This window comes from Bidens hawaiensis, unplaced genomic scaffold (assembly GCF_021521415.1).
Source record: "Bidens hawaiensis isolate Kalapana, Puna unplaced genomic scaffold, B.hawaiensis_p1.1 tig00017670_1, whole genome shotgun sequence".
In the NCBI taxonomy this organism is placed as follows: Eukaryota; Viridiplantae; Streptophyta; class Magnoliopsida; order Asterales; family Asteraceae; genus Bidens; species Bidens hawaiensis.
Window position 1 is genome coordinate 139,859 of NW_027492668.1, and position 135,727 is coordinate 275,585.

Consider the following 135,727-nt stretch of genomic DNA (forward strand, 5'->3'; position numbering starts at 1 on the left):
ATTATAATTATTATATATATTTTTTCTATTATATTTTATGTATAAAAGAATATATATATTATTTAGTTATTTTTATTTATTTTTTTCATAACATTATACTTATTATTTAATAATTATTAAATATATATTTTTAAAAAAATATATAAATGGCAGGCTCGTTTAGGCTCGCGAGCCGGCTCGAGCTCGACAAGTAAAGCTCGGGCTCGGGCTCGTTTAATAAGCGAGCTTATTTTTAGGCTTGAGCTCGGGCCTGGGCTCGATAAAGCTCGGCTCGAACGAGCTTTTCAACGAGCCGATCTCGAGTAGCTCGCGAGCAGCTCGGCTCATTTGCACCCCTAATGCCCACCCCTAGATGGCTAGTGTGAGGTCATGTTTAATCGATTTGATAATACATTGACAATTTGACATTGTGATTTTATATGTGATGGATGAGTATTTTCCTGTAATATGATAAGGATCAACGTTTTTACCCTTAGATATATTGTATAATCATTATTTTTTCATAAAAATTAAAAAGTATATGCGCTCTAAACAACAATAAAAACTTTAATTAGCTACACTGGGTTGAGAGAACTTTTCGTGTTTTCTTAACATGTTTAGGAAATTATAATATAATATTTTAAGTGATTGAAATGCATAAAATACAAGGATTATATGTAAATTTCATTTTGATAAGATGGGACGCGGCGAGAACTCGGTTCGTATCGATTCTATTTGTTTTGATAAAAGTTTTGTGACCAAAGTTGAATGTGTGAAAGTTTTATTTTAAAGGTGTAAAATTTCGAAGGCCAAAGTTGAAATGCTAAAAGTTTTGTGGCAAAGTTTTATGACCAAAGTTGTAAGACTAAAAGTATTGTAGGAAAAATTTGATGACAAAAGTCTTAAGGTTAAAAGTATTGTGTCAAAAGTTAAAATAACTAAAGTTTTACCATAAAAGTTGATGAACCAGAAAGTCACTTCTTCAAATCGTCACTCCATGTTACATGAAAAGCACATCTAATTGCTAGACGTCTAAGCTAACTTGGTCTGTTGGAAACAGAAAGTCATGATTTTTAATTTTGTGTAAGAAGTTAGTAACAACCATCAACAAACTAATTTATTAACAATCTAATGAAGTTAACCATTTTAGTAAATAAAAACAATACAAATTGTATAAAATGTACAAAATACATAATTACAAATTTACGCTATCTAGTAGCAACACACCAAAAAAAACAACATGGCTAAATCAAGCAATTGGCCTTGGCTTCTATCCACGGCTTGCTCTCATATCTCCCGAAATACCCCTGCTCTAATTTGACATGGAAATCTGTTAATGTAAACGACCCTCAACAAGGAAGGGCCCTTGCATATTTCACGCCAACCAGTGCACACTTTCTGTGCATTTTGGAGTATGTCAATCACACCAACTCTTTGAAGTATATTCAACATTAAATCTGATGGGAACTCCAACCAGTTCCTTGTTGGTTTTCGTGATCGCCATAGTTGTTTCAGTTTCTGATTAAACTTGAACTTCTCTTTCGATTTTGATATCATTGTCGCTTAACATTCACAAAGTTCTCAAAGCAAACAAGACATGTTAAACCAACTCATTTCATATTGTAATATATAACAACTTTCCTAATTGATAGGAATTTAAACGAACTAAACAGACACAAATGTGGGCATTTTCGTGTTCGTTTATTAATTTAACCAAACACAAACACGGACATATAATGAGGAAATTTTTTTTGTTCATGTTCGTTCATTAAGAAAACGGACATGGTCGTGTTCGTTCAGTTAAAACCTAACCAAACAGTTCACGAACATAAAAAAACACAAGAGAACAAAAACAAACAAACATAATTAACCAAACATAACCGGTTCAAAACCATTGAAACCAACGAATTAAAACTTATGGTTCATTTATAGTAAACTCAATGGAGTATACACATAGAAGAGCATTGGTCTATGTTGTAAACCGTGTTTTGACTAAACGTGGTTTGAGTAGCTCGTTTAGTTATTAAACCCGAGCTCAAGTTTTGTATGAAAGCCCCTAAAATGCGGTAAAATTTTAGGTCGGGCCCCAAAATGCATTTTAGGGCTTTCATACAAAGCTTGAGCTTGGGTTTAAAAAGAGTCAGTGGAGTTTTGAAATAACTCCACCAAGTCCATTAACTATCAGCGGGCTAGAGTATAAGATCCCACTTTGTGGATGCTGGTTGAAACCTAAGTGGGAACCAACATCCCAAAATGCATTCTAGGGGCCGACCTAAAATTTTACCGCATTTTAGTTATTATCCGTTGAGTTTACTATAAATGACCAGTGGTCTATGCGTATACTCCATCGAGTTTACCATAGACATGGTTTACACGATAGACCACAGCAAGGGTCCATAAACAAATGTATATAACCGGTTTAATAACTAAACGAGCTACTCGAGATCGGCTCGTGAAAAAGCTCTATCGGTTACCTCTTTTTTCTTAAAAAAAAAAGGAGCCCGCGGATAAAATTTTTGAAATAACTGTATATAACCTCAGGTGGGATCTATGGCTGGGGTCGAAGTTCCCACTTTTTGGTTCACATTGCAAACCTCAGTTGAGATCTATGGCTGGGGTCGAAGTTCCCACTTTTTGGTTCCCACTTAGGTTTCAACCAGGATCCACAAAGTGGGATCTTATACTCTAGCCCGCGGATAGTTAACGAACTGTTAACGGACTTGGTGGAGTTATTTCAAAACTCCACTAACTCTTTTTTTAAGGAAATGGAGGTAACTGACACTCGGCTAAATGAGCTTTTTGAGTATCTCGTTTAGTTATTAAACCCGAGCTCAAGCTTTGTATGAAAGCCCTAAAATGCATTTTGGGGCCCGACCTAAAATTTTACGGCATCTTAGGGGCTTTCATACAAAACTTGAGCTCGGGTTTAATAACTAAACGAGCTACTCAAACCACGTTTAGTCAAAACAAGGTTTATAACATAGACCACTGCTCTTCTATGCGTATACTCCATAGAGTTTACCATAGACATGGTTTACGCGATAGACCACAGTAGGGGTCCATAAACAATTGTATATAACCGGTTTAATAACTAAACGAGCTACTCGAGATTTGCTCGTGAAAAAGCTCTATCGGTTACCTCTGTTTCCTTCAAAAAAAAATTGGTGCCCTCGGATAAAAGTTTTTGAAATAACTGTATATAACCTCAGATGGGATCTGTGGCTGGGGTCGAAGTTCCCACTTTTTGTTCACATTGCAAACCTTAGGTGGGATCTATGGCTGGGGTCGAAGTTCCCACTTTTTGGTTCCCACTTAGGTTTCAACCAGGATCCACAAAGTGGGATCTTATACTCTAGCCCGCGGATAGTTAACGAACTGTTAAAGGACTTGGTGGAGTTATTTCAAAACTCCACTGATTCTTTTTTTAAGGAAATGGAGGTAACCGACACTCGGCTATACGAGCTTTTTCACGAGCCGATCTCTACGTGTATTTAGCGTGTATAACTAGGGGCCTGAACCAACAATGTAATCATTCAATTAAATCAATAAATATATATAATCTAATTTGCTTATCGTCGTGTCAATTTGAATTCACAAATCACAACATATTACTTTTTACGAATTATCAAAATGCAAAGTTTAATTTATTGCAGATAGGAAATACAATACTGAATATAGTATTAGTTCATGCATACCACATTTGGTATGAAATTACGTTTGTAATTTGTAATTAAATTAGTAACAATATTAGACCACGGGAACCTTAGTTTTGGCCCAAATTCCACCCCCCCCCCCCACCCACACACCACTACAACAATCAAGGGCTTTAGCGAAGACAAAAGTCGTCGAGATAGGCCCAGTTTGTCCTCGATATAGCCTTTCTCGACGACACTCAATATAGAGTCACCTATATCGACGACATGTCCTCGAGATAGGGTGCTTAACAAAATGATTAATTATTTTTTAATCACCTTATTTCGAGGAAAAGTCGTCGAGATAAAGTTTAACTATTTTTCTAATTAATCCTATATCAAGGACTTGTTGTCGAGATAGCCTTACAATAAAAATATTAAATTAACCCTATATCGACGACATGTCCTCGATATAGGTTGACCAAAATTAATATATATATATATATGTATATATATTTTAATTACCAGGTTTTTTCAACCAAATTATCAAAACTGCCAAAACTAATAAAAGCACAATAAATATCAAAATAATAAAAAGACAACAAGAACATACATCTTATACAAGCGTTCTCAAAATAGCAAAAAGTATAGAGTTTTATACATACATGAAGTTGATGCAATCCTCTATTGATCACGAGTATCGACCATCCATCTAATACGATAAAATGAATAAAGTTATATATGTTAAGAAGAAGCATACATATCTAATCATATATATGAAATGGTTTAGAGTTAAAACCATAGTCACATAAATCGCGGTGCGCTCCGGTACGGGTACGCGGTTCACTAGGCTAGACGAATTCGGTACGGAGGGGGTAGGTTCATTTCGGTACGAACCGGTATGATGTACCAAGAAGTGCGGTTCGAGGGAATTAAAAAAAATAATACAACTTATATATCTTTCAAAAAATTAAAGTTAGTTATTTAAAAATATAATTTTCAATTTATTATTTATATATATACACATATTTTCATATGTAATTTTATGAAATATCTCTACTATGGGTGTGTTTGGGATTCCTTATTTAAGGTGAAAAGAACTTTTTGTGATAAATAGAAAATGTCTTGTGAGTATTTGATTAGGAGTTTTAAAAAAAGTGTTTGGATTAATATAAGACAATAAGTTATTTTTTAAAAAGTGTTTGGTTTAACTTATTGATGTAAAATGACCAAAAAGGACATTTTTATACAAGTGTAGGATATAGTGGAATAAGGGAATAAGGGTGGAAAGGGTATTTCAAAACATATAAGGAGATAAGTTAGGATATCCCAACTTATTCAAAACCCATCTTTTAACCTTATCAATAAGGAGAAACCCATAAGTTCTTATAGGTTCCCAAACACTAAAATGAATAAAAAAGGACTTATTCAATTTTATAAGTTATAAGGAGAGAAAAATAAGGAATCCCAAACACCCCCTATATTGTAAAATATAAATTTGAGTAGTAAAGTATAGGGTTATATTTAATAAAAATACAAACATGAGGGTGAAAAATTAAGTTTTATGAAGAAAAAAACTGGCAGCGGCACTTCACCATCACTATCGTTCTAGGGTTTTGGTCATGGGAGCCAAATCTGGAATCCAATTCACTACCAAATAAATCCAATGTCCCTATAGCGATTTCAATTGAGTATAATCGCAAATTCATAATCAATTACAGCGACGGACCAGCGTTAATTGGTTCGCGAATTAGGGTTTTATGGATCGAACCGTACCGGATAATTGGGTCGTGAATTCTCTGGCGACCGGAACGCCGGCGAATTGCGATTGGGTACACATCGTACTAATTCGAAATTCGCGGGTATGTTAGCGATTTATGTAACTATGGTTAAAACGCTTACTTGATTTTTGATGGCGAGAAATTTAATGGATTGGCCCTATTTAGACATAGAGATGATTAAAACATAAGTTGTAAGTCCTCTTTGGATGGATCTAACAATACCAAAATTATGTGCGTCAATGTCTTGAACACATACAAAGATATACATATAAATCAATATCAAAATCCAAAAAATCAAGTAGCAAAATTTTGATTTCAGTTTAAGCATGGAATGATATAGGCATTAATGTAAACTATTAATGAGGATGGGTTGATTATCTATCATGATCCACATAATGCATCAAAAAGTTAGATGTACATTTTATCAACAATTAAAACAAAAAAATGTGTGAAACCTAATTGGTCTCTAGCCTAGAATAAAGCTCAATGAAAAGGTTACATTTCAGAATGATAAAATGTGACAATTACCAGCTGATGATTTCTTATGTACTTGGCCATGCTTCCACTATCATTAGCCATAGAAGACCGAGTATCTGTATAATAAGATGATAAGTTACAATAAAACTAAATGAGATGAAGTCAAACTAAAATGTTCCATTAAAAAGTAAAATGTTCAACAACTAATGGACCATAATAGGCCTGAAACCAACAAGGAACACAACTTGTTTAATCTTGACCCGCTTTATCTGAAATCGAACAATCCATTCATAAACGATTCTGTCTTTAGGTCAGCTTCCGTGAAGCGCTAAATTAATAACCCGACCCAAACATTATACCCGGACAACATCACAAACACATATACCAAAATAAGTAATTGAAAAATATAAAAAAATAATAAACGAGTTAATACCAATTTTTTATAGTTCCATACCCTTGTGGTTATCCTCGATGCACAACCGCATAGCGCCAGCCCTATTTCCTCTTTTTCAGCTGCTCGAAATATCCATAAGCAAATTGTCACCTCTAGAAAATGAGTATTGAGTTGTAATTAATGGCAGTGTTAAGTTGATTAATCTCTCATGTTGTCCTCACTTATAGCCTACGCCAAGTAAAGTGACACTAAAACTTGTTAAAAACCGATTGCAATGTAACAAACAATCAATTTGACCTCAAAATCAAAATTGCATCTTCTATATCTCTATTAAAATTGTACTAATTTTCTTTTTTCTATTTTTGGTTATCCAACCTAACTCAAAGATACATACATACTAATTAACAAACACATTTCTAATTTTCGAACAAAGTTTGGGCCAATCACCTCCTAAATCTCGAGTTTTTCAAAGGTACTAAACAAACCTATTTTCCGAACAAATTTAGGGCAAAATTACATCCTAAATCTCTATTTTCAAACATACTAGTCAAACATATAATTAAAACTAAATTGGGTCTATTGTTCAAACAAAGATACACAAATAAAACAACTGTGTGGTACCAAGTTTGTGAATCGGGACTGGCAGCGGTAATAGAGATGTGAAACGTCAAAGAGTAGCTGCGCCGGCGGAGGTGAAACGGGTTGTCGTGAAGGTTATCAACTATGGCGGAGGTGGGACGAGCGATGGTGAAAGGTAACGTCGGTTGCAGACGTGAGCTTGGCAGTGGCACAAACTAAGTTTAGAAGAAAGAATGTGAGACTTTGAAACAAACTGGGAAAGAAAGTAGAATCTATAGCTGGACCCTATAGCGAAGACTTTTCGTCGATATAGGCCAATATAAAAATATTGAAATTTTCATTAACGCGGCTAAATTTCCCTCCACACAACCAATATATAGCTGGACCCTGTAGGGAGGACATTTCGTCACTATAGGCTATTTTTCAATAATTTGATTTTATTATATACATTAATTATATAAATGATAATGACAATTATATTAATAATAGTTGTTCTTATATTAAAAATAAAATAAAAATTATATGTATAAATACACACACACACATATATACATAGAGACATAGGCACATACATACATAGACGCATAGACCCATACATACACACGTACATAGACGCATAGACCCATACATACATACATAGACACATACGTACATAGACGCATAGACCCGTATATACATACATACATACATGCATGCATGCATACATACATACATACATACATGGACGCATAGACCCGTACATACATACATACATACATAGACGCATAGACCCGTACATACATACATACATACATGCATACACACACACACACATACGTACATAGACGCATACACCCGTGTATACATACATACATGCATACATACATACATACAAACATACATACATACATACATACGTACGTACATAGACGCATAGACCCGTATATACATACATAGACGCATAGACCCGTACATACATACATACATACATACATACACACATACGTACATATACGCATAGACCCGTATATACATACATACATACATACATACATACATACAAACATACATACATACATACCTACATACATGCATGCATGCATACATACATACATACATACATAGACACTTAGACGCATACATGATACATACATACATACATAGCTACGTGGACATATACATACGTACGAGACACATACATACGTAGATACGTGGACATATACATACATACGCACGAGACACATACAATACCAAAAGAAAATAATTAGTAATAAAAATTAATACATACACATATAATAAAAGTAGAAAGTAAAAATGATTAAGTTTTTTTTTAAGAGTAAAGTGTCATTTTTATCCTTTTGGTTTGACAAATAATGCGAATTTAGTCCAAAAAAATTATTTTTGCATATGGACCCTCCACGTGTCCCAGTTTCTACCAATTACATCCAAATCACTAACCCTGTTAAATTTTATCGTTAAGTAAGGGGTAGACATGTCTTTTCACTCATTCCTTATTATAATACATATTTCAGTGAACTGCGGTTTTCGTCCCTCTGGTTTGTTCAAAAATGCAGTTTTAGTCAAGTAGTTTCAAATTTGCAATTTTCTTCCCTATGGTTTTATTTCACTTGCAGTTAAACCCGAATCCCCTAATCTTGTTAAGTCTGTTCGTTAAACTCATCATCGTGCCATTTACGTGAGGGACAATTTTGTTCCTTCTTTTTTTTCCTTTTTCCCCAAATGCATCCCAACCTCTCACGTGAGGGGAGCTTCGAATTAGGACTGAGGTTTATTTGGGGAGAAAAACGACAAAACTAATCGTCACATGAGGGGCACGCAAATGCGTTTAACGGCCATACTTAACGTGATTAGAGAATTCAGGTTGAACTGCAAGTGAAATAAAACTATAGGAAAGAAATTGCAAATTTGAACTACTGGACTAAAACTACAGATTTGGACAAACCAGAAGAACGAAAACCGCAGTTCACTGAAATAAGTATTATAATAAACAAAGAATGAAAAAACATGTCTACCTCGAACTTAACGATAAAATTTAACGGGATTAGTGATTTGGATGTAAGTGGCAGGAACTGGGAAACGTGGAGGGTCCATATGCAAAAAATAAACTTTTTGGATTAAATTCACATTATTTGTCAAACCACAAGGACGAAAATGGCACTTTACTCTTTTTTTAATTACTCTATCTCGAGGACATGTCGTCGATATTGATTAACAAAAAAAATTGCATTAACCTTATATCGACGACTTGCCCTCGATATAGGGTTGGTAATTTTCTTTTTTAAAAGTTTTTTTGTTTTATACGTTTTGTTATTTTTCCATCATTAATAAAAAAATAAATACACAAGTTAATTTAACCTATTGCGAGGAGATATTGTCGCATTAGTGTGTTTATTTTATTTTATTAATTTCTTTTAATTTATATATCTAACCGGGATAAAAATAAATAAAAATAAAAGTCAATTTAGGCTATAACGACGACATGTCGTTGAAATAGGGTTTCAACTTGGCGCACATATTTTTGGAATCCCTCCAAAAGTTTGCTATAACATATATCGACGATATGTCGTCGAGATAGGGTCCAAAAGTGAAAAAAGTTTGACCAACCCTGTATCGACGAAATGTCCTCGAGATAAAGCTGGCAATAGCGCCAGATTTTGTCCTTGATATGGCCTTGGTCGCTATAGGGTTATTTTCTTGTAGTGTGCACACGGATCGAGTTTATTTTGTAGGTGTTTTGGTTTTAAAAATTCTTCCAAAGTTGTGGAGAAAACTTTAGATAACCCATCTAATAGGATGAGAGTTGGTGGCATTTTGGATGTTTTCCATCACGCACGTCCTTTTGAAAATGTATTTTTTCTTTGGCATATTAATAATTTTATCATTTGACATTTTGAACTGTTATTCCGGTAAAACCCTAATATTGATAATTTTATTAATTGACATTAAATACTATTGACGTACCAACTATACTTCCACGCATGTAGATTGATAGTCTCTCCATACAAAATTTCCTCAACAAATTATCTAAAATAACGCTTGATTTAATTAATGTATTTATTTTAACAATGTTTGAAACTATCACAATAATAAAGTGGCTTATCTTTCTAAAACGGGATGTTAACCTTTCATATTGATTCTTTCACTCCTAGACTTGACTCATCTAAAAACGTCTTCAAAGAAAAAACCTACCACGGTGGGAAAACCTCCTTGAATCAGGTGTTAAACCAGGCCATAAGCTTCTAAGTCTTAAACTTCATTCCTATGTTATTGGACTAGAAAGTCAAGCAATTGAACCAGGCGGTCAATGTCAACACGGTTGATTTAATAATAAAAATTATCGAACATTATTATTAATCTAGACCCGAGGTCTGCTGGTGTTACATATTTTTCCCTACAATAAAACCAATCTAAACTAATTTTCAATATTTATTACCATTATTGATTACCAAGATATTTTATTAAAACATAGGAGAAGCTGGTGGTGAAAGGATCATGGCAAAGTCATTGGCTACACTATTCCAACCACCATCTAGAACAAACAATTCTTCCCACAATTCGGGGGATCTCAAAGGATTGCCATTGATGATGTTTTCATCATTTGCGTATTTGGAGTAGTCAATTAACGGCCCCATTTGTGTTTTGATTTGATCATTGTGTTTTGCAGTAGGACCTTGATTGCACGAACCATTGCTTTCGACGTTTTTATTCAATATGGGCATGGCTGGTACCGAAGCAACGAAAACATTTGAGGTGGATTGGAGTGATTGGAGACTCTCGTTGTTGATGGAGTAATTTGACCATAATTTTCCTTGCCATACATTAAGGATATCAAGGCATGGTAGATACGGAGTTGGCACGTTTGTGGATGTTTCTTTATAGAGCTCATGGATAGAAGATGTTGAACCAACATAGGTTGAATTCGTTTTTGGTTTCTGAACAAGCCTAGCTTCTGCCTCTAGCCGAGCAGCCTCCCATTGAGCCATGTGGTTGAGGTTGGAGCCTAAGAGTTGGGTGCCACCTTTTGGCTTGTGGGTCATTGGATCAATGCCCATTGTAGTCATCCTCTTCTTGATATGTGAGTTCCAATGATTCTTGATCTCGTTATCGGTTCTTTTTGGCAAGTGAGCAGCAATCGTTGACCATCTAAACGTGAAATAGCTAACATTAGATTCGTCAAGTATGTAACACTAGTCTTGAACCATCCAAGAAGTAGTAGGAAGAGATTGTTAATCACAACTTCTTGTTGATGTAGTTTGTTTTGAATACTTTGGATTTGTAGGTGATCTAGGGTTTAACTAAATACTTAGCTCTATTCGCTACGTTGCTTGGGTGGCAACCGAGTTCCATAGAGTTTGGTGAATAACATTAAGTGACGAGTCATGGTCCCTTACCACGCCGCAAACTCATAAAAAACAGTCAGAACTTGCATTAGTTCGCTTGCAAGAGTAGCAAACTCTCTAAATTCAAAAGCTTTCCGTAAATGTATAAATTGAAGTACTTAGCTTACTTCTATTGTGACAAAATTTTGACAACTTTTAAGGAAAGGGAAACCTGTCCTAGATCATTAACATTAGTTGTAACCCATGGAGGTCTGAATCATGAAATAGTACCTGTTACCAAGAAGAGCATGAAGTTGAATAATGGTCCTTTCTTCTTCCAAACTGAATTTGCCTCTCTTGATATCTGGTCTAAGATAATTCGTCCATCTTAACCGACAACTCTTCCCACATCTCTTAAGCCTTACATATCAAAACAATGCATATTTAGCAAAAACATGTGACCCAAATTGGCCTTTCAGTGTAAAGATACAAAAAAAATAACTATGGAATTCATGCATGGGAGCTAATGAACATGATTACCGGCTTTAGCGGGAAAAGATTGCCAACTTCCATGACCAAATTTTTGAACGTAAGACATTAGCTTTCGGTCTTCTTCAGAAGTCCATGGCCCTTTCTTCATCGTGACTCCTAATGCATCCGTGTTGCTATTGTTTTGTTTCGTCTTCTTCTCGAAGCTTACCATCTTAATCTGTCTTCTCCTAAACTTGAAAAGGGCCCTAGGCATAATGTTCACGACACAACATGAGAAAGAGATGAAAGGGAAAGGCGAGTATATATGGAAATGTATAGTTTGATTATTCATTGGAAAGAGGGCTATATAAGGAAAGAAAGGATGTAATGTCAATATCAATAATGTTTAAATATAATCTGACAACCAACAGTACATACATAATTAAGCCTCAACCATATAGCGCATTCTAAATTTTAAATAATTAATACACACACACACACACACATATATATATATATATATATATAGGGGATATATATATATATAGGAAGACTAAGAATAAATCATAGTCATTGGATCATGTTAATCAATAGTTGAGATTAAAAATTACCAATAACCGACATAGTTTCCTAGAATTACTCTCATTATAATCGACATAGTTTCCTAGAATTGTTCTTTCATCATAATTTTTAATGCCAAATGTCACAAATTTGTTGGTTCTTACCATTATTAGGAAACTCATTATTCTTATTTGAACCATTTTATATATATATATATATATATATATATATATATATATATATATATATATATATACCGAACACACACACGATAATTTTTTTTTCTTCTACAATAATTGTGGTTCATAGCTACCAAGTTTTATAACTCAACGAGTAATGAGGAGAATAGATGTTACGAACCTTGTTCGTTAATCAAATGATCCAAAGAAAATAGATAGAAACCATAATAGAATTATAGAAAGATGATCAGATAATTTTCATATTTTCATTCATAATCTTCACAAAATACACACATGGCTATTAAATAGAAACAAGACTAAACTACCCACTACTTCTTAACCCATGTTTTACTGAAATAATGGAGTAACTACCCATTACTTAACACACTAATTCTAAACAAATGATAAAATAACTAATAATATAATTTATTATGAATAATTAAATAGATCACGTAACAATAGAATACTCCACAGCTACTACAAGTGTACACATACAAGCTTTCATTTAACAAAAAGGTATCGGCATAAATGTATCATGATACTATTACAAGTATGAGGTAAGCAAACACAACAAATTTAATGTATCAAGTGTGCCAACAATTATGACACATGATTTTTTTTTTTCATTTTCTCTGTCAGTCTAATCTAGTCTAATCTGATCCTAGTATTTCACAAATACTACGACTTGAACCTCCAACCTCTTAAGAGCAAGAACCATTTTAAAAAACTACCCGATACCACTAGGTTAAAAGTCCTAAGGTAATTAACACCAATCATGACGCTTTCTATTTGATCTTGAATTAATCTTGCACACAAGTTACCTAAACCCTAACCATATATTTATACTAAGCTCTAACATAAAAAACAAGAATGAATGGAATAAACTTATTAAATAATTTCACAAAATCCTCTAACCAAACATCCCTTCAACTTTCATTTTCTTTCAAAATGATATGTTTAACTTTCTTGATGACCCGTTTTAGGGTTAACTTCCAATAAATTTATCTTCCAGCAATAACGAGAAAAATATAGGGGTTGTTTAAGTTAAGGGCAATTTATACGCGTTCCATTCTCTAAAGCATCACAAATATAAACGTCATCGTGAGTTTGCAAGAGCACTTCCGAAAAATATAACCTGTTGAAAAAGAAAATGGGTTGTAGTATTACCAATCATGAAATCTTGTTTCTATTATTCTTTTATGTATATTGATATTTAGTGTTTGTGTGTGCCATGCATTAAGTCCGGGCAACAATTGGTATCGGAGCGTCTGTTGAGTGTGAAGCCACTTTGAGGTTTGTCAAAGATTGTGGCAGAAAGTAGGCAGCAGAGAACAAACACATTTGTAACTCCTCTAAATTCAAGCCTCGTTCCATGGTTTACGGCATGTTCCATGGTTCTTGTTTTTTCTCAATCTCTATATAAGATATCTTTGTATTTGTAAATCTTGTATCACCATCACAAGCAATAAAAACTCCTAGTTACCTGGTGGACGTAGGTTGCAGTGTAGCGACCGAACCACGTTAAATCTTTGTGTTCATCTTGTGTTCTTGAGTGGCAGAGAGTGAGAGAGTGTGGTCCGAGTGTTCAGTGTTCGTGTGTGCCTTCGATCCTAATAATTGGTATCAGAGCTCAGGCTCTTGTTGTTGAACCGAACAGAAACCGAACAGCCAGGTTGTTACGCACAGAGAACCAGGGTTCTGACCAGAACCATCGTCGCTCAGGTGAATCACCGTCGTGATTCCGAAGCCGCGGCCGACCAGAACCGCCGTCATCCTATTTTCGTCTCAGCCGCAAAGATTGAAGGGGTGTATCTGTTCCGAATGTCGAGCATCGTATCAGTAACGTTTGACCGCCACTAGTGCCGCCACTGGCAACAACACCGATCAGAAAATTGACTCGGCAGTTCCGCCGATTTATCTTACCAGAGATTTCAACAGCCACCGCTTGCAATTGTGATCTCACAGTTTTAAAAAAATCAAGCCGCCCGGTTTATTTTTGCGTAGCAGATCTAAGGATTGACAAAGAGGTGGGCAGGTTCAATAATTTTTTGTTGGTGGGAGTAGTTGTTGTTCACGTGACTTTAGGGAAAGCAAACAAAGAAAGATTTTCTTGTTTTTTTTTTCAAACAAGTCCACCAATTCAGTCATTTGACGCAAGAGACCCCTCAAGTTTGATAAATGGCAAACAGCAATAAACTTCAGATTGAGAAGTTTGATGGTAAAGATTTTGGTTGGTGGAAAATGCAAATGGAGGATTTGCTCGTTCAAAAGGATTTGGACGTGGTCTTGGGTGAAAAACCAGAGAAGGTGGTAGAAGACGAATGGGAAACTTTGGATAAAAAGGCCAAGGCAGTTATTAGATTATCGCTGACGAAGGATGTTGCGTTCAACATTCTGAAGGAGACCACAGCGCGTGGGATTATGGATGCGCTTTCTAATATGTACGAGAAGCCTTCGGCAGCAAATAAAGTATACTTGATTCGTGAGTTAGTTAACACAAGGTTAAAAGAAGGAAGTTCAGTAATTGTACACATCAACAATATGAACTCGATTTTGTCCAGACTTGGGTCAGTTGGTATAAAATTCGAGGATGATGTTCAGGCTCTACTACTGTTATCATCCTTGCCTGATAGCTGGTCGGGAACCGTTACAGCGATTACTAATTCTACCAGCAAGTTCACTTTTGATGGGATTCGGGATCTCATTCTGGGTGAAGACATCAGATGAAGAAATTCAGGTGAGTCTTCTAGTGGACTATTGCATGTTGGCAGAGGAAGAAGAAATAACAGAGGTAGTGGGAGCGGGAACAGGAAAAGGAGTCAGTCGAGGACTCGAAATGATGTGACCTGTTGGAACTGTAAAGAAGCTGGGCATTTTAGTAATCAATGTCCAAATGAGAAGAAAGACGTTAACGCTGCAGTAGACCACTTAGATGACGATGTTTTGATCTGTAGTATGGAGACCAGTGTGGATTCCTGGGTTATGGATTCGGGTGCTTCATTTCACGCTACCCACAACAGTGAAGCACTGCGAAATCTGAAAGAAGGTGATTTTGGTAAGGTAAGACTAGCGAATGATGAGGTTCTTGAGGTGACGAGCATGGGTGACTTAGATCTGAAGACTCCAGTCGATTCATTGACTTTGAAGGATGTCCGGGTAATTCCAAGTCTGAAGAAACAGTTGATTTCTGTTGGGCAGTTGGATGAACAGGGGCACGAGGTTAAGTTCAGTAACGGCCAGTGGAAGGTTCTAAAGGGAAATCTAGTCGTAGCTCGAGGAAAGAAACGAGGTTCGCTGTATATGGTCAGTTTACCGTCTGAGGGAGTAACCATCCCGGTTCAGAAGAAGACCAAGATCCGGTTCACGGAATCTGTGGGCAGAAGAAGGTTTGCTTTGCAGATGGCAAACCCAGAGTCACAGGTCAGATTCAGGTTGAACGTGCTAGGAAAGGTTCAGGGAAACCAGTCAGAGGCACTCGTGGCAGTGGGAGCACAGGACGTGCTTCAGTCAGAGTTACCAGACGACAGTGGGTTAAGAGAACCAGTATTCCAGCTGTCAAAGTCTCTCCAGTTGATTATCTGCTTTATTCGGAGAGTGTTTATTCTCAGGATGTTCCAGGATCGGGCAGTTCGTGCCAGTGGGAGCCGATAGGGACAGAAAATGGGTCAGTGACAGTTTCAGTCATGACTGATGAGTTGAAGCTCAGTGAGAGCTTCAACGGGCTTTCAGGTTAATTGAAGAGAAGGTCGGGGTAACTAGGAAGGTACTAAGATCAGAAGTTTCTTACCGAATTACAGATACACAGTTGAAGCGCATGTGAAGATTGCTTCGTGGCTTCAAGTGGGAGATTGTTGAGTGTGAAGCCACTTTGAGGTTTGTCAAAGATTGTGGCAGAAAGTAGGCAGCAGAGAACAAACACATTTGTGACTCCTCTAAATTCAAGCCTCGTTCCATGGTTTACGGCATGTTCCATGGTTCTTGTTTTTTCTCAATCTCTGTATAAGATATCTTTGTATTTGTAAATCTTGTATCACCATCACAAGCAATAAAAACTCCTAGTTACCTGGTGGACGTAGGTTGCAGTGTAGCGACCGAATCACGTTAAATCTTTGTGTTCATCTTGTGTTCTTGAGTGGCAGAGAGTGAGAGAGTGTGGTCCGAGTGTTCAGTGTTCGTGTGTGCCTTCGATCCTAACAGCGTCTCAAGAAATAAAAATAAAGAAGTATCAGTCAAGCAAAAAGAAATCATTGATTACCACTAGAAAGTTTTGTTTCTTTACGTTTTTCTTTTCTCGGTCATAGCAAAGCAAGGAAAATACATATGAAAGAAAGTCGGGTTGACATCCTTGAATCAATGTGAAAAATAGATGTACGTAAGTAAGTGAAGAGGTAGGTCCCAGCAGAGCCTAGTTGGACCCGCAAGACTCACCTTGAAGAGGGACGTTTGCGCAAGGACCAACTAATTCCGCAGGACCCACCATGCTCAGAGATGAAGACCTTACGCGCAGTACGCCAGCTGTTCCCGCAGGGAAAGCCTCCCAATGGTGAAGTATCCCGCCTCTCCCCGCAGCTGCGGATACAATCCATCAGGGAAGGCTACCCGCACCAATAGCAAGGCTACACGCACAAGGCACTCAATAATTCAGTGTCACCTGAAGGAATGAGCAAGGCGGGAATACTCCCGCCCAAATGAGCCAGTCTGTATGCTTCTGGAAGATCTTTTGTACTATACCTGCCAAGGTATGGACAAAATAGACAAGATCTGACCAAAGCAGCCCATGAACCAATCACAGGGTGACAGCTCACCGACAAACAGTACGAGGAGCATGCTCTAGTACTGTTTGTCACTATTAGCCGCTGCCTACTCACCAACCCTTGTCGCGGCACGCACATAGCCGGCAGTTGGTGGAAAGGGAACAGTACACAGCCGGCCTTGTCACTATCAGCCGCTGCCTACCCACCAACCAGCATGGCACGTGCGTAGCCCATAGTTGGTAGAACAGGAATATTATACAGCTGGCTGTACCTGCTTGGAAACCTACCTTCGGCTATAAATACTCCAACACCTTGGAACGGTATCATCATCTGGTATTTACTTTCACTAGCTATTTCTCTCAATATACACTTATATTCAGAGCAATCTAGTCTGATTCTCACGCCGGAGGGTGGTCACAAGGAGGAACCCCCCCCCTTCTCAGTGACGAGCTCACGGTGTCAGTTTTGCAGGTCATCTGAAGAACATCCTTCTTTGCCGGACCTAACCCTCGTGGGAAACATTACTTAACCCCCAGATTATCCGTAATCTGCCCGGAATACATTAGTGTTTCTTCATTGGCGCCATCCGTTCATAAAAGTTAGAACTAATTCTCAGTTTTTTCAAAATTTCAGAAGAAATGGTTAACGTTACTCCGGTCCCAATGCCAGTAAGTGACCAAGAAACCCCGGTAACCACAAACCCAGCTACTGGGGGGAACACCGGCGGTTATACAAATTTTACGAACACTACCCCGGTTACCCAAGCCGGGGCAAGTGCAGTAAACAATATTTCACTGGGGTTCACTGATGCCCAGTTGGAGAAACAGGCGAGGCTCCCTCGCCAAACACTCGATCAAGTTAAGGCGTGGGCCAAAGCACGTCAGAAAGAGTTCCAAGCTGAGTTGGATGAACGCTTGCGTTCACTCCAACAGGCTGACGAATTCGGAAATACTCGACAACAGCTCAACATGAACAGTGAGTGCGAGTACTCGGACAATGATCGGGAGGAATCCGACACCGACGCAAACCCTCGCCATAGGGCGAAAGGGAAGCGTAAGGAAACGGACTTCCAACCAAGAAGGAATTTTGGAGAAACCTTCAAACCAAGGAACGCGGGAGGAAACCCACGTGACTTCTCCAAAACCTTTAGACCAACTGCCGCAAATGCGGGAAAGTCCAAGTTTGCAAGGGACATCGCGGAAGCGATCGCCCCGAGAAGTGCCAAACAGATGTCCAACATCGGTACTTATGATGGTCTATTCGACCCAGACGATCACTTGAACAGATTCATAGCGGGGGCAACCGTCAGTAACTGGACGGAACCCACGTGGTGTTATATGTTCCAAATGACGCTGGTTGGAGCGGCCAGGGCGTGGTTTGATCGTTTACCGGTCCACCACATCTATGATTGGGCGGACTTTCAACACAAGTTCAGCCAACACTTCAGTTAACAGAGGAAATATACTGAAGAGCAGTGGACGATCCTCAACTGCGTGAGAGAGGAAGATGAATCTTTACTAGACTTCATCACTCGCTTCAACTCCAAAAAGCTGAGTCTGGGCAACATAAGTGAAGATCTTGTTCGCGCCGCTTTCATCCAGGGCGCCGAATACCCGGAGCTTATCCGCACGTTGACGGGTAAGGACGGCATGCCATCCACATGGGATGCCATCATGACGGCGGCCAAGCGCTTTGCCGAGACGGAGAAGCAACTGGGTAGGGATCTTCCCCAAAGTACACATCTCTACACGCAGAGGACCAGAGAAAACAATGTTCGGATCGCCCGGCAGAACAAGAAGAGGAAGCTAGGTATTTGGCAGTCAAGGGTAAACTTTGACACCTCATCCAGCTCTCGCCCTCTTGTTGCCGGAAGGGATAACACGCACCCTTCAAGCCGAAAACACCGGTGGACGCCACTCACCAAAAGCGTCACGGAGATATTTGCCACCGAAAAACTGCCATGGCCAAAAGCTCCAATGATCCGACAACGAACTAATGCGGATCAGAGCAAATTCTGTGACTTCCACGGGACAAAGGTTCACAGTACAGAGGAGTGTACATCCTTGAAGGATGTTGTTGAAACATTCGTCAAGGATGGAAGACTTGCACACCTTGTGGCATCAATCAAGAATGGAGGAAGGAATGATAACCGGTATAAAGGCAATGGACGAAAGCCCGTTGACATCAGCATCCACATGGTTCATGGCAACATCAGAGGAAGAAAAAGACGAACGACAGAACCATGCGAATGGAAGGAAGCTGAGGTACGCTTCCCGCGAGTGCCAGGAGGACCCAGCAAGGAAGGCCCCATCGTCATCAAAAGCCAGCTGGGGCATTACATAACTTCCCGCACTCTTGCGGACAACGGCGCCTCGTCAACGGTTATGTACAGGCAGTTCTTCGACAAGCTATACGACGAAGACAAAGAACGCCTGGAAACGGTTTACGCCTCAATGGAAGGGTTCGACGGCAGCACAAACACCCCCCTGGGTATCCTATCTTTCCCCGTCATTCTCACGGACGGGAAATACTCCCGCACAGAAGACGTGGACTTCGTCGTAATGAGGAAGCCACATCACACATACGACATTCTCTTCGGGAGAGACGGGATGGCAAGATTCAACGCCGTGGTATCTTTAGTCCACGGCATGATGGGATGGCCAACTGCTCAGGGTGTAGCGATGATCACCGGTATCCCCCAGGTATGCATCGCATCCGTCTCATCTAAACCCAAACCAAAGATGGCTAAACCAACCATTACCGAACCAGAAAAATGGGCCCTCAAAGGCAGATACCCTGACCAGGCTGTTACAATTTGCCCAACAATCGCTGATCCTACGCGCACCTTACTCAAACGCTTATTACAAAGAAACGCTGACATCTTCGCAGGGACACCAGCTGATATGACTGGTGTACCGCGAAGTAAAGCAGAGCATAAGCTCAAGTGTGACTCGGATTTTACGCCAGTCATACAAAAGCGCAGAGTAATGGGGGCGGAACAGGCTAACGAGTGTAGAACCCAAGTCAAGGAACTCCTTGACGCGGGCATCGTACGCGTTAGTAGATATCAAACATGGGTTGCAAATCCCGTTATGGTACCGAAGGCTAACAAACAATGGCGCATGTGTATAGATTTCAAAGATTTAAACAAAGCATGCCCCAAAGATTGTTACCCGTTACCCGAAATTGACCTCAAAGTGGATTCATTAGCACCGTTTCGCCTTAAATGCTTCCTTGACGCATATAAGGGGTACCATCAAATCCACATGGCTGTAGATGATCAGGACAAAACCGCATTTCGGACGCCCGATGGCACATTTTGTTATCAAATGATGCCATTCGGACTTAAGAATGCAGGGTCCACATACCAACGCGTGATGGACAAAGAATTTCATGCCCAAATTGGGAGAAACTTGGAAGTCTACATGGATGATTTGGTCATCAAAAGCCCTGAGCCAGAAGCGATGTTGAAAGACATCGAAGAAACTTTCAACACGCTCAGAAAGATAAACATGAAGCTCAACCCGAGCAAGTATTCCTTCGGGATGGAAGAAGGGAAGTTCTTGGGAGTCATTGTTACTAAAGATGGCTTCAGAGCGAACCCTGAAAAGGTTGAAGCCATTATCAAAATGGAATCACCTACTACCATCAAGCAAGCTCAGACACTGAATGGACGCCTAGTCGCACTTAACCGCTTTTTGTCAAACTATGCGGATAGGTCGTTCCCATTCGTGTCAACATTGAGAAACTGTTTAAAGAAAACGCACTTCCGCTGGACACCAGAAGCGGAAGCAGCTTTTCAAGAAATTCGGTCATGCTTGATCGAACTCCCAACGCTCACAGCACCAGAAGCTTAGAGGAATTAATCATATACCTTTCTGCCACAGATAGAGCAACCGGGGCAGTCCTGCTAGTAGAGCGGAAAGGTATCCAGATGCCTATTTACTATGTTAGCCGTGTCCTAACAGACGTAGAAACCCGGTACTCCACCTTGGAAAAATTAGTCTTAGCACTTGTACAAGCTTCACGCAGACTGAGACGATATTTCCAGGGTCACCCAATCACCATTCTCACCAACTTCAAACTCGCAAACGTTCTAGGCAAACCCGAATTATCGGGACGTCTAGCCAAATGGGCAATTGAGTTGGGGGAATATGCGATAAAGTACAGGCCAAGACCAGCTATGAAAGGCCAGGTCCTGGCCGACTTTATTGCAGAAGTCCCCCCTTCGCGGGAGAAAGAGTGCCAGGAGGAGGCTCAACCCTCCCCAGCACAAGACATCAATGATGTCTGGCGACTCTATACCGATGGAGCAGCCAGCAACGAGGGTTCAGGCGCAGGGTTGAAATTAACCAACCCAGCAGGCCAAGAATACACTTACGCTATTCGACTGGACTTTCCAAGTACGAATAATGAAGCCGAGTACGAAGCATTCTTGGCAGGGCTGAGAATTGCGCGTAAAATGGGAGTGAAAAACTTGGAAACCCACGTAGATTCCATGTTAGTAGCCAATCAGATAAACGGAACGTACACGGCCGTGAACGACACAATAGCCCTGTACCTTGCACAAGCAAAAACCCTTATGCGCGATTTTAATGATTGTAAAGTCATACACGTCAAGCGTAGCGAAAACAAATCTGCGGATGCGTTAAGCAAGCTTGCATCATTAGCCTTCACCCATTTGGGAAAGGACATCCGCATTGAACTCCTTGAAGCACCATCAGTCCCGCACAAGGAAATTTGTGTCATCCAAACCGGTACAGAAACGTGGATGACACCAATAATAAATTACCTTGCAGCGGGTATACTACCAGAGTCAAAAACACAGGCAAGAAAAATACGTTGTAAAGCATTAAACTATCAACTCAACGATGACATCCTTTACAGACGTAACTTTCTTGGCCCACTCTTAAGATGCGTGGACAACCAGGATGCTGACTACCTCCTAAGGGAAGTACACGAAGGCATCTGTGGAGTACACGCAGGTCCACGCGCTGTTGTAGCTAAGCTAAACAACGCGGGATACTTTTGGCCGGGGATGCATACGGATGCGCTAGCATACATCAGAAAGTGTAGGTCTTGCCAGCTCTACGCACCCAACACGCATCGCCCGAAGAATGAACTTGTTCCAGTCACCTCTTCATGGCCATTTCAGAAGTGGGCCATCGATGTGACAGGCCCATTTCCTACAACAGCAGGAAACGTTCAGTTCCTAGTGGTAGCCATCGACTACTTCACCAAGTGGATAGAAGCAAAACCCTTAGCCCAAACAACCGCAAAACATATTAAAAAATTTATTTGGGAATTTATTATTTGTCGTTTTGGACTTCCACAGACTTTGGTGAGCGATAACGGCACCAACTTTGCTGACAAGAAGCTACAAAAGTGGCTAGAAGAACTTCAAATCACCCACACCTTTACCTCAGTGGCACACCCGCAAGGTAACGGTGAGGTGGAAAGAGCAAATAAAAGCATCGTCGAAGGCATAAAGAAAAGACTCCTGGAACACAGATCCGGCTGGGTAGACGAAGTTCCACACGTCCTTTGGGCAAACAGAACGCTGAAAAAGGCCAGTAAGGGAGAAACCCCGTTCAGCCTCACTTATGGCACTGAAGCCATGGTCCCAGTCGAAATTAGTTTGCCCTCACCAAGGGTCTTTATTCAGCCAGAAGACAATGATGCGGAAAGACGGTTAGACCTTATGCTAACCGAGGAACGCAGAGACTTAGCCGCAGCGCGTGAAGAAAACTACAAGCGACAAATGCAAAAGTACTACAACACGCGGGTAAAACTCTGCAACTTCAATGTAGGAGACTACATATTGCGTAACAACGAAGCTTCAAACCAAGAGCGCCCAGGAAAACTGGCACCGGTCTGGGAAGGACCATACATTATCAAGGAAGTTTTGGGAAAAGGCGCATACCGGCTCGAAAGGCTCGATGGCACTCCTATCCCAAGAACATGGAACGGAGCTCAATTACGCAAATGTTACATGTAGATCAATTCCAAATTTGTAAAGAAAAGGACTAGAGCCACTTCTAATGGAAATGATTCTCCTTTCACATTGTGTTGATAGCCTTACCTTTATACTTATGAACTTCCCACGCTGCTATGCCGGTATTCACCGCATAAATATGGGAAGAAGTCGTTGCGTGTGGAAGGCGGCAAAACCCGCATAAACACATAAAACGGTAAAAATTTCTAAGGAAAACCTTCACGCAGGTCAGCTATAGGTGAAGTTTGGTCATCCCAATAAATGAAAGTGACGGTTTTACCCGCACAATCATGATAAAGGAAACTGAACATTGACCTATTGGCAACCGCGCGTCGAAAGGTTAACTTATTCAAAACACTTAGAAAATTTCAAAGGAAAGCATGAGGAAAACTTCCACGCATGTCAGATATAGGTAAAGTTTAGCCATCCTACTAAGTGCAAGTGACGGTCTTACCCGCACAATCACGAAAGAGGAAGCAAAACTTTAACTTATTATCTGCTACGTTGAAAAGTTAACTTATCTAAGTACTAAAGAAATTGCTAAGTTAAATCAGAATATGCGTGAAATAAATAAGGCAAGGCATTAGCAAATAATCTTTATTCCATCAAAATTCAAATATTACAAAGATTGCTGGGTACATACCCGCATACAAAAGAAGCTATACAAAAATAAAAATCTACTCTAATGGTGGAAAGGGATCTAAAGGATCAAGCTTCAGGACCACTTCCACTTGGACCCGCACCTTCAGTAGAGTGTGGCGGTTCAAGGAAAGCTTTAAGGATAGCTAGCCCATCATCAGCAGCAGCAATCTCGTTCACCTTCTCCACCACCGGATGCGGGAAGGCAGCATACTGATTCACTGCTTGGTCATACGCAGCTTCAGTATCCACATTGTAAAGAGGGAAGTTGGAAGGCGGGATGCCTTGTTCAACAAACCTTAGACCAAGCAGGAAGCCAGCCTTTTCCCCATCCTCATGAGAAGCGTTGAGGGCTGCGCTCATCGCATCGTCATATGATGTGTTCGTGAACACCCGATGCACAACCTACAAAACAGAAGTTTATCAAAAACTCAAGAGTAAGGAAAAGCGTAAAGAAGTTAGAAGTTAGGAAGCTGTGCATACCTGCGACAACGCTTCTCAAAGAAGCCACTCCTTGGCAACCAGAGCCTCCTGGAGGGAAGCTTGAGCTTCATTACGGGCGCGTTCGACTTCGTTCTTTGTGAGGTTGGCAAGCAACACATCTTTGGCTGCAGCCTCTTCGACGCCCTTTAGCTTACGCTCAGTGTGGTCAAGCACCCTCCTCTGGTCCAAGATCTCTTGGAGCTTCTTGGCATCTTCCATGGCCAAGGCATCATGAGCCTGCTGGAGCACCTCTAATTTGGCTTTAAGTTCCTCATTTTCGATGCGTAGAGGCTCAGCAGCAGCTTCAGCCTTGGTGGCCCTCTCGGTTGCATTCCTTGCAGTTTCCTTGGCCAGCCGAAGCTATTCGTTAACAGCTTGGGCAGCCTTGGAACGGGCCTCCAGACGAGCCTGAACGTCAACCTCAAGGGCCTTGAAGGCCTTCTCCTTTTCCGCAGTAACGGCGGCAAGCTTCGCGTTCTCCTCCCGGATGGCCCGCGCTTGAGCCACTTCAAGGCTACGCGCCGTCTTCAACTTGTCGTTTTCACGACAAAGTAGCTCGACGCGCGGCTGCATCCGGGCGAGAAGGATTCGAAGCTCGTTGGACAGCCTACCCTCCTGGTAGCTGGCCATGGCCTCCCCCAGCGCACCGCTTGGGGCGGCGTGACGCGCCCATTCGACGCAGTCCTCAGCAGTCCGGAGGGTCGTTCCCCGGCGGATATTCCACCGAGGAGCATACACCTCGTTGGAATCACGAACTGCAATAAAACAAAAAACAGTTAAGAGAAAGAAATGATGAAAGGGATATAGGCCTAAATAACCCTACGCACCTGTAGGGTCGACAACAGGCCGATAGCCACCAAACCCATCACCTGAACCTAAGGGATATCCATCCAAAAGGTCAAGGAGACGGGAAGGAGGCAAGGATTGGCTAGACGCCACAACCCCAAACGTACCTGAAGGACTGGCCGTAGTCGCAGGCGCCGGAGGAGACACGGTGGAGGCTGCCGCGGCGGAAACCAACGGAGGTGAACTCACCGGAGGTGAACTCACAACCGTGGCCGCGGCTGCGGAAGAACCCGCAAGAGAAATCACCGCCGGCTCAGTGACGGATTCAGTGAAAATGGCACTGACAGCCGGCGGGGATAAGGTTACAGGTGGAACAGTTGGCTCAACAGGATGAGCAACTGAACCAACTGAAGCAGGCGCAGTCGCCTGGGTCATCGCCTCAGGTAGGTTGACCAAACCTACCTTCATGGGTCCAGAACTGCTACCTCCCGCTCCACCCTGGAATGCGGTAGCATCCACACCTGCACAAAAAAGATATAAGTATAATGGTGGAAAGCTATGCAGTAAAAGTAAAGGAAGATTATACTTACGGGTTTTCTTGAGCCTAAAGGTGCGAACAGGCGGGGACGAACCCGATGGAGCCGGCCTCTTCATACCGGTCACCGTCGTCGTCCTGGGCTGCTTGGAGGTGACAGTCGTCTCAGCCTCCGGAGCAGTGGTCTCAACACCACCTGGGTTCCCCGCCGCCTCCTCGCTCTCGGTCTCTGAGTTTGACCGGTTCCCCTGATCGGCGGAGGTAACCTTCGCCTTGCCCTTTCCGCCAGCAGCCTTCTTCTTCCGCGTGAAGAAAGGACCGTCTGCGGATTCCTCATCAGAAGATGACAGAATTAGAGGAATTCCAGCAGAGGTTTCAGCATTGAGAGGTCGAGGGTTGAATAACTCCTTACCTGGCCGCGTGGCGCTCAGAATCGGGTGGCCTGGCGGGTACACCTCCACAAACCAATCCCTCGTTTGCTCCAGGATGGGCAACTCGTTCTCATCAAGAGCACGAGTACCCATCCGAGCGGGACCATCAGCCTCCCGCGGATGCAGGAGCGACTGCAAGTCATTCCCCTCTGAAATAAAAAAAGAAACAGTTAGAAGAAAAACCTATATCAACAAAGAAGACAGAGCATACCGTAAGGGACAGAGTTCAAACCGTATTCGAGGACGATGGGAATCTGTGACGCCTCTTTCCACACCCGGCTCATCCCGAGCATCACCATCCCAGACTCCGCAAAGCGGTACACCGGAGTCTGGATCCGGGAGATCTTGGCGAACCATTTCGCCTCCTGGTGGTTGAGGGGGTGAAAGGCGGGGAGTGCTCTCCCATTCTTAAACGTCATCGCAAGGGGGATGACGCGAGCGGAGATATAAAAAAACTCCCGTTTCCACGACCGAAGACTGCGCTCGGTAGCGCAGATCTTCAAACCCTTGATCCGATTGACCAAGGTGTACCACCCCTGGATGCACCTCCAGGAGTAGAAGGTCATCAACCGATCAACGTGGGGCTCCACGCCCACAATGAGGCACACCCACTCAAAGTGGCGGATCTTGGCGATCGCCATCGGGTGTACCTCGGTCAGATGCACACCGTGCCTCTCCAAGACACGGTATACAAACTTCGTCAATGGGAACCTCAGATTCCCATAGACGAAGAAAGCAGCGTACACCCCTATCTTGCCCTTGGGGGCATCGTACACCGTCTGATGAGGCTCCGGAAACTCAGGCTCGAAAGGCTCGAGCATGAACTTCCGGACGATGTACTGGTAGAGGTCAATAGGAAGAGCGCACTGGCACTCGCCAGCAGTGCTCTTGTCGTCCTTTTCGGACGTCGACGTCGGGTTCTCGACGAACAACTCAGACTCCTCGGCAGTGGCCTCAAAATCACGGGTAGAAGACATGTTTTGAATGTACAGAACAACGATTTCAGAAGAATGCTCGACGGAATAGTGAGTATTCGCCGGAAATCGTTTAGAAGATGAAGAGAAAGTGTGGACTAAGGTGCACCCTATCGCCTTTTATATACTCATCGCAATTAATGCGATGAATTTAATGCGGAAGAGAGAGAAATCGCAGGTGCAATGAAACTATGACACGTGGCAAAGATCAAGCTGGCAACAGCTGTTGAAAGGACGCGTGCCATTAATTTCGCGGCCACGCGCCCGAAAAATCGCGCCCACGCGCCTGAAAAAGCGCCTGGAATGACCATATACTGTCACATCGCCATAACTTCCTGCACATCCTGACACTGTCAGAAGAAACCGTCGGACGACGTTTCAACAGTTTGGACTGTTCTTATCCTTTCACCAACTCTTCGAATTTCAAAGATTCAAAAAGATTCAAAAGTAAGCGGGAAAATACCCCTTACCTAGGCAACCAAGTAACTATAAGACAGGTGCGAGTACAGTGTCAAGGCAAAACCCTTCACATACTTAGCACCCGCAGGGAATTGAAGCCAGGAATACCTTGGAAGTAAAGTAACTATAAGACGAGTGCGGGTACAGTGTCAAGGCGAAACCCTTCACATACCTAGCACTCCGCAGGGAATTGAAACCAAGAAGGATCTTCTACCCTGGAATGCGGTAGCATCCACGCCTGCACAAAAAAGATATAAGTATAATGGTGGAAAGCTATGCAGTAAAAGTAAAGGAAGATTATACTTACGGGTTTTCTTGAGCCTAAAGGTGCGAACAGGCGGGGACGAACCCGATGGAGCCGGCCTCTTCATACCGGTCACCTGTAGGGACCAACTAATTCCGCAGGACCCACCATGCTCAGAGATGAAGACCTTACGCGCAGTACGCCAGCTGTTCCCGCAGGGAAAGCCTCCCAATGGTGAAGTATCCCGCCTGTCACCGCAGCTGCGGATACAAGCCATCAGGGAAGGCTACCCGCACTAATAGCAAGGCTACACGCACAAGGCACTCAATAATTCAGTGTCACCTGAAGGAATGAGCAAGGCGGGAATACTCCCGCCCAAATGAGCCAGTCTGTATGCTTCTGGAAGATCTTTTGTACTATACCTGCCAAGGTATGGACAAAATAGACAAGATCTGACCAAAGCAGCCCATGAACCAATCACAGGGTGACAGCTCACCGACAAATAGTACGAGGAGCATGCTCTAGTACTGTTTGTCACTATTAGCCGCTGCCTACCCACCAACCAGCATGGCACGCTCCTGACTTGCGAGGAGGTTACATACCTACCCGCATCATACCCAAAGATCAAGCAGAATAGTCGGGAATTTCTGCGTGACATTAGGGAAACCGCGGGAAGAATCCCCACGGACAACCTTAAAACCAAATACTTTTCAAAACCCCTTGATTAAGTCCAAAGCTCACCTCACTTATTAACAATTCATGAGAAGAACATTGGACTGGGGGGACTTGAAGAGGTAGGTCCCAGCAGAGCCTAGTTGGACCCGCAAGACTCACCTTGAAGAGGGACGTTTGCGCAAGGACCAACTAATTCCTCAGGACCCACCATGCTCAGAGATGAAGACCTTACGCGCAGTACGCCAGCTGTTCCCGCAGGGAAAGCCTCCCAATGGTGAAGTATCCCGCCTCTCCCCGCAGCTGCGGATACAAGCCATCAGGGAAGGCTACCCGCACTAATAGCAAGGCTACACGCACAAGGCACTCAATAATTCAGTGTCACCTGAAGGAATGAGCAAGGCGGGAATACTCCCGCCCAAATGAGTCAGTCTGTATGCTTCTGGAAGATCTTTTGTACTATACCTGCCAAGGTATGGACAAAATAGACAAGATCTGACCAAAGCAGCCCATGAACCAATCACAGGGTGACAGCTCACCGACAAACAGTACGAGGAGCATGCTCTAGTACTGTTTGTCACTATTAGCCGCTGTCTACTCACCAACACTTGTCGCGGCACGCACATAGCCGGCAGTTGGTGGAAAAGGAACAGTACACAGCCGGCCTTGTCACTATCAGCCGCTGCCTACCCACCAACCAGCATGGCACGTGCGTAGCCCATAGTTGGTAGAACAAGAATATTATACAGCTGGCTGTACCTGCTTGGAAACCTACCTTCGGCTATAAATACTCCAACACCTTGGAACGGTATCATCATCTGGTATTTTACCTTCACTAGCTATTTCTCTCAATATACACTTATATTCAGAGCAATCTAGTCTGATTCTCACGCCGGAGGGTGGTCACAAGGAGGAACCCCCCCCCCCCCCTTCTCAGTGACGAGCTCACGGTGTCAGTTTTGCAGGTCATCTGAAGAACATCCTTCTTTGCCGGACCTAACTCTCGTGGGAAACATTACTTAACCTCCAGATTATCCGTAATCTGCCCAGGGTACATTAGTGTTTCTTCAGTAAGTAAGAAAGAAAGTAAAGAAGCAATCAATAAAGAAAAAGAAAGAAAGAAATGTAGAAAAAGAAAGACGGAAAGCAAGTCAACCAAGAAAGACATAGATCTAAGCAAGAAAGGACTTAAAAACAAGAAAATATAGCAATAAAGTAATATAAACATGGCAAGAATGAAGTACTTGTAATTAGCAAGAACAAGTAGCAAGGTCAAAGCAAGACAGTAAGAAAAGAAGTAAGTAGCAAGAACCTCTAAGAAGCAAGACAACTAAATTATTTGGTGGAAAAATAGAAAGTAACAAAGCATGGAAGTTAAGAATCAAAATTTAACGATCATGAGAATGGCATTATAGTAAAAGGAGAAAGTATGATGATGATCCAATATTGATGTGAAGTATCAATATTGGGCCGGTTTCAAGATTAAACGGGGAATACTGGAAGTTAATTCTGAAACGTGTCATCAAGAACGTTAAGCGGATTGTTTTGAAAGATATGAAAGTTGAAGGGTTGGGTAAAAGGATTCAGAAATTATTTAAAAAGTTTATTCTGTTTATTTTGGTTTGATGTTTATATTCTGAATGATAGGAAAGCAAGTCAAATAAGGAAAGCATGGTTTCCAACCTAGAATGGGGTTTCTTGTTTTTTAAGTTAGAGTTAGTTTGTGTGCATGATATATAGGTGTTTGATCATAAAATCATGCTTTTGACATTTTATTTTTGTTTATCGGTCTTAAGTGTTTGCATGTATCACTGAATCGGGCCTAACAAATGGAGTGAGTAATACAATCCTTTCCAATCAAAAATTTATAATTTTTATCATTTTGATCAAACTCCTTCAACTCCCTTCTTTTAGGTTCTTTTAGAAGGGTTATTACCAGATAGTGAGGGAAAGATAATGATTAATTTATTGCTTGTTTGGCAGTTTTTCATCTAAGTATCTTGAAAGCTTTGATCACACGGGAATATTTTAATTCAAACGGGAAACAAAAGAGAAAAAAAAAATAACAAATTCAAATTGTTTATAGAAGGATAAAAAAAATCTTCATTCCTTTCAGTCCCTTGTCTATCCCTTGCTATCGACTTCCACACCTGCACGGCCCATAATATCTTGTAACACTTCACCGTATTGAAACTTTGAGCCCAACCCGTTGATGTCTAACACGAGTGCCGTAGATGTTGATGCACCATAATGTGCAAAAGAGAGAGTTGCGAGATGTGGAATGTTAATAATGATTATGATGAACTCCTCACCTGCAAACAAAGTATTTTAAAAAGTAGGTATTGGCCACTACAATCAGATTCATTTTGTTCATTTAATTCATGCACGCAATAGTTATGAAGTTATTCACATCTTAATTTCTCGATGGATCATACTAGTGGTCAAATGACGTCCAAGAAATCGTGTTAACAGGTCAATATCATAAATTGACAGCCCTAGTTGAAACTATCCTTCAAAAATACCTTTTCTTATAGAACTCCGTTTTTCATGAAACAAACATCGAAATGTTCATTAAAAAAATAAAATTTATGTTTTTAGATTTTCTAAAAAAGTTTGATGCTATGATTTATTAGACAAAGATCATTTTTTATGTAAAATTAATTGTTGTAATAAAAAAATTAAGAAATACGCATGGAGATGTGTCAATAATCTATTGGTGCAATCAATTAACCAAATGCTCAAATTGGGTTGGGGACTCGGTTGTTCGGCCGCGCAGGTTGAGGGTGGGCTGCTTCTCAGTTTTAACCAACCGAACGTTTTTGTTGATGATGGGAGTCGTCTAAGTTGAATTACGAACTCCATCACAATGATTCGGTTGACTGTTATAATTTTTAACAGTTGAACAATTATGTAATTGAAAAAACACTCAAAACACAAGATTCCATTAATGACAACTTATTTACCACTGACAACAACTTATTATCGACACTAGGTTACCATGAAGGCCTAGCTACCACTCTGATGAGTAGTTTCCATTGACTGATCAAATTGTCATTAATATTTATTATGACTAATTATTAGTTTAAATGTAAATTCCATCAATTATTTAAAGCCAAAGCTACTTCTTCAAATCGCATTTCAATAAGGCAACACAAAAATATTTTCCACCTAAATGGGCCATAAGAGCATTCTCAACCCATCCCTATAATTATGGGAAGGGAATTGGTAAATTATAGGGTGGAGTTTTGAATGGTTTTGAGTGTAAATTATAGGGTGGAGAGAGAAATGTAGTGATTTTTTGTAAATTTGGGTAAATAAAGTTTGTCACTATTTATTTTTTAATATTTATTGAATTGGTTGTGAGTAGAGGAGAGAGAAAACTGTAATTATAAAAATATAAAAAGTATTATTTAAGTAAACATGAAAAAGAAATGTAGTGTTTTGTAGTGTAATTATAGGGATAAGGATAGGGATGGCAATGGGTCGGGTTTGGGACGGGTTTAGGTATTCCCAAACCCATACCCGGTTATGAAAGTCCATTCCAAACCCGTCCCAAACCCATCGGGTTTTAATCGGGTAATTACCCGTCAGGTTTCGGGTTTTCCCATTGGGTTTCGGGTTTTCAGTCGAATTTTGTCAAAAGACCTGTTGGGTATACTCGGCCTAAAATCCATCGGATTTCCATCGGGTTTTGACAAAATATAATTAATCGATCACAAATAATGATTACCATACAAATAAAATGCCTCAAATAATTGTTATAAACAAGTTTCAACAGATGATATATTTAAAATGTTTAGAGTATACTATATATAAACATTAAAAAAGTTATGTCAGGGTATATCGGGTATACACTCGGGTAAATGGGTTAAGTTTATCGGGTAATCGGGTCGGGTAATTGGGTATATTACAAATCCCAAACCCAAGAAAATTTTCAAAATTAATCCCAAACCCTAATGGGTCGGGTATTACCCGTCCCAATTATGTTGGGTTTCGGGTTTCCCCATCGGGTTTGGGTTTCATTGCCATCCCTAGGGGACGGGCTGTGAATGCTCTAAGACCAGCACCACGAGTGCTGCCCTTTTAACCCATGGTTTGTTGGTGCGTAAAATATTAATAGGTATGATCGAGCATCAGGCCCGTCTCCAGGAACGGTTAAAAATGTTTGGACCAAAGGCAAAAAAAATTTTTTTGCCTTAATATAAAAGAGCCTTAATTTTTTGGGCCTTATGATTTGATTGTATAAAAAAACATTTTTTTTTAATAAAAATAAGGTTAAAATGTCAAGTGAGGTTAGAACCCACAACCTTTTGGTAATTAAAAGTGAAATCCCTCTGCTACTAATCCAAACTAGTGGTTGTGTAAGTAAGTTTAAACATTATATATACATATTGTTTTTTATAAAACTATATATATAACTTTTTTTAAAAAAAATTTGGGCCTATCGGGGTGACGGGCCGGGGTCCATCGACCACCCAACCCTCCCTTATAGTCGGCTCTGTCGAGCATGCGCTCCATACCTCCTAACTCAATTTGCGTTGATTCGCCGTCACAACGCTCAAGTTTTACAGACCAAATAAATATTGTTTTAAATATGTTATTGTTTTTCCTGTATTAAGCTATACGAGTATTATAGGCGTTTACTAATGTAATTTTTAGGTTTACTACTAGTACTGTGACGAAGCTCACTTATACCAACTGAATTCGTGTTACTTTAATCATAAGTTGTATTTGCTCTTTTAATATGTATAATATTTTTAATTATAAGCTATGCGGGTGTCACTATTGTCTTTTGCATTGGCGGATTAATTTTTTTCGCTTCAGTGTCAGTATCGTAACTAACTTACTCATACCAACCGAATGCACGTTAATGCATAGCGTGTGCAAACCCAGCAAAGTATTAATTAACAAAAGAAAAAGGCAAAACGTTTCAATCCCAAGTTAATAATTTTGGGTTATTTTTTCGGCCCAAAAGTTCAACCAGAAATGATAAAGCCGAACTCGTTGTGAAAACTGAAATCAAACCCTTTGGGAATCCAAACCGAACAGCTTAAAATACCCAAAAGCCAATATTTGTTTTTTATTTGGTTTGAGCCCAACACTAAAACCAAAAGATCCATCAATATTAGAAAAATGATTTATTGCGACCAAAATATGTGACTAAAAAAAACAGTGGCAATTTTGCAACTGCAACAGTGGTCGCATAATTTACTACTGCAGCAACAGTCGCAGAATTTCCGATTTCAAAAATGGTCGCAAGGTTTCCAACTTCATTAGTGGTCGCAAGGTTTCCAACTACATTGGCAGTCGCAAGATTTTCGACCGTAATAGTGGTCGCAAAATTTTTGACCGCAATAGTGGTCGCAAAATGGTAGCAACAGAGCAATTGCGACCTATATTTTTTCTGACCGCATTTTTTGTTGCAAAACGGTCACAACCAGACAATTGCGACCGTATTATAACCGAAAAATGATCGTAAATGTCTAGTTTTCTAGTAGTGCATGCACATCCCAAGATGGCTAGATGTGTGAGGTCATGTTTAATCAATTTAGAAAATACATTTGACAATTTGACATTGTGATTTTATATGTGATGGATGAGTATTTTCCTATAGTATGATATGAAGTTCTTTTGTTTATTTAAATTCTAGATCTGGATCAACGTTTTTACCCATCGATATGAGATTTTATAATCATTATTTTTATAAAAATTAAAAAGTAATATGTACTCTAAACAAGTGTAAAAACTTTAATATAGCTACACTGGGTTGAGAGACCTTTTCGTGTTTTCTTAACATGTTTAGGAAATTATCTACCTATATATTCTCTACATATTCTAATAAAGAAAAATAATCGTAGACATGTGTCGGTTTGTGGTTAATCCTCACAATTTTTTCCCCTTCAAAACTAATATATCATAGATCAATAGTTATTCACTTTACTTTTACACTTCATTTATATTATATTATTCACTTTTCTTTAAACTCTATTTATATTATATTTATACACTTTTATAAAAATAAGTATTTACATATTATAATGCTATACATTGTTAGAATATATTTTACAACATACTTTGTGAAATCCAAATATCAGCAGCAAACCATGTTTGTTAAATATTGAAAACAATATAATTTTAAATGTTATTATTAACTTATTATACTATTTATATTGTTGAAGATTGTAAATAAAAAAACAAAAAAAATCTAGTATGCTTTCGATTTACAAATTAATTTTTTTAATCATTAAATTATAAATATATACTTAAAAGTTAATCCATTTTTTAAAAATAAATCCATTTATCTATTGGTGTTTTAGTACAATGTCATATAAATTTATAAATTGTAAATATATGATTTAAATCTATCTATTTATTTTTCAGTTAATTTAGTAAACTATACATATATGTGTTAAATTGTAAGGATAATATATACCAATAACTTTCAAATATAATAAAGTTATCATATTTAGTTTCTTGGTTTTTTTATTAAGGATCGCTTCGGGTTTTTTGTGAAACTTAAATTTGATTGTTACGGGTTAAAAGTTGGTAAATAAATCATTTGGTACAAATTAACTACATTTGGCTCAAATTTGTTACGGGTAAAAAAGGAGTAATCTGGATATTTCTAAAAATTGAGAATGCAAATAGATTTATCGTCAAAGTTGTTCCGGGTTCAAAGTTTTGACTTTAAAATGTAAAACAAATGAAAGTTAGAATTTTAAATGTGATTGGGTTTCGAATTTATTTTTAAGGACATTTTTTGAAATAGTTAAAAGATTCGGGATTTTACACATTGAGTATTTTTTCCATGACTATTAAAATTTAAGAAAAAATGACAAACACTTCCGACATGCCACCTCCAGGCCTATCAATGCTTTTAACATTTATCAGTTTAGAAACACTTGTGTCAGCGTTAACTTTTCCTTAAATAGTGATCAGATTGTTGTATGTGAAGCACGCCGTACAAAATTATGCTCAATTGAAGCAATACATTCACAAAATTGAACGGGTTAACCTGTTATTTTTTTTGTCAATTGGCAAAGTCGAGAGAAGTCCCTCAAACTTTTCAAAATATTTTTCATGGTGTAGGTCAAATTTATTATTATATGAGAAGTATTATTCGAAATTGGTTCATAACCAAATTTATTTCAATTACACATATATGATACTGAGAATAAATTTTCAATAGATAGAGTGTTCTTGGTTATGTTTTTGCACGTGCATTATTTTTTTTATTAAGTTCTTTTTTTTGGAAAAAATGATTTTGTGATACAAATAAAATCAATTTATGTTCAATGATACAAGTATAGATGTAATACATTTTTTTATATACATTATATATTACTTTATTTGTAACTTAAATATTTAGATCATCATGTGCTTTATACGGACGCTAAAACTAGTAATTTAATATTATAAGTAATTGAAATGCATAAAATACAAGGACTGTGGATATTGAGGATAGTGTGTAAGGCCCTGGTCTCGTTGCCCTACTTTGGTGTTGGATTTACTTATAAACACGGTTGTAAATATCAGAGTTAATTAAAACTTTCGCGGAAATAAAATAAGTTAACCATTCATTACAAAACATTCGTGTCTTGTCTTTAAAACATAACATAAAACATCATAACTAAACATCATGACAATTCCTCTTCAAATGCTAGCCACTTCAGTTTATGTCATGTGTCTCCCCCAAACCAACTGTTTTAATCTATTCATCTGCGTGCATACTAAAAGTCAGCTACGCTGAGTGAGTTCTAGTTAATTAGATAGCATACCGTACATACACATATATGTGCCTGAAGGTACGTATTACATACTTAGCTTGTTCATCATTATTCCACATATATACATACTTTCATTCTTTCGTTCTTTCTTTCTTTAACATACACAGTACATTCATAACTATCCTTACATTGTAAAGAGCATTCGCCCTACATACCTCGGATATTGTTAGGGTTTGGTACCCTCCATCCTCAGATATTATTAGGGTCCGATACCCTTCCTTCCATGCACTCATACCATCATACATTCATTTCATTACTTTCATAATTATGTATTTCCTAAAGTATTCAAAGATCATTAATAACACATTCACATATCATACATACATCATTCATAACGCATTCACATATCATACATACGTCATTCATAACACATTCACATATCATACACTTACCACTTAAGGTAAGTGTATTAACTAATCACATCAAGAAACTCACCTGTAAGCGATTCCTTTCAGAGTTAATGGTAACTCCTTTCCTTAATTGGGCGCGGCTAAATGTATAACAATAACATGTATCAATTAACTAGTTATATATATATCATATTTCTAGGTTGTAGTAACCCCTAGCTACGGAGGTCCGGGGGCAGCGCCCCTGGTAGCGGGGATCTATGGGCGGCCGGGCGGCAGCCCCTAGCAGGGTCTAAGGGGCAGAGCTCTTGGCTAGGGGTTAAGCTGCTAGGTCAGCTTGGGAAAAATTTATTTTCATTAATAAGTCTTTACTAAAAACCTCACCAGAAAACTGAAATTCACTTATTTAATCAAATCAAACCTTCATTTTAAACGTTACCTTTTATTATTAATTATTACTTATTCTTTAGTTCATATATCATATAAGTCCTTGTCTATTGTTGACGTACGTATACGCCATTTATCTTTTGTTTATTTTGTAAATTCAATCTAGCGCATAAGTCCTGTTGGACGTATAAGTTATTCTCGTGTATAAGTTAACCCAGCGTATAAGTTACGCATACGCGTCCATACATATACCGCACATATGAATACATACATACCATATACATATCCGGGCATACATACATGTCACTACATACACATATACAGGCATACGTACACGTTGTTACATATACATATACGCCATATACGTATACGGGCATACATGCACATTGTTACATTTACATATACGCCATATACATACACGCTGCTATACATATGCACGGATATACGTACACGCTACTAAACATATACGTTGCATATACTTATATACGCCGTTTAAGTCCTGTTCAGCTCTTATTTATTCGTTTTTGTGGTTTTTCTTCGATTCCAACGCCGTTAGCCGTTGTTAACCACCATGGTTGATTGGGGTTTGATCGTTTATGGTTTAGGTAGCTTCGGGATGTCCAGATCTGAGCTAAGGTGGTCCTTAAGCTCGTTTTTGGTTGATTAAACACCCGAATAAAGCTAGATCAAGATCCAAACGGCTCATACGGCATCACGGGGCTGCGGTGTCGGGTTCTACGATGGTGGGTTAGCTGAGATAAATGATTTCTTACCTTCGGTTGGTCTTGGATCGTTGAATATATTAGAGTAGAAAGTGTTTGGCTTAAGTGTGTTTTTTGAAGGTGTAGGCTATGGTGTAGAGATGGATGAAAATAGAAAGAATTAGGGTTTAAGTGGTATTTATACTCCCTTAAACTCATGGAACTTAGGCCCATCTTTCGTTTTTTGTCCATATTTAATTCCATCTAATTAATTAGCCTACTTAACCTTGTATCATTATTATTTCTCTACTAACTTAAGTAAACTTTTTTATAATAAATAAACAAATATTTAAATATTATTTTTAGAAATTTCGAGATGTTACGTAGTTTAACATTTACTTTAAAAAAAACTTCAATGATGTAAAGTTTTGTTACGGTGAAAACTTAAAAGTATAAAAGTATAATTTATTAATTTATGAAATTCGGTTGAAGTCCATTATTTTGTCTACCAGTACCAACCACTAACCATGTAATGGACCAGTCGTCATTTTAATTCAATAAATGGGCCATATTTGTTATAAGCCTGTATCAACGTACACCAGCGATTTTTCAACTTTTAACATATTGCACTCAATATTATCATCTTTAGACTTTAATTATATATTATCTAATAAGTATAAATACGAGAATGGTGCCACATCTTTAGATTATCTATTATCTAATAAGTATAAATACGAGATATAGTGCCGCAGACAATTTAGGTACCTTAAGCCCACCATCTTATATTATGGAAAAACCCCGTTGCCAAAGTTTTACTACATCAGATTCGAACTTGGAACATTGCAGCCTCCGGTCCAAATCTTTACTTCCCCGCCAATGCAGTTGTGCTAAAGTTCATTGACAAATGTATTGTGGCCAAATTTGCAACAGGGACGCAACGAGAACTCAGTTCGTATCGATTCGATTTGCTATGATAAAACTTTTGTGACCAAAGTTGAATGTGTGAAAGTTTATTTTAAAGATGTAAAATTTTGATGGCCAAAGTTGTAAGGCTAAAAGTATTGTGAGAAAACTTTGATGGCCAATGTTTTAAGGTTAAAAGCATTGTGTCAAAGTTAAAATAACAAAAGTTTTACTACAAAAGTTGATGGACCAAAAATGAGTTTGTAACTTAGGTGACAAAATTATAAGGGCCAAAAAGTAAACTTTTGAAACTTAGGTGTCATAACTATAAATAACTAAATTACATTACTTTTTAATTTCATGTAAAAATGTTTTAGTTTAGGTGCACCTGTGAAATGTATTAATGGTGATTGTGAAACTTAGCAATATCAGACACTTTCTATTATACTTTTGAATGTGATGCTACATATGGATGGAGAGAGAGATATTAATATAGTTAATCACTACCTAGTGGTTGGTAAGAATTTTGTCGTACAGTTACTTTTGTAGCCAAGAATGGCTTAGGGAAATGTTTCGGGGCCAAATTTGCACTAGGGACGCAACAAGAACTCAGTTCGTATCGATTCGATTTGCTATGATAAAGGTTTTGTGACCAAATTAAGTTGAATGTGTGAAAATTTTATTTTAAAGGTGTAAAATTTTAATGACCAAAGTTGAAATGCTAAAAGTTTTATGGCAAAAGTTTGATGACTAAAGTTGTAAGGCTAAAAATATTACGAGAAAAAATTGATGGCCAAAGTTTTAGTTTTAAAAGTATTGTGTCAACAGTTAAAATAACAAAAGTTTTACTACAAAAGTTGGAATTAAAAGAAAAAAAGACCTTGTAACTTAGGAGACAAAATTATAAGGGCTAAAAAGTAAATTCTTGTAACTTAGGTATTATAACTATAAATAACTAAATTACATTACTTTTTAATTTCATGTAAAAATGTTTTAGTTGAGGTTCACGTGTGAAATGCATTAATGGCGATTGTGAAACTTATCAATATCTAACACTTTCTATTATACTTTTGAAATAGTTTTTCTCCCCGGCGCGTTGCGTCGGGACAACTGGCAAAACTCTAGTGTTGAAACTCGAACGTTGGTAAACTCTAGTGTTACGACGATGAGTCTATTCGGTCATGACTGGCTACGTTCGTACGATGTAGACATTATCGATAGAATTTGATGGTTTAAACTTAAACCCAAAAACTTAATTCGTCAATTAACATATACTCGGGGGATGGTAAAACCCAAGCGTTGTCGGTCCTGAGCATTGAAGCGGTAACCTGACATGAATTAGGTCGTGTTGATTACGTACCTTAAGGTACCGGAACTAAAAAACGAAAATAATATAAAACTTGAGGTAGACCGAAGACCAGGGGGGTCGGTCAGTAGCGTTGTTGGTCTTGGGCTTTAAATAAGGTCACGAGTCTACGCGAACTCGGTTGGTGCCTTTTAAATTTGTTATGGTCCTAGAACTAAAACAAAAAAAAAATTAACATTTGGTCGATTCCATTACATTTATTATGGTAATTTAACAGAAAAAATTCACCAACTAATACGTTGCCGCCAAGTAACCCAATAAGCCACCTGCGACACCAAACATGTTAGTAATAATAATAATATAATATACAGAAAGGTAATTGCAATTTGGTTGGTCGGACCATCATCCACAAAATATAAAAAACTAAATGTCTAAAGTCAGCCGGACTTGAACCTGCGTAGCAACTAATTAGTTATAGTTACAATAACAACATTACCACTGGACTATCACAGAACATGTGTTTAATTAAAAATACCGTCGGATTAGACGGAATAATAAAAGACATTGTCGGTCAAGACGGAATACGAAAAATCCTATCGGTCTAGACGATATTTAAACTTTAATAACCACCAAATAAGAAACTTTGGAATATGAACTTGGAAGACGAAATTCAATCAAAATGCGTCTACCAAGACGAAATTAAAAAAGCTCAATATCAAAAAAAATTAATATGAACGGACCCAGACGAGAAACATAAAAAAACCGTCTGGAGAGAAGGTTTTTTAAAAAGTTAATTAACTTAAAAATATGGTCGGACCTTTAAAAATATGTGTGTCAGAACCTTTACACATGTCCCATTTTGATTGGTTAAAAGATCTAGTCATTTATTTTCTCAATGCGTCTTCTCAGTCATATTTTATGGGTTGTTTTGAGAATCTTGATATAGATAGGATCTTTTTTTTCTCTTTCCTCATTTGGATATGTCACACCCTCAAAATCCACTAACGGAGTTTTACCGTCAGAGGGAGTGAACTAACAGGATCGGAATCATTAGTTATAATCAAACCATAAAAACGTTTAAATGAAAATAAGTGCGGAAGCGAAAAAAACCAAAAGACAAAAGTTGCGTCACGCAGGACGACTTAAAATCCAATGACAACAGTTTAAAATCAGTTTGCATAAACAAAAGCGTTTTCAACAATGCATGATCCTATACAGCGCGCCCGCCTCGGCTACCTGAGAATAACATACTAAAAGTGTCAACACGAGGTTGGTGTGTTCACAAGTTTATATAAAATAAAGCGTTTAGCGTTTTGCGTTCATCGTTCAGCGTTTTGCGTTATCAGATAGTGTTAAATCAATTATATATCGATAGGTAGCTAGCCTATACAACAAGTATTACTAAGTGTTCGACACCGAAGCTGACTGTTTATCAAGTGCCTTGCCACCAGGTCATCCAGACCATGGTAATGTGTTAGCCAAAATTACACCCACTCGACCTCCAGTCGAGTTTAGCGTTGGGTGGGGTTTGTCAAACCCAGTAGTACTACTCAACAGTGACTCGCTATTTCCAATACTAAACGGTTCGATGTGTAGGACTTCAATTGTTTCGTTTGCCACTTAGCCTTTACAAGTGATATATAATTTGCTAGCAAAATCTTAAAAGCGTTTTCGGAGTATGTTATCTCCCCCAAGTGAAAAGCGTTTAAAGAGTTTAAAAGGGGAAAGTGAAACTCACTGTTTGCGAAGAATTCCCAAAAACAAATCACCAAGTGATGCGCGTCACAGAAAACTCTCACTAGCGTTCTATAACAACAAGGAGATTTTTCTAAGTATCGGAACTATTATCGAGTCTCTAGACCCGGCACATAATTCTTAAGCACAAGATACGTTTCGTGTTTCGTTTGTGAATCGTGTATGAATTAACAAGTATATTTGTTATACGTTACACGTGTAAACAACTTCTCAAGCATCAAGTATAAACATAGTATACTTCTAGTAATGTTCTAACACAAGGGTATTTTGGTCAAACACGTAGCAATTATCGATTATCAACATATTTCATGTACTTTCGCCTAACTCAGCAACTAGCTTTACCGAGACAGATTACTACTAGTAAAGATTACTCTAATCCACAGATCACAACTCATCAATTAATTCATCAAAAATCACCACAAAAGTATACATGTGTTAGGTTTCCAGAACATATTTTGTGTATTTTTATTCCACATATATTTCTCACAATGATCAATTTACTACAGCAAACTCACAACAGTCAAATTCATGCGCAACAGAATGTTATTTGAAATTCCCGTTAAATGAAAAATCCAACAAATGCAAGAATAATTGGGTTAGGTTCTTAACTCAACAAGTTAACTTCCAGAAGTGGAACCAACCCATTTGGTCTTGTAGTTCATGAGATATAATATTTACAAATCAACCTAACAGCAGGTCTCACAATTCAGATTTGCATAACGTTTTTGTAAAATCATAAAAGTTAACTTTTACACGTTCAAAAATTGCAAATTTATATTCTTTAGAAACTAGACTCAACCTAGTTCACTGTAGTATCAATTATCTCGACCAATTTTCACATTCACACCCCGTTACAGTCAATTGAACATCAATAACACAATCTGTCCAGAAACTGTTTGCATCCAAACTCAACATATTAACTATCTATGGACCATAATCCGTTCATATGACCTTCTAGACACCATAATCACTATCCATGCACATCAAATACACACCACATACATGATTAGGGTTTTACTTGAACTCAAAATCAAAGAAACAAGCAATTAACATGCAATAACATCAATTTTTGTTATCAAATCAACAATCAATACATAATCTAATCAAAACAAAACATATGAACACCATACATATGATTTTCGGACCTAGGGTTTATAATTATACCTTCAAAAACACAAAAGCAAGCAAGAGGAAGGTAGAAGATGGCTAGAAACGGGTGTAGGATGCTTCAATTGAGAAAGACAAGATCAAAAATCAAGTAATATGTGTGTGTGTGTGAGCCGATTGCAAGGAGAAGGGGAGGGGGGGGGGGGCTAGGGTTTGGGAAGAGAGAGAGGGAGGGCTAGGGTTCTTGATTAATATTATTTAATAACAATATATTACACTCAAGTCCCTCAACTTTCAAATGTTACTTTTTTAGCTTAACTAGTTCTTGTTTCTTGTCTAGCATTACATATAATATAATCAAGTAACACATATGTTAACACATAATTACCACATAATTATTGTTTTGACGTTTTTCGTTTACTCACCAATTGTTTGCGTCAACTCGTTTGCGTTTCGGTGCAATTCCCGAAAGACTACACATGTAGTAATTGTTCAAGCATCATTTAAACCCTAGTTTAAATGTAATGAGGTGTGCGTTATAGATTCAATGATCTTTAAGTTTGAATTGACGGAGTTGAGTTAACGGAGTTAACCTGAAATTGACGAATGTCACATCATTCCCATGTTAAAGAATTTTCGTCCCGAAAATTTGAGTCGAGTCGTGATGAGTGTCTGAAAAAGTAAGAAAAATTTTCAGTTTGTCATATCATCCCCTAGTAGAAAGAAAATTCGTCCCGAAATTTAATTCATACCTCCGGTGATTTCTGACGGGTTGTCGGGTTTCGCGGTTTTCTGTGTTTGGTCAGCCCTTCAAAAAGGTGAGGATACTTTTTCATCATTTGATCCTCGCGTTCCCACGTGAACTCCGGTCCACGTCTCGAGTTCCAACGAACCTTAACAATTGGAATTTTGCTGTGCTTGAGTGTTTTGGTTTCCCAACCCAAAACTTCGACTGGTTCTTCAATGAAGCGTAACTGTTCATCAACTTGCAGTTCATCCAAAGGGACTACTTGGGTTTCATCAGATAGGCATTTCTTCAAGTTGGATACGTGGAATACATTGTGTACGCCACTGAGTTCCGTTGGTAGGTCCAGTCGGTACGCCACCGGACCAATGCGCTCAGTTATCCGGTAAGGACCAACGTATCGTGGGTTGAGTTTGTTTCGCTTCCCAAAGCGAACCACACCTTTCCAAAGTGAGACTTTGAGTAATACTTAGTCGTTCACTTGAAATTCGAGAGGCTTTCGGCGCTTGTCGGCGTAACTCTTTTGACGATCTCGTGCTGCTGCCATGCGGTTTCGGATTTGAACAATCTTTTCCGAGGTTTCGAATACCAATTCTGGTCCAGTGATTTGGCTGTCACCCACCTCTGCCCAGCAGAGAGGTGATCGACACTTCCGTTCGTACAGCGCTTCAAACGGCGCTGCTTTAATACTTGCGTGGTAGCTGTTATTGTACGAGAATTCTACCAAAGGTAAGTGAGGTTCCCAACTTTTTCCGAAATCCAACACGCATGCACGCAACATGTCCTCCAAGGTCTGAATAGTTCGTTCACTTTGCCCATCCGTCTGAGGATGGTATGCTGTACTCATATCAAGACGTGTGCCTAGTACACTCTGTAGTGACTTCCAAAAGTGCGAAGTGAAACGAGAATCTCGATCAGAAATGATTGAGACAGGCACTCCGTGTCTAGACACTACTTCCTTCATGTAGACGCGAGTCAATCTTTCCATTTTGTCCGATTCCTTAATCGTTAAGAAGTGTGCAGACTTAGTCAATCGGTCAACGATCACCCAGATGGTATCGCATCCCGTCGGTGTTTTGGGTAATCCCGTGATGAAATCCATTGAAATGTGTTCCCATTTCCACATTGGGAGTTCCGGTTGCTGTAGCAGGCCAGATGGTTTCTGATATTCTATTTTGACTCTTGCACAAGTCAAGCATTTGCTCACGTAGGTGGCAATGTCGGCTTTCATGTTTGGCCACCAGTAGAGTGCCTTTAAGTCATGGTACATTTTATGTGAGCCAGGGTGGATAGAATATCTGGACTTGTGTGCTTCGTCCATCACTAGAGTTCTCAACTCTCCGTATCGTGGAATCCAAATCCGGTTTTCAAAGTATCGGACCCCGTCCGATTTGGTTTCGAGTTGCTTGTTCATGCCCCGCATGAGTTCTGATGGAAGATTATCATCTTTCAGGCTTCGAGTTGCGCATCGCGAATCTGATCGGGTAAGTTGGCATGAATCGTAAGTTGCAATGCTCGCACTCGCCTGGGTTTATCGTTTTCTTTTCTGCTGAGAGCGTCGGCCACTACATTGGCCTTGCCAGGGTGGTACTTTATGGCACAATCATAATCCTTAAGCAGCTCGACCCAACGACGCTGTCGCATGTTCAGCTCCTTCTGATCGTAGATATGTTGGAGACTCTTGTGGTCGGTGTAAATGGTAAACTTGGTACCGTACAAGTAATGCCTCCATATCTTAAGAGCAAACACCACAGCTCCAAGTTCCAAGTCATGGGTCGTGTAGTTCTTCTCGTGAATCCGTATTTGTCGAGAGGCATAGGCAATAACCTTCTCTAGTTGCATCAACACGCAACCGAGGCCTTGTATCGATGCGTCACAATGCACCTCAAAATTTTCTGTTCCCTCGGGAAGGGCTAAAATAGGGGCGCTACAGAGTTTGGTTTTCAACAGTTGAAAAACGGATTCTTGCGCGTCACCCCAATTGTACTTAGTACCCTTGTGAGTCAAAGCGGTGAGGGGTTGAGCAATCTTTGAAAATCCCTCGATAAAACGCCGGTAGTAGCCAACCAGTCCTAGGAGTTGCCGCACCTCAGTCGGAGTCTTAGGTGCTCCCCAATTTTTGATGGCCTCTACCTTACCGGGATCGACATGAATACCATTCTCGTTGATCACATGTCCTAAAAAGTGAACCTCGCGAAGCCAAAATTCGCATTTCGAGAGTTTAGCGTACAGTTGCTCCATCTTTAACAATTCTAGAATTAACTTCAAGTGTTCTTCGTGGTCAGCCTCGTCCTTGGATTAGACGAGAATATCATCGATGAACACAATCACAAACCTGTTGAGGTACGCCTTGCATACTCGATTCATGAGATCCATAAATACGGCTGGTGCGTTGGTTAAGCCAAAAGGCATAACCGAAAACTCGAAGTGACCGTACCATGTTCTGAAAGCCATCTTTGAAATATCTTCTTCGCGCACTCTTAGTTGATGGTAACCAGATCTCAGATCGATCTTCGAGTAGTAACTCGATCCTTGAAGCTGGTCAAACAGATCATCAATTCGGGGTAAGGGATAACGGTTCTTAATCGTCACCTTGTTCAATTCCCTGTAGTCGATACACATTCGGAAAGTCCCGTCCTTCTTTCGGACAAATAAGACAGGGGCTCCCCATGGCGATGAGCTAGGTCGGATAAAACCTTTATCCAACAAATCTTGCAACTGAGTGGACAACTCCTGAAGTTCCGCCGGTGCGAGTCGATACGGGGCTCGTGCTATGGGTGCTGCACCGGGGGTCAATTCGATTTGGAATTCGACTTGTCGAATAGGAGGGAGTCCAAGCAAATCCTCCGGGAAAACTTCCGGAAAATCTCGCACAATCGGTATATCTTTGATTCGTTTCTCCTCCGTGGGTTTCTCGACAATATACGCTAAAATTGTCGGATGACCCTTTCGTAAATATTTCTGCGCCTTCATGAGGGTGATGACGCTGGTGGTCATGCCGCGCTTCTCGCCCTGGATCGAAATGATCTCGTCGGAAGGGGTAGTGATGTGGACTATCTTGTCGTGACATATAATCTCCGCTCGGTTCTCAGATAACCAGTCCATGCCGACAATGACATCGAAACTACCAAGTGTAAAAGGTATAAGGTCGATATAAAAAATATGACCTGACAGTTTCAACTTACATCCCGCGAGTACATGAGTCGTTACTATAGTCTTACCGTCAGCTAATTCAACAGGAAACTTAGCATCTAACGGGGTTGGAGTTAAGTCTAAGAGTTGGCTAAAGGCTTTCGACACAAAACTCCTATCAGCTCCAGTGTCAAACAAAACAGCAGCAAAACAGTTGTTCACAGGAAACTTACCAGTCACCACATACGGATCGTTGCGAGCTTGGCCCGACCCAATGACGAAAGCTCTTCCTTTACCATTGCTTCCGCCACCGTTGCTTCCTCTATTGTTCTCGTTCTGTTTTAACTTGGGGCAATCTTTCCTGAAATGACCCTCTTGACCACACTCAAAACATCCTTTAGTCGTCGTAGGTGGTTTAGGAGCACCCTTTGCCTCTAGGTCTCCTCTACATTCCTTGGCCTGATGACCCATTTTTCCGCATCTCAAACACTTAACACGGTCACACGGGCCATCATGATGATAGTTGCACCGGTTACATTTCGGGTGTTTCCCAGCATAGCCGCTCGAACCCTGCCCGCTACCGTTGTTGCTATTGTTGGGACCCTGATGGTTGAAGCTCCGGGTGAATTCGGGTTTACGGTAGTGTTGTTGCTGTGGGGGGTTCGAGGATGAGGATCTGGCGTTGTCGAACTTTCTCTTTCCATTACCCGGGTTGTTGTTGCTGTTGTTGTCAGTGTTCGGGTTGTCACGGGCCTTAGCGGTTGAACCCCTAGGTGGTAACGCACCTTGGGTCACTGCTTGATCCGTCAGTTTGTGAGCTAATCGGATCGCTTGTTGAATCGTGGCTGGTCTGGAAGACGTCACCATGCCCTGAATTTGCGGTGCTAACCCATCAATATACATCTCAATCCTCTTACTAGGCGGGTCTACCATCCGTGGACACATCACAGCTAACTCGTGAGAACGGGTGGTGTAGGCTTCGATTTCTGAACCCACCATCTTCAATGACCAAAACTCAGATTCCAACTTCGCAATCTCCTCTCTCGGACAGTACTCTTCTCGCATCATGTTTTTGAACTCTTCCCTGTTCATGGCGTTAGCCAGTTCTAATCCAAGAATCTGCACATTCGAATTCCACCAAGTGAGAGCAGAATCTTCAAGTGTCCCAGCAGCAAATCTGACCCTACTGGCAGGTGGACAGTTACACATCTCAAACGCTGATTCGGCCTTCTCAGTCCAACGCAGGAACCCTATGGCTCCCTCGGTGCCCTTAAACGAACTGGGCTTGCAATCCAAATAGTTCTTGAAAGTACACGTTCCAGTTGGACCTCCAGCTTGGTTCTGAACATGTGCGGCTAGAGCGGCCGCCGCGTGGTCATTCAGCAGGGTTTGAAGTTCTGCTGCGGTCAAGTTGATGTTACCGCGACCGTGTCCAGCGTTTCTTCCTACCATTTCCTAGAATCACAGCATAGATGTTAAACATGAATTCTCGGTTTCATATGCAACACACCATACATGTAATAAAAAGAAAGGTAAGAGAGAAATAAAAGGAACAAACATCACATCACAACCATATATTAATCCAAATAATAATTCATGATTAAAACCATTGTATTCGCTACAAAGTATTTAAAACCAATCCTTAAAATCATAGGAAATAATAGTTTGGATGGAGACAACCCCTCCATCTAGGTGTTATCATCCTTAGATGTCATCGTCTGAGGACACCTCTAAGTGTGCCTCCTCCTCAGCCGGTTCTTCCTCCGGTTCCTCTTCGGGATCTTCCTCGGGAACCTCCTCAGGCTCCTCTTCGGGATCTTCTTCGGGTTCCTCTTCAGGCTCTGCCTCAGGTTCGGCTGCGTTCTGAGCAACTTGCATTTGTAAGACGTCGCAACGCTCTAAAGCTATCTCGGTTCGGGTCCTTGCCACTTGGAGTTGCTCTTGCAAGTCTATCATCTCGGCTTGCATTTTTCTCATAATCTTCATCTGTTGATCACTAGTCTCTTGCATTTCCTTCATCGCCGCTGTCAGGCGGGAAATTTCCTCTTTAGTTTCGGTTCCATCCTTTAACAGTCCTGAAACGTTCGCTCTCGTATAGCGCATATAACCAACGTCACGCTCCAAACAAGAAACAACAGCTGCGAGCACACGCTCTACAGGTTCGGTTATGGGTGGTAGGGTGTTGGGGTAAGCAGGACGACTCGGGTGAGGTAGTGGGGGAACTTGTTCGCGATAGACCATACGCCTAATCATATTCGGGTACCAATCCCAGCTAACTTCGTCTTCGTACATGCCTCCGGATAAACGATACCTCTTCGGTGCAGGGGCTTCTAGCTCCGGGACTACTCGGGGTGGCGATGAGGTAGGTAACTGCGGTTCCTTCCCATGAGCATGAGTCATCTGATCGGATGATGATGATGGTGGCGTCAACATCCCTACAGGTAAGCCGTGTATGCGCGCGTATGAGTGAAAGAGGTAAAAAGATAAGATAACAAAGACTACACAAACATATGCAGTGCGTATCATTATAACTAATGGGTCGTCGCGGTTATAGTCTAGTATGCATGCAGCTTCTAGTTCGCTATAACCAATGGCACTGATACCAATCTGTCACACCCTCAAAATCCACTAACGGAGTTTTACCGTCAGAGGGAGTGAACTAACAGGATCGGAATCATTAGTTATAATCAAACCATAAAAACGTTTAAATGAAAATAAGTGCGGAAGCGAAAAAAACCAAAAGACAAAAGTTGCGTCACGCAGGACGACTTAAAATCCAATGACAACAGTTTAAAATCAGTTTGCATAAACAAAAGCGTTTTCAACAATGCATGATCCTATACCGCGCGCCCGCCTCGGCTACCTGAGAATAACATACTAAAAGTGTCAACACGAGGTTGGTGTGTTCACAAGTTTATATAAAATAAAGCGTTTAGCGTTTTGCGTTCATCGTTCAGCGTTTTGCGTTTAGCGTTTTGCGTTATCAGATAGTGTTAAATCAATTATATATCGATAGGTAGCTAGCCTATACAACAAGTATTACTAAGTGTTCGACACCGAAGCTGACTGTTTATCAAGTGCCTTGCCACCAGGTCATCCAGACCATGGTAATGTGTTAGCCAAAATTACACCCACTCGACCTCCAGTCGAGTTTAGCGTTGGGTGGGGTTTGTCAAACCCAGTAGTACTACTCAACAGTGACTCGCTATTTCCAATACTAAACGGTTCGATGTGTAGGACTTCAATTGTTTCGTTTGCCACTTAGCCTTTACAAGTGATATATAATTTGCTAGCAAAATCTTAAAAGCGTTTTCGGAGTATGTTATCTCCCCCAAGTGAAAAGCGTTTAAAGAGTTTAAAAGGGGAAAGTGAAACTCACTGTTTGCGAAGAATTCCCAAAAACAAATCACCAAGTGATGCGCGTCACAGAAAACTCTCACTAGCGTTCTATAACAACAAGGAGATTTTTCTAAGTATCGGAACTATTATCGAGTCTCTAGACCCGGCACATAATTCTTAAGCACAAGATACGTTTCGTGTTTCGTTTGTGAATCGTGTATGAATTAACAAGTATATTTGTTATACGTTACACGTGTAAACAACTTCTCAAGCATCAAGTATAAACATAGTATACTTCTAGTAATGTTCTAACACAAGGGTATTTTGGTCAAACACGTAGCAATTATCGATTATCAACATATTTCATGTACTTTCGCCTAACTCAGCAACTAGCTTTACCGAGACAGATTACTACTAGTAAAGATTACTCTAATCCACAGATCACAACTCATCAATTAATTCATCAAAAATCACCACAAGAGCATACATGTGTTAGGTTTCCAGAACATATTTTGTTGTATTTTTATTCCACATATATTTCTCACAATGATCAATTTACTACAGCAAACTCACAACAGTCAAATTCATGCGCAACAGAATGTTATTTGAAATTCCCGTTAAATGAAAAATCCAACAAATGCAAGACCAATTGGGTTAGGTTCTTAACTCAACAAGTTAACTTCCAGAAGTGGAACCAACCCATTTGGTCTTGTAGTTCATGAGATATAATATTTACAAATCAACCTAACAGCAGGTCTCACAATTCAGATTTGCATAACGTTTTTGTAAAATCATAAAAGTTAACTTTTACAAGTTCAAAAATTGAAAATTTATATTCTTTAGAAACTAGACTCAACCTAGTTCACTGTAGTATCAATTATCTCGACCAATTTTCACATTCACACCCCGTTAAAGTCAATTGAACATCAATAACACAATCTGTCCAGAAACTGTTTGCATCCAAACTCAACATATTAACTATCTATGGACCATAATCCGTTCATATGACCTTCTAGACACCATAATCACTATCCATGCACATCAAATACACACCACATACATGATTAGGGTTTTACTTGAACTCAAAATCAAAGAAACAAGCAATTAACATGCAATAACATCAATTTTTGTTATCAAATCAACAATCAATACATAATCTAATCAAAACAAAACATATGAACACCATACATATGATTTTCGGACCTAGGGTTTATAATTATACCTTCAAAAACACCAAAGCAAGCAAGAGGAAGGTAGAAGATGGCTAGAAACGGGTGTAGGATGCTTCAATTGAGAAAGACAAGATCAAAAATCAAGTAATATGTGTGTGTGTGTGTGAACCGATCGCAAGGAGAAGGGGAGGGGGGGGGGGGGCTGGCCGTCGGTTTTGGGAAGAGAGAGAGGGAGGGCTAGGGTTCTTGATTAGTATTATTTAATAACAATATATTACACTCAAGTCCCTCAACTTTCAAATGTTACTTTTCTAGCTTAACTAGTTCTTGTTTCTTGTCTAGCATTACACATAATATAATGAAGTAATACATATGTTAACACATAATTATCACATAATTATTGTTTTGACGTTTTTCGTTTACTCACCAATTGTTTGCGTCAACTCGTTTGCGTTTCGGTGCAATTCCCGAAAGACTACACATGTAGTAATTGTTCAAGCGTCATTTAAACCCTAGTTTAAATGTAATGAGGTGTGCGTTATAGATTCAATGATCTTTAAGTTTGAATTGACGGAGTTGAGTTAACGGAGTTAACCTGAAATTGACGAATGTCACATTTTGGGAATTTTCCCTAATTATTACCTAGTGACCGGTAAGAATTATGTCAGACATTTACTTTTGTATTTAGATATGCTTAATGAGTTTGGAGACCTAAATCGAAATGAGATTTTTTGGTTTATCAATAATTAATAAAATAGCTTATCAATAGTCAAGTTTGCCACCAGACCAATACACAACTTAAAGTTTACTTCACCCACTATAATATATATATATATATAGGGTTTGGATCAGATACAAATGAAATTAACGTACTAAACATGAGAATCAAGTAGAGTAACTATATATACAAGTAGAGTAATTATTATAGAGTAATTACATAATTACTCTATGATAATTACTCTACTTGATTCTCACGTTTAGCACGTTAATTTCATTTGTATGTTAACCTTCTCATATATATATATATATATATATATATATATATATGTATATATATATATATATATATGTTGGGGTTATAATAAGAAGTGGAGTGTGTCTAAAAAGTGTAAGAAGTAATTTGGTGCGTTAGATATGTTGATCTGATGATAGATATGAAAAGTGTGTTTATTGTGCGGTGTGTTTTATTTTAGTTGCGGTTTGTTTATTGTGCGATGTGTTTTATTATATTTAAAGGTGAAAACATACTTCCTACACTTCTTAGGAAATATCTATTTCTTATTATAACTTTAATATATATATATATATATATATATATATATATATATATATATATATATATATATATATAGGATTTGGTTCATTTCAGAAGTGTTTCTTATTGCGAGAAATGCGAGAAATGAATTCAACCAATCATATTTTTTCTTTTATTTTTTCATTTATTTAATGACAAGGGTGTTATAGTAAAAGGTTCATCTTTTCATATTTGGTAAGTCATAATGTATTGAGAAGTTATAACTAATTTGTCTTTTTATTTTTAAAATATAGCCAAATCAACCTATATTAAAATTTTTTTATATTTTATCAAATTTAATTTTGCAGATTTATCAATATTATTTTTTTACTCATAATTTAAATTTCATACCTTTATCCAAATAATAGTTCTTAAATTCAATAGCGCCGACAAATTACACAGTACATAGATGAACATACACATGAATAAAATTACCATACACAATTTGAAATACAACCTACATAGTACATATACGAGCTTATACAATACATAAATGAACCTACACAGGATAAAAATTATACATACACCATAAGAAATACCACCTACACAGTAATATATGAACCTACACAGTTCATAAATGAACCTACACACGATAAAAATCACACATGCACAATTCGAAATACTAGATACACAGTAAATATATGAACCTTACAAAATATATTTTTTTTTTATTTTTCATATTATACTACATATAATAAATAACAAGTCATTTAAATAGCCTACAATTATAAACTTTTCACATACACATTTGTGATTCCACATACACAATACATTAATATACATATGTTTATAGTACATAAATTTGTGTAGGTGATATATAATATCTAACGCATTTAAAGAAATATGATTGAAGATACTATAGTATTTGATTAAAATTATATTTGTTTAACATTAGTTTGACTAATAACATCAGTTAAAAAATAACAATTAAAAGTATTTAAAGGTAACTTGCTATTAGTTAGTAATAATAACAAGTAAATGTTATTAATGACTTAATTTTCACTTTGAAAAGTCTAAAAAACAAATACTAAACTACCCTTCTTTATTAAAATACTAGTTTGAGGCCCGTGTATTACACGAGTAGTTCTTGAAAATACAATGTTTAATAAATAATCAGTATACAAGAAACAATAAACCTGCCAAACACTATTAATACAGTCGTTATAAAATAATTTTTAAAACAATTTTAAAGTAAAAGATAATTATAAATATCAAATGTTTAAAAAAAATAGGAAATAAATATTAAATTAACAAATTTTGAAGTATAAATTATAGTAATGGTAACTATTATTTGACAATTATAAATTTGTTAAAAAGGATGAGGTTTAATGTAAGAGTGACAAGTGGCAAAACTTGTAGTCTTTTATTAGAGAGTATAGATATAGATTGGTAGATTAATACTTTCATAATTACAAATTTGCCATAACCTTTTTAATCCATTGATTACACGTAATCAATGGTCTAGATTGATTTCTCGCACTTCTCGCTGTAACTTGACTTCTCGCATGATCCATCCCCTATATATATATATATATATATATATATATATATATATATATATATATATATATAATGTTTATTTTTTTTTGGATTCGGCGGTCATAAGTGTGAGCCTAAAGCGTTTGTCTGGTTCCGCTGCCCCACAGGCCGACCCTGTTTGTAGCAGCCCCACACTTTTTAACCGTCTTTGATTAACCTGATTTGATTTCACAAGAACCCAGTTCCCCTGATTAGTATAAAGTTGATATTTAAATACGTGAAAACCAAATAAACCGATTGTTTCTAGAACAACGTTTAGGTTAGACCTTTAAGAATCATAAACCTGAACAACCCGACGCCCATTTAACTAGAACAACATCGGTTTAACATTTGGCATGCTATCAAAAAATTCATGAATGCACGTTAATTTTCCAAATAGTATGAAGGCTATGTTAATATCAAAATTATATTAATTTTCAAATAATGTATTAATTTTCCAAATTGTATGAGGGTTGGAATCTTTTTGACCAAAAGGGCAGTAAGCCAAAGAAAAGAAGTATTAATTAGCAAGTATGTCCAAACCCGAACTATTGGACCCAACAAACCTGATAACCAAACAACCCGAACAGATGAACTGATTGTGGTACGGATTGGTTATCGGATATAACATCATACATAAAACATTCGAATTACCCTACCTGAACTACCAGAATTACCGGACCCGAACTAACCAAAACCCTTATAATATACCTGATCAACAAAGCCTCTCAACGTTCGTGGATGCCTAAACCGAACTTAAATGTTAAGCCTTTTTTCAAAAATCTATTTGATGTAAACACTCCTTTTCCCAGGCTTGGGACTAACAATAATAAATTAGTAAGTTTATAGTTGACGGAGTTAAATTTTTTTTTTGTTAACCTTTTATAATGACCCGATTCAAACTTTCGAATTCATTGACATTATAAAAAATCTAGCTAAAAAAAATCTAAGATTCTAAAAAACACAACAAATTGCAAGCAATTCACAAAAAGTCTATGTTGCAAAAAATAGAAACATATGCTTCACTCTTAATTTGTGACCCATAAACTGGTTTTTAATTAAAAAAACCGACTTTTGAAACCTACTGTACATAATCCATATAAATTTAAAGGCTTAGAATTACTGGAGTCTGCATGCACAAAACTACTGCCCTTATTTTGCTTACCCACACCCCTATTTGAACTACCATAATTTATGAAGAATACATATATGTATTATATTTGTTTAGATATCAGTACTTGAGAAAATGGTATAGTAACTTTTACGATAACAATGATGCTTATCAACATATCCTTTTTTTAATGGGTTACAAATATTTTCTTTTAAAACTGCGATTTTTATTTACTTTTTTGTATATAGACCATCGCACTTTCCTATTTAAAGAGCTTCATTGTCTCACTCTAGTCAGACTATGTTGTCTTAACCGGGTTGACACCGGCTTCAGAGTTTGGCTTGGGAGTTCTCTCGAGAAACCATACCGCCGGCTGCCACTTGACAGTCGTTGTACCGCCACAATAGAAGAACTCTCTGGTGTAACACACGATGGGACGGAAACGCGAATGGTCTCAGAATACGAACTGATAACCTTATATAAGGCATAGTTCAAATCTTTTATTACCAATATCCACAAAAAATTGACACAAGTGAAAATCAAACTTAGAGTCTTCATAAATAACCCAAGCCTTTCTACCACCATACCATAACCAGTGGGGATGCTTACGTATATCTAACACCTTGTATTTATTTATACTTAGTGATGTTACACAAGAAGAACGGACATATTAATTACTAGGAATTGTATGCCGTACAATTTACTGGCGAATCGTAATAAACATATAAGGCAGAATACATTGCTTTTAATTAATTAATTAAATTTTTTTGTTTAATATCACTATTTTACATAAATAATATAATAATTTTTACGATAAAATAACCAGTGACAAAGCTTGGACACAGTTTGGGGAGGGCTACAAGGTGGTGTTGATTATTTTGTCGGTGGCAGAGATGGAGGCAACGATGGGGCTGGTGATGATGTTGTCGGTGGCAGTGGAAGTGGTGGCTTCGATAATGGAGGGGGCGTTATGTTGGTGCCGACAAAAATGTTATATAGTGGTATATTGGGATAAACAATGGTAAAGGGTGATGTAACTCATTTGCCTTCTATGTTGGTATAATCACTAGGGCTGGCATATCGTGTAACCCCGTATACGATAAGACACAAACATGAAATGTGTATACCTGTACACGACACGAAAATTTATCGTGTGCATGTATCTCAAACACGAAAACAAACCTGTCGGCTGTCACTGCCTGGTATACACGATAAAATTTGTTTAGAAACACATATTTGACAACCTGTTTAGTGAAACAAAATCCGGTGAGGGAATGTTCGCGAGTGGTGAGTGATGACGGCTGAGAAACAGAGAGTGAGAATGTTTAGGAATTTAGGGTTTAGGACAACTTATAATTATATATATATTTAATTATAAAAATCTAACCGGGTACTTAACATGTAAACAGATATTTTACATGTTTATACACAAAAATTAACATGTAAATTCGTGTCTACCTGTTTAGTACACGAAACATGTTAAAGTCTTACCTACTACCTGTTAAAGTCGTGTAGGTACGTGTGATGTATTCGGGTTTCGTGTACAAATTGTCTGCACTAATAATCACTGCTTATTATCTAGTCTAATAAATTCGAAAATTGTTTTATTTTGATTCTATTTGACTCCTTGACTACTTTGAGTATTAACTCCTTGAGTTATTTAAATGTCTGAATAAACTCACATACAATTTTGTCCGAGTCCAAGTCAATTTCTTTAAATATTTATAATGTCATTTTTTGCATAAGTAGGTATGGCTGTAACATGGGCTATAATATTTCCTCCAACCAAAGCATTGGCCCACAATATAAATAGTTACATATTGAGATAAAAAATATACCTAAATAAACTTATGTGGCCCACATTGTAAGTTGTTGGTTGATGTTTACAGGTATGAAATCTAAGTGACATATGGTTGTAAAATTTGTGGTGTCTGACAGTCTATTGTTTTTTAGGTAGATCCCTTTACTCTTGTTTTATTGCTAGTTTACATAAGTTGATGTTTGATTTCATTACATTTTGTTTTGTTTATGTAAGTTGGGCCACATCATGCTTCATTATTATTGTATCATGTAGAGTTTAGGGTCCTAGGACTGGTCTTGAAGGTTTGTCAAACATTTGATAAGCATTAGTTTACATGTGAATTTACATGGGTTATTTTGTACGTAGGGAAGGACCATACTATGGACTGCTTCATTATTATGGACCCTCCCCCCACCCCCCCCCCCCCCCAATTTTAGTTGTTGTAAATTAATTCAATGCAAGGTTCATATATGTTCTATCATGTTGGTAGTAATGGAACAATTTTGTTCATATCTTATCTAAAAAAATTCATAGTGTTAATTTTCACGTGATAAGCAAAATGTCCTTGTCTTAGGTAGCCAGACCAAAAATGTAGAAATTTTGTTTCAACACTAGAAGGCATAACCAATAACAAGAAGTATAGCTAGTTACTAAGCTTACTTGAGGTAAAGATTGTCATTTATAATGATAATCTAAGCTTTGGACTTAGATGAGACATGCACTATAGCTAACAGTGTTGTAAATTATTTATAATAAATTTGACATTAAAACACGTTTCTTAATAAATAAGAAATGTTTTTTAGAACATTGGGACAAATTTTTTTATTGTAATATGGATAAACATGGTTTCCTCAAGTTTACAAAAAGTCAAAACATTTTCTCTTTTCATCCTATAATTTACACTCACAATTACTCAAAACTCCATCATATAATTTACAAGCCCTCCTCACATAATATAAGGGATGGGTTGAGAATGCTCTTATGACACATCTAAAACATCATTTGGTTAATATGGTCGAAATGAATATGTTATTCTTTTCAAGGTCTAGAGAACCTATAACCTAGACCTTTTAAAGGTCTAGAGAATATATATTAAACCTCATGAGATCTAGATGACTAATACGAACTTATGGTTTAACTATAGGCAGCAGTGGCAGATCTTAGCTTGGGCCATGTTGGGCCTCTGTCCACCCAGCTTTTTCGCTCAGTAGTAGTAATTTTTTTGAAAAAATAATAATAAATAAAGTATATGTATTGATTCTTGTCCATCCATAATATTTGTTGAAGATCCTCCAACTCACCCAGATTATTTGTTCAAGATCCGCCACTATCGTGCGGAATGATGATTATGAAGGTTGATAACTCAATGATACATAGTTAGATTATAAACTGACACGACCTTGTAGTTGAACGTTTATGTTAGAATGATAACTTTCATTAAACAACACCAATCTTTCCAACATAGATACTTAAGTGTGGATTTATTCTTAGTTCAAAGGAAACCTAAAGACTTGATACCTTACAAAACTTTTTGAACCATAATACTTTTACCTTGTATGAGTTAAATGAAATGTTTATCAGTTACTGTTTGTAAACAATGGGTTTAAGTTAATGTAATTATCTTTTCAAGTTTATATTATACATGAGATAACAACTGTGGATCACCCATTTAGGCTTAAAACCGCGGAGTGACACCTAGCTATATAAAGGTGTAACTATGCTGAAATATTCACTATTAAACAAAACAATTATGATTATTCAAATGTTTAGCAGAAGATACTAATTCAAGAAAAAATATAAAATGTTAAAAATGAAATAAACTACATTGGGTGACCTTAAATACAGCCCACATAATAAATCATAACACCTTAAAGGGTTGAAAGTTGAAACCGGTCCAATTGGGCCAGGCTCATAAAGCTCATGTTAAAAGGAAGGAGGCTTAGCAATCAACCTAAATTTTTCATAAGAAGCCCAAAACACAAATTGCAAGGCCCGAACTGAGCCCGTGTAAGAAAATAAGGTTAGTAACCGGTCCACCACTAACTTGTTTATGCCCGGTTCTAACCGCCAGTTAGTCTAACTGGTTTATATTATTGATTTCCGAAACCAGTTAACCGAAATTTTTTTTATTATTTTATAAAAAAAACCGGTTTTTTGACGGTTATTCACCGGTTAATCGGTTCGATTATACCCGAAACCGGTTATACCGGTAGGAGTTTCTTGTCTCAAAACCAATTAGTACCCGACCCGATTAACCGGTTATTTCCCGCCAAATAATTATCCGGTTAGAAATTTAACCGATTATCGGTCATTCGAAATGTGCATCTCTATTTCCCCAAAGCTCTAAACCCTTGAAATCTAAAAGTTTTCACCAAACAGTCATAAATACTTGTATCACCAAGCTCTAAACCCAAAGCTCATAACCACCTGGTTCATCATTCGTGTCTTGACCAAGTCAGCCGAGCAACTTATGGTTGTAGTCATGAGGCCCGGCATCACAGAGGCTAAAGTGTGCGCGTATATGTTATCGTTATAACAAAATGTTTTGCATGATCATAACAATCTAATTCCCCCATGTTTACTAAAAAAAACTCTTTGAATATTGGGAATCACTCCCCTCCAAAGTCCTTTAAATACGTCAATGCTAATGATTTTGGTTAGGGCGTCAATATGTTGACCCGGTGTACCGTTGCTGGAGCCCTTGGCTAAACATCCGCCCATCGGCTTGCATTCTAACTTTAACCAAATCAGCATGGCTAGCCACTACCTGTACTATTAATATCAAGATTTGACCCAAATGTACAATTTCAACTAGGGATGCAAACGGGCTAAGCCAAACCTGAGCTCAACGAGGCTCGAACTATTTTTGTAAAGCTCGAGCTCGCGTATTATCTATTAAATAATTAATTAACATTTAATTATTTTTATATATTTTGAGAAACCTTAAATAAACTTAAGCTCGGGTCGAGCTCGTGGGCACTGAGTAGCACCTTAAATGAGCCAAAGCTAGCCTCGAGTTTGGTAGTGTAGTTTTAAGTCAATACATAGAAATCCAAAAGACCTAGAATTTAAAATACACAAGGCTTGTTAAGACTCTAAAACACTAAACGGCCTTCCTATACAAGGCTCGAACTCAGGCTTGAAAAACAAACGAGCTTTATTTAAGGGTTGGGCTCGGTTCTGGCTCAATAAGGCTCGTCTCTTTTCAAGCTTTTTATTGATCCGATCTCAACAATAGGTTTGCAATTTCAACACATTTCATAACCCTAAACCCTAGCCATATTTACTACAAAATCCCAAATTAAACAATTTCCTCCTGAAACAAGTTAAACCAATCCATCTCATGTGTACGAATTCGCATGTGTTCTCATCCACAGAAATTAATTCATCAAAATTCGTAAAAATTTTAAATCCGTAACTTAGGTTATATAGCTCAATTGTATAATAATTAGTTAGTTACTAATTAAAATAAAAAGGCAAATTGAATTTTAGTAATCTCATCTTTTTGCAAGAAAATAGCTGCCACCGATCCGCTTTTCACACTAAATATTTTTAATGGACCTCCGCTAGAAAAAAGCTAACGTCACTAAGTTTTTTCCAGATTCCAAACTAATGTTTTAGGGTTTTTAATCGGAAGGAGGATATGAATAAAATGATATTTTAGGACTTTTGATAGGTTGGTTTAAAAAGTTTATTTTTTTTAAATTGTTGTACATTTTAGCTACTAGGGCATGGTTGTTTAGCTACCAATGGGTTGTGTGGGTTTGGGTTCCGAACGGGTCGATTCAACAAGGTTATTCGGTCCGGGCCATGATGGGTTCGGGTTGAAAGGGGCCAGGTCAGAACAAGTTGGTTTAAAAAAGTTTTTATAAAGTTGTGTTTTATTTAGGATTTGAAGTTATTGTTTAGCTATCAATTGTGTGCATGCGATTGACAAAACTAACACTACTATGCTAGTCCAGTTGGCTTATTAGTCACACAGAACGTCTTTACCTATGAATCTTGTAACTGTTCAGCATGAACAACAAATTCGATACTTGATTTAGGTATTTGTTTTTGAAATCCTTAATTTGGACTTAAAATTTGAATCTTGAATCACAAGAAGATTATCACCATCTGCAGTGTTGTAGAACTCACAAGGCTTAGCCAGCGGTGGGGTACCCGACTAGAGATTAATCTGATTGAAATTTTAAGTGTAGTTTTTCAAAATTATATATATACATGCACACATAGTTTTTCAAAATTTTATGTATACATTTTCAAACCTATCAATCATATTGGATTAATAATTATAAATTTTCAATTACTTTAAAGATTTTAACCGAAATTTATGCGGGTTTGACAACTTTTGAACCGAGATTTAACTCATTCCGAATTATTTGGGCCAATTTTAACCACTTTGACCAATTATGACTGACTGCCGATTTGCTAGTTCGATGAGGTGAAATCGAATCGGTAGCATACCCAATTAACTCTTGATCGGAGACTAATCGCTAATTTTACAACACTGATTATCATGTAACTAAAAAAGATTAAAGTTAAAAGCTATACGTTTAGACAAATTTAAGCAATGATGGTAAATATATTGAGCAACAACAAGTACAAATAAACTTACAATGGTAATTAACATTCTAATTTATTTGACACTAGTGCTATATATGACACACTTTGTTAGTATTGTTTTGTTCAAGAAGCTGAGAGGGATAAAGAAGGCTAGCAATGTGCAAAGTAACCCTAAATATAGCAACAAAGCTTTAATATTTGTTTGATAATAGATGGCAACAAAGAACACAAGCAAGACCAAGTTGGACATGTGCTGTATAAAATTAGTACATGAAATAATCACTTTGATAACCAATCTTTTAAACAATTTGTACAACCATCAAAGCAATTGCAATTCAATTCCAAGAATAAATGATGATTAACTTGTACGAGAAAGGTCAAAAAGAAGAATGTTCTTGCAAGCAACAATTACGGTGATCTCCTTTTAGGACAACATATGCCCTTCAAGAGAATGATGAGGTAGTTTGAGATATTTAATCTGTTGTGAACATCTTTTCCCTACGGTCCCTTTAAGATCAAGGTTCATGCACCCACGCAAGTCAAGTGATTCAAGGTGACATCAACCATCCAATATTGCCAACAACCCATTGTTTCTATGCCGCTGTGAATGAGTTCAAGGTGACTTAACCCAGGTAGGTTTTTCCCAATTGCTAAGGCTACCTCATTATCTTCCATGCGGAATCTAATTGGTTGTACATTTAGTTTGATTGTTTTTAGAAAGGGGCAATAGTAGCCAGCAGCTTCAACATCTTTTTGCGAAATGTTTGTTCCGACAAGGTATAATGATAATTTCTTCATAGCTTCACTCCACACTACATGAATAGCACATCTAATTGCTAGACGTCTAAGCTGACTTGATCCGTTAGAAACAAATCAAGTCACAATTGTTAATTTTGTGTAAGAAGACTCAATAAGGATAGCTTACTTCTATTAGTAGCTATCTTCATGATAGACTAAAATACTAAAACAACCATCAACAAACTAATTTAGTACAATCTAACCATTCTAGTTAAAACAATGCAAATTGTATAAAATGCACAAAACACCCTATTACAAATTTAGAAGACTTATTAGCAACATAGTGAAGACTCCGGGATTGCAAAAAAAAAAAAGAAAGAAAGAAAAAAAGCTAAATCAAGCAATTGGCTTGGCTTCTATCCACAGCTTGCTTGCATATCTCCCGAAATTCCCATGCACTAATTTGACCTAGAAATATGTTAATGTAAGCGACCCTCCACATGCAGAGTTCGTGCCAAGCAGTTCACACTTTCTGTGCATTCTGGAGTATGTCAACCGCACCGACTCTTTGAAGTACATTCAACACTAAATCTGATGGGAGCTCCAGCAAAGCAAACCAACATGTTAAACCAACTCATTTCCTAATTGATAGGTATGTTACAACTTTATCTGATATATGTATTTGATTAATATGTAACATCTTATCTTTTTTGTTGCTCACCGTAGATTAACAGCTTTGGTATCCAACTAGAAACGTATGGTTTGATGATATTGAAGTCATCATTATTAATGACGTCCATCAATTTGACTGAGTCACTGTTCTCTTTGCACTATTATGCATCCTGGCCTCATAACGTTATCGTATCGATTTTACAAGCTCTTGAAGTACATATGGCTCTCTAGAATGGGTTACCACTGATACATTGCTTTAATTGAAACAAAAAAAATGAATTTTATGTATATCAAACAGGACTGTGCATGATAATAATTTTGGTTGAATAGATATGTTACTTTTGGGCTAAAGAGTATTTGGGCTGGAGTTTCCATTCTTTTGGACTTTAATGTTATCATGTATATATGTGAAAAATTTGATGATATTTTTGAATATGGAATCTGGACTACCAAGTTTTTACCAAAATCAGATATAAATATAAGAAGACAAAACACGACAATTTCATGTTAAATCACTGAGAAAGTGACGTATCCAAGATTTCTTTTCATTGAGTAGGGGATACGGGCCTAAACGAAAACTATATGGGGCCGATCGGGATTTTAGCCTATAAATAAAACCTTTTTTTATGGAGAGCGGCCAACCCCGTTTGATGTAGGTTGGCCATTGCACTGAGATACTATTTGATGGATGGATGGGTTCCACATAAAGTAAATCGCTTCTTATGGAGGCTACCTCTAAACATCGTCCTATTGCAACTAACATAATAGGATAAGAACAGGTTGTTAGTTCGACTTGGTAGCATGTGCTTCTGTAGTGCCTCTAGAGGTCGGCTAGCCTATCGAATACACAAAAGCGTGTATGTAAGGCCCCGTTACCGGTGCCTCACCTTTGGACGTTGGATTTACTCATAAACACAGTTCTACAGATCAGAGTTTATTAAAACTTTCGTGGAATATAAAATATTAAACATTCGCTACAAAACATTCAATCTTTTCTTAAAAACCATAACATAAAGCATCATAATTAAAACATCGTTTCTTCTATCTTCATATGCCAGCTTTTCAATCCATGCCACGTGCCATCCTCATGCCATCACGATAAACATATATACCTGCGTGCATACTAAAAGTCAGCTACGCTGAGTGAGTTCTAGTTAATCAGGTAACATACAATACATACGCATATCATACATACTTATGTATCCGAAGATACATATTCATACTTAACCAGTTAATCTTCTGTTCTACATACATACTTACTACTATCACTTACCTCAGTACACCGAGAGTATGTTCATAGTCCACCGTCTATACCTATACTCATGGTCGTGAACACGAAAAGGGTTCGCAGTCCTTACCTATGCTCACCTTTTATGGTACGTGCAAGGTCTGCAGTCCTTCCCTATACCACCCTACATTAGAGATGGGCAAAAAAAACCGGTTGGTGAACCGGTTCAACGGTTTAAACCGAAAACCGGTTTTTACAAAAACCGGTTATTTAAAAACCGGTTTGACCGGTTTAGTAACCGCCGGTTCGTATATCGGTTACAAGTTCTAGAGAAAAAACCGGTTACTGAACCGGTTATGGAAAAAACCGGTTAATTTTAAAACCGGTTATTATGAAAAAAACCGGTTATTAACCGGTTATTTTAAAAAAAAAACGGTTAATTAAAAAAACCGGTTATTAACCGGTTCTAACCGGTTTCTAAACCGGTCCTAACCGGTTAGACCGGTCCGAGTTTTGCACCAAAAAAACCGGTTAATAAACCGGTCCGGTTATTTAAAAACCGGTTTTTTTCCAGGCCAAGAAAAACCGGTCCGGTTATTAACCGAACCGGTTTTTTTAAAAAAACCGATTTGTGCACCTCTACCCTACATTAACAACACGTACAAGGTCCACAGTCCCTCCCTATGTTGCAACCTAATTCATAGCACGTACGAGGTCCACAGTCCTCCCCTATGCTACCACAATACAATTACAGCACGTATAAGGTCCACAGTCCTTTCCTATGCTGACTCCTATCTAAATTACGTATAAGGTCCACAGGCATTAACTACGTTCTCATCTATCATCTATAACACGCATAAGGCCCACAGTCCTTAACTACACCATCACATGCCAAGTCTAAGTCCAACGAAAGTTAGAGGGATTTGCCATCCTAACTTAGTGCGTCAGACGTAGAACTCACATACCATTCCTGTACCTGCATACACTTACTTCGCATATACAATAATTACATCATATCGTAAGAACACTCTAGGCGTTCTTCACATCATTCATTTAACAATCATACTCCTTGTCGATACGTGCAATATCCGAAGATCATTCACGCCCCGACAAGCATTCGTCTATCACGGTCATACATCATCTATACATTACATATAACATTCATATCTTTATTTATAACCTGACAGTATGCGCAATATCCGAAGATCGTTCGCGTACCGACAAGCAATCATTCATATCTATCACATATATCACATATGGCATACAGTTATCACTTAGGAAAAATGTATTAACAAACACATCAAGTATGCACACAACCCCGAAAACATAACAAGGAATGGGGCTAGAAACTCACCTGAACTCGGTTACTTCTTCTGCTATTGGTTATTCCTCCTTGAGCTGTGCGCGACTAACTGTTTAATAATTGCAAATATTAAATACTACTCTAGCCACTCTCAATGCTACTTAATTAGTCTTACTCGTCTAAGCCGGTTTTACTTCATTGAATCATTACCCGGTTAGTTAATCGTTACTCATTAACCTTCAAAGGAATCTTTCATAAATTATCAAAGTCCAAGGGCTATTATGTAATTATCTCATTCTTTCACAAGTCCAGGAGCCACTTCTGTAATTATTTCAAAGTCTAATTCATTACAAAATCCTCCTTCGTTCGCTATAACGAATGGCCTAGTTCGCTATCTCAATTATAACGAATTGAGTCTGATTCGCTAACTGATTGGTTACCTTATCTTCATCTGATTCGTTACTTGAACATAACGAACTGGTAGCTAATTCGTTACCTTGACAGAACGAATGAGCATTTAACGAATTAAGGGCTGATTCGTTATCAAGTCACACGAATGATTCCCATTCGTTATGACCGCTTAACCAATCACCCAACCTTAACGAATCATCAATAGTTCTTATCCAGACTTTGACTCAAGGGTCAAAATCGTCAAGAACACCCACAGTCAACAGAACTTAGATTTGCAATTAAATCTTCGTTTCTTAACGAAACGTCACGATTTTGGTATCAATGGAATCGTCTGACCAGCGCCTACAAACCCCAATCATCAAATCGGCCAAACATTTACATTTAAACGGTGCGATTTATGCATCTACATACGGGTTTCTTCATACTAACAATTAACCTATCAAAATGTAATCAATTTCAGTAAGTTTAGCTTTGTTGGATTCGTTTTTACCAAACTAACACAGATCTATGATTTCTAGACTAAATCCGAACCTTAACGAACAAGTTCTCAATATAAACGTATCGTAAACGAGTCGAAATACGAACACGAGCTGGTCTTTGATGTTGCTTTGGTTCGTCACTACGATCTAGCACCAACAAGCTCGGGTTCTCGTCTTCGGATCTTGGCTCGGGTTATAGGATAAGGTTTGTGTGTGTTTTCCAAGGTGTAGGCTATGGTGTAGAGATGATAATGGAAAGGATTAGGGTTTAAGGGGTATTTATACTCCCTTAAGCCCATGGACCTAAGGCACATCTTTTCTTCTTGGTCCATATTTAATTCCATCTAACTAGCCCACTTGAACCATCTTTGTTATTTTACCATTTCTCTACCAACTTAAGTAAACGTTCCCCTTCATACGTAAATAATATATATAATATTATTCTTAGAAATTTCGGGATGTTACAGTGTAGTCAATATGGGTGTAGTCGCATCCTAGAAAGCAGGGATCAAGTTTTATAGGCTTTGATTTACATAAGTACATTTTGGTTCATATGAAAAGCCAGCAATGCATTGGTTTCGACAAGATTAGGGTCTCCCATGACAAGGTGTCGAAAGGCATTATATCACAACTTTTATTGTAGTAACCGGCCCGTCTATATGTCTTTAGGTTTGATTTAGTCTGGATGTCCACTACTTAGATGGCTTATGTTCGAGTTTGTATTGATTGCCCCTGTTAACTAACGGCGTTGTCAGCCAATGAGCTAGTAGTTGAGTGGTAAAGGAGAGACTTAGTGTTCCATGCGACCCATGTTCGATTTCTGCCCCGATATTTAGTTTCAGAGGCACCGGAAGTGATGATGAAAGACTAGGCAAAAAGGTGACTTCACTAGTTGGATCCATGAACTGAACGAGTTTTATCTCACTTTAATGTCGTACCTTCGGGCGAGTGTTCACGGACAGACGTTGGCCTTAGGTGAGGGTTTAACCCAAATCGAAAGATAAGTGTATCCTGATATGATGAATTTAGCCAGTAATTCATTTAAATGATTTGTTTGTCATTGAAAAACAAAATAAGGGAAGGCATATTCTAAAGGCACACCATCTATACCTATTAACTAGGCATATTTACACATCATTTAGTATACGTTTCGTATGCTCAACATATGTTGTGTATGCTGTAATACTTTTTAGATATCATACGCTTCGTATGTAATGTTATACGGTTCATATGGCTTTTGTATAAACCTTACGAATGATATGAAAAGCATACGATTCATATTAACAACTTTTAAGTAAAATTAATAAACGCTTTGTATGTAATGTTATACGGTTCATATGGCTTTTGTATAAACAATACGAATAATATGAAAAGCATACGATTCATATGAACAACTTTTAAGTAAAATTAATACAATCATTTATGAAACAAGCTTCATCCAGAAAAGCAAGTGACGGACCAAGATCAAGCTTCATCCAGAACACATTTACGGAATGTAGGGGAATCGGTACTCCATTATTCATACAATCATTTATGAAAAAAGCACACGGCAGACCCCAACCCGACTGCTTCAAACAACCACATGGTCTCCCATGCAAAGCATTTACCCGACCAACTTCTGTAACTATTAAATCTAAAGCCTCTCTAGAAATATTTCGTAGCAATAGACTAAAGATTGGACACTTATGGTGATGATGGAGAATGATTTGGCTATGTTCAAAGGTTGATTTTATATTAGCGACTTGCAACTTCACCATGCGATCAATGATTATCGGAAACTTTTCTAAAGTAGATTTGGAGTTTCTCAAATGTCTCTTTAACAAAGAATGTTGACTTTCCACTCGGTTGGTTGTATGATTACCAAAATTGAGATGTTTATCGCACCATGCAGACACAAATTTTTCTTTGCTAGGCTTTAACCATGTATCATACAAGTAAGGAAATAGTCCTGTAATTGTAAACAAAATTGGTCACGCCTTAGTTAACAGTAACATGTAAACAACATGGTGATCAGAATTAAGACTTACTTGGGTCGGTTGAAGAGTACTTTTCTTCAAGTCGCTGGCAATGGTAAAGGTACGACTTCTCGGTGGTAGAATTGAGGAACACTCTCCACTTACGGAGGAAGACCTCCCAGTCTTCTTCAAGTGGAAAACTTTGCTTATGGTGCTTGGTAATATTTTGATGTATGTGAAATCAACACAGTAACATTTGCGTTTGGGAATTGCCGTTAGCATTCATTAATCAAAGCATACTCCCTGTCTGTTAGTATGACACGTGGCTGCATACACTTGTCCAGCGTCCTTTTTAGTTGGCTTAAGACCCACATGTAACTATCTTCTGTTTCGTCACTTATAAAAGCGAAAGCTACACAAAAGGTTTTACGGGTAGAAGTTACACCTACAATCTCAACAAATGGCAAACCATACCTATTTGTCTTGTATGTTGCATCTATGAACAACACATGCGGGAATGCACGCCAAATCGGGAACGATAATTCATGAACGATGAATAGCCTCTCCAACTTGTGAGTGGATTCATTTACCTCATGCTATTGAAGGTAACCAGCATTAGCCAAGAGTGTGAAAAGAACCTGCATCGGAGACTTGTTACCGTGGAGGGATACTCGTTGCCTTTGTTGTTCGTTGTATACGTTTTTGGCCGTAGACACACAACGAGGGTCCTGCTTTCTTATTATTGATATAATGTTTTGGGGATCCACGTTCTGGTTTGTCAGATCCTTAACCAAAACTTTTTGCGTAGGGTTCAACCTCTTTGCAAATTCATGACCTTCCATATATAGAGCAGGCGGATGATTATGTGTACCACACACAACTTTTAGTTTCCAACCATCTTCCTCTTTGTGGTACTTTGCAATCAACTGAAATGGACAGTTGATTTTCTTGGTATCACCAACGTGTCTGACAGTTGCCTTTCCCTTGTATACACCACCACGATCACATCTAAGACACACCTTGTTCTTGTCGCCAGCAACATTGGTCTGAGACCTTTGGGTAACTATTACGTAGCCATTGTTAAGTCCGGTGTTGTACGCCCATTGCTTCAACTCATCGAAACACATAAACACCTAAAATAAGATTCATTTTTGTTAATAACAGGATAACGTAATACAAACATGAATAGAAAACCTGTACCTGTTCGGTTGCGAAAAAATTCCACAAAAACGGTGGCGAAAGATTCATCGGATTCCACAAAACTTTCTTCAAAATTATGCATTTCATCAACGAAATTTATCAATGTGGTTGGAAAAATAATTAGGTTGGTTATATTTTTAACAACATTTGGAAGAGATGAAGGGGGAGAAAGAAGTGAGTAAAATATACACACACTTCATTGTTAGATGTATATCGTTCAAAGAAGTAAGTGGGTAAAAAACCCTATGAGATCACACAATTTATATGGTTGAGAGATTCCTTTTATACCTAATATGCGTCTTACAATATGGTCAAAGAATCAATGAGGCCTAAATATATATGAGAGATTGATGGATTAAATACATTTCACGCTTCCTGCAAAAGTAATTGTACAATTTTAAAGATTCTTCGTCATACGTTTTGTATTATTTCCTATACAGTTCGTATAGATTACTTCTCATGAGTTTTCAAACACCTACATGCATACGATTTGTATTCTTTCATATACAGTTCATATGTTTATGTTAGATTTACATGCTTCGTATGAAATCTTATACGTCATGTCTTCCATATAATACGAACTGTATACAAAAGCATATGACTCGTATAGTTTCTGAAGCATATGACTCGTATGGTTTTCCATATGATCGTATGGCTTGCTTGATTTGACTAACTTAAATTATTATTCTATACGTTGCGTATGCCAACATATGTTGCGTATGAGGCCTATAATTAGATGGGGAAGTGATGTGTAAATTGGCTAAATGGTGTATCTCTGGCAAACCTTTTAAGGGAATGGTCATGTCGTGAATTAATATGCTTTTTAGAAAATATAATAATAAGAAATAAGGAATTCGTACAAAACCTGCCAATATATATTTAAAAACGCTTCAGAGCACAAGTTACGAAGAATTTATGAATCAGAATAATCATTGAATCATTGAATCAATATAGTAACATGTTTATCCATTACTAGCTACTATTGTGTATTGAGTACTGAATATGCCAATTTAGTTGTTTTCATATAAGAAATCTAAAATTCTGTATGTTATTCTATATATCTAGTGTAAACTAACAACATATGAGATTAACTAAAAATGGTTGTTTATAAAAAATGAAGTATAAGATAACATCTAGACTTCATTCTCTTTAGTATTAGTATACTATTAATACTAGACTAATGACCAGTGTAAAACGGACAAAAATATTTAAAAAAAACGTCAAACAAGCATTAACCTTAATATTTGAATGAATTATAAACACTGTGTTTATATAAGAACGGATTACTTTACATATATAACTCTTATATTTTTGTATTTATGATAAATTGGTGACACACTAAGTTATCATAATAATAGTACTATGATTTAACAATTGAACGTATCGTTTGGCACTAAATTTATTAATAGGTGAATAATATTATAATATGTCCGTAATGTTAACGGTAAATAATGCTAAAAAAGGCAAGAAACATGTATTGTTAAGCCGCATAAAGTTACAAATAATAAATTTAAAATTAATACCAATAACTAAACTTTCAAATATTTCTTTGTAGACAACGTTTTTCGTTATATTTGTAACTTTACATTATTTATAATCTAAGATAGGTGTTTTAAAACCATCTCTGCTTTAAGACCATCTCTGCTCTTGACTCTTGATAACGTCATAAAAAGTTAGCAATATGTAAAAGCTAGGTCTTTTAAGTATAAGCTAACTCTTGTTAATTAGTGATATATTGTCCTTGATTATTGTTGATAGTCATTACAAAACAAAGTATAACACAAAATTGTCTTCTCTTGAACTTAAAAAGAAGTTTTTTATCTTAACACGTAAAGACCACCTCTGCTAAGAAAAGTGTGATAAAACAATATTAGTAATAAATTACTTTCGCTCCAATTACATGTCTACTAATAAAAGTGTATAACCAATATTATGTTATTTTATATATTTACTTATTTTAGTAAAGCATGAAAATATTACATATACCCTACAAAATACATTAAAATTTTGAGTTTTTGAAATACAATAGTCTAGATAAAAGCAGCGGCGGAACTAAGGAGATATTGGACCCTCCGGCCAGCCAAACTTTTATGTTAATAGTGATACTTTTATGTTAATAGTGATATATACCTTAGCTATTTTTTTATATAGTTTGACCCCTTAAAACACCGTTGATAGAGTAGATGTACTGAAAAATGAGAATGAAAACAACTTGAACGAGATATAATTCCGGCAATATGAACGTGACGGGTGGCGCTGCAATAAGGTAATGCTAAATTGATATTTGAGAGACGATGTGCATTAGTTGTTGTCAAGGTGGCCAATGTGAAATTGAAAAAGGAAACAATTATTTTATTTTTTACTTTCGTTAAGCTTAAAGTTAATGCTAAATTGTAATTGAGATTTTAATGTGTATCACGTGATAATTTTATCCTATCTTAAGTAGTGTAATGTGCGTGCTATGTTGCTCATATTGATGATCTTTTACACAATTGATTTCAGGCCCGTCTCTGAGAATACAAAAAAAAATTAGGGCCTGGGACAATAAAAACAAAAGGCCCTAAAATACAAACTGAAAAACGCTTATATAACTTAGACAAATGCAATAACATCAGAACTTTGACGTTGTTTTTAGTAAAACGTATGTATATTTGCATTCTTCTCGATTCGTGTCTTTTTTTTAATTCGTTTATGTTTTTCTCTATTTACATTTTTGACATGCCGGTCACCGGATAAGCGTATACGCTTAAAGGACATAATATCTACATATAATAAAAGCAGATTCTACTATTCATCAACATAAAAACTAATTTATCCATAAACCATTGGATCATTAATCATTTAATCAAATAAAAAAATTTAGAACTTAACAATACAACTCTAAAACGTCTAAATTCTAAAACATAAAAATATTAAAATTACAAAACAAACTCATCAAAGAATTCTAAAACACTCATCAAACCAAATTCTATAAATCTAAACAAATAAATTCATTACCCATCAGAAACTAAAACGTAAAAATCAAATAAAAAAAACCTATTATTCTATTAACTATTAACCTGATTAACGGCTGCCGGCGAAGAGCACGACTTCGGCGAAGGCCGAAGGGCATAACTGCAGAAGGCCGCCGATGAAGGGTAGAAAGTCGCCGGCGCAGGCCAGAAAGGTGAAGCTTGAAGGCGACTGCGTTATGGTCAAGCGTCTCTGTGTCTGGCCGTGTGCTATCTCATTCTCAACTTCTTCTGCGTCGTTTGATTCCCAACACCCAGCAGTGTATTATTATTGTTTATTTTTTTAAATGTAACTTGAGGATGGGCCTTTAAAAACAGATGGGCTGGATACTACATATATATAATTTAAAAAAAATCCTTGGGCTCTAAACGATAGTGGGCCTGGGACTTGAGCCCTCCCAGCCCTCCCTCATAACCGGGCCTGATTGATTTGATGGAATGTGAAGAGGTAGGTCCCAGCAGAGCCCAGTTGGACCCGCAAGACTCACCTTGAAGAGGGACGTCTGCGCAGAAACCAACTGGATCCGCATGACCCACCATGCTCAGAGACGTGACGTCCTTACGCGCAGTACGCAAGTTGTTCCCGCAGGAAAAGCCTCCCAATGGTGAAGTACCCCGCCTGTTCCCGCAGCTGCGGATACAAGCCATCAGGGAAGGCTACCCGCGCAGCAAGGCTATACGCACAAGGCACTTAACTCTTAAATAATTCAGTAATGTCACCTGAATGAGTGAGCAAGCCGGGAACACTCCCGCACAAAGCCGGGAAAACTCCCTCCCAAATGAGCCAGTCCGTACGATACTGGAGGATCTTTTGTACTGTACCTGATGAGGTATGGACAAAAGATCTGACCAAGGATACAACAGCTCACTGACAACAGTATGACAAGCAGCATGCTCTTGTACTGTATCACTATTAGCCGCTGCCTACTCACCAACCTGTCGGAGGACGTGCATAGCCTGCATTTGGTGGAACAGGAATAGTACACAGCCGGCCTGGTCACTATCAGCCGCTGCCAACCACCAGCATGGCATGTGCGTAGCCCACAGTTGGCAGAACAGGAACACTATTCAGCCGGCTGTACCTGCTTGGAAACCTACCTTCGGCTATAAATACTCCAACACCTTGGAATGGTATCATCTTATCTCATATCTCATATCTTGATATATTACCTGATATCTGCTCTAGTCATTCTCTTAATATACACTTATATTCAAGAGCAATCTAGTCTGATTCTCACGCCGGAGGGTGGTCACAAGGAGGTACCCCCCCCCCCCTTCTCAGTGACGAGCTCACGGTGTCTGTTTTGCAGGTTATCAGAAGAACCATCTTCGCCGGATCTAACCCCTCGTGGGAAACATCTATTTAACCCCCAGATTGTCCATAATCTGCCCGGGGTCGATTAGTGTTTCTTCATTGGCGCCATCCGTGCATAAAAGCTAGAACTAATTTTTTCAGTTTTTTCAAACTTCTGGAAAGATTGTTAACGTTACTCAGGTCCCCAGGCCAAGAAGTAACCAAGAAACCCCGGTAACCACAACCCCAGCTACTGGAAGGAACACCGGCGAATACACACATTTTACGAACACTACCCCGGTTACCCGAGCCTGGGCAAGTGCAGTAAACAATCCTCCCCTGGGATTCATTGATACCCAGGTGGAAAGACAACAGACGAGGCCCCCCCGCCAAACACTTGAACAAGTTAAAGCGTGGGCGGAAAAACGTCAAAGGGAATTCCAAGCTGATTTGGATGAACGCTTGCGTTCACTCCAGGCTGACGAATTCGGAAGCACTCAACAGCTCAACATGAGCAATGAGTGCGAGTACTTGGACGATGATTCGGAAGAATCCGACACCGACGCAAACCCTCGCCATAGGGCGAAAGGGAAGCGTAAGGAAACGTACTTCCAACCGAGAAGGAATTTTGGAGAAACCTTCAAACCAAAAAACGCGGGTGGAAACCCACGTGACTTCTCTAAAACCTTCAGACCAACTGCTGCAAATGCGGGAACCTCCAAGTTTGCAAGGGACATTGCGGAAGCAATCGCCCCAAGAAGTGCCAAACAGATGTCAAACATCGGCACCTATGATGGTATATCTGACCCAGACGATCATTTGAACAGATTCATAGCGGGGGCAACCGTCAGCAACTAGACGGAACCCACGTGGTGTTATATGTTCCAGATGACGCTGGTTGGAGCAGCCAGAGCGTGGTTCGACCGTCTACCGGTCCACCACATCTACGATTGGGCAGACTTCCAACAGAAGTTTAGCCAACACTTCAACCAACAAAGAAAGTATACCGAAGAGCAATGGACAATCCTCAATTGCATTCGAGAGGAAGATGAATCTTTGCTAGACTTCATCACTCGCTTCAACTCAAAGAAGCTAAGTCTGGGTAATATTAGCGAAGATCTTGTTCGCGCTGCTTTCATCTAGGGCACAAAAGACCAGAGCTCATCCGCACCTTAACGGGTAAAGATGGCATGCCATCCACATGGGATGCCATCATGACAGCAGCTAAACGCTTCGCGGAAACGGAAAAGCAACTGGGTAGAGATCTTCCCCAAAGCACAAACCTCTACACCCAGAAAACAAGAGAAAACAATGTCCTTACCGCCCGACTAAACAAAAAAAGGAAGCTAGGCATTTGGCAGTCAAGGGTAAACTTTGACACTTCATCCGGCTCGCACCCTCGGTTAGGCGGAAAGGATAATATGCAGTCGTCGAACCGGAACTCCAGATGGACGCCACTCACCAAAAGCGTTACCGAGATATTCGACACCGAGAGACTCCCATGGCCAAAGGCTCCAATAATCCGAGAGCGTCACAACGCTGATCAGAGCAAATTCTGTGACTTCCACAGGACAAGAGGCCATAACACCGAGGAATGCGTAGACTTGAAGGACATCGTCGAAGCATTTGTCAGAGATGGGACGCTCACGCACCTCGTGGCGTAATGAACGCTGAGCAGGCTAATGCGTGTAGAACCCCAGTTGGGGAAAACACGAATAAAACTGCAGCTTCAATATCGGAGACTACATACTGCGTAAACAACGAGATTCCGAACCAAGTGCATATCGGCTCGAAAGGCTCGATGACACTCCCAAGAACATGGAATGGAGCTCAATTACACAGTGCATATAGATCAATTCCAAACTTGTAAAAGAAAAGGCCCAGAGCCACTTCTAATGGAAATGATTCTCCTTATCACATTGACGCTGATAACCTTACATTTATACTTAATGAACTTTCCACACTGATATGCCGGTCTGCACCGCATACATAAGTGGGGAAGTAAGTCGTTGCTTGTGGAAGGCGGCAAAACCCGCATAAACACAAAAAACGGCCAAACTTCACGCAGGTCAGTTATAGGTAAAGTTGGGTCATCCCACTAAATGAAAGTGCCGGTCCTACCCGCACAAATCATGATAGAGGAAACCGAACTAACCTATTGACAACCGCGCGTCGAACGGTTAATTTATTCAAAACACTGATATGCCCCCACCGCATAAATAAGTGTGAAAAGAAGTCGTTACGTGTGGAAGGCGGCAAAACCCGCATAAACACAAAAAACGGCAACAATTTCTAAGGAAAAGATGAGGAAAACCTTCACGCAGGTCAGCCATAGGTAAAGTTTGGTCATCCTACTAAAGCAAGTGACGGTTTTACCCGCACAATCATGATAGAGGAAACTGAACTTTAACCTATCGACAACCGCGCGTCGAACGGTTAACTTATTCAGAACACTTAGAAAATATCTTCAAGGAAAAAATGAGGAAAACCTCCACGTATGTCAGATATAGGTAAAGTTTAGCCATCCTACTAAGTGCAAGTGACGGTCTTACCCGCACAATCACGAAAGAGGAAGCAAAACTTTAACCTATTATCTGCCACGTGATAGGTTAACTTATTCAAAGTACTTAAGAAATTGCTAAGTTAAACTACAGTATGCACAAGCGAATCATACATTGTTTATGCGGCAAAACAAATGCCAAATTAAACTATAATATGCATGAGCAAGTCGTACAACGTTTATAAAGCAAGAGTGACGGTCCTATCCGCACAAAAGATTTACATTCCATATAAATTCAAGTATTACAAGAATGGACGGGTATCTACCCGCCTACAAGAGTGTAAATCTATACAAAAAACTATCCTAACAGTGGGAAGGGATCTAAAGGTTCAAGCTTCAGGACCCCTCCCTCCAAACCCACTTGTACCCGCACCATCAGTTGGCTGTGGCGGTTCAAGGAAGGTCTTGAGAATGGTTAACCCATCATCAACAGCAGCAACTTCGTTCACCTTCTCCACCACTGGATGCGGGAAGGCAGCTACTGGTTCACTGCTTGGTCATAAGCAGCTTCAGTATCTACATCATATAAAGGGAAGTTGGAAGGCGGGATGCCCTTCTCAACGAACCCTAGACCAAGCAGGAAGCCAGCCTTTTCCCCATCCTCATGAGAAGCGTTGAGGGTTGCGCTCATGGCATCGTCATATGATGTGTCCGTGAAGACCCGATGCACAACCTACAAAACAAAAATACAAGTATCAAAACCTTTTCTAAGTATAAAGAAAAGCGTGAAGACATTATGAAGCTAAGCTTACCTGCGACAACGCTTCTCGTAGAAGCCATTCCTTGGTAACTAGAGCCTCCTGGAGGGCAGCTTGAGCTTGGTTACGGGCGCGTTCGGCTTCACTTTTGTTAAGGTTGGCAAGCAACACTTCTTTAGCCGCGGCCTCTTCGACGCCCTTTAGCTTACGCTCAGTATGGTCAAGCACGCCCCTCTGGTCCAAGTCTCTTGGAGCTTCTTGGCGTCTTCCATGGCCAAGGCATCATGAGCCTGCTGAAGCCTCTCTAATTTGGCTTTAAGCTTCTCATTCTCGGTGCGTAGAGGCTCAGCAACAGCTTCAGCCCTAGTGGCCCTCTCAGTTGCGTCCCGAGCGGTTTCCTTAGCTAACCGAAGCTGTTCATTAACAGCTTGGGCAGCCTTGGAACGGGCCTCGAGACGGGCCTAAACTTCAACTTCAAGGGCCTTTAAGGCCTTCTCCTTCTCCGCAGCAACGGCGGAGAGCCTCCTGTTCTCCTCCCGGACAGCCCGCGCTTGAGCTACTTCTTGGATACGAGCTGCTTTTAACTTGTCGTTTTCACGACAAAGCAGCTCGACGCGCGGCTGCATCCGGGCTAGGAGAATCCGGAGCTCATTTGTCAACCTACCCTCCTGGTAGCTTGACATTGCTTCCCCCAGCGCCCCCCTTGGGGCGGCGTGGCGCGCCCATTCGACGCATTCTACAGGCGTCCGAATGGTTGTTCCTCGGCGGATGTTCCATCGTGGAACATACACTTCATCGGAATCCGACACTGCAAAAGCAAAACGCAGTTAGGAAAGGATGATAAAAATATATATATATATATATATATAAAATAAAATAATAAAAAGGCCAAAATAACCATACGCACCTGTAGGGTCGACGACAGGCCTGTAGCCGCCAAACCCATCACCCGAACCTAACGGATATCCATCCAAGAGGTCAGGCAGATGGGAAGGAGGCAGAGATTGGCTTGACGCCCCAACACCGGACATACCTGAAGGACCGGCCGTAGTCGCCGGCGCCGGAGGAGGCATAGCGGAGGCCGCCGTGGTAGAAACCAACGGAGGTGAACTCACAACCGCGGCCGCGGCTGTGGAAGAATCCACAGAAACACTTACCGCCGGCTCAGTGAAGGAATCAGTGAATATGGCACTGACAGCCGGCGGAGACGTCGTCACAGTTGGAACAGTTGGCCTAACCGGGTGAGCAACTGAACCAACTGAAGCAGGCGCAGTCGCCTGGGTCATCGCCTCAGGTAGGTTGACCAAGCCTACCGTCATGGGTCCGGAGGTGCTCCTCCCCGCTCCACCATGGAATGCGGTAGCATCCACGCATGCACAAAGAAGATATATAAGTATAATGGCGGAAAGATATGAAGTTAAAAGTAAAGGAAGTTTGTACTTACGGGTCCTTTTGAGCTTGAAGGTGCGAACGGGCGGGGACGAACCCGATGGAGCCGGCCTCTTCATACCGGTCACCGTCGTCGTCCTGGGCTGCTCGGAGGTGACAGTCGTCTCAGCCTCCGGAGCAGTGGTCTCAACACCACCTGGGTTCCCCGCCGCCTCCTCGCTCTCGGTCTCCGAGTTTGACCGGTTCCCCTGATCGGCGGTGGAGGCAACCTTCGCCTTGCCCTTTCCGCCAGCAGCCTTCTTCTTCCGCGTCAAGAAAGGACCGTCTGCGGATTCCTCATCAGAAGATGACAGAATTAGAGGAATTCCGGCAGAGGTTTCAGCCTGAGAGGGCGAGGGTTAAATAACTCCTTACCTGGCCGCGTGGCGCTCAGAATCGGGTGGCCCGGCGGGTAGACCTCCACAAACCGATCCCTCGTTTGCTCCAGGATGGGTAACTCGTTCTCATCAAGAGCACGAGTACCCATCCGAGCGGGACCATCAGCCTCCCGCGGGTGCAGGAGCGACTGCAAGTCATTCCCCTCTGAAATAAAAAAATAAACAGTTTAGCGGAAAAACCCTAAATCAGCAAAAAGATGTGAAGCATACCGTAAGGGATAGAGTTCAAACCGTATTCAAGGACGATGGGAATCTGCGGTGCCTCCGCCCCAGCATTCTTCCACACCCGGCTCATCCCGAGCATCACCATCCCGGACTCCGCAAAGCGGTAAACCGGAGACTGAATCTAGGAAATCTTGGCGAACCATTCCGTCTCCTCATAGTTGAAGGCGTGAAGGTTCGGGAGAGCCCTCCCATTCTTAAACGTCATAGCAAGGGGGACGACGCGAGTGGAGATATAGAAAAACTCCCGCTTCCACGACCGAAGACTGCGCTCGGTAGCGCAGATCTTCAAACCCTTGATCCGATTGACCAAGGTGTACCACCCCTGGATGCACCTCCAGGAGTAGAAGGTCATCAACCGATCAACGTAGGGCTCCACACCCAGAATGAGGCACACCCACTCAAAGTGGCGGATCTTGGCGATCGCCATCGGGTGTACCTCCGTCAGATGCACACCGTGCCTCTCCAAGACACGGTCTACAAACTTCGTCAATGGGAACCTGAGATTCCCATAAACGAAGAATGCAGCATACACCCCTATTTTGCCCTTGGGGGCATCGTACACCGTCTGGTGTGGCTCCGGAAACTCAGGCTCGAACGGCTCGAGCATGAACTTCCGGACGATGTACTGATAAAGCTCGGTGGGAAGAGCACACTGGCATTCGCCAGCAGTACTCTTATCGTCTTTATCAGACATAGACGTCGGGATCTCGACGTACACGTCAGGTTCCTCGGCGGCAGCCTCAAAATCGTGAGTAGAAGACATGGTTTGGAGGTAAAGAAGAACGATTTCAGGAGAATGCTTGGCAGAAAGTTAAGAGTATTCACCGGAAATCGTTTAGAAGGAGAAGAGAGAAGTGAAAGTGTGGATTACCAAGGACCCTCTCCCCCTTTATATACTCATCGCAATGAATGCGATGAATTTAATGCGGAGGAGAGAGAAAAGAGCTGGTGCAATGAAACTATGACACGTGGAAAAAGCAAGCTGGCAACAGCTGTTGACGGGACGAGCGCCGTAAAATCCACACCCACGCGCCCAAAAAATTGCGCCCACGCGCCTGAAAAAGCGTCTGGAATGACTATGTACTGTCACGTCGCCATAACTTCCTGCACGTCCTGAAACTGTCAGAAGAAACCGTCGGACGACGTTTCAACAGTTTGGACTGTTCTTATCCTTTCACCAACTTTTCGAATTTCAAAAAGATTCAAAAGTAAGCGGGACTATACCCCTTACCTTGGCAACCAAGTAACTATAAGACAGGTGCGAGTACAGTGTTAAGGCAAAACCCTTCACATACTTAGCAACTGCAGGGAATTGAAGCCAAGAATACCTCGGCAACCAAGTAACCATAAGACGGGTGCGGGTACAGTATCAAGGCAAAACCCTTCACATACTTAGCACCCGCAGGGAATTGAAGCCAGGAATACCTTGGAAGTAAAGTAACTATAAGACGAGTGCTGGTAGTGTCAAGGCGAAACCCTTCACATACCTAGCACTCCGCAGGGAATTGAAACCAAGAAGGATCTTCTGGGCCATGCTTGCGGAAACGGGAATAACATCCCCGCATAGCGGGAACGTCGAGAGCTAGATTGTTTGAAGCTCCAAGATGGAATTGGTTGTTTAAACATAATTGATCACTATGTTCAAAACTACCAAAACCTCATGGAGAATCTACACAAGTGGAACTCAACGCTCCTGACTTGCGAGGAGGTTACACACCTACCCGCATCATACCCAAAGATCAAGCAGAAAAGTCGGGAATTTCTGCGTGACATTAGGACTTCCGCGGGAAGAATCCCCATGGAACACCTTAAAACTAAAACCTTTTTCAAAACCCTTTGCTTAAGTCCAAAAGTTCACCTCACTTATTAACAACTCATGAGAAGAACATTGGACTGGGGGGACTTGAAGAGGTAGGTCCCAGCAGAGCCCAGTTGGACCCGCAAGACTCACCTTGAAGAGAGAGGTCTGCGCAGAAACCAACTGGATCCGCAGGACCCACCATGCTCAGAGACGTGACGTCCTTACGCGCAGTACGCAAGCTGTTCCCGCAGGAAAAGCCTCCCAATGGTGAAGTACCCCGCCTGTTCCCGCAGCTGCGGATACAAGCCATCAGGGAAGGTTACCCGCGCAGCAAGGCTATACGCACAAGGCACTTAACTCTTAAATAATTCAGTAATGTCACCTGAAGGAGTGAGCAAGCCGGGAACACTCCCGCACAAAGCCGGGAAAACTCCCGCCCAAATGAGCCAGTCCGTACGATACTGGAGGATCTTTTGTACTGTACCTGACGAGGTATGGACAAAAGATCTGACCAAGGATACAACAGCTCACTGACAACAGTATGACGAGCAGCATGCTCTTGTACTGTATCATTATTAGCCGCTGCCTACTCACCAACATGTCGGAGGACGTGCATAGCATGCAGTTGGTGGAACAGGAATAGTACACAGCCGGCCTGGTCACTATCAGCCGTTGCCTACCCACCAACCACCAGCATGGCATGTGCGTAGCCCACAGTTGGCAGAACAGGAACACTATTCAGCCGGCTGTACCTGCTTGGAAACCTACCTTCGGCTATAAATACTCCAACACCTTGGAATGGTATCATCTTATCTCATATCTCATATCTTGATATATTACCTGATATCTGCTCTAGTCATTCTCTTAATATACACTTATATTCAGGAGCAATCTAGTCTGATTCTCACGCTGGAGGGTGGTCACAAGGAGGTACCCCCCCCCCTTCTCAGTGACGAGCTCACGGTGTCTGTTTTGCAGGTTATCAGAAGAACCATCTTCGCCGGATCTAACCCCTTGTGGGAAACATCTATTTAACCCCCAGATTGTCCATAATCTGCCCGGGGTCGATTAGTGTTTCTTCAGAATGAGTAGAATGAACCAACAAGAACTTACTTTATTCAATTTGAATGATTACAGTGATTGGTGTGTTCTTGATCACAAACATTGACCCTACTTATACATCACGAACATGTACGTTCGTTTAAAGTAACACATTTCAAACTTTACCCTAATTTGATAATTGTACATGAAATTATATACTTTCTATATTGACACTTCTAGACCCTAAACTTACATAGACTCTTTAAACATATAGTTTGACTTACATAAGCGACCTTTGTACTTGTAACAAAGAGTGTTTAACACCACATACTAAATGTAAAACATAATCAACACTTGAAATAGGTTGGTTCGGTTGTGATCTCATGGGTGGCTTGGAGGAGATCGAGATAACAATTAAATTAATTTATATTTATCCGTTTACTTTTATTCAAGTTTGGTTTAACCATAATCTATTTTTTGTAGTGTTTTGAGTTTGTTTATGTTTTGGTGTTAGACTATGAGTTAATATACTATATAAGTTATGGTTATTTTGTTTATGTACGTTTTCATAAGTAGAATCAATAAGGAAAAAAGAGTCACTTGTGTCGAGCAATCTGTTGTTCCGGTTCGGTTTGATTTGTGATCCAATTAGCAAGTTTAACACTAAAAATCTACGTACGTAAATGATAGACACGGATATTTTTCGCTCACAAAACCCACCCACGTGCATAAAACATGTAGCCTCATTGGCTCCTAGGCTTATTAAAAGTAAAACAAAGTTGTGTACGAAACCTGCCCATGTATATTTAAAAGCATCTGAGCACAATTAAGTTACTAACAATTGATGTGACAAGGAGTTATTCATAAACGACGAATAATTAAGTTTTAATAATTAAAATGAAGAACAAAAAGTGAAGAGTTGTTGAAATAGTAATTAAGACCTACCAAGATGATCATGACTGCAGAATGATTTATGTGCTTGTCATCAAATTCTGAATATGATAAATAAGCTTAGGTTTTTAGCGTACGAGCGACATATTAAATTATGACTGAAGCAAGTGCCGTATGTATGTCTGCTGCATGACTTGAATGCTTATTTTATTATACAAACTACTTCCCTATTATGACAAGCAAACAGTGTACTTCTGCATGCTTACATCACTCCCACCCGTGCCATTTGCTTTCTCATAAAAGCAATATAAATATGGGCCATCAAATGCCTAATCCCACATCGGTTTAAACAGCCGTTTGGATAGAGGTCAAATGAATAATTTGACAAATAAAAAAATCAATGTTTGGCCAAAGTGCGATATTGATCAAACGGACGTTCTGATCAATAATTTTCAAAATTATCATCTATAATATGTGATTACTATATTACGTGATACATATATTATGCGATAACTACATTACGTGATATTCTATGTCAATAACTATATTAATTCTATGATAACTGCTTTATGCGTAAACGACAAGATGCAATAACTATTGAGAATGTGAAAATCATCAAAGAATGTGATAACTTACTCAGTTCTTTGCATAAACCCTAAAACCGATCGAATCTTCTTCATATTACAAAAAAATCTTGAAACATGAATCAAGCTTGTAACTTTCTTCATCCTTGGGACTCGATTAACAATCCTTGAAAGTTCCATGCATAGATCTAACCAAAACTCAAGTTTTTTCAATGAAAAGTAATCCTTGAAACAAAACCAAATGTCGAGATCCAAAAAAGATGGAGCTTGAGGTTGAATCTAAATATTTTCAACAGTGAACCAACTTGAATTCACTAGAAAAACATTCCCTTCTCAATCCGAGCTAGCTCGAAAGGTTGAGGAAGAACTCCGAAGAAGAGAGGAATGTGGTGATGTGGATTAGGGTTTACTCATTTTAAAACCCTGTAATTAGGATAGTTTCACTTAGCCCTCTTGCACTTCATAATATATTTCAAACGCACAATAAATAATAAATCCTTTATTATCATTTGTTTAAAATGATTCACAAAAGTTCTGGACATTACAAGTTACACCTTAATTTCAGTCAATCATGACTTAATTATCTGGTAAAAACACCTAACTAAATTTTTCCTAAATGCATTTGGAGACACATTCATTTGTCATTTCAGATATGTTCAACAACCATGTATAGGAAGTTGAATTAACTTTATCAGGAGAGGCTCGGAGGGTTGCGAACCGCACCATCAGCCGGGGCACATAAGTTTCAGGGGCACAAACTTTTTTATACATATGACATATATATGTTTTTTGGTGTTAATGATAAGGTTATTTACAATGATTTATTAGATAATTACATACTCGGAATGGTTTCTGCTTATTACAAATTGGCCGATAATTACATACGGGCCTTTTTATTTTGGGTCGGCCGATGTATTTAAATTCTCAGAGACGGCTCTGAACTTTATAGTAATAATAATATAATAAATATTACTAAATCATATCAATCAATTTATTTAACTTCATTAATTTTATTAGCATATAATTACTTTCTATACATATAACAATACTTACATTTTGAGCTAACTTATTATATAGTTTTGTTTATACAAAAGAAACAAATCTCTTTTCTATCAAACAAATTTCTTTCTTCTGCTGTCTAGGTACTACGTTCGGACCCACAATGATTTACTTCCTTAGATAGAACCGGTCCCTAGGTGTTTATCTTTTTAGCTAATTGCCATAGAAATGGTCCCATGGTGCTTTAGTCTTTTAGCAAAAGTTTTTCATAAAAATGGCCCCTTGGTGGCTTGGTGTTCAACTTTTTAGGGCGACTGTCATGGAGATGACACATCCTGAAAATGACAGTGTGTAGTAATTCAGTTAAGACATAAAAAGATAAGTGGAAATATAGTATATTACTATTCTTCTACAAATTGGGGAAAATCTTTTCACGAATTAGGACTAACTTTCTTAAAAAAGTAAAAAAATAATAATAATAAAAATCCACCAAAGATACCTGATATAAGTGAATAAAATTCAAAGCATCAATCAGTGAAAAGAAAAAAGTCTATGCGATTCCCATAACTAACAAGATACCTGTATGTGAATATTCATTGTATTACGATCTGGTTCAGCTTTATCCGGCCCGTTCATCACAATTTGAAATTATCTGGAACAATCAACCGAAATCTATGTCCTTAACCTTCTATGTTAAGGGAGAATGATGCTTTCAAAAAGGGGTGTTCAGTACAAAATAAGAATACATGTTTATATAATTAAAAATCAAAATAACAAGATTTTAAACTCAATGTTAAATTATTTTTCCATCCCCTTTTTTTAAGTGATTTTAACAAATTTATTTTATCAGCATATCATTCCGCTTAAGCTTCAATAGGTGGTTTAAAAAAATCTATAAACATAGATTATATCTCATGTTTTATTTTCAGCATCGATATCATAATTATATCTTATTCCGTCCATCTACACGGCAATATGTCCTATCATCATCTTTAGTTTAATTAGTTACAAACGTTCTTAATTTGTGGTAAGCACAGACACTCGCAAAGTGGTTTCTCTTATGTAAACCTCCTTGTTATAAGGGTGGGTGGGGGGGGGGGGACAAAGGTGTATTGGTGCAAGAACACGGCTCCACGGGTCTACAAAATGGGTCATTTATGGGGTGCGACATGGAGTTGTCGCCTGATGCTCTTGTTTTATTATTATTATTATTATTATTATTATTATTATTATTATTACTATTATTATTATTATATGTTTTTCTGTGTGTTATATATATATATAAATAAATATTGGGTTACCACACCATTACACTATTAAAACAAAAACCACTCATTTGCTGACTGTGCGTCACATGACATAATCATATTGTCAACTCGGATAGGCTTATAGAACTCATTGTTCAACTCGTTCACTCAGATTTACTGTATTTTCCAGTAAAAGTATCGGCATTAATCTCATAATCATATTGTCGATCTCCTTTTTGTGTAGAGTGTTGCCAAATCTAAAAAATAAATAAATAGCGACATTACATATAAGAACATGACTAACCTTAACACAAAAAAAAAACGAACAACCTGACTAGTAGAAAAACCCGAACCAATTTTTTTTATTTTAATCTAACGCAGACCTGACCCGAACATTAAAAAAATGATGGAAATACGACTCAAGCAAACATCACTCACGGAATGTAGTTGAACGGGGTTGGGAATCAAGAAGAACCGGTGCTTCTAGTTGATGAGTCTAGAGAATAATTTTACTGACAAGGGATGATGGATTGCAACCAATTGGAGACGGACCACCTTCAATCCTATAAATCAAAATATTCACCTTCTACATTAAGTCATTAATATTCCAAACAAGAAAGTTGGATACAAAGACTTGAACTCAAACATAGAGGTGGGGATGCATATTTAAGGGCAAGTAGTAAGAAAAACCTACTTGTGTCACCTCATCACAAAAGATAATGATGGTACGAGTGTGACTTTCTAGGAAAACACATGTTTTGCGTCTTAAGAAAATGATATCAATATATCTTTATATTAGGTTACTCGAAAATCTAAATCGTAAAGCGGAAAGGGAATTTTGTAGGTATGTTCATCAGCAACACTTATGGGAGTTTACTTGTACTCACCAAGGGGTTTAAAAAGTTTGTTAATATGCTACATGCAACTCTGGTTTAAACATTTACTTTTAACTTGAATTTAACTTAAAAGTTCTGCCAAAAGTTATTTAACTTGAATCGCAACAACGCTCCATATGGTACCTCGTAACATTTTGTAATCAATGATTGCGAGAATAATTCTTTTACCGTATGTTATTGACCTAATTCCAACTGTTGCTCATTTTCGCCTACTTTAATCTGCTCCAAATTTGTGTTATAATGTTATGAATCAGACCCGAGCCCAACCAGGCAACCAGCCTAGTTAAGGATATAACGAACCGGAGTTAATACCACATTGCCACATTTGTTTTAAAATTACTTTTGTAAATTAGTAACAGTATCATGAACTATAAGTTTTTTTTCTTAGAAATATTGATAATTTTATTATTCTAGACTTTTTAGTGGCCATGAAAATTTGAACTTGTTATATATTCCAATAAAACCCTAATTAGATGGTTTAATTCTATTTGGCGTACCAGCTACTTCTACACATGCAGATATAGTCTGTCCACGTACAAACCTTCCTCAAGAAATTCTCTAAAATAACGGTTGATTTAATAAAGAAAATTATCGAACATTGTTATTAATCTAGTACATGTTACGTTTTTATTTCCTGACAATGAAACCAATCTAAACTAGTTGTCATCACTTATTACCATTCCTGATTACCATGATAATTTATTAAAACACAGGAGATGCTGGTGGCGAAAAGATCATGGCAAAGTTATTGGGTACACTATTCCAGCCACCATCCAGAACAACAAATTCTTCCCACAAGTCAGGGGATCTCAAAGGATTGCCATTGATGAAGTTTTCATCATTAGCGTACTTGAATTCCTCAAACGGCCCCATTTTTGTTTCGATATGATCATTGTGTTTCGCGGTAGGACCTTGATTGCACGAACCATTGCTTTCGAAGTTTTTATTCAATATGGGTATGGGTGGTACTGAAGCAACGGAAACATTTGAGGTGGATAGGAGTGATTGGAGACTCTCGTTGTTGATGGAGTAATTTGACCATAAGTTTCCTTGCCATACTTTAAGGATATCAAGGCATGGTAGATACGAAGCTGACATGTTTGTGGGTGTTTTTTTATAGAGGTCGTGGATAGAAGATGTTGAATCGTTAAAATAGGTTGAATTGGTCTTTGGTTTTTGAACAAGCCTAGCTTCGGCCTCTAGCCGAGCAGCCTCCCATTGAGCCATGTGGTTGAGGTTGGAGCCTAAGAGTTGGGTACCACTTTTTGGCTTGTGGGTCATTGGATCAATGCCCATTTTAGTCATCCTCTTCTTGATATGTGAGTTCCAATGATTCTTGATCTCGTTGTCGGTCCTTTTTGGTAAGTGAGCAGCAATAGTTGACCATCTAAACATAAAATATACATTAGATTCGAACTGTCCAAGAAGTTGTATGAAGAGATTGTTAATTACAACTTCTTGTTGGTTCACTTTGATTTGAATTTTTTGGCTTAATAGGTGGTTTATGATTCAACAAAATACTTAGCTCTAGACAGTTCACTATCTTGCTTGGGTGGCAAACGAATTCGATAGAGTTTGGTGAATAACAATAAGCAACAAGTTAATTTTGTTGAAAATTTTACAGGGTTCGCTTGTCACCCGTGTAAAGCTTCTCTAGTTCCCTTGTCACACTAGGGGACTCCAAAAGTAAAAAAAAAATGTAATGCTTGCAAGGGTAGTAAATTATCTAAAAGTAAAGAGCTTCCCCATTGTTAGGTTACATCCAAAGGTATCACCCATAATGTCCTTTTTTGTTCGATGTTCAATAGGAAGAAGAGAAGAGGAACCACTGCCCAATGGTGCTTTTACGATATAAAAGTACTTATAATCTTTAATGATCCAAAAATATAGTTTCTTTTTGGCAATGGTTATTCATACGCCCTTTTTGGTTATTCACACACTCTCTTAACACACACCCTATCAATATATACACCCTATAAAGGGTGTATAAATAACACATCCCTTGTTTTTTAAGTTGCTAGGTTCCTCTCTCATTGTAACAATATTTTGACAGTTTTTAAGAAAAGGGAAATTAACCTGCCCTAGACCATTAACATTAATTGTAACCCATGGGGGTCTAAATCATCAAATAGTACCTGTTACCAAGAAGAGCATGGAGTTGAATAATGGTCCTTTCTTCTTCCAAACTGAACTTGCCTCTCTTGATATCTGGCCTCAAATAATTCGTCCATCTTAACCGACAACTCTTTCCACATCTCTTAAGCCCTACACGTCAAAACAATGCATATTTAATGGCCATACAAAAAATAACTAAGATGCATGCATGGGAGCTAGTGCATATGATTACCGGCTTTAGCGGGCAAAGAGCGCCAACTTCCATGGCCAAATTGTTGAATATAGGACATTAGCTTTCGGTCTTCTTCGGGTGTCCATGGCCCTTTCTTCATGACCCCGACTCCTAACTCAACAATATTACTAATACTATTGTTTTGTTTCGTCTTCTTCTCGGAGCTTACCATCTTATAAATCTATCTTCTCCTACACTTGAAAAGGACCCTAGGTGTGTACCTTATTCTTCCTGGATATGTTTTAAAACATGTAAGGAACTCTAGGCATAATGTTCACGACACAACATGAGAAAGAGATGAAAGGGAAAGGCGAGTATATATGGAAATGTATAGTTTGATTATTCATTGGAAAGAGGGCTATATAAGGAAAGAAAGGATGTAATGTCAATATCAATAATTATTAAAAATAATTATTAATGGTATATAGTCTGGGACACCTACACTATACATAATTAAGCCACAACCATATAGGACATTCTAAGTTCTAAATAATTATTACATACACATTATTAGGGTACTGTGAGAACCACCGTCTATATATAAGTTATGAGAATTTTAAAAATCACATAAATACATGTTTTTTATCATTTTCGGAAGATCTTTTCAATACACTTTTAGGAGTATTTTCATAAAAAAACGTCGAGAGAATTTTAAATAATAAATCGATAAAAATTACCATTTTCACATGTTACATATGCTACATGCATTTTTACATAGGATATTACATATGTGACATACTTAAACATGGGTTTTGTCGTTTTTTTTAAATTATATAGGTGCTTTTTACATGTTTTTTTTCTACCGGTATGTCAAAATGTTTCCAAATTTTTAAAAAACAAACTAACATGGTTGTTGGTTTTTTTCAAAGTTCTCACAGCTAATAGTTATTCTCAAAAGAACCTAACACCCCCACACACATATACACACACAAAGCAGTTTTTTTTCCAATAATTGTGGTTCATAGCTACCAAGTTTTATGACTCAAATCAGTAATGAAGAGAATAGAAATACTCCACAACTACTACATATGTACACATGCAAACTTTCATTTAACATAAAGGTATCGGAATAAATGTGTCATGATACCATTACTAGTATGAGGTACGCAAACACAACAAATTTACTGTACCATGTGTGACAACAATTATGATGCCTAGATTTTTGTATTTTTTACGTCAATCTAGTCTTCTAATTATCTGCTCCTAATATTTAACTAAAGCTAGGGCTTGAACTCAAAACTCACAAACTCTTAAGAATGACAACTATTTTACACAATGCCTCGATACCGCCAGGTAGAAAGTCCTTTTGTAATTAACACCAATCATAACGGCTAGACTGAAAGTCCTTTTGATCAAACTCCCACGACTCCGTTCTAGCTTTTAGGTTTTTTTTTAATTTTAAAGGGTTATTACAAATGATGAATTGCTTATTTAGTAGTTCTTCATCTAAGTATAATGAAAGGTTTGATTGAATTCTTCAAGAAAGAAAACTATTTAAAAAAAAAGAAGGGGGGGGGACCCTTAATTAGATCCCAACTAGTAGATGGAAATTTTAATTCAAACACTAAAGAAAGAAATCCAAATTATTTTATCAAAAGATTAAGGAAATTTGGGGAGGGGCGACATAACGACCTAACACACAAGAAATTTGTCGTTCTAATAAAAATAAGATAATGAAATCTTCATTACTTCTGATCCCTTGTCTGTCTCTTGCTTTCGTCTTCCACACCGGCACGGGCCCATAATGTCTCGCAACACTCCATCGAATCGAACTGAGCCCAACCCATTGATGTCCACGAGCCCAACATGTGAGCCCGTAAATGGCCATGCACCATAATGTACAAAAGAGAGTTGTGGGATGAAATTGATGATTATGATGAACTCCTTACCTGCAACAAATTAGTATTTAAAAAAGTAGGTATTGGCCTACTATCAAATTCATTTTGTTCATTTAATTCATGCATGCATTAATTATGAAGTTATGCATATTTTAATTTCTAGATGGATCGTACTAGACTACCATGGTCCATGTCCATGATATCATGTATACTTTTAGACGATTTTAATATAGAAAAATCTCACTTTTTATTATCAATTTAATGATCTAGATATCGTGCTCTAATAAAAAACAAATATATTTGAAATTTAAATACCTATAATTAATATGGGTAAGTAAAGTCCCGTCTCTAAAAGGAATCAATAGAAGGTGCATGTAAAACTCATATTAATTATTAAAATATGCTGACAAACGATGTCAAGCGGCAACCGAATGATTAACCAAATCCAAAGTTAAGGTTTAGACTACCAAAAATCCAAAGTACAACTCAACCCTACACCCGGAGATGGTTATGAGGTCTTTCGCTTTGCATCTAAATCTTGAATATCTTGATTATGCTATTGAAAGATGAGTGCATGAGTGATTATGGTGATTAGGAGATGATATTATGGTGAAAAATAGCCTCCAAAACGCTCCTGGATGGTAGAGAATAAATAATAATTGACCTTAGGGTTTTTGCCTCTTAAATACGGAAGAAACAACCTAAAATAAGAAACCCCGTCAGACTTGGTCGTAGCCTACGGCCAGGCCACCGTAGCTTACGGCGGAACGGCTCCCCAGTTGGTCGTAGGCTACGACCAAATCCCCGTAGCCTACGTCTGCTTCAATGCTAAGCACCTCAATTTCCTTTTTCCTCAACTTTCGATCGTCCAGTTAAACTCTCGATCACTCATCTTCTTATAATCTTAATTTCTTCTTCCTTAAACACTTCAAATTAACTCTGTTAAGCTATGTCCACATGTATACATAAAAACACTCAAAGTACTCGAGTTTGATGCATTTAAACAATTAAAGTACACGATATTACACACCATACACACGTGTTTTCACACATGTTTTCACCCCCACATCACCTAGTGATCGTAAAAATTTGAATATTTTATCTATATTATATTATAAAACAATTGATAATGGCAACTTATGAACTTTTAAAGTTTAAGAATTTTACAACATTTCATGTATAAAATACAATACTTGATACCTTTAATTTAACTATTAAAAAAATTTTAAAACGTAAACTTGTCTGCATATTAAAAGATTTTTACCTCGGATTAAATGAAAATGCTTTGTATTTCTTCCAAACTTTTGTAACACTTAATAATTAATTAAAGTGATTACTATATAGAATAGTAAGCAAGTTTTAGAGTTGTTTTAAATCATGTCATTGATAAAAAATTTAATTAAATCAGGCTACTAAAGTTTTCCTTGTATTTCAATCCTTAATAATTTACCTGAATATTATGTTATCTAGGTTTTTTTTAAAGATTTTGACATTGCATAATATTTTTTAAAAATTGAAAAATTTTAGTAAAAATTTGGAAAAATAATTTTTAAATTGCGAATAATTGCAAAAAAAAAAGTCTGAAAATTTGCAAAAAAAAATAGAATGTAAGAAATCACTTTTTTTTAAGTTACGACTTCTTATAAGAGACCACCAATTCTTTTAGAAAATTTTGAAAGAAATTCCAAGGTGATATTAAAATATTTAATAGTAGAAGACGATGGTAGGGTTTGGAGATGGAAGTTGTAACTGTGTATAATGAATCGGCGTTCTGTTTTTCCATAATTTTTATTTTTATAAATTTGAAAAAAAAAAGAAACTAGATTATTTACTATCCATATAAAATATCTAGGATTGAAACATACAAAAAAAAACTTTAGTGACCTGATTGAAAAAAATATTTTATGAGTGAACTCATTGAAACAATTCCAAAACTTGATTACTATTATATAGAGTAATCTCTTAATTTTTTTTGAAGGGCCGATTTTATTAAAACAAAAAGACCAATTACAAGAGGCAAGTAACCCAAACAAATACAACAATTCAAACAGCCAATTATAATGGAAAATTAACGAAATTGAATTGGCACCAGTTCTTAAGTTCTAGTTTTGTATCCTTGCTCCTTTTCTTCACCCAAAAAACGGGGCCATTTTTACATTATTCGCCATTTTGGAATACACGAAAGGAACGCACTTAAAAATGATATCATTTCTCGATATCCAAGTCATCCAAAACGTAACCGCTAAGATAGATTGAACCGCAAGACACGTCTTTTTGCACTTTAATATTTTACTTGAAAAGTGAAGAATTTCTTCCACCAAATTAAAAATCCACCCTTTAAACCCACTAAATATATATTAAAAGAGTTTTGAGAAACCTTTGTGTTTCTTCCCCCAACAACCTTGATTGAATCTTCATCTTCAATGGACAATAAATTCAAACCTTTAAATCGCTGGATGGAATTAGAAGAAGCAGCATCAATGTGAATTTGGAAGGCTTTTGTTTCAAATTGAAGAAGTAAAAAATTTAAATCTTTTATATCATTCCATGAGTTTGACAAAGGCCATTAGTTTCATAACTTCGTTAATTGTAATAAACTAGGACATATGTTAAAGAAAAAAATCAAGCCCAGTTATGAACAAGGAAATAGGTTCTGTTGACAAGTTCAATTTCCAGTTCCTAACTAAGCAATTAACCTTGTTTCACCATCTTTATCGTATATATATGATTGATCAATCGGATTATATATAATTGCCATCTAAATGATTTGGTCCTCGGGTCATGACTAGATGCTCTAGTGTCGTAAGTATCATGTATAATAATATATATACTGATCATACAATGAGAATAATTAAAAATGAAATGTGATCTAGTTGTAACATTTAACTATGATGAATATAGTTACAATAAATCAAATTACTTAACTAAAGTTATCCTAAATAATATATTTTGTCTAATAGGTCAAGATACTCTACAATAATGCCTTAACGTACGATAGGTACGTGAGGCGCTTAAAGGTAAAAAACAAAGGCAAAAATACTAAAACGCTCAAGACGCTCAGCCGAAAACCTAAAACGCTCAAAAACGGTTTTCGTGAATAAAAGTAAAAATTGATGATTAACGATCCAAAACTGTTTATTTCGGTGAACCAATGATTAATTGGATATATATTGACGATTTCGAGATCTTGTGATGTGATTTCATGGATCGATTTCATGAAATATAAGTATTCTTGTACGTTAAGCAATTACCGTATTGCATCTTTTCTCATCTAATCATTGGTAATATATTCTGTCATATGTTGATCTAATTCTATAACTCCTGATTATGAAAATATTTAGATCGTTTTACAGAAGAAAAAAAAAACAAGATCAAAATTAATTCATAGATTTGGAAATCTATATTTCCAGATTTTTGTCTAGTTTGTTACATTTATTGCAAAACTGTACTGAAAATTAATGTGCTATTGAAGCATGAAGATCGACTGGCGAAAACTAACAACCGGATTAAGTGAAAATACTAGTTATAAACAGGAACCTTAAGTTTTGTCGGTTGGTTTCATGATGTGTGTTCAGGGTTTTTTTGGTTATGATTTGTTTGCTTAATGCTTCCAGAAGGCTTGCTTCTACTGCAAGAAGATCCTCACAATCTTATTCAATTATAATTTCATAATAATATTGCTTTCAAAAGCTAAAAGAATAATAAAGAAAAGGCAGGCCGGAGCAGCCCGCTATGATTACTTGCACGTACGTTTTGTAAGTATATTATATTATTATATGCAACTATAGAGGTAGGGTATCAAAAAGACCCAAATACTCTTAAGCATCATCCGCAGGTCAGTAGAAAGCTTCCTGCGATCCACCCGCGGGACATATGGATCACCCGCATAACTGGTATAAGGAGCAACAACCTTATGTCGCACGCGGAACCATTCAGGCATCCTCACATGTCATCCGCATGATGAAGCATTCATCCGCTAAAAGGATTCAGAAGCGATGCCATCAGGACGGCTGTAATTAACCAATTACCTTCTAGAAAGATTCTCACAATTGTTACTTTGAGAATACGTGATCCGTAAACCAACAAAGGGAGGACACCTGGCCAGGTTATTATAACCGTGCACATGGCCAGGGATTGATCCGTCCTATCATAGAATAACACGTGTCTAGGTTGTTATACTCATGCACATGCAACGTATAGCTCAACCTATCACATAGAGACACGTGTCCACACAGTTACGAGAGCATCTTCTAAAAAGGGACAGCTGGCCAAATCATTTTCCCACATCCTTCGGCTATAAATACCCTCTCAACCCTTATGAGGTATTCATTCACTCCCCACTATCTACTCTCAATATTCAAGTACTTTCTCTACATCAGAACTGTACTTATTCTCACGCCGTAGGGTGGTTACGGGAATACCCCCCTCTTGACCTTCTCGTAACGAGCTCATGGGTCTGTTTTGTAGGTTCCAGTCACTGGACTTTGGGAAGTTGTGCTCATATCGTAGTTTGTTGTTATCCGTATCCTACCCTGTAGACTCATTGGATCTAGGACCCGTTAAAGGAAGCAGATCCGTGTTTCTTCAACAACTATGATCTAGAGTGACAAAGAAGCAAAATCTAATGAATTGTGCAACATCTAATGCAGGGCGGCTCTGAGAATCCTCGAAACGTTTTAGGCCCGTGACAAGTAGTAAAAATGCGGGACAAGTGATATAGATTTGTGTCTCTTTTAGATTTGGTTTAATAGTTTAAATAATTATTGGCGTTTGCGGTACAATCTTTTAAGAGAGAAAAGAATAATAAGACATAAAAAAATACATTCTGTTGTTTTCAAGACTTAAACTTTCGACCTTTGTCTTTTTATACAATAAAATTTTCAGCTAAATTAAGGAAATTTTGATGTACACCAACACGATGTATAATCTAAAATATTACTTTAAACATCTATATTTAAAAAAAAAATTGGGCCCTTCGAAAGGCCGGACCTAGAGTCGTAGCCCACCCTGCCACTCCTTTGGGTCGGGCCTGATCTAATGCATAGTTGAAACAGGGTTGTGAATTTCTAGCACTACACGAAAACCCAACTCGAACCTAACATGCAATTTCCGGAATTGATATAAACAAGTTCAGATCGAAACCCCTGGGGTTTAGGTCAGCCTAGTGAGTTCATGGTTGTGTATCTTATGCCAATATTTAGAACTAAGTAGAAAACTTAATATTTTTTAACTAAAGTATGAGTGTTTTATATAAATATATATTTTTGGTTGTAAAATGTAAATTTCAAAGTATTAATGCGTGGAAACAATAAAAAATTCAGGTGAAACGGGTCGTGTTCATGTCGATCCGTGAGGGGTTTTACGTGTAAACTTATGTGCGTGACAACACCGTACTCACTTTCCCCTTAATAAAAATATTTAGATTTGATAATGGGATAATCAATTTCAAGAATTTAATTAATAATCATACGTTTTATGATTATATTACTTTTGAATCTCATGTATAAAATGTTTAGTGGAAGTTCACGTGTAAAATGTATTAATGGCGATAGTGAAACTTACCAATATCTAACACTTTTTATTTAAACTTTGACGGTGACGCTACGTACGGTAAGAGAGAGATTAATAACGTTAATTATTACCTACTAAGAATTCTATGTCGTGCATTTACTTTTGTAACAGCCCGTGCATTTTAACCGCGTCGAATTAAATCAACTGCTTCTATAATCAGGTATCCGGTTAGGCCTTTAAACATCAAAAACCCTAAATAACACACGTTTAACCCAAACTACATCGGTTCAACTTTTGGGATGTTACCAAGAATTCGGGAATACACATTAATTTTCCAAATAGTATGAACGTTATGTACTATCTTGAATCTTATAGGGTGTCGCTAAGCGTACCCCCTCTTCAATTACCATTTACCCTTTGCATTATTTACATATATATTAGCCTCTCCAACATTTTGTTTCACTTAATAAACTCAACTAAATATATCAAATTAAAAACCATTTTGTCATTATTAATATTTTTATTATATTATTATTGTAAATATTATTAAAGAAATTTGCAATTTGCCTCCCTGGGTTATATCGCTGCTGGATGGAATAACCACTGAAAAAGATTTTGCGAACTCTGCGCCACTATGTTTCTCCGGCGGGTTCTTCTGACTCCTGCCGTCAGTTGACCGTCAGTTGACTGTTGGTATTTTAATAATAATACCAACATATTATGGGTATTTTAGTAATCTTCTTCTAATAATAATAATAATAATAGTAATAATAGTCGTAGCAACAGCAGCTACATTTATATTATTATATACTAATACTAATATGTTATATTATCATTATCATATAATAATATTAATATATTATATTCATATACCAACAACGACAGCATACGAACAACAACAATATATTAACAGCAGTTCATCTTTCTTATCATCATCAGCAGTTCATCTTCATCTATTCTTCAACATCATCAACCTCAAATCCTCAAACCCACCACCAGGTAATCCCTTTTAATATCACCATCTTCATCATCAGTTTCACACACAAGTAATCAAATCTCTCAAATCCTCAAACCCTAGATTTCATCACTCAAACCCTCAAATATCTCAAATCCCACCACCAATCACTTAAATAATTTAACCACCGCACCCATAAATCATTCCGATCAAAACCCCTAACTTCCGGCACCACGCCGCCGCCATGGATTCCGACCATCACGTTTTTCCGGTCATCTCGTTTTTTCGGCCATCACGCCCCTGCGACGACAACCACCACCGCCATGGATTCCGGCCACGACAGGCGGTAGTGGCTGTATGTTTTGATTTTTGGGTTAGATAATTGGTGAAGATAGGTTGGTTTGGAAGAATTTGTGAAGATAGAAATAAAGATGAAGATGGATGAGTTATGGGTTAGATTTTAGGGTTCTTCATCTCAGAAATGTGATAATGAAGATGAAAATGGATAGGTAAATGGGTCACAGATAAAACATTAGGAACCCTAATTATAATTGAGGAAGATGAAGTGATAAAAGTGATAATATATAGTTTATGTTGTATAGTTATACCAAACATTAACTTAGTTCAACTGGTAGTTTTGGTGGGTTGTTAAACCGGAGGTCTCGGGTTCGACATTTACATGGTTTTGGATAATTATTTTTAAAATGAATTAAAGGCTTAGGGGTAAAAACGTAATTTAACATTTTTTAACAGGTCAACGCTTGGTCAACTGACGGAAGGGCGCAGACTGCCCCGCCAAAATATCACAGACGTGCAAAGTTCGCAAAATCTTTTTCAGTGGTTATTCCATCCAGCGACGATATAACCCAGGGAGGCAAATTGCAGATTTCTCATATTATTATAATAGTTTTATATATATTTTTAATTTTTAATAGTATTAGTATTTGTCACACACACACACACATATTTATATATAATTTTATAAATTTAATAATGCATCGACAATGATAATAACATATAGTATTATGATTAAGGACAATAAACATAAAAACAGAGAAACAAAAAATAATAATAATAAAACATTATAGAGATAAAAAAATAAAACTTTTTAAAAGAGACCATGAAATTTAAAAAATGTTAGATCATAGTAATATCACAATATGTCAAACAAAATTGTTAATTGAAGTCAAAGTTCAGTGAATGATGTATAACAAGTAAGAGAGAGAATATGTTTAGCATAACCCTTATATTAATTATCCAAATAACATGAGAGTTGCAATCTTTAACCTGATAATCAAACAACCTAAACAGACGAAGCTAATTGTGATACGAATTAATTATCAGATACTCCCTCCGTCTGAAGAAACACGGATCTACTCCCCTAGACGGGTCCTAGTTCCGATGAATCTACAGGGTAGGATACGGATAACAACCAGTACGATACAAGCTCAATTCCCTGAAGTCCAGTGACAGAAACCTGCAAAACAGACACTGTGAGCTCGTTACGGGAAGGACAGGAGGGGGGTCTTCCCGTAACCACCCTCTGGCATGAGAATAAGTACAATCCTGACGAAGATAAAGTACTTAAGTATATGGAGAGAGAGTACACTGGGAGTGAATGAATACCTCATGAAGATTAAGAGGGTATTTATAGTCGAAGGATGTGGAAAGGTGATTGGGCCAGCTGTCCTTTTTAGAAGATGCTCTCGTAACTACATGGACGCGTGTCTTCAAATGATAGGTTCAGTTATACGTTGCATGTGCATGTATAATAACCTGCATGTGTGTCCTTATGAGATATGATGGTAGATAACCTTGGCCATGTGCACGGTTATAACGGCCTTGCCAGGTGTCATTTATTCATTGGCCGAGAGATCACGTATTGCCCAAGAAAGCATCTTGGTAAATCTTCTAGAAAGTAATTAGCAAATGACAACATTGTCCTGGGCATTACCTCTTGGACATTTATGCGGATGAGTACTCCGTCCTGCGGATGACTTCTGAGGGTGCCAGGATGCTTCCACATACGTCATATGGGTGTTTCTTCCTTAGACGATTAAGCGGGTGATCCATATGTCCCGCGGATGGCTTGGAGGAGGCTTCCTGTTGACCCGCGGATAGTAATTAAGGGTATTTGGGTCTTTTTGGTACACTACCTCTACACCGTCCCATTTTAAATGTGCATTTTTCCATTTTTGGTTGTCCCAATTTAAATGTTATTTCTATACATATAAATTCAATTTCCAATTGTGCCCTTACTATTACATATACTAGATGTTTATAATGGTTTTTAGCCATAATAACTTAAAGGACATTATTGTCATTTTACAGCTCATAAAATAAAATGATCAAACATTTATTAAATTGTGTGTTTTGGGTCCCATGACATTTAAAATGGGACGGAGAGAGTATAATATTATACATAAACTTTCGAGTAACCCGACCCAAATTATCCAAATTACCTTACCCAAACTAACCGAAACCTGAATAATAAAGATGATCAACACCCCTTTTCTACTACCATAATATGGGCAGAATACATACATTTTATTATAGTTGTTTTGATATCAGTACTTTTAGCAAATAAGATGATAAACTTTTACGATAACAATGATGCTTACGAATATCTAACACTTTATATTTATACTTTGGCAGTGATGTTACATATGAAAATAAGACAAATTAATTACAAGGAATTCTGTCTGGGTACAATTTATTGTTGTACGATAAAAAAATAGGCAGAATAAATGCATTGATTATGTTTTTTTTTAATATCAGTATTTTACAGAAATAATATAATACTTTTTACAATAACAATTACATAATACAATGTTGTTATTAGGGTGTGTTTGGGATTCCTTATTTAAGTTGAAAAGGTCTTTTTATGATAAGTGAAAAAGGACTTATGACTTTTTAATAAGGAGTTTTCAAAAAAATATTTGGATTAACATAAGTCAATAAGTTGTATTTTAAAAAGTATTTGGATTAACTTAGTGATGTAAATGACCAAAAAGGACATTTTTGTATAAGTGAATAAGTTGTTTTTAAAAGTGTTTGGGTGCAATGGAAGGGTGGAATGGGTATTCTAAACCTATAAGGAGATAAGTTACCAAATCCTAACTTATTGAAAACCCATCTTTTAGCCTTGATGATAAGGAGAAATCTAAAAGGCCTTATATGTTCCCAAACACATTATAAACATAAAAATAACTTATTCAACCTTCATAAGTCATAACGAGAGGAAAATAAAGAATCACAAACACACCCTTAGTGTTACTAATGTTATTGTTGTTCCGGTTTCTCATTGTTGTTACCATTTAAGTGTGTTTTTATCCTGGTATAAATAATTACATGGTTATAATAATAAAACAATATAGTTAAAATAATTGTAATTTTTTAGCAACACAATTACAATGTTAATATAATTATCGCATCATATATTTGTAAACCTATACCGTTTTCGCACAGTAGAGTATACTTTTTAAAATATTATATTTAGTAGAAAAGAGTATATATATCAATGAAAATCTCAAATTTTAATATAACTTTCTTTTTAAATAATAAAAATACATATGAGAGCACCCACAACGATGCGTTTGGGTGTCTTCTGGCTTATGCGGTAGCAGGCGGACAAGAGAAGGTGGCAACACGGCGTGGGGACAACTATAAGGCAGTGCCCAATGACGGTGGTAAAAACGACAACATGGTGGCGGAGATGGAGGCGACGATGATGGTGGTGATGGTGGCTCCAGTGTAGGGGCGTGGGACAATGTGTATATAGTGGTCTGGTGGAGACAAAACAATAATGAAACTACTTTTTATGTCATTATTTTTTTCACATAACTAGGTATGGCTATAACATGGGCTATAATGTTTCCTCTAACCAAAGCATTGGCCTACAATATAAATATTGAGATAAAAATATACCTAAACAAAAGTTGTGTGGCCCCAATGATAAGTTGTTGGTTGATGTCTTATAAGTATGAAATCTAACATTTATGGTCTATTGTTGTTTAGGTATATTTGCTAGACCCCTTTACTCTTGTTTTATTGCTAGTTTTTTTTAACTTGATGTTTGATTTTGTTACATTTTTTTTGTATTATGTAAGTTGGACCACACCATGCTTCATCATTATTAATGTGTATCTTGTAGGGTTTAGGGTCATATGACTGGTCTTGAAGGTTTGTCAAGCATTTGATAAAAAGAGAGAACCAAATAAACTAGATTCAATGTGTAAGTTTACATGCTAACTGACATTACTTTACATATGAATTTACATGAGTTAATTTTTCATGTGAACTAATGTTAATATAAAGGAAATTTAAAGCACAAGAAAAGAAAAATGTCCTTGTTAAACAACCCATTTAGCATGATTTGGTTAAAATGGTCATAATGAATAATCATAATTTTCAAGCTTTTGAACATGCTAAGCGAACTCAATGTTTTTAACGAGGTTGAAACATATAAAACCAGACCTTTTAAAGGGCTAGAGAATATAGATTTGATCTCATTAGATCAAGACAACTAATACGAACTTATGGTTTAACTATAGCCTGAGTTTTATAAAAGAAGAAAGGCGTAACTATCATCGGATAAATAATTAGGTGCATGCATTTAGATCTTACAAAACAAAAGTCTTTTAGGTATTTTTATATGGTGAAATACTTAATGCATAGGATATGTTTAACGCAGCAGAATTCGGTCATATATGTACGTACGAAACGGATTTGCTAGTATTACGTTACAGATGGGTCGTTATGACACGCCTAGAAAAGTACCCCAATCGTAGGCATATATAAGTCCTACATATGGGCGTAGAGTGACCTAGTCGTGTACGATGGTTTGTAATCTTGTGTTACAGGCCTACTGGATTAGTAAACATGTCAATAATATGATCAAGTTTTGTTTAACTATGAATATATAACGTCATATAAAATGCATGAGTTATTGGTATTTTACCAACAATAATGCTGATGTATTCTTTTTGAAGTATTTTCAAGTAATCGTGCAGAATGATAGATTTTGCAGGTTGATAGTTCAATGATAGATAGTTTGAATATAAACTAACAAGACCTCATAGCTAAACGTTTATGCTTTGAAAACCTTGTATGAGTTATTATTATTTATAGAACGATAACTTTAATCAATTACAACAATCTAGCAAGACGCTAGAGCCACAAACAACAAATAACATTAAAAGGAAAAGCCACACCAATCTTTTCAATATAGTATTATTAATCCAAAGAAAACCGAAGACTTGGTATTTTCCAAAACCTTATAAACCATAAAGCTTTTACCTTGTATTAGTTAAATAAAGTCTTTTTCAAATTACCATTTTGTAAAACAATGGCTTTTACCCCTGGATGAACTCAATAATGTTTTCAACTTTATAAGTTGTTAACAAAATTTTATTATTCCGCTACGTATATGTTATGCATGAAATAACCATTGATCACTCACCTAGGCCTAAAACAACGGTGTGACACCTATATAAAGTTGTAACTATGCTTAAATATTACTATTAATTAAAACAATTACAATTATTCAAATGTTTAGCAGAATATACTAATTCATAAAGAAAAAAAATGATGTAAAATATGAAATAAATTAAACTGGATGAACTTAAATGCTCTCATTTAACCCTTTAACGGTCCAATATCGGGCCGGGCTCAAAAAGCCCATGTTAAAAGGAAGGAAGCCCAGCAATCAACCTAAACTTCTCATAAGAAACCCAAAACACAAACTGCCAAGGCCTGAGCCGAGCCCAAGTAGGAAAAAACCCTTTCCACAAAGCTCTAAACCCTTCAAACCTAACAGTTTTCACTAAACAATCATAACTACTTGTATACTCATTACTCACCTGGTTCATCATCCGTGTCTTGACCACATCAGCCGGGCAACTTATGGTTGTAGCCGTGAGGCCCGACATCATAGAGGCTAAAGTGTGCGCGTATATGTTATCGTTAGCAATGTTACTATTAATAACAAAATGTTTTGCATGATCATAACAAGCTAATTCTCCCATGTTTACTAAAAACGCTCTTTGAATATTTGGAATAACACCCCTCCAAAGTCCTTTAATTCCGTCGGTGTTGATGATTTTCGTTAGGGTGTCAACGGACCCGGTGTATCGTGGCTGGAGCCCTTGGCTAACCATGCGCCCATCGGCTTGCAGCCTGACTTTAACCAGATCAGCAGGGCTAGCCACTACCTGCACTATTAATACCAAATTTTGACCCAAATGTACAATTTCAACTAGTGGTGCAAATAGGCCGAGCTTGAGCTTGATAAGGCTCGAGTTCTTTTTCTAAAAGCTCGAGCTCGGCTCGTGTATTATTTATCAGTTAGTTTACTAACATTTTTAATTATTTTTATATATTTCGAGAAACCTTAAACGAGCCTAGGCTTGAGTCGAGCTCGTGTGCAGCACCTCAAACGAGCCTAAGCTTGAGTCGAGCTCGTGTGCAGCACCTCAAACGAGCCTAAACTTGAGTCGAGCTCGTGGGCAGCACCTCAAACGAACCTAAGTTTGAGTCGAGCTCGTGAGCAGCACCTTAAACGAGCCACGGCTCGTCTCGAGCTCAGTAGTGTAGTGTGAAACTAATACATAAAGTCCAAACGAGCTATAATTTAAAAATCCACAAGGCTCGTTAAGACTCGACCAAACTAAACAATCTTACATTATTCCCATACAAGGCTCGAGCTCGATAACTAAACAAGCTTTATTTGAGGCCCGGGCTCTATAAGGTACACCTAATTTCAACACTTTTAATAATCCCCAAATCCTAAATTTGGTACAAATTCACAAATTAAACTAATTCATCTTCTGTGTATGAATTCACACTTTTCTCATCCAAATAACTTAATTCACAAAAATTTAATAAACCCGTAACTTAAATTATTTAGCTCAAATGCATACTAATTAAAAAATAATAATTTAAGCTAAATTCATTATTTTGATCCAACTTTTTTTTCCGACCCCAAAATTTTCAAGCTTAAATTGCAAAACCAAAAAATCCAAAGCCCAAGTTTCCGTTTTAGCCCATAACCGACTCAACCCGAATCGTGCACACCCTAATTTTAGTCCAAATTAAACAAAGGTTAAACTGCTCCATCTTCTGTGTACTAATTAGTAGTGGTGCAACGAGCCGAGCTACTCGAGATCAGCTCGTGAAAAAGCTCAATCAAACCGAGCCGAGATTAAAACTAAGCTTCTTTAATATACGAGCCCGAGTCCGAGCTTCACTTATCGAGCTGTAGCCGGCTTTAGGCTCGCATGTCATTAATATAACTTTTTTTAAAATATATTTAAAAATAATTAATTAATCTATATAATACTATGATAAAAATAACTAAACACTATACATTATGTCATATATACAAGTAATCATTGAGAAAAATATAAATATATAATAAATATAAGTATATAAAAATTAATTAAGAAATAGTACACTAGCCGAACTCAAGTCGAAATAAGCCGAAGTTAAACGAGCCGAAATTAGGGTTTTAACTTTAATAATTACCTGAGCAATAACGCCGGAAACACCACCAATTAGCGCCTTAATTGGCAGAGCAACAGACCCATTATCAGATTGAATAAAAACGTGACGTAATTGTTCGTATCCGACGGTACGAATGGGAGTATAGAACAGGTGTCTGATAATGGCGGGAGAGAGTCCGGCCAGCAACGCCTTGTTTGGAGTCTGGTTTTGGTGATATCGATCGGAAAGGTGGTGGTTTCAGCCACCATGGCGGAGAGTGATGCTAAAGCGATCTTGTGAAGCCGTTGGTCTTGAGCCATGGAGATTATTGATCTGATCGATGACGGTTACCTTAACCAGCTCATTTTGTTATAAACGATCATAAAATCATCATGTGAATTTAGGAAAGGGTCATAAACGAGTCGAGCCAGGTTGGGATCAGGCGTGAGCACGGCCTCAAGGCGGCTCAGTTTAGGTCGTTTATTTTAACAAACTAAAATGTTTGAGGTCAAACACAGGTTGTGAAAATCTCAAACTAACTCGTCACTCGTTAATCTCTTTCTTTACATATATTCAGGCCCGGCTTCGAGAACGATTAAAATTAAAAAAAATTTGGGCCGAAGGCGAATTTTTCTTCAGGGCCTTAATAAAAATGGGTGTCTTATTGGGTTTAAACAATTTAATTTTTTAAAGAGACCTTATGATTTGGTTGTGTAATTTTTTTTATATAATTCTCAAGGAGGTTAAAAACTCAACCTTTGGTTAAAAGTCATACCCCTTTGCCAATAAAAAAACTAGCGGTCAATAATTAGGTTTAAACATTATATATACATATTATTTTTCATAAAAAATATATATAATCTTAAAAAAAAACCCGAGCCAACTGGGGTGTCGGGCCTAGGTTCATCAACACCCGACCCTCTATTATAGCCGACCCTGCATATATTGATATATAAAAGATAGAAAAGAAACTTTTTAACTCTCACATCACATAATGTAAAAACAATTTAGTATAATATGCGTTGTTTGTGTTTTATATTTTTCATATGTAATTATTATTATTATATCTACTAAACGAACCAATTGAGTAAGTCACAAGCCAAATCAACTATAGCTCATGCTCGACTCAAACGAGCTCTTTTCAAACTTTACCCGAGTGAGCTATAAGCTTTTTCAACAACCATAAGTTAGGACATACAAGTCCATAAAATCGGCTAAATCACGTAAATCACACACACGAGCATAACAATTTAGCTTATTTGAGATTCAAATAGTCCAATTTCAACAATTTATCACCTTAGCATTTAGTTCAAGTTGGAATAAGAAACCAGCCATGTAAATTAAACCGAACGTCTAACTTTTACAATTCAGAGATAAATACGAGTCTACAACTAGTATGGTTTATCGAAACCAAACTGTTAAATTAACCGGCCATCTAATTCGATATGTTTGGTTTGTCACACCAAAACCATATTATATATACCATACACAAATAAAAAATATATTCATAAAATAATAATAATAATAATATAATAATAATTGTTTTCCATATAACCCAACACCCAAATCATTGTTGTTAACCCAAACCCGATTTCATAATACTTGAATACACACCAAAATGGCGGCAAAAACTTAGGGTTCTTGACTTCATTCATCTACTAGTTCAAATTCGCACACTAATTGATCCTCACTAGTCTTACTATTAAACCCAGGTTTTTAATCTGATCAAAATCCGCCACAAAATGCCCGTAGACGCGATATCATCAGTGTGCAATTTGGGGGTTTTTGATTCGGTTAATAAAGCTTCGATCTTTGAGATGTTAGAGAGCTGGAACAGCTTCTGTTTGGTTACAGAAACGATTGTTAATGGTGACGGTGCTAATTTGTCGGATTATTATTCCAAGTTTCAGTTGGATGTTTGTGGGTTGTGCAAGAATGGGCTTAGATCGTTGGTTGAAGAACAGTTTGTTGTGGCGTTACAGGTATGTTATGTTTTGTTTCGGATTTGAAGTTGTTTAGCTAATAGTTGTGTGAATAGTTGGACTGGAAAATGGGTCGGGTCGGGTGGGTTTGGGTCATGGGTCGGAACGGGTTTGGGTCGGAATGGGTTGATTTGAAAAGGGGTTGTTTTGGTTCGGGTCTGAACGGGTCGATTAAAAAAGGTTAATTTTGGTTCGGGTCGGGACAGGTTGATTCAAAAAGGTTATTTTGGTTTGGGTCGGAACAGGTTGATTCAAAAGGGTTATTTTGGTTCGGGTCGGAACAGGTCGATGAAAAAAGGTTAATTTTGGTTCGGGACAGGTCGATTCAAAAAAGTTAATTTTGGTTCGGGTCGATTCAAAACGGTTATTTTGGTTTGGGTCGGAACGGGTCGATTAAAAAGGGTTAATTTTGGTTCGGGTCGGGACGGGTCGATTCAAAAAGGTTATTTCGGTTTGGGTTGGGACGGGTAGATTCAAAACGGTTATTTTGGTTTGGGTCAGGACAGGTCGATTCAAAACGGTTATTTTGGTTTGGGTCGGAACGGGTCGATTCAAAACCGTTATTTTGGTTTGGGTCGGAACAGGTTGGTTCAAAACAGAAATGTTGGTTCGGGTTAGAACAGATTCACTAAAATAGGTTATATTGGTTCGGGTCAAAACAAATCGATTAAAAAAGGTTATTTTGGTTCGGGCGATGACAGGTTCGGGTTGAAAGGGATTGTGTCAGAACGGGTCTCGGGTCAAAATGAGTTGGTTTAAAAAATGTTTACTTTAAAAAAGATAAAAATTAAAACTTGGCATAGCGGTAATTCGATAGCGAAGCAAATACGTGTTCGTGTATGCTATATCACTGAGGCTTCCGTGTTTCCGTCTTTTAGTATGCTTAAGCATGCATATTTCGGTTATATTGCTGCCACATGTACTGCATTGTCGCTCTTCTGAATCATTAATGTCGCTTGATGTAAGCAGGGCACGTTAGAGAAAACTTACGCACCAAAGTTTTGGAAGAATTTCGATGCTTATAAAAACGTCACAGACTTTGAAGTTAATGACGAAAATGTATGATATGCTTTTGTTTTTGTTTAAATTATTCAGTTGCTATTAATATTTAATTTAAAGTTATGTAATTGGTATATATTAAAACAGATGGAAGAGGAGGCGGTGGAGTTAGTATTGTGCAAAGCTTTGGAAGAAATATCACGGGAAAAACAATACCAAGAAAAGTGTTTATCGATGTTGGTTAATGCGTTACTACTATGCCAAGAAAGTAATACATCAACAGACGGGTACTCATTAGATATGGAGAAAATCTTCTTTTCCAAATATCGGTTAATTGTCTCGTCTGTTCTTATGAGCACCATGCCACGTCACTTTACTGGTAGGTGTTTCTAAAGGTTTTATTATGCACTTTCTTGCTCTTTGTAACCGAACTTTTACCTCAATTCTAAAAAAACATGTGCTAAACTTTAATCGACATACGTTGTCCATCATGTTATTTTTTTATGGTCAATGTGCATATAAATGGTAACCACTTTTGATCAAATTCTTATTTCAGGTTGTTTTCATCTTATAAAAAAATCTTGAATATTAAAAAAAAGTTTTTTTTAGGGGAATCTTGCAAGTTAGTGCCATGCCAGAAAAAAAAGTCAACATGGTCAAACTTAGTGACACGTCAGCTGCCACTACATCAATTACCGCTTATGAATTCTTTGAAAGATTGAGCCTTTTGAAGATGAATACAAATGGTTACCTTGTTATGCAATTTCTCTTTAAAAAAAAAAGTCAACGTAGTGACACGTCAGCTGCCACGTCATCAATTACCGTTTATGAATTCTTTGAAAGATTGAGCCTTTTGAAGATGAATACAAATGGTTACCTTGTTATGCAATTTCTCTTTTTTTTTAAAAAGCCAACGTGGTCAAACTTAGTGACACGTTAGCTGCCACGTCATCAATTACCGTTTATGAATTCTTTGAAAGATTGAGCCTTTTGAAGATGAATACAAATGGTTACCTTGTTATGCAATTTCTCTCTTTTTTTTAAAGTCAACGTGGTCAAACTTAGTGGCACGTCAGCTGCCACATCATCAATTACCGTTAATGAATTCTTTGAAAGATTGAACCTTTTGAAGATGAATACAAAGTTGGTTACTTTTATATGCGATTTCTCTTTTTATTTGGCAATATCAATAATTAAAGACCATAATAACTTAAACCGAGTTAAAATTTATAAAAATTATGATTTTTTAACATGTTTATAGAGATACTTCACCTGTACTTCAAAAGAAGATTAGAGGAATTAAGTACAATCATGGCGGGAGATTATGAAGACGACGATCAACCTAGAAATATGGATATTGATGGAACCTATGATCAAAACAAAACCTTGCAGAACAAGTTAGTTAGAAACATAGGAATGGTTGTTCATAACCTCAGAAATCTCGGATTCACATCTATGACCGAAGACGCATACGCATCCACAATATTCTTGCTCTTAAAGGTAAACATTACATGTTAAACTTATTAAATACTTGTTTTTTATTTTAAATTTTTATGAACCGTTACAGGCTAAAGTTTTTGATCTAGCTGGCGATGATTACCGAACGTCTGTTTTGGAATCTATTAAGGGATGGATACAGGCTGTACCTCTGCAGTTTTTACATACACTTCTTAATTATCTTGGTGATTTAATGAGCAATCTCAGTCCTGAAATAGCTAAATCGCCCTTAGCATCGACTCCATCATCTTGCTATCAAAAAGCTGGTAAACCATCTGAAGGGATTATCAGATGGCAGTTAAGATTGGAGTATTTTGCTTATGAAACTTTACAAGATCTGAGAATCGCTAAACTGTTTGAGATCATCGTGGATTATCCGGACAGGTTAATTTTCCAGATATTGTTGTTACTTATCAAAGTTGAATATGGTAGTTTTATTTTCGTAACAATCAGCTCACTGCCTCACTAACCCCATCCAAAGTTTTCGTTATAATTAAAAATACCAAAATACCCTTGGAATACTTGTGTTATTCAAAATAATAAAATCTTTGGGGCCCACTTAATTTTTTTTATTTTGTGATGTTTTAAATGGGCCCTAAAGATATTATTATGTTAAAGTAACACAAATAGTCCAAGGGTATTGTTGGTATTTTAATAAAAAGTATGCAGAAATTTTGGATGAAGTTAGTGGGCCGGACAATTGATATGAATATGAAACTATTGGACTAAAAATCAATAAGTTCAAAATTAAGGCTATAATAACAAATGTTTATAATTATGCCGTCAGTTCTCCGGCGATAGAAGATTTGAAACAATGTCTCGAGTACACCGGTCAACACTCGAAGCTTGTCAACTCGTTCATCTCTGCTCTGAGATACAGATTACTGACAGCCGGCGCGTCAACTAACGATATATTGCATCAATATGTTTCAACTATAAAAGCACTTAGAACAATTGACCCTGCAGGAGTGTTTCTAGAAGCTGTTGGTGAACCGATTCGGGAGTATTTAAGAGGAAGGAAAGATACCATTAAATGTATTGTGACAATGCTTACTGACGGTACAGGTGGCAATAATAGCGGCCCGGGAAACGGAGATAGTCTTCTGGAAGAGTTAAACCGAGATGAAGAAAATCAAGAAAGCAACAGTCTTGATGATGATATTCATGCGGATGACAAGCAAACATGGATAGACATCCAACGGTAGTTATGAATTTATAATTAAACTTATTAATGCTGATGACCAGGCTCGAGCTCGGCTCGTTTTGATTTTTATTTATAAAGCTCGAGCCCGGATCGTTTCGTAGTTTTTCAAGCTCGAGCTCGACTCGGGCTCGGCTAGTTTAATATTTACTAATTAATTTTTTATATATTTATAATTATATTTGTATATGTATTTTCATTATAACTTTATATAGAAAACAATATATGTTATGTAGTTATTTTTTTTCATAAAATCATATATATCAATTAATAATTATTAAATATATATATTTATATATTATTATATATAATTATAAGAAAATATATGAATGACCGGCTCGTTTAGGCTCGCGAGCCGTCTCGAGATCGATAAGTGAAGCTCGGGCTCGTTTATTAAGCAAGCTTTCTTTTAGGCTCGAGCTCGGGCTCGTTTAAGATCGGCTCGATCGAGCTTAAACGAGCCGATCTCGAGTAGCTCTCGAGCAGCTCGGCTCGTTTGCACCTCTAGTATAAACGAACGGTTCATGAACGAATATAACTGAACATAGATGAACGAATATAAACGAACATAACTAAGCAAACACCAATCGAAAGTAAACGTGAATATTAATATGTTGAGCCTAAAAAAAGTGATAGAACTAGATTAAGTTGTAACGAGTGATATTTTACTCTAACAAAAGTAGACTAAGTTGTAACGGGCCTAACAAAAAATGAATACATAAAGAAACAGACGTAACTAGCAAACATTAATAAACGAACATAAACTAACTTCAAGCCGAACGGTTCACTGAATGTTTGGTTCGTTTACAGGCCTAGGTTCGGGTCAAAATAGGTCTGTCAGGTTGGCCCAAAACACCTTTAGTCAATTTTTTTTAAAAAATTTTTACACCTTTTTAGGTGGGAACCCGACCCGGTTGAGGCAGACCCGTTAAAGGGGAGTAGGTACAGAAGAAAAGTAGATGTACTCGGGATGATCGTTAGTATAATCGGTTCAAAAGATCAGTTAATAAATGAGTATCGTGTTATGTTAGCTGAAAAGCTTCTTAACAAAACCGATTACGACATTGACACTGAAATACGGACATTAGAGCTGCTTAAGGTAAGTGATTTGCAAATACTTATTATGGCTTTCAGTTATTGAATTTATTAGCATTTAATTATATTATAATTTTTATCATTATATTCAGATACATTTTGGTGAAAGCAGCATGCAGAAATGTGAAATCATGCTTAATGATTTAATTGATTCAAAACGAACAAACACGAATGTAAAAGCCACCATAAATAAATCATCTCAAACAGGTATATAATAAATTTAACATTATAATGCCAGTTATAACAAACACCGTTCTTAATACATCTTTTTTTTCTAGCATTGTTTCCAATTTATTCAGATAATGAGCTTTCATTTGATATTCTTGATGCTTCGATCATATCTTCAAATTTCTGGCCACCTATCCAGGTATGAGTTTATAACTTATATATATATATATATATATATATATATATATATATATATATATATATATATATATATATATATATATATATATATACACCTTCAATTATATATTAATTAAATATAAAATTACAGGAAGAGGATGTGAAATTACCAGAGGCTGTTGACCAGCTTTTGACCGACTATGCTAAAAGATTTCATGAAATCAAAACTCCCCGTAAGCTTCTATGGAAGAAAAACCTCGGTACCGTGAAGGTCGGTCACATTTTTATTTAACTTTATTTTCGATTTGTTTTTTTATCGTTATTACTTATTAAACGGAAACGTTTGACTCACGTGATAGTTGGAATTGGAATTCGGAGATAAGACTTTGCAGTTTACGGTCACTCCCGTACATGCTTCAATCATTATGCAATTTCAGGATCAAACAAGGTAAAATCTTGATTTACACAAATTGTCCCTGTGATATGCGAAGTAAGGGTATTTTGGTCATTTCACACAACTTATTTGTATGTTTTATTTTTTTTTGTTTCAGTTGGACCTCCAAGAATCTTGCAGCTGCTATTGGGGTCCCTGTCGACACTCTTCAAAGACGGATAAACTTCTGGATAACAAAGGTTGATTTTTATGAACATTTGTATGCTATTATATTATTTACAAAAGAGAGACTATATAGCTTTATATATAATATTATAATCGAGTTACATAAGAAATAACTAACTTACGTAACAGAAAACTAACTAACATAGTCAACCATTTCACTCGCTAATAGTAAAAAAAGTCAACGTTTGGTCAACACTAACTGATAGTAACTAGCGTAGTCAACATTTGGTCAACACTAGCGCCTAATAGTAACTAAAGTAGTCAACATTTGGTCAACACTAGCGCCTAATAGTAACTAACGTAGTCAACATTTGGTCAACACCAGCGCCTAATAGTAACTAACGTAGTCAACATTTGGTCAACACTAACGCCTAATAGTAACTAACGTAGTCAACATTTGGTCAACACTAGCTAATAGTAACCAACAAACTCAACTTTATTAACTTCTTAATGTGATGTAGGGGATTGTTGCTGAATCAGCAGGTGCTGACTCAACTGACCACATGTACACGCTAGTGGATGGCACGGCAGATGGTGGCAAAACCGTAAATAATGAGGCGTTGGGCGCAGACGATGAAGCAGAAACATCAGTGGCTTCAGTTGAAGACCAGTTAAGAAAAGAAATGACAGTCTTCGAGGTACATTTTTAATATATTAACGATATCAACTATACGGTATTTAACTCATTTAACTAATAGTCACATGGTTCAACTTTTGGTACAGAAATATATCTTTGGAATGCTTAAAAATGTCGGTAGCATGGGACTGGAGCGGATTCATAACAGTCTCAAGGTAACCGACGGTTTCTGATACTACACAAGGGTATTTTCGTCATTTCATTTAAAAAAGAATATTTTTGTTATGTTGCAGATATTTTGTGCAAATCCTCCCGTTTACGACAAATCAGTCCAGCAACTTCAAAGCTTCTTGTCGGGCTTAGTTGCAGAAGAGAAGTTAGAGCTTAGAGACGGAACGTATTCTATAAAGAAGTAAAAGCAAATGTTCGGAAATGGTTTATTTAAATTTGTCAATATTCATAACTTTATGTTAATTTGGTTGAAAGATTAGAAACATGCAACTTGTCATGATTTATAGATGACGTTGATTAATGAAACTTAAATTTGTGGTTAAATTGAGTAAAGGTAAGATCTTGCTCATTGTTATGGATACAAACAATTGGAATCATATTTTGTTGATTATAATGGAGATAATTAAATGCCACTCGCATCCACAGCGAGCTGGTTCTCCCGTGGCGGACCTACATTGAAAAAAAATGGAGTAGTCGCCCTCCATAAAACAAAATTAATTTTATTTATACGCTAAAATCTCGATCGCTCATAAAAATTTGGTTAATCTCCCATATCCGCCTTTAATGAAAAACGATCTTGGGTCCGTTACTTAGGGGTCTTGCTATAAAGAAAAGGTTTGTTGATTGTTATTTTATTTGTTGTGTAAAAGTATTTTTAATTGTAGTGAGCTGTGGTTTTCGTGCATATGGTTTATCCAAATCTGCGGTTTTAGTCGAATGGTTTCAAATTTGCGATTTTCGTCCCCGTGGTTTCATTTCACTTGCAATTAATCCCAAATTCATTAGCTCTGTTAAGTCTAGTCGTTAAACCCATCAGCGTGCCCCTCATGTGAGGGGCATTTTTGTCCCTTTTTCCCCAAATAAACCCCAGCTGTAATTCGCAAGCACCCCTCACGTGAGGGGCTAGGGTGTATATGGAAAAAAAAGAACAAAATTGCCCCTCACGTGAAGGGTACACTGATGGATTTAACGACCAGACTTAACGGAATTAATGAATTCGGGTTTAATTGCAGTTGAAATGAAACCACATAGACGAAAATCGCAAATTTGAAACTATTTGACTAAAAACGCAGATTTAAACAAACCACGGGAAAGAAAACTGTAGTTTACTTTTTTTAAGTGTTAGTTTTACCTTTTAACTTTATCATTTATGAGAAATAGATGTAGGGAGAAACAGAGAGAGATTTCATTAATAGGTGTGTTCTACAATATGATACAATGATATGCATATATAGGAGAAGATAACTTGGAGAAAAAGCCTAACTATATTTGGTATTGATAATCACAATAATATATATTTATAACACTCCCCCTTGGTTATCAACTCGATACGCTTGAAGATGTTGCCTCATTAAAAACCTTGCTAGGAAAACCCAGTGGGACAAACCCATAGCTAAGGGAAAAAGAGTGCAACGCGTATTGTCTCCCCCTGATTTATATATCCTTTAAAATGGTATATATCGATCTTCCGTGAAAGTTACCCAAAACTTTTGTAGTCAATCATTTGCGTCTTCGTCACTTGACATTTGAATCTTTAAGTTGAATAATGTTATATAATCTTCACATGAAAACTTCTATTGCTTAATCTGGTAAACACTATGACCTTGATGTGTTTCTCTGCATAAACAAGACTAACCAAACTTGTTTTGATGGGTTAGTAAAATATAAACATATATCTTTCATACCTGAAATATATGTTTTAACTCATTCGGATGTCTCCTAGCATAACACATGCTGATAAATATAAACAAGAAAATAATAATCCTATATAACTAACAGTATGACATAATGCATATATGCATTATGATATTTCCAATAATATTTCATATTCGTATAGGAAATGATATAGAGTCATTGTTTGACATCCTTTAACGTGCTAAAATGATTAAATTTGTCCATGGTAAAATGTCTCAACATTTCTTAGATCTTCAATGGATTTATAAACATATAATTACACATATACTCGAACTATAAGTCGAGCAATAATCACACCTTGTCAAGGTCTTGAAAAATAATTTTCTCTTTAAAAGCTCATAAGTTTCTCTCGATGATGTGTATATCATCAGTGTATGATTTTAGTGAACTTTTAAGAGTGAAATTTTGATAAAAAAAAATATGGCTATTTATATCCAACTTATCTCCCTCTTTATCAAAATATCTCTTGATTTGTATTAAGCTCAATCCGATTAATCCATACTTAATAAGCATAAATCCATGCATTTACCAATCCATCATGAATTTCTTTCCAACTTGACAAATTATGCATGTGTATTCACTTTTCTAGGATTTTTGCTGCATAAACTTGCTCATTTAAAAACATCAATTTTGTATCACATATCATCCATATTGTACCAATTCTTTGTTTATTGAGATATTGTACTCATAATATAGATTCTCTTCTATATGTATGCATATTGATGCACAAGAATTCCATCATTAAGATGTATTTGTTAACCTTTCAGGTATTCAACTACCTCAGGAAACTCTTTAGGAGTTTTATTTATGTTCAACTTTCAATAACCGCAACATATTCAAATATGACTCTATACACAAAAATCATTGTATTCTCGAGAACTTACTTTACATGATTTGTTAATTCAAATCGTTCAAAAACTTTCTTGTAAACTTTCAGTATCAACTGAATCACAATATTTATTGGACGCATATCAATTCTCTCTTTATATTACCAGACTTTTTAGTTATCGGAAAGTCATTGCTTCCACCATTGGAGAATGTGTCTCCTCAATCCTCATAATTAATCATGGGTCTTTGCAAAAAAAAAATTGTGCCATCAATTTTGCTTTATATCACTTGATGAATTTTCATAACTCATATACAAGACCCATTTGTATCTAACACATTTTACAACTTTAGTTGTACGGACTGCTGGTCCAACAAACTTTCCGTTATTTAGAGAATTCAACTTTGCCCTGTTTGCGTTTTTCCACTTTGGCCAATCATTTTTTTATAGAAAGATTTAGAATCTTGATCCTCATCATCATTTCAAGCGCTAATTATATATATAAATAAAATTATAACGTCGACTTTATTTCGATTCCATAAATCTTTGTAGGCATGATACAATATAATTTATTGAGAACTCTTTGTTTTCAGGTACCTAAGGTTCTTCAAGAACCATCATGTCTAATCTCTTTCAAGAGACCTTTTACTGCACCTCAACTTAACCATCTTTATTACTTGCTCCAATTTTCGAGGAAATTTTAACTTTGGAACCGATCAATCTACCACCCTACAAGCGTGCATTAGAATTATTATCAATTTGTGTTTGTCCTTCCGGGACATTTATTAATTGGAGCATTAGCAGTTCGTATAGGTGTCTTAGCTAGACACTCTCTTTTGGTCAGTGAATCGTCTGGTAATTCATTCGTTGATCTTTATTCATGAATTATCCTTTGAACTTTTAGTTCATATAATTTAGTTTGAGGATCAATGATAATTCATTCCAACTAAATTTGTTTTCCTACTGCTTTAAATCTCCCCCCTAATGTTGGGAATATTGATTCACTAAAGTGAAAACTAATGAGACATAAGAAAATATCTCATTAATGGCTCTAAGTATTTAACCATATATAATATTTAATACCGACATATATTCTCAACTTCCTTTGTGTTCTCATCTTTGTGTCTTGTGGTGGATTAATTTCAGTATATAACACATACGAAAAAATAGATGAGAAATATTTGGTTACTGACAAAAACCAATTGCAATGGGGAGGAAGTATCATAATTTGTTGGCTTGATGTGAATTAGTTTAAAGACAGTAAAATCATATGTACTCAAATACAAACATGAACCTTTGCTCTCGTGGTGATTGTCTTTGCAACGAATTATAGACGTTGAGTAATCATCTTTAAGAATACAACTTATGTAAGAACATAATATGTTATGAAGTTCAACACTTATTCCAATGATCATTATTAACTTGGGAATCAAATTCATTATTATAACCGAATGCAAATATACCAATCTGTAATAATATGCTTGTTATCTTATTAGCTAAGCCATAGATCATGCAAACATGAAGTTGCGATCTTGATAACCATTTAGACGATGCATCGATTTTCAAAACACTAAATGGTATCATGTTAGGATATGTGTATCTTTTTCTCAATTCTATAACATCGAGGGATTCACACCCTCATTCAGTTGGTAAATAAATGATTTCCCTTGAGAGTAATATTACATGTATAATGAAGAATCTTTTGGTTCCTCAACAAGTTTCACATCATTGACTCGGTGTGGTCTAACCGGTCACGCCATAAGATACTCATGATCCATAAATTCAGGTTTATGATCGTATATGTATCATGCTTCTTTATTACAAGATTGTAAATGTGATTGAACAATGAACATTGTATTATCGTTTCAAACGATCATGTGATTTCACTTTTGTATTTCCAGATTTTATTCTCATATATGATCAATCTCTTTGCCACTTATGGTGGTCGATCTCAAAATTAACATGAATATAATAAAAGTTCTCGTGGTCAAACTCATTATTAGCATGACCATCATTATAATTCTTATGGACAATCTCATCCTTAACATGATCGTCATTACGATGTTCTCAGTTACGTCCATGATCATTATATAATCACATTCACTTCAGGGAATGGAGTATAACCATACATGTGTCATAGCTTTCCATTACTTTCTTGGACGTACATATATAAAATCATTGAATCTTTCACACTCTCATCAAACATGTTATACTCTTTTAATAATATTGCTACTTCAGGAGCATTATTGAGGAACGACAAACAAATTGTCTTATCCAGTTTTTCCTCAAAAATAATCTTCTCATAACATCTATTGAGAATTAACTAAATGTTTGATTCACATATGATATCGAAGCTACTATTTATAACCTTCGATAATGAGATTAGGGAGCATGACACTTCATGTGTCATTTTTAATCACATTTACACTTTCATGAGAGTGATAGATAATAAACCATAACTTTGATTTACTTGGTCTATTCAACGCCATCCATATAAAGAGACTAAAATATCTAGAAAACATTTATATCATCAAGTCAATCTACAGTGTAACTTGTTATGACAAAAATACTACGGTGTTATATATAACACAACTTATATTACATTCATACAAACACATCTACAATTTGCACTCACTATATTGCATTGTGTATAGCGAAACAGACATGTAAAGCTCCAAAAATAACTATATTGCATTCATGATTGTAAACGTTTATATATGTTACAATACAAGATCTAACTTTGCTAACCAACTATTGTATCACCCTTATTATATTAGTATATTTATTAAAATTTATATCTAAAGAAACTTTGGAGCCATAATTCTTTTTGACTTCAATTGGTTTGATACTAAATTATTAACTATGTAAGTCGTATATTAAACTTGCAAAGATATATTTGGTTAACCAAACATTTAAATACATATATATATATCAATAAAAGTTTAAAACGATTGTAATAGTCAATCCAATTGTAGTCTAATATAAATATTATAAATGCGGTGATAAAATCTTATATATTAATCATAAATGATTGAATTTTAGAAACCAAATAATCATAGTAATAAGCAAAACCATTTATTGAAATCATGAACGTATCAACATAGAATAAACCGACTTTTTCTTTATCAACAAGAATAAAATCTCGCCAACATCTACTTTCTAAATACTATTCTTTAATAAAACAAATATTTTCTTAGTATTTTAGTATCATCACTTATAGAAGTATATATTAATATTAATTCTAGAATTTTATATAAATAAACAACAAATTAAGTTGTAAATGCATATAAATAAAAACGTGAAATATGTGTTACGAGAATAGCAGAGATCACGTTTTATTTTTTGAAGATATGTAGATTTACACACATACTAAATTAATATCTAAAACACGTATGGAAAACGTCTAACAACTTTTCAATTTACCATGAATAAAATTGAATTAATTATTATAATAATTGATATTTGATAACTTATACGAGGAATGAAAAGTGATCAATAAAATAATAAAATAAACAATCATGAAAGAAATTATTCACATGAACTCAAAGAAAAAAAAAAAATCTGGAAGATCATGTTGTGATAAATTAAGAAAAAATAATTACGAGCTAACCCCATAAGTGCCTCAAATTAAGTTGTCTGCTAAACAGAAAAGTTTGACAAAATCAAAATAGAATTTTCCAATAACCTAGTTGAAGAGGTAGGTCCCAGCAGAGCCCAGTTGGACCCGCAAGACTCACCTTGAAGAGGAACGTCTGCGCAGAAACCAACTGGATCCGCAGGCCCAACCATGCTCAGAGACGTGACGTCCTTACGCGCAGTACGCAAGCTGGTCCTGCAGGAAATGCCTCCCAATGGTAAAGGACTCCGCCTGTCCCCGCAGCCTCGGATACAAGCCATCAGGGAAGGCCACCTGCGCAGCAAGGCTACACGCACAAGGCACTTAGCTCTCAATCACTCAGTGTCACCTGAGGGAATGAGCAAAGCCGGGAACAATCCCGCACAAGGGCGGGAGGGGGAATACTCCCGCCCAAATAAGCCAGTCCGTACGATACGGGAAGATCTTCTGTACTGTACCTGACGAGGTATGGGAAAAAGATCTGACTAAAGATACGACAGCTTATTGACAACAGTATGGCGAGCAGCATGCTCCTGTATTGTGTCAATATTAGCCGCTGCCTACTCACCAACTACTGCCATACCACGTGCGTAGCCGGCAGTTGGTGGAAAAGGAATAGTAGACAGCAGGCCTGGTCACTATCAGCCGCTGCCTACCCACCAACTACCAGCAGGGCACGTGCGTAGGCCACTGTTGGTGGAACAGGAACACTGTTGCAGCCGGCCACACCTCCTTGGAAACCTACCTTCGGCTATAAATACCACAAATGGTATGACCATCACATCTTATCTTGTATCATCATATTATACCTGATATCCGCTCTAGCAATCTCTTAATATACATTTATATTTAAAGAGCAATCTAGTCTGATTCTCACGCCGGAGGGTGGTCACAAGGAGGAACCCCCCCTTTCTCAGTGACAAGCTCATGGTGTCTGTTTTGCAGGTTATCAGAAGAACCATCTTCTCTGGGTCTAACCCCTCGTGGGAAACATCTATCTAACCCCCAGGTTATCCGTAATCTGCCCGGGGTCCGGTTAGTGTTTCTTCATTGGCGCCATCCGTGCATAAAGCTAGAACTTTATTTTTCTCCAGTTTTTTCAAACTTCTAGAAAGATGGTTAGAGAAATTCCGGTAACCACAACCCCAGCTACTGGGGGGAATACCGGCAACACAGTTTTTACAAACACTACCCCGGCTACCCAAGCCGGGGCAAGTGAAGTAAATTTTACGAACACTACCCCAGTTACTAAAGCTGGGGCAAGTGCAGTAAATTATCGCCTACTGGGATTCACCGATACCCAGTTTGAGAAACGAAGACTCCCCCGCCAAACTCTCGATGAAGTTAAGGCATGGGCGGAGGCACGACAAAAGGAATTCCAGGCTGAGTTGGACGAACGCTTGCGTTCCGTACAACAGGCCGACGAATTCGAATACTTGGAGGATGACTCGGAGGAATCTGACTCCGACGCGAACCCTCGCCATAGGGCAAAAGGGAAGCGTAAGGAAACGGACTCCCAACCGAGAAGGCATTTTGGACAAGCCTTCAAACCAAAAAGCACAGGTGGAAGTCCACGAGACTTCTCCAAAACATTCAGACCAAACGTTGCAAATGCGGGAACGTCCAAATTTGCAAGGGACATTGCGGAAGCAATCGCCCCAAAAAGTGACAAACAAATGTCAAACATCGGCACTTATGATGGTATATCTGACCCAGACGATCATTTGAACAGGTTCATAGCGGGGGCAACCGTCAGTAGTTGGATGGAACCTACGTGGTGTTACATGTTCCAAATGACGCTCGTTGGTGCTGTTAGAGCGTGGTTCGATCGTCTACCGGTCAACCACATCTACGACTGGGCGAACTTCCAACAGAAGTTTAGCCAACACTTTAGCCAGCAAAGAAAGTATACCGAGGAGCAATGGACAATCCTCAAATGCATTCGAGACAAAGATGAATCTTTGCTGGACTTCATCACTCGCTTCAACTCGAAGAAGCTAAGTCTGGGTAACATCAGCGAAGATCTTGTTCGCGCTGCCTTTATTCAGGGCGCGAACGACCCAGAGCTCATCCGCACCTTAACGGGTAAAGATGGCATGCCATCCACATGGGATGCCATCATGACAGCAGCTAAACGCTTTGCGGAAACGGAAAAGCAACTGGGTAGAGATCTCCCACAGAGCACAAACCTCTACACCCAGAAAACAAGGGAAGAGAACGTCCTTACCGCCCGATTAAACAAAAAGCGGAAGCTAGGCATTTGGCAGTCAAGGGTAAACTTTGACACCTCATCCGGCTTGCAGCATCGGTTAGGCGGAAGGGATAACGTACAGTCCAACAAGAACTTTAGATGGACGCCGCTCACCAAAAGCGTCACCGAGATATTCGCCACCGAGGAGCTCCCATGGCCAAAGCCTCAAATAATCCGACATCGCCACAATGCTGATCGGAGCAAGTACTGTGACTTTCACAGGACAAAAGACCACAACACCGAAGAATGCATAGACGTGAAGGACATGGTCGAAGCATTCGTCAGAGATGGGACGCTCGCGCACCTCGTGGCGCAATGAACGCTGAGCAGGCTGATGCGTGTAGAACCCCAGCTGGGGAAAACACGAATAAAATTCCAGCTTCAATGTGTGAGACTACATGCTGCGTAAAGAACGAGATCCCGAATCAGGTGCGTATCGGCTCGATGGCACTCCCATCCCAACAACATGGAAGGGAGCTCATTTACACAGTTTGCATGTAAATCAATTCCAAATTTGTAAAGAAAAGGCCAAGAGCCACTTCTAATGGAAACGATTCTCCTTAAAACATTGACGCTGATGATTTTACATTTTTATGAACTATCAACACGGATATGCCGGTTTTCACCGCATAAATACGTGGAAAGTCGTTGCGTGGGGAAGGCGGCAAAACCCGCATAAACCCAAAAAACGACAAACCTTCACGCAGGTCAGTCGAAGGGGAAAAGTTCAGTCCTCCCATTAAATGAAAGTGCCGGTCTATCCGCATGAATCATGAAAAAGGGAACTGAACACTAACCTATTGACAACCGCGCGTCGAACGGTTAATTTATTCAACACGAATATGCCGGTTTTCACCGCATAAATACGTGGAAAGTCGTTGCGTGGATTAGGCGGCAAAACCCGCATAAACCCAAAAAACGACAAACCTTCACGCAGGTCAGTCGAAAAGGAAAAGTTCAGTCCTCCCATTAAATGAAAGTGCCGGTCTATCCGCATGAATCATGAAAAAGGGAACTGAACACTAACCTATTGACAACCGCGCGTCGAACGGTTCAAGACAATTTCTAACAAAAAGATAAGGAAAACCTACACGCAGGTCAGATGGTAAAGTTTAGCCATCCTACTACGTGCAAGTGACGGTCCTACCCGCACAATCACGGAAGAGGAAGCAAAACTTCACACCTATCTACCACGTTCAAAGGTTAACTTATCCTCAAAAAGATGAGGAAAACCTACACGCAGGTTAGACGCAGGTAAAGTTTAGCCATCCTACTAAGTGCAAGTGACGGTTCTACCCGCACAATCGCAATCACGAAAGAGGAAGCAAAACTTCACACCTATTATCTACCACGTTCAAAGGTTAACTTATCCTCAAAAGGATGAGGAAAACCTACACGCAGGTCAGATATAGGTAAAGTTTAGCCATCCTACTAAGTGCAAGTGACGGTCATACCCGCACAATCACGAAAGAGGAAGCAAAACTTCACACCTATCTACCACGTTCAAAGGTTAACTTATTCTAAACACTTGGAAAATTGCTAATTTAAACTAAAGTATGCAAGTCATACAACGTTTACAAAGCAAGGAACCCAACGAAAGTAGCGGTTTTACCCGCAAAAAGATTTATATTTCACAATGGTTGATTACAAGAATGGCCGGGTAACTACCCGCCTACAAGAAAATAAATCTATACAAGCTAAATCTATCCTAGCAGCGGGAAGGGATCTTCAGGATCAGGCTTCAGGGCCACTTCCACTTGGACCAGCCCCATCAGTAGAGCGTGGCAGTTCAAGGAAAGCTTTGAGGATAGCTAGCCCATCATCAGCAGCAGCAACTTCGTTTACCTTCTCCACCACCGGATGCGGGAAGGCGGCGTATTGATTTACTGCTTGGTCATATATGGCTTCAGTATCTACATCGAATAAAGGGAAGTTGGAAGGCGGGATGCCTTTCTCAACGAACCCTAGACCAAGCAGGAAGCCGGCCTTTTCCCCATCCTCGTGAGAAGCGTTGAGGGCTGCGCTCATAGTATCGTCGTAAGATGTCTCTGAGAAGACCCGATGCATAACCTACAAAGAAAAATACAAGTGTCAGAACCTTTTCTATTTATAAGGAAAAGCGTGAAGACATGAAGTTAGACTTACCTGAGACAACGCTTCTCGAAGAAGCCATTCCTTGGCAACCAGAGCTTCTTGGAGGGCGGCTTGAGCTTGGGTACAGGCGCGTTCGGCTTCACTTTTATTAAGGTTGGCAAGCAACACTTCCTTTGCAGCAGCCTCTTCGACGCCCTTTAGCTTCCGCTCAGTGTGGTCAAGCACGCCCCTCTGGTCCAGGATCTCTTGAAGCTTCTTCGCGTCCTCCATCGCCAAGGCATCATGAGCCTGCTGGAGAGCCTCTAATTTGGCTTTAAGCTCTTCATTCTCCACGCGTAGAGGCTCGGCAACAGCTTCAGCCTTGGTGGCCCTCTCGGTTGCGTTCCTCGCAGTTTCCTTGGCCAGCCGTAGCTGTTCATTAACAGCTTGGGCAGCCTTGGAACGGGCCTCGAGTCGTGCCTGAACTTCAACCTCAAGGGCCTTGAAGGCCTTCTCCTTTTCCGCAGCTACAGCGGAAAGCCTTTGGTTCTCCTCCCGGATGGCCCGCGCCTGAGCAACTTCTTTAAGGCGAGCTGCTTTTAACTTGTCGTTTTCACGACAAAGCAGCTCGACGCGCGGCTGCATCCGAGCTAGGAGAACCCGAAGCTCATTGGTTAGCCTACCCTCCTGGTAGCTAGCCATGGCTTCCCCCAACACACCACTAGGAGCAGCGTGACGAGCCCATTCCACGCACTCCACAGGGGTGCGAAGGGTTGTTCCTCGGCGAATGTTCCATCGGGGAACATACACTTCATTGGAATCCGACACTGCAAAAAACATAAAGCAGTTAGGAAAAGATGATAAGTAAAAATATGAAAAGGGCCGAAAGAACCCTACGCACCTGTAGGGTCAATCACAGGCCGATAGCCGCCGAACCCATCACCTGAACCCAACGGAAATCCATCCAAGAGGTCAGGCAGATGGGAAGGTGGCAGAGATTGGCGAGAAGCCCCGTGCGTACCTGATGGATCGGCCGTCGTTGCCGATGGCGGGGGCATCGTAGCAGCCGCCGCGGTGGCCGCCGCAGTCGCCGCCGCGGAATCCGCAGCAAGAGTGACCGCCGGCCCAGTGAAAGATGCTGTAAAAATCGCACTCACAGCCGGCGGTGACGTCATCTCAGCTGGAACAGTCGGCTCAAAGGAGTGAGCAACTGAACCAGCGGAAGCAGGCGCAGGCGCCTGGGTCGACGCCTCAGGTAGGCTGACCAAGCCTACCGTCATTGGCGGGGAGGTACTACTCTGCACTCCACCCTGGAATGCGTCAACATCCACGCCTGCGTAAAGAAGATAAGTGTTAACGATATCAAACTATGAAGATAAAAGTTAAAGACAATGTACTTACGGGTTTTCTTGAGCTTGAAAGTACGGACGGGCGGGGATGAACCCGATGGAGCCGGCCTCTTCGCGCCGGTTACCGATGTCATCCTTGGCTCTCCGGAGGTGACAATCGTCGCAGCCTCCGGAGCGGCGGTCTTATCACCACCGGGATTCCCCGCGACCTCTTCGCTCTCGGTCTCGGAATCAGACCGAGGCGCCGGATCGGCAGTGGAGGCCACCTTCTCCTTCCCCTTCGCGCCGGCGGCCTTCTTCTTCCGCACCAACGGAGGACCATCTGCGGATTCCTCATCAGAACATACGATTAAAGGAATTCCAGCAGAGGTTTCAACATTGAGGGGTCGAGGGTCGAAGAGCGCCTTACCTGGCCGACGGGCGCTAAGGATCTCATGGCCTTGCGGATAGACCTCCACGAACCGATCCGCCGTTTGTTCTAGGATGGGCAACTCGTTCTCGTCTAGAGCGCGAGTACCCATCCGAGCGGGACCGTCAGCCTCCCGCGGGTTTAGGAGCGACTGCAAGTCGTTCCCCTCTGAAATAAACAAGAAAAAAGTTAGAAGAAATTTCAAAATCAACAAAAGGAAACAAGGCATACCGTAAGGAACAGAGTTCGAACCGTATTCGAGGACGATCGGAATCTTGCGCGCATCAGCCTCCTTCCACACCCGGCTCATCCCCAGCATCACCATCCCGGACTCCGCAAACCGGTAAACCGGAGATTGGACCCGATATATCTTCGCAAACCATTCCGCCTCCTGGTAGCTGGAGGCGTGAAGGCTGGGAAGTGCTTGCCCGTTCTTGAATTTCATGGCAATGGGGATGGCGCGAGCGGATATGAAGAAGAACTCCCGCTTCCACGAGCGAAGGCTGCGCTCGGTCGCGCAAATCTTCAAACCCTTAATCCGGGTTGTCAACGTGTACCACCCCTGGATGCACCTCCAAGTGTAGAAGGTCATCAGGCGGTCAACGTAGGGTTCAACACCCAAAATCCGGCACACCCACTCGAAGTGGCGAATCTTCGCGATCGCCATCGGGTGCAACTCGGTCAGATGAACACCGTGCCTCTCGAGGACACGGTAAACAAACTTTGTCAATGGGAACCTAGGATTCCCATACACAAAGAATGCAGCATATACCCCGATCTTGCCTCTGGGGGCATCGTACACAGTATGATGGGGTTCAGGAAACTCAGGCTCGAGAGACTCGAGCATGAACTTCCTGACGACATACCGGTACAGATCGCCAGGCAGAGCACACTGGCACTCGCCAGCAGTACTCTTGTCATCAGCTGTGGATTCAACATCTCGAGACGACATCTTGTGAAGGAAAGAAGAAAACGATTTCGGGAGAATGCTTGCCTGAAAAGGGGAGTATTCGCCGGAAATCGCTTAAAAGATGAAGAGAAGAGTGAAAGTGTGAATTACAAAGAGCCCTCTACCCCTTTATATACTAATCGCAATTAATGCGATGAAATTAATGCGGAAGAGAGAGAAAATGAAGGTGCAATGAAACTATGACACGTGGCAAAAAGCAAGCTGGCAACAGCTGTTGACAGGACGCGTACCATTAATTTCGCGGCCACGCGCCCGAAAAATCGCGCCCACGCGCCTGAAAAAGCGTCTGGAATGACCATGTACTGTCACGTCACCATAACTTCCTGCACGATCTGACACAGTCAGAAGAAACCGTCGCACGACGTTTCAGAGTTTTGGACTGTTCTTATCTTTCCACCAACTCTTCAAAATTCAAAATTCAAAAAGATTAAAAAGTAGGCGGGAAAATACCCCTTACCTTGGCAAACAAGTAACCGTAAGACGGCTGCGGGTACAGTGTTAAGGCAAAACCCTTCACATGCCTAGCACCCGCAGGGAATTGAAGTCAAGAAAACATTGGCAAACAAGTAACCGTAAGACGGCTGCGGGTACATTGTTAAGGCAAAACCCTTCACATGCCTAGCACCCGCAGGGAATTGAAGCCAAGAAAACCTTGGCAAACAAGTAACCGTAAGACGGATGCGGGTACAGTGTTAAGGCAAAACCCTTCACATACCTAGCACCCGCAGGGAATTGAAGCCAAGTAAACCTTGGCGAACAAGTAACCGTAAGACGGATGCGGGTACAGTGTAAAGGCAAAACCCTTCACATACCTAGCAACCGCAGGGAATTGAAGCCAAGTATACCTCGGCAACCAAGTAACTATAAGACGGGTGTGGGTACAGTGTAAAGGCAAAACCCTTCACATACCTAGCACCCGCAGGGAATTGACGCCAGGAATACCTTGGAAGTAAAGTAACCGTAAGACGAGCGCATGTACAGTGTTAAGGTAAAACCCTTCACATACCTAGCGCTCCGCTGGGAATTGAAACCAAGAAGGATCTTCTGGGCAATGCTTGCGGAAACGGAAATAACATCCCCGCATAGCGGGAACGTCGAGTACTACGTTGTTTGAAGCTCCAGGATGGGATTGGTGGTTTTAACATAATTGATCACTATGTTCAAAACTACCAAAACCTCATGGAGAATCCACACAAGTGGGACTCAACGCTCCTGACTGGCGAGGAGGTTACAGCCTACCCGCATCATACCCAAAGACCAAGCAGGAAACTCGGGCATTTCTGCAAGTGACAAGGACTTCCGCGGGAGGAATCCCAATGGAAAACCTTAAAAAACTCTTTTCAAAAACCCTTTGCTTAAGTCCAAAAGTTCACCTCACTTTATTAAACACTCATGAGAAGAACATTGGACTGGGGGGACTTGAAGAGGTAGGTCCCAGCAGAGCCCAGTTGGACCCGCAAGACTCACCTTGAAGAGGAACGTCTGCGCAGAAACCAACTGGATCCGCAGGACCAACCATGCTCAGAGACGTGACGTCCTTACGCGCAGTACGCAAGCTGGTCCCGCAGGAAATGCCTCCCAATGGTGAAGGACTCCGCCTGTCCCCGCAGCCTCGGATACAATCCATCAGGGAAGGCCACCCGCGCAGCAAGGCTACACGCACAAGGCACTTAGCTCTCAATCACTCAGTGTCACCTGAGGGAATGAGCAAAGCCGGGAACAATCCCGCACAAGGGCGGGAGGGGGAATACTCCCGCCCAAATAAGCCAGTCCGTACGATACGGGAAGATCTTCTGTACTGTACCTGACGAGGTATGGGAAAAAGATCTGACTAAAGATACGACAGCTTATTGACAACAGTATGGCGAGCAGCATGCTCCTGTACTGTGTCACTATTAGCCGCTGCCTACTCACCAACTACTGCCATACCACGTGCGTAGCCGGCAGTTGGTGGAAAAGGAATAGTACACAGCAGGCCTGGTCACTATCAGCCGCTGCCTACCCACCAACTACCAGCAGGGCACGTGCGTAGGCCACTGTTGGTGGAACAGGAACACTGTTGCAGCCGGCCACACCTCCTTGGAAACCTACATTCGGCTATAAATACCACAAATGGTATGACCATCACATCTTATCTTGTATCATCATATTATACCTGATATCCGCTCTAGCAATCTCTTAATATACATTTATATTTAAAGAGCAATCTAGTCTGATTCTCACGCCGGAGGGTGGTCACAAGGAGGAACCCCCCCCCCCTTCTCAGTGACAAGCTCACGGTGTCTGTTTTGCAGGTTATCAGAAGAACCATCTTCTCTGGGTCTAACCCCTCGTGGGAAACATCTATCTAACCCCCAGGTTATCCGTAATCTGCCCGGGGTCCGGTTAGTGTTTCTTCACTAGTTGTTTCAGTCGCACAAATCAACCCACCCCAATATATTAAAGCTCAATAGTCATGTTCATAATGAAATCAAAGATTCAATTTGCTGACCTGATTCGGAGATTACCCTACTTGGCCAATGACGATGACTTGAGTTGAAAGTGGCGGTTGGGTTTTGTGTGATATGAGGGGATTAGTGTTCTTGTGAGACTCGTGCTGATAACGTGTTGTAAACAAGCCTAATAGCTAAAACAATATGAGAAATAGATGTAGGGAGAAACAGAGAGAGAGATTTCATTAATAGGTGTGTTCTACAATATGATACAATGATATGCATATATAGGAGAAGATAACTTGGAGAAAAAGCCTAACTATATTTGGTATTGATAACCACAATAATATATATTTATAACATAAACTTATTATTAAGTCTATTTCTCTCTTATCTTTAGTGGATTGATTTAAGGAAATAGTTCATTTTTTGTATTCACTTTAATTTGGGATATAAATAATATCTTATGCTAATTAAGACAAATGTCAATCACGATTTTTATTCTAGATGCAAGAAAAGGTGCATGAGTTGTATGGATATTTTCCTTTTTCTTGATGTTATATATAAAAGATGGTGATGAACTTATCCTCCACTACACCTCTATTATTTTTGTTCAATTATTTGTAAGTTATATACATTTTTAGACTCAATTGGCCTTGTCTATTTCAATCATTACACAAAATTTTCACATTTCCATTTTGGGAAGGATTTTTTAAAATTATTAATAAATATGGTAGTTAATAAAAAAATGTTCTATAGAACGTCAACTCCGTCACCCACTAGACTAGAAGCTCTTTGGTATGAACAGCTTGATATGCTATTTATAAGTTTGCATGCATAATCTTCTTAAAACCATTTTCGATCGGTCTGTCATACTGAAATCACCTACATATTTGGTTTGGTTGAGTATTCTATTGCCGTGCTTACTTGGATTGATTGGTTATGATGCTAACTGGTTCAATAGGCGAGAAACATCAAGTGGCTGGGTCAGATTTTAAAAAAATTTCGAACTTTTTTTTTTAATTTGAAAATCTTATTTTCCAATTCATTTATTACTTTGTACATCATAAGTTTTCACTCTGCAAATTCATGTAAAATTATAAAATAGTTCCACTTAAAAAAATGTTATACATGTATATTTAAATACTAGATGTTTATGACGTTATCTCGTTTTTAAAATGGCTTGAATAATAAACCAGTAAAACAGTCGGTTCGATAACCAGTCTCTTGTAAAAATCTTGTCTATTTATATATACTATGCAATTAGCCTTCAAAATATGTGTTCTGGAGTGTATTCATGGAAGTAAAACATAAAAAACAAAAACATTACTTTCAAAAACTTTATACTTTGGCATCTTTGAATATTATAGATAAAATGATAACTCAATAGTTGAGGGCATTTGCATTGATCTTATAGGATAAAGTTTACAAGTTCATTGAACATGTACTTCACATATCTTTTTCTCATGTTATCTAATCTTTGGAAGATGTAGACTGAAAAACAACACCAAGTGTCAATCATGTAATACTATCTTATTTACATAGGAGATTAACAAAAACAGATAACTTAATAACAACACTTTTAACTAATCAGATGACACGTGATTAATCATGTGTGGTTAATTAGTGGTTAAATTAAGGTCGTATTGTCTTAATCAACTTGCCATGCAATATCCACCCACACCCATTGTGGATAGTTACAAATATAATTTATCTTCATTATATTCTAATATATATCATATTTGATTCTACTTGGTCACGCGACGCATAATTATATATACACTGGTTTATAACAAGTTAAAACAACTTCAAATTAAAAAAAAATAACTTTTATAAAGATGAACGAAAGCTGGGTTGGCTTGAAATGGATATACTTATCCACTTATCATAAATATTTAATTTATCAAATATAATAACTAATTTTTTTTATAATTGTATTATACATAGAAGCGTTCATTCAATAAAAAACATATCTTAGTTAAGAACTATCGTAACTATATAAACACATGTATCTTTTGATTTAACTATACACAAGAGAATATGTAATCACGCACCGCACTCTCTTTCTAACTCTTATATCATATCTAATAAAAATCACGTAGAAGTGCATTATACGATTTCATAGTTCTTTTACTTAAAATTTGTGATATATTAAACACGTTATGATATATCATAAAGAAAAAGAACCCATTATTGCGCATCCCCTTTATGATAAAGGCGCAGTACTTAGTATATACTTTATCAAAATTAACATTTCGTAATCGAAGAAAAGAATGGATTAATTGAGTTCGGTTTTGTTTTATTATTTTCTTTTCTTTTGTTGATTTGATTTTAAATAAATAAAACAAAATAGCTATTTAACTAAAAAAACCAGGAGAATGTATAATTGTTTTATAAGGTCCGCATTTAATGTAATCTGTTCCTTTTAACAACCAATGATAAAAGGAATGAGAGAACACACTCGAGTTTAACAAAACTAAAAATCTAAATAAGTTAAGCCAAAATGAGTTAATAGATTCGAGTTTATTCGAAGTCTAAATTGAAGATCATTTAAAGAACGAGTTAATTTGAATCCGAAGTTCATATTTAAAGCTTGATTAGGTTTTGTGAACTTAATTGACTAAGTTGTGTATATAAACATGTTACATGCTAAATATTATTGCATGTGTATTTATATATAACAAATAATATATAACAATAAAATAAGACCCAATTACAAATTTTGTCCTTTAAAATAAGACGAATTACGGTTCGTGTCCTTTTTTTAGTTTCCTTGCAGGCGGTGTACTTTAAACTTTTTTTTTCTACAAGTTTTGTCATTTACGCTAACTGGGTTAGAAAAAGTCAGTTAAATCCCCTCACGTGAGGTGCATGTGAGGGCATATTGGTCTTTTTGCCTACCCTGCAACTTCTTCTTCTTCTTCATTTTGCAGATCTTTACCTTCCCCTCCTTTCTCTCTTATTTCTCTCTCTGCGCCACCACCATCACCATACCACAACCACTCCGCCCATGGAGTGACTAAAAATTGGGACAAAACAATTACGAGGCTTAGATCTGTAAACAATCTAGCAAAGAGGATAAATCCGCCATGGCTGCATAGTTACTTACCGGTTGCCATGTGAAAGCGCAAAGTCAATCACATGACCATCCGGGTTGCCCCGCCAAGATACAGATAATCTCAACTTTGTTCGATTTCACTCAGGCACATTGAAATAATATCATCATCATAGCCTGTTAGTACACGGGTCATAATAATAATAATAATAATAATAATAATAATAATAATGTAGACAGTAGTAGCAGCCATTGTCATAAAATATTAAGGGTTGTTGGTTTGTGAAGAAAATCATTGGCGTGATGTTTGACTTTAAAAAAAGTCAAAATCGGAGTTGACACAGAGGAGGGCAACCACCCTTAAAAACCAATCCCCTCTGAAATCTCCTCATTTCGTCTGAGTGAATTTTTTAAAATAACAAATCGGAATGCACACCAGATGTTTGACAATAACGTCTTTTGTTCTCGGTAATCTTAAATGAGGAGTTGTTCCATGAATCCACTCCATTGAAGGGGTGTGCATATCATAAACTTCATCAGGGTCGGGTGGTGACGCGTTTCTCGGGACTATACCGGGATCTCTACTAGATGTCATGAACAAAAATATAAGAGTGGTCGGAGCTGGAGCGGTGGTGGCGGAGCTGTGGTGGTGGCGAATAAGCAGTGACGGAGATGGAGCGGTGGTGGCGGAGCTGTGGTGGTGGCCGGAGTGGTTGGTGGCGGCGGTGAAGATGGATCTGGGTTTGTGGGTTCTCCGGCGAGTTGGATCTGGAAGATGGATCTGGGTTTGTGTCTTCTCCGGCGAGTTTGACCGGAATCTGGGTTTACGGGTTCTCCGGCGAGTTGGATCTGGGTTTGTGGGTTCTAAGCAGTTTGGTGTTGCAGGGTGGTCGGGATAAGTGGTGGTCGGATCTAATGGTGGTCACAGAGATGGTGACACTTGTTGGTGGGGATAAGCGGTGGTGATGTTGGGTGTTGCAGACTTGCAGCCTTGCAGGTGGTGGCGGTGGTGATGGTGGCCGGGAGAGTGGTGATGATGAATCTGAGATGAGATGGAGATGGGTTGGAGAGAGAGAGAGAGAGAGTTTATTTTATAAATATTAATTATTAAATATATATTAAATATATTTTAACCACTTCATTGAAAAGACCAAAATACCCTCACATGCGCCTCACGTGAGGGTATTTAACTGAGTTTTTCTAACCCAGTTAGCGTAAAGGACAAAACTTGTAGGAAAAAAAAGTTTAAAGTACACCGCCTGCAAGGAAACTAAAAAAAGGACACGAACCGTAATTTGGCTTTTTTTAAAGGACAAAATTTGTAATTCTGTCATAAAATAATTAATAAGTTTTGAAATCAAAATTGAAATATTACTCAAGACACAAACTCAAAACAAACACCTCATACTCGTCTTCACTAATTTATGCCTCAACAAAAACCACATTCACTAACAGATCTAGAAAAAAATTCAGATGTATCTTAAACAAATTTTTAAACTTACTAGTTGAAGAAACACTAACCGGACCCCGGGCAGATTACTAGTAACCTGGGGGTTGGATAGCTGTTTCCCACGAGGGGTTAGACCCTTGGAAGATGGTTCTTCTGATAACCTGCAAAACAGACACCGTGAGCTCGTCACTGAGAAGGGGGGGGGGGTTCCTCCTTGTGACCACCCTCCGGCGTGAGAATCAGACTAGATTGCTCTTTAAATAAAAAAGTATATTAAGAGATTGCTAGAGCAGATATCAGGTATAATATGATGATAATGTAGTAAGATATGTTCTGTTTAGATGATCATACCATTTGGGGTATTTATAGCCGAAGGTAGGTTTCCAAGGAGGTATGGCCGGCTGCAACAGTGTTCCTGTTTATCAACAGTAGCCTACGCACGTGCCCTGCTGGTAGTTGGTGGGTAGGCAGCGGCTGATAGCGACCAGGCCTGCTGTATACTATTCCCTTTCCACCAACTGCCGGCTACGCACGTGGTATGACAGTAGTTGGTGAGTAGGCAGCGGCTTAATAGTGATACAGTACAGTAGCATGCTGCTCGCCATACTGTATCAGTGAGCTGTCGTATCCCTGATCAGATCTTTCGCCCATACCTCGTCAGGTATAGTAAAAGGTCCTTCAGTATAGACTGGCTTATTTGGGCGGGAGTATTCCCCCTCCCGCCTCTGTGCGGGATTGCTCCCGGCTTTGCTCATTCCTTCAGGTGACACTGAATGATCGAGAGCTAAGTACCTAGTGCGTGTAGCCATGCTGCGCGGGTGGCCTTCCCTCATGGCTTGTATCCGAGGCTGCGGGAACAGGCGGAGTCCTTCACCATGGGAGGCATTTCCTGCGGGACCAGCTTGCATACTGCGCGTAAGGACGTCACGTCTCTGAGCATGGTTGGTCCTGCGGATCCAGTTGGTCTCTGCGCAGACGTCCCTGTTTAAGGTGTCTTGCGGGTCCAACTGGGCTCTGCTGGGACCTACCTCTTCAAGTCCCCCCAGTCCAATGTTCTTCTCATGCGTGTTTAATAAAGTGAGGTGAACTTTTGGACTTAAGCAAAGGGTTTTGAAAAGGGTTTTGTAAGGTTTTCCATGGGAAGTCCTTGTCACTTGCAGAAATGCCCGAGTTTCCTGCTTGGTCTTTGGGTATGATGCGGGTAGGTCTGTAACCTCCTCGCAAGTCAGGAGCATTGAGTCCCAGTTGTGTGGATTCTCCATGAGGTTTTGGTAGTTTTGAACATAGTGATCAATTATGTTAAAACCACCAATTCCATCCTGGAACTTCAAACAACGTAGTTCTCCACGTTCCCGCTATGCGGGGATGTTATTTCCGTTTCCGCAAGCATTGCCCAGAAGATCCTTCCTGGTTTCAATTCCCAGCGGAGCGCTAGGTATGTGAAGGGTTTTGCCTTAACACTGTACCAGCGCTCGTCTTACGGTTACTTTACTTCCAAGGTATTCCTAGCGTCAATTCCCTGCAGGTGCTAGGTATGTGAAGGGTTTTGCCTTTACACTGTACCCGCACCTGTCTTATAGTTACTTGGTTGCCGAGGAATATTTGGCTTCAATTCCCTGCGGGTGCTCGGTATGTGAAGGGTTTTGCCTTTACACTGTACCCGCATCCGTCTAACGGTTATTTGTTCGCCAAGGTTTACTTGGCTTCAATTCCCTGCGGGTGCTAGGTATGTGAAGGGTTTTGCCTTTACACTGTACCCGCATCCGTCTAACGGTTACTTGTTCGCCAAGGTTTACTTGGCTTCAATTCCCTGCGGGTGCTAGGTATGTGAAGGGTTTTGCCTTTACACTGTACCCGCATCCGTCTAACGGTTACTTGTTTGCCAAGGGGTAAGGGGTATTTTCCCGCTTACTTTTTAATATTTTTCAAATTTTGAATTTTGAAATTCGAAGGGTTGGTGGAAAGATAAGAACAGTCCAAACCTCTGAAACGTCGTGCGACGGTTTCTTCTGACTGTGTCAGGACGTGCAGGAAGTTATGGTGACGTGACAGAACATGGTCATTCCAGACGCTTTTCCTGGCGCGTGGGCACGATTTTTCGGGCGCGTGGCCGCGAAATTACTGGCACACGTCCTGTCAACAGCTGTTGCCAGCCTGCTTTTTGCCACGTGTCATAGTTTCATTGCACCTTCGATTTCTCTCTCCTCCGCATTAAATTCACCGCATTAATTGCGATTAGTATATAAAGGGGGAGAGGCCCCTTTGTAATCCACACTTTCACCTCTCTTCTTCTTCTTCTTAGTGATTTCCGGCAAATACTCCCCTTTTTCAGGCAAGCATTTTCCCGAAATCACTGTTCTTTTTGCAAAAATGTCTTCTCATGATGCTGAAGCTGTAGCCGACGATAGGAGTACTGCTGGCGAGTGCCAGTGTGCTCTACCTCTCGATCAGTACCAGTACATAGTCAGGAAGTTCATGCTCGAGTCTCTCGAGCCTGAGTTTCCTGAATCCCACCAGACTGTGTACGATGCCCCCAGTGGCAAGATCG

The 135,727-nt window shown here is 38.4% G+C and overlaps 3 protein-coding genes and 1 pseudogene across 5 annotated transcripts; 1 reads left to right on the forward strand and 3 right to left on the reverse strand.

The window, feature by feature from the left end:
* Positions 1-10,190: 10,190 nt before the first annotated feature.
* Positions 10,191-89,124, reverse strand: LOC143554397 (uncharacterized). The gene is made up of 4 exons (XM_077044163.1): positions 88,916-89,124; positions 11,694-11,885; positions 11,453-11,574; positions 10,191-10,985 (listed from the first exon to the last, which is right to left on the reverse strand). Exons 2-4 carry the CDS (start codon positions 11,862-11,864, stop codon positions 10,301-10,303), a joined length of 978 nt encoding a protein of 325 aa, XP_076900278.1. The 5' UTR covers positions 11,865-11,885; positions 88,916-89,124; the 3' UTR covers positions 10,191-10,300.
* LOC143554396 (transcription factor MYB106-like) lies at positions 87,021-88,916 on the reverse strand. The gene is made up of 3 exons (XM_077044162.1): positions 88,719-88,916; positions 88,507-88,636; positions 87,021-87,758 (listed from the first exon to the last, which is right to left on the reverse strand). The coding sequence occupies exons 1-3, from the start codon at positions 88,888-88,890 to the stop codon at positions 87,074-87,076; spliced, it is 987 nt and encodes a 328-aa protein (XP_076900277.1). The 5' UTR covers positions 88,891-88,916; the 3' UTR covers positions 87,021-87,073.
* Positions 89,125-102,671: 13,547 nt separating the features above from the next.
* Positions 102,672-104,824, reverse strand: LOC143554401 (mitochondrial uncoupling protein 3-like; annotated as a pseudogene). Its single transcript, XR_013139009.1, has 2 exons — positions 104,547-104,824; positions 102,672-103,234 (listed from the first exon to the last, which is right to left on the reverse strand). The product of XR_013139009.1 is annotated as a mitochondrial uncoupling protein 3-like (transcript).
* Positions 104,825-106,083: 1,259 nt separating this feature from the next.
* Positions 106,084-113,288, forward strand: LOC143554395 (anaphase-promoting complex subunit 2-like). Of its 2 annotated transcripts, none has more exons than XM_077044160.1 (15): positions 106,084-106,486; positions 107,456-107,545; positions 107,633-107,864; positions 108,747-108,985; positions 109,053-109,366; positions 109,770-110,183; positions 111,081-111,282; positions 111,371-111,485; positions 111,557-111,645; positions 111,778-111,897; positions 111,986-112,074; positions 112,178-112,259; positions 112,707-112,883; positions 112,969-113,037; positions 113,116-113,288. In XM_077044160.1, exons 1-15 carry the CDS (start codon positions 106,247-106,249, stop codon positions 113,236-113,238), a joined length of 2,595 nt encoding a protein of 864 aa, XP_076900275.1. In that variant the 5' UTR covers positions 106,084-106,246; the 3' UTR covers positions 113,239-113,288. The 2 variants fall into 2 exon arrangements, with proteins under 2 accessions (XP_076900275.1, XP_076900276.1); XM_077044161.1 differs by having other exon boundaries at positions 111,578-111,645.
* Positions 113,289-135,727: the final 22,439 nt, after the last annotated feature.

Excerpts from the sequence above, each read along its gene's own strand:
- LOC143554397 (XM_077044163.1), bottom strand. The coding sequence starts at position 11,864 with ATGGTAAGCTTCGAGAAGAAGACGAAACAAAACAATAGCAACACGGAT. Across the intron at positions 11,575-11,693 it reads CCGCTAAAGCCGGTAATCAT|AGATGTGGGAAGAGTTGTCG; the intron begins GTTCATTAGCTC and ends GTAAGGCTTAAG. Across the intron at positions 10,986-11,452 it reads CATGCTCTTCTTGGTAACAG|ATGGTCAACGATTGCTGCTC; the intron begins GTACTATTTCAT and ends TTTCACGTTTAG.
- LOC143554396 (XM_077044162.1), bottom strand. The coding sequence starts at position 88,890 with ATGGTAAGCTCCGAGAAGAAGACGAAACAAAACAATAGTATTAGTAAT. Across the intron at positions 88,637-88,718 it reads CTCTTTGCCCGCTAAAGCCG|GGCTTAAGAGATGTGGAAAG; the intron begins GTAATCATATGC and ends TTTGACGTGTAG. Across the intron at positions 87,759-88,506 it reads CATGCTCTTCTTGGTAACAG|ATGGTCAACTATTGCTGCTC; the intron begins GTACTATTTGAT and ends TTTTATGTTTAG.
- LOC143554395 (XM_077044160.1), top strand. The coding sequence starts at position 106,247 with ATGCCCGTAGACGCGATATCATCAGTGTGCAATTTGGGGGTTTTTGAT. Across the intron at positions 111,283-111,370 it reads GGACATTAGAGCTGCTTAAG|ATACATTTTGGTGAAAGCAG; the intron begins GTAAGTGATTTG and ends CATTATATTCAG. Across the intron at positions 111,646-111,777 it reads ATTTCTGGCCACCTATCCAG|GAAGAGGATGTGAAATTACC; the intron begins GTATGAGTTTAT and ends ATAAAATTACAG.